This window comes from Ochotona princeps, chromosome 12 (assembly GCF_030435755.1).
Source record: "Ochotona princeps isolate mOchPri1 chromosome 12, mOchPri1.hap1, whole genome shotgun sequence".
Taxonomy (NCBI): Eukaryota; Metazoa; Chordata; class Mammalia; order Lagomorpha; family Ochotonidae; genus Ochotona; species Ochotona princeps.
The window spans coordinates 69,747,187-69,891,365 of NC_080843.1; the positions used below are offsets into that span (position 1 = coordinate 69,747,187).

The 144,179-nt window shown below is 44.8% G+C and overlaps 1 protein-coding gene across 1 annotated transcript; it reads right to left on the reverse strand.

Annotated features, from left to right (window-relative positions):
- Positions 1-16,629: 16,629 nt before the first annotated feature.
- On the reverse strand, positions 16,630-63,625 carry LOC131481521 (uveal autoantigen with coiled-coil domains and ankyrin repeats-like). Its single transcript, XM_058670554.1, is given in 15 exon segments — positions 16,630-16,986; positions 19,497-19,562; positions 21,129-21,281; positions 34,836-35,240; positions 35,243-35,599; positions 35,601-36,475; positions 36,478-37,510; positions 43,170-43,268; positions 44,197-44,229; positions 51,768-51,875; positions 53,863-53,931; positions 56,917-56,954; positions 58,992-59,173; positions 63,350-63,456; positions 63,557-63,625. Coding segments are annotated over 15 exon segments (3,666 nt in total). The 3' UTR covers positions 16,630-16,914.
- Between the last annotated feature and the right edge of the window lie 80,554 nt (positions 63,626-144,179).

A 144,179-nucleotide genomic window follows, 5' to 3' on the forward strand; every position in this document is an offset into this window, starting at 1 on the left:
CTATTGAGCCCCACAGATGGAAGAAACATTTTGAAGCAAACATTTTATTATCATTTAAGCAGCAAGGGAAGCAAGAAGTGCCAAGTATCTTTGTATGGCCTTGAGGTGGCCAAACCGCTCTGTCTTATGGCACCCATGCTATGGTGTCCTGAAGCTCTCATGGGTTTTCCAGGCAGTGAGTTAGTAATGTGATGTTTAACCAATCACAGGGAGCCAGGATCTGCTCAAATGGGAACATGTGAGATGAAATCCAAGCACAAGCCAGGCCAGGTCCTCATTCTGCTGCTGCGGACCAAGGGTTAGCCAATCCTCTAGGAGCAAAGGTAAAGCTTGGTTGGCCCTGTCAAGGTCAGAGAACTGTGCTCCTGAGGTGAACAATATCCAGCAGGCAGCCAGATGGCTGCTGACCCACCTGGCTGCAGTATTATGCTAGGCTCACACTCTCTTCCAGCAACAATATGACAAGTTGCAGCAGGCAGAGGTGGCCCACAGGATGCAAGGAAGTGATCGGACTCAGGCAGTTCTCACGGCATGTGCTTAGCACTAAATATCCTCTTCCTAACATCGACAGCTGAGAGAGATGGTCTATAAGGGCCACAGTCCACGGTTTTGGGATTTTTGACCCTGTATTCAGGTGTGCACTACACAAGTTGGGGATCAGTTGCAGGGGGCCTTGGACACCCACCGAAGAGGACATTTTTGCTGAATTCTACTGCCTGGGGGAATGGACGTTTCCAGGCTTCAGGAGCTCTGTGAGCTTTAGAAGGAAAGGAATTTGTGTCCGGAGCAGTATGTTAGTGGCTAAAGTCCTCACCTTGCATGCACCGGAATCCCATGTGGATGTCAGTCATATCCTGGCTGCTGCACTTCCTTCCAGCTTCCTGCTTGTGGCCTGGAAAAGCAGCCAAGGATGGCCCAAAGCTTTGGGAAACTGCACCCAAATGGGAGACCCAGAAGAAGTTCCTGGCTCTGGATCAAGCTCAGCTCCAGCTGTTGTGGACACTTGGGGAGTGAATCAGTGGATGGAAGATCTTCCTCTCTCTCTCCTCCTCTAAGTAAATCTGGCTTTCCAATACAATATAAATATTAAAAAAAAAAGAATGAAAGGAACTTGTGATAGGCTGTGAATGTCCTCTCGGCTGTCCTACATCTGGAAGTAACACTCGACACTGAGTGTCTGAGGTTCACTAAGAGAAACCTGGGTTCTAAGGCTCTCAGGAAGTCTTCCTAACCACACAGCTCTGATGTAGCTTCAAAGACTCTGAATTCAGCAGTTCCCATCAGAGGAGACCAGAAGATGAACTCCATAGCCATTCCTGCAGGTTGGGGTAAAAGTTGGTGCCTCTGAGGAGTTAGGTGAGGTTTGAGCTCCAGGAACTCTTGTAACTGGCCAACAACAACAACTGGACAATTTCTTCAGTTTTCCTGAAAAGAACACAGAAATGGTCAGCTTCTCAAGCCCATTTAGTCTACAGGGTGATCCCTAGAGCAGAATCCCTGGGACTCTGTAGTCCCTGCTTCCCCCCTGGTCTGATGATGACCTTATTTCTCCACTCAGGCAACTGATTCCAGATGGAAGGGTGTAGGTATCTTGGGTCAAGGGGCTAACTGGAGGGCACATCAGGCTGCTGCTGGGACGACCGCATTAGAAGCAGCTCTGGAGTCTGTCTCACACGTCATCTCAAGGGCTATCTTTATTCAATCAGGACTCACATGGGATTTCCCTGTCATCTACCACAGTAATCACTTAAGACTTCACATGGCCATTCCCTAGGTGTGGTTGTCTGCCTGAACTCCAAAGGGTCACATTAGGAGGTGAAATCCTTAGGGACAAAAGCAACAGGAGGAGCCCACAGGAAAACCAAAAGGGAGTTCCCTGCTTCACCATGCAACAAGATCACATAATTCATGCTTCTGTCCCATGAACAGAGTTCACAATCTTGTCTCTGGTGACATGATGATTAACCTCCCATCACATGAAGACACAGATTTGACTCTTCTCTAACATGAAGGCTTGCCATCAATTCTGTGAGGTGAGGACTTGAAGTCTACCTTTGCTTCCCACGTCACACTGTTACGCCACTTGACGTGGAGTTCACCATTCTATCAGTAGAGAACATGGAGTTCACCCCTACATCCACATGGGGATACTGTGATCAATATTCTATCAGATGAGGACAAGCCACTCATCCTTCCACAGGAGCCATGTATGTGGCATTCACACCTTCATGAGGAGAAGGAATTTGCACTTCTGCTATATGGAGACAAGCTGTTCAGTTTCTTCTCTTGAACCCATGATTCATCCTACATACACATGAGGAAGTATCATCCACCAATTATTGCATGAGGACATGGTGTTCACCTATATTCAAATGACAACAAGAAGCCATTAATTTGACAGCACAGGACAACTTCCATCATGAGAGGACAAAGTGTTCAAGCTTCTTTGGAGGTAACAAAGGGCATTCACCCTGCTGTGAGGACAGAGCTGGTCCATGACCTGGCTGCCACACTTCTGTCCAGCCCCCAGCTATTGGCCTTGGAAAATCAGAGGAAGATGGCCCAAATGTTTGGTGCCCTGCCACTCATGTGAGAGAGACCAGGATGATTCTTCTGGCTCTGGCCTGGCCTAGCCCTAGGCTATGCGATCACCTGAGAAGCGCACTAGCAGATGGAAGGCTTCTCCTTGATTGTCTTGCTCTAGTTTCTCTCTCACACTCACTCTCTCTAGAACAATGACTTTAAATTTGTTAATTATTACATATGGATTTTTTGGAAAAGATTTACTTATTTTTATTGGAAAGGTGGATATACAGAGAGGAGAGACAGAGAGCAAGATCTTCCATCCGATGGTTCACTCCCCAAGCGGCCACAAAAGCTGGAGCTGAGCCAATCCGAAGGCAGGAGCCAGGAGTTTCCTCCGGGTCTCCCATGCAGGTGCAGGGTCCCAAGGCTTTGTGCCATCCTCTACTGCTTTCCCAGGCCAAAGGCAGGGAGCTAGATGGAAATCAGGGCTGCCAGGATTAGAACCAGCACCCATATGGGATCTCAGCGCTTTAAGGTGAGAACTTACCTGCTACGCTATCGTGCCGGGGCCTATATAGACTTATTTTTAAATTTTACCGTCTTATTCTGTGAGGCTAGACCTTAATGACCATCACAAAATGAAGTGGCATTTACATTTCTTTCAGGTGGAGTCACAGCAACACCCCCCCCCCCCCTTGAGCACAGGACATTTACTGTTTCTTTGCATGAAGACATACCCTTCACCCTATCTCCATATGAATAAATTGTCTTCATCCTGCTGCTCCCATCAGGTCAGGATATGACATTATCCCTTCCATCAGCTGAGTACATAGAATTCAGCCTTGCAACTTGCATTCATGATACAATAGTTGAGCACAGTACCTTCATGTTTGTATAACATGAGGTTTTGGAATATATTTTTCTTTCTTTCTTTTTTTAAGAAATACATCTTTCTATTCTTTGAGGCCATCAAATTTGAAATCCTGTAGTGTGAGGCATTGGAGTCACCCTTCCATAACCAAAGACAAGGACAAGATTTTCATCGTTCCTTTATGTGACAAGACAAGCTTCACCCTGTTATCATGTGAGGACTTTCACCTTCACCCAACACACACAAAACAACTTGGCCTTCATCCTAACATCAGATGAGTGAAGCCATTTCAGACAGCCCTCAGGAGGGGACAAGGCATTAACCCTACAGCAACCCGATAATTCAGCATCTGCCTTTCCATCATGGAGAGAAAGAACCTTTACTCTGTCTTCACATTGAGACAACATTCACCTTCCTCACACATTAGGACATGGCCTTCACTATTATGTTAAATGAGGAAAAGGCATAAGTCCTTCTGTCAGGAAATTACTGGGTGATAATTCTTTGATTGGGGGTGGACAGGGAGGTCCCAGACCCTAATGGAGGAAGCATCATTGAATCTTCTGTGTGCTGACACCAGAGAGTGCCCTTCTGTCCAGTGAGGACGTGGGATTCACCCATTCAGTTAGGAAAAGGTGTTGACAATCCCCCAGGAAAATGGAAGCCATTGCTCTCCCAACAGCAGAGTACAGGGCTTTGGCACCTCTCTCGGGTGTGGATAATGTGTTCACTCTTTCCACAGGACTGGAAATTGCATTCACCATTCTGCCAGATGAAGATCCATGTCTCTTCAGCAAGGTCACGGACTTTTGTCTTTATGTGAAGAAAAGATGTGAACATTCTTCCATGAAAGTACCACTTAGCAACGTATCAGCAGAGAACACGTGACTTCTGGTAAGTGAGGACACTAAATGTACTCTTCCCTAAGGACTGGAAAGAATCATGGTTCAATGGGATGAACACATGACATTCATCCTTCCCTCATGTTCACCATGCCATCACAAGCTGCAATGGCAGGCACACTTCCTTCCGGTGAGAACAAAGCACTCACCCTTAGCTCATATATGAACAAGGCATTCCTCTTCCCTCCATGAAGCACAAGGGCATTCACCATTTCTTCACACACAGACATGACCTTCACCCTGTCACCAGATGAGGACACACGTGCCAACCTACTTATGCATGACACGAGGGTGTCTTCTTAAAAAAAGAATTCAAATATTCTCCTAATCTGGCTTTCCCTCCAGAGAAAATATAATTAGATTTTCCATCTAGACTGTAAGTTTACCATCATTACACCAGAGAAACTTAGTTTCAAACATACATTATATGAAAACAATACTGTAATAAAAATACAATATAAATAAATTCATAAGAAAGAACACAATTATAAAACATCCTCAGACAGGACAAACATCACATACTCAAAAGAAGAACATGTGATTTACAGCTGGAAAAAGCATTTATCTTACCGAGCAAACAAGCTACTCTGAGACTGAAGGTACAGGGCTTGCATTTCTCGAAATAATGAAAAGCTTTCATCATTCCATTCATTGAGCAGCAAGAAATCCTGATGCCGGAAAAAAACATCAATGAAAAGAAGCTCATGTTAAATTAAGGTTCAGCACAAAATACCATAATTAATAAGTAAACTTACATTGTGCCAAAAACATACAACCACAATATCAACACATAAAAATAGAAATTTTGAACATCCTTCATGCCCATACAGCACATTAAAGCTACCCTCACAAGAACAGAGGCAGTCACCCTTCCCAAGCAGGGAACAACCCGTCCTCCTTCTCCTCTGCTCAGCACAGGCCACACGCCTTCCTGTCACATGAAGACACGATCTTCACCCTATCACCATGTGAGGACTGGCATGGACCCTGCTGGTGCAACAGCTGAGAAAGACCACCACCCGTTCAAGAGGTGAGGAAGGACAGTCCCCTTCCATCACCTGCACAGGCTTCGAGGAGACTTACCATGTCTTTCCATGAGGACCCTGCATGCAGCCTTCCACCACTGAGAACAGAACTTCTTCAGACTTCCCAGGAAAACATGCAGCACTTCACATTATCAAATTACAATATGGAATTCACAGTTCTCTCAGGTGACAACCTTGCTTTTTGCTCTCTGTAGCTAGTTACTCCTGCAAAAATCTTGAATGCACAGTGAGCATAGAACTTACACAGCCCATTGTGGGCATAAGACCTACACAGGTGATAACAAGCAAATATAGTGCTTGTCTTCCTGGATGATGATTCAGCATCCTTCTCAGAGATGAGTAGCCAGAATCTTTGAATTCTCAGTTATATCGACACAAATGTCTCCCTTGCCTGGACACTAGAACCTTCAGTCTTCTTACCCATAAAAACTGAGTCTTGTTGTTCCCTTGGAATATGACATACAAGTACATTTTCAACATATAAATACAAGTCTTTTGAACATCCTTCATGCCCACACAGAACACATTAAAGCTACCCTCACAAGAACAGAGGCAGTCACCCTTCCCATGCAGGGAACAACCCGTCCTCCCTATCCTCTGCTGAACACAGGGCACACGCCTTCCTGTCACACCGAGACACGATCTTCACCCTGTCACCATGTGAGGACTGGCATGGACCCTGCTGCTGCTGATGCATCAGCTGAGAAAGACCACCACCCATTCGAGAGGTGAGGAAGGACAGTCCCCTTCCGTCACCTGCACAGGCTTCACAGGAGACTTACCGCGCCTTTCCATGAGGACCCTGCACGTAGCCTTCCACCACAGAGACAAGAACTTCTTCAGACCTCCCAGGAAAACATGCAGTACAACACATTATCCAATTACAATATGGTATTCCCAGTTTGCAAGATGACAATGCATTTTGCTTTCTGGAGCTAAGTGCTGCTAGAAAAATCTTCAGTGTGCAGTGAGCATAGTATTCCCACTGGCCTTGTGCGACGAGACTTTCCCATGTGCTACCAAGAGAATGAGGCACATGGCTTTCAGGGTGATGGTGAAACACATTAATCATTGTATCAGGTACACAGGCAGAATCTGAATTCTCACGTGTGTCCATTAAAATGTTGTCGCTCCTCAAGAGAACCTTCAGCCTTCCTTCACATAAAGACCAAGCCTTTGATGCTTCTTAGGATACGGCATACAATTACATTTCCAACACATACATATGGGTCTATTGAACAGGCATCATGCCCACACAGCACATGGACACTACCCTCACAAGAACAGAGGCAGTCACCCTTCCCATGCAGGGAACAACCCGTCCTCCCTCTCCTCTGCCCAGCACAGGGCACATGCCATCCTGTCACATGAAGACAAGATCTTCACCCTGTCACCATGTGAGGACTGGCATGGACCCTGCTGGTGCAACAGCTGAGGAAGACAACCACTTGTTCAAGAGGTGAGGAAGGACAGTCCCCTTCCATCACCTGCACAGGCTTCGAGGAGACTTACCATGTCTTTCCATGAGGACCCTGCATGCAGCCTTCCACCACTGAGAACAGAACTTCTTCAGACTTCCCAGGAAAACACGCAGCACATCACATTATCATATTACAACATGGAATTCACAGCTCTCTCAGGTGACAACCTTGTTTTTTGCCCTCTGTAGTTAATTACTCCTGCAAAAATCTTGAATATACAGTGAGGATAGAACTCACTCTGGCCATAGTGGGAATATGACATCCACAGGCAATAACAAGAGAATGAAGTTCTTGTCTTTCTGGACAATAATTTAGCATCCTTCTCCGAGTTGAGTAGGAAGATTCTGTGAATCCTCAGTTATATCCACACACATGTCTCCCTTGCATAGAGAAAGAACCTTCAGCTTTCCTTCCCAGAAAGATGGAAGCCTGATGTTCTCTCAGGATATGATACACAATTGCCATTTTCACATATAAACATCATTCTTTTGAACATCCTTCATGCCCACACAGCACATGGACGCTACCCTCACAAGAACAGAGGCAGTCACCCTTCCCAAGCAGGGAACAACCCATCCTCCCTCTCCTCTGCTCAGCACAGGGCACATGCCATCCTGTCACACCGAGACACGATCTTCAGCCTATCACCATGTGAGGACTGGCATGGACCCTGCTGGTGCGCCAGCTGAGGAAGACAACCACTCGTTCGAGAGGTGAGGAAGGGCAGTCCCCTTCCATCACCTGCACAGGCTTCACAGGAGACTTACCATGTCTTTCCATGAGGACTCTGCATGCAGCCTTCCACCACTGAGAATAGAACTTCTTCAGACTTCCCAGGAAAACACACAGCACATCACATTATCAAATTACAACATGCAATTCACAGTTCTCTCAGGTGACAACCTTGCTTTTTGCCCTCTGTAGCTAGTTCCTCCTGCAAAAATCTTGAATGTATAGTGAGGATAGAACTCACACTGCCCATTGTGGGCATAAGACCTCCACAGGTGATAACAAGCGAATGAAGTGCTTGTCTTTCTGATTCATGATTCAGCATCCTTCTCAGAGATGAGTAGGCAGAATCTTTGAATTCTAAGTTTTATCCACACAAATGTCTCCCTTGCCTGGACACTAGAACCTTCAGTCTTCCTACCCATAAAGACTGAGTCTTGTTGTTCCCTTGGAATATGACATGCAAGTACATTTTCAACATATAAATACAGGTCTTTTGAACATCCTTCATGCCCACACAGAGCACATTAAAGCTACCCTCACAAGAACAGAGGCAGTCACCCTTCCCATGCAGGGAACAACCCGTCCTCCCTCTCCTCTGCTCAGCACAGGACTTGTGAGGATGGACTTTTCCCTTATTTTACCTGCACATGCTTCGCACTTCCTTGAATCACAGGGTTGCACTCCATACTCCTTTCTCTCATGTCACAGGGAGTGGCAACTTCCCAGAAATTTTGTATCACCCAATACCCAGACTCCAGAATGTGGTCTGGTGCAGACGACATAGACACAGGCATTCAGCATAAGTCCTGCCCTTCCACCAAACCCACACAAAGAGCCATGCCTGGCAGTTTGGCGATGGCGCAGCCTACGTCGTCCCTGCATCTTGTTCAACAGCAGTCTCCCCACACAACATCCAGCTGATGCAACACAGTGGTTCCACATGAGGTCCTGAGGTCCTGCTGCCCCACCTGTGATCCGAGGTGACACAAGCACACACCTATGTACAGGTCAAACTCACCCCAAGGCCATGCTCTTATTGATCCTACAGCATCCCTGGTAGAAGTGACTGTGTGCCACATCAGCACACAAGACTCACCTCACAGCCCAGTCCCCACTCTGCAGGCCAAGACGAGAGCAGCTCTCAGTCATCCTTGCCTGGAATACGATCACCTCTGTTACATGAAACAGATCTACGATGCCAGCACAGGCCAATCCCTCATGGGACACTGCAGTCCTCCAACTGCCAGAAGACACACAAGGAAGGTGTTTGGTGACCTCATCAGGTTCTAGAGCCAGGTCACAATATCATACCATCAGGTTGTGGTTCAGGCTGCTCATCTAGGCGAGTCCAGAGATCTCCCCAAGAACAGATGAGGAGGGCAGGTGTGTGACAGGAATACCTGGAGCCCAAGAGTTCCTGAGCTCACTGTCAGCTATGCCAGGCTCCAGAGACTCTGCAGCCCCTCAACTGTCCCTACCATGAGTTCTCAGCCATCACACTTACCCCTATGTCAAAGGATATTGCATTCTCAATAAAGATGCTTATTTCCAAGAAGCTGGGGAATCTTTCTAGAGTAAAGGAAGAAAGGTAGAAGCACAGCAGATTGAGATCATCATACCAGGCCCCAATATTCTGCGGTTGCCATGTGCAGCATTTTAGGCGGTAAAGATGTCCTCCACAGTGGACAGGAGCCAGGATTCCCCCAGGAAGTCTTGTTGATCTGTCTGCCAGGGCACCCACCCTACAGCTGGAGATAGGACAGAGGGCAAACTCCAATGCTAGGGGCAGGGCTCCCGGTCCTCAGAGGAGGTGGAGACAGTACCAGGACAACAGCTAACATCTTCAAGGCCTTGGGGGCCACAGAAATCTTGGGTCTCTGACCTTTGAACAGAGTAAAGCTCCTTTGTTCCTGTTACTCTCTGCAACCTGAGCAGGTGCTCAGGATGTACTTACATCATTTGAAACCTACAGGATGATGTCAGTGGGTATAGTGTTTAAGACCTGCCGCAGCACAAAGTCACAGCCTCCGTTGGCACAGTGGAGAGAGAGTTCGGGCAGCACGTGGATCACAGCAAGCAGGTCAGATGAAGCCTGACAGGACCCAAGAATCAGAGCCTGGAATGCCAAATGAGCTCACTCTGAAACTCCACAAACACACCCAGAAACAATCCCTAGACAAAACATAGGCACTCACCATCATGTCAGGTTGGCTCCGAGAACGAATCATCACAGTCACACCGCTTCTCATGCATATATGCTGAAATCACACATGCCCACCCAAGCAGAGGACAGCCACGATGTACAAGCAAAGCCACACTGAGCCTCCCCAGGGGTGTCAGCTCTCCCCACAGAACAAATGTACGTCAATGACAATGACGTAAATCCCTAGCCTAGGTCCAAACCCAGCTTTAAGGACAAGGTTAGCCTTGTCACTGATTTGGACAGAGTTGCTGGTTTCTCACACCAACACTTCTGGTCAGATATTTTGTGTGTTTGAAAATCACTGAGCATGGGCCCAACGCAGTGGCCTAGTAGCTAAAGTCCTCGCTTTGCACATGCCAGGATCCCTATGGGTGCTGGTTCTAATCCCAGCAGTCCCGCTTCCCATCCATCTTCCTGCTTGTGGCCTGGGAAAGCAGTCGAAGATGGTCCAAAGCCTTGGGACCCTACACCCACGTGGGAGACCCAGAAGAGCTCCTGACTCCTGGCTTTGGATTAGCTCAGCTCCAGCCATTGCCGTTACTTGGGGAGTGAATTATCGGATGGAAGATCTTCCCCTCTGTCTCTCCTCCTCTATATATCTGACTTTGCAATAAAAAGAATAAATTAATAAGTAAATGAATAAACAAATGACTATACATCATGACTATACATCCATCAGATACTAGATGTTGTGGCCTCTGTGGCACCCTATGAGACAGGAGGGTCTCACTCTGTTGGTGGCACAGAATTTTCTACTCCTGCATCTACGAGGAATCTAAAAACATTCCCACTTTGGTATTTAAAAATTGTTCCAAACCTAAAAAATAATAGGAATGAAGAAATGACTAGGGCCGCTGACCCTGGGCCAACTCTTTCATGGCCACCTGTCATTTCTGAGTGGCCCTTAGGGGAGACCAAATGGGCTCTCTGTAGCTAGGAGCAGCAGGGAATGTCCCTGGGTCTTGATCTTCCTTGAAGGCCTGAGCCATTGCCAGGCTGCTCCCGCTCCGCCCAAAGTACAGAAGACTGTCAGGACTCAGTGCTCTGGAATTTCAACTTTTGGATCTTTCGGCTGCAGAAGTGCATCCAGGGCTCAGGTGGAACAGCTGGCACTCCAGGGCTCCTGAGTGGTGCAGCTGAACCTGAATTGTAACCTGAAAACATAGCATAAAACTAATCCCAATTAGATGGTAAAAGCCTAAATGGAGGCCAGCATAGTGGATCCCAGGCTAATCCACCACCTACAAGCACCAGCATCCCAAGTGGGGTCTGATTCATGACCTGGCTGCACCATTTCCAATCCATGCCTATCTTTGCATGGAGTTGAGGCAGATGAAAGCATACTCCCGAGTACCTGGGAAGAGTGGGGATTTAAGGTACAGTGAGTGTGCTGCAGAAAGTAATTGCTGAGAACTTGTTCATGCACAGTAAAGAAGACTGTATTCAGGGCCACCAAGATAGGTATGGGGAACCCTGAAACACTGCTTTCTTTCCAGTTGGGGAGAGACCTGGCTCAAATCTGCACATGAGCAAGTGAGAATTTATGGCAAAGGAGCAAGGTGAAGGATGGTGGAAAGAACAAGTTTAACAGGAAACATCAGGGGGCCAAGGTGATTCTGGCTAAGCCAACCAACTAGGACATTTGTTGAACTTGGATCATAAAACCAGTCCTTCCTGGGCACTGCTGAGGGCGAGGAGCAGATGGTTGTCAAGGATGGCAAGTTCTTCACTACAACTGGACTTGCAAGTTAGACCAGAGCTGGCCTAAGACTAAGGTTCAGGAGCCTCAACTCTAGTTGATCAGAGAATCTTGGTCAAGAAAATAGGAGGCCCAATGAAAAGGACACAGAGCTTGGGGGGGGAGGGGAGGAAAAATCAGACAAAAACCACCAAAACCTTCAGAAGTACACTGCAGAGAGCTGGGAATCAGGAATAAGGTGAGAGGGGAATTAGGCATTTTGCTCATAGACTCACGTGGATCTTCAATGTGAGAGTGGCTTCTCTGCTCCAGTCATCTCACAGACCAGTCACCTAATGTACAAGCCTCCTTCTTCTCCCAAAGCAATGGAAGAGCCAGAGGGCAGGCACCATGTCCTGAGGTGTGTGTGCGGAAAACAGGCTCTCCAGTCTGAAGGAGCAGCTAGCGGTATGCCAGACCCTGGTGGACAGCTACCAGTGTCCAAAGAGGAGCAATTGCCCTTTCCAGGGGCTTCCGGGCATCTCTCTGGGTTTTCTTCTCACCTTTACCCTCTGAAGAAGGCCTGCCAGAATAAGGCAGCTCCAAGGAGGCAGCAGGGCACCACGGTGCTTAGGGGCATGTTTCCAAGGAGCCACGTCACTGCAGGTGCCTCCTAGTTGTGTATACTCCAGGCCTTCTACTCTTCACTATTAGGAACCCACCAGCTGCCTAAAATTCTTTTTGTAATGAGCTGACTAAAGAATAACCAATACGCATGCTGGGAACCAGAAAGGTAAACTGGCATGCTGGGAACCGGAAAGGTAAACTGAAACTCGAAAGTAGGAGAGGTGGGGTCTAATCACTCTAGGTCCCTGCCCTGTACTTACAGAAGTTCTACTTGCCAGCACGTATACAGGACACAACATGCTGATTTAGAAGGTGAGCAGACACACACACACACACACACACACACACACACACACACTCTGGTGTGGGCCAGAGAAAAGGGGTGTGGAGGGAACTGAGATGACTCCTCAGTACTTCCTTCAGTCTTGGTCTCTCACTAAAAGGGAATGAGCACCCTTGAGCACAACCTTTCATTAGTGTAGTCACCTGTAAGTTTTAGAACACTTCCATAAAATCCCACAAGAAACTTAAAATACAGATCGACATGGCAACTTTTCCTCAAGTCCTGGATGGACAAGGCATCTGGGAAAGGGAGTGTTGCGACTGACAAGCAGGATAGAATTCTTCAGGGTAGGGGACTGTGGCTTATGACCTGTAGTTTTCCTAGCTACCTTATCTATCAGCCCAATTCTAGTGCGGCATTAAAGCATGTGTACACCTCCCTGGGTTTCTTGGTTGTCTTCCTAGAGAACACAGAGTAAAGGCATGACGGCCCATTAGGTGCCAGGAGAGATGGAGTTGGAACTGACTGAGGCCCTCTGCCTCAGGTTAGCAACCATGCAGTGGGGTGCCCAGGGTTGGAAAAGCCCCCTTTGGGTTCTCAGTTGCTGGGTTGTATTCTTGGCTCTGCCGCTGATAAACAGCCATGTATACTCTAACAACACTGGCTATGGTATACCAAAGACTGGTGATCACAAACAGTCTTTAGGACAACCAGATTCCAAATATTCTCGAACACTCCAACAGATACATTTACATTTAGATAAACAGGGGCTCGGGGATTTTTTTTTTTTTGTCATATAAAAATTGATGAGAATAATAAAAACAGGTTTAAAGCAGCTAAAGGATTTAGACCAACTGGAACAATTCTGTTTTTCTAAAAAGCTTTCCAACTCGAGAGAATACACCTTTCGATCAGCCAAGGATGCTAGATGGATTTTACAGGAAGTGAAAAGATGCAGAGAAGGTAGGGACAATTCAAGGACTGGGCTCCTGCGCTCCAAGGGACGCAGCTAGGCTGGTATTGCAAAGGGCATTTTTTTGTTCACACAGAACACAGCAGGACTGGAGAAAGGCAGACCTCACAAGAGGAAAGCCGTTGAAGCATGTTTTCCACCTGTGAATAGCTACCACCACAGACTTGAGCCATCTCATAGTGGCATCAGGAAGTGGCTTTCTCATAGGCTGTAAGAATATGAAGAAGACCTTTGTAAAGGTCATGCCCTCAGGAAATTTCACTTTGTGAGACCCCATCACTAGCTGTGTCCAGATCCTTAGAGTTGCTCTATTGTGTCTACAATTTAAATGTGAAAATGCGCTTCCAGTGCAGCCTTCAGGGCAGTGAAGACAGACCCAGGGAAAAGTAGCCAATTGTGTTCTGTTACTGATGGACCCTTCACTGACAAGAAAGGACACCAAACGGTCACTGGCCTGCTGTGGTTGAGACTGCCTTTCCTCTCACTGAAGGTTGTAACCCGCTACACTGATGGGATTAAAACTTGATAGGCATAATGGTGTCATACATTTAGGGGTCAGGATTTAAGATCTACCTTATTGGCCAAGTGCATGTGCAGGTTTGAGTGAGGTGTTCATTGCGGTGGTACAACTTCTAGCAAGACTATCCAAAAATTGCAGATGTCACAGGAAGCTATGACCAGTGCCATCTAAAGTCAGACATGTATGTGGGCATTGAAATACCTCATTACCAGGCATATGAAAAATAATTCCCAGTTCTTCTACTGTGAAACTAGTGCACTGCAGGACCACCTCAGAGAGGCAGGTAAGAAGCATGTGTGTAAAATCTGTTAGTGGAAAGCCAGTCCTGCAATGCGGGACATATTCCCGCTCAAAACCTGGAAGATTCTGCAAGGAGCAATGAGGTCACATAGTTAGAACAATAGAAAATGTTAAACTCTGCAAAATACAGCAGGGTCAGAAAGGAAAAAAAAGCTTGTGGAAGAGGCAGTCTGTGAGAAAGACTAAGCTAATTTACCTAGAAATTTTAAAAAAAATAGGTATAGGAAGCAATTACCGTATTGATGAGAGTAGCATCCTTGTGGCAGACCTGGCCAGGGGTGTGGGGGACACTGAGGCACGCAGGGCCAGAACTGAAAGAACAGTCATGGACTTGTTGGCAGATGGATCATTCTTTATTCAGGCAGCAGCAGCCTACAAGGTTTGAATCCATTTATACAGGATTACATAATAGAGGTCCTTGAGTTAGCCCACAGAAATGTACCAAGGTACTGGGCCCACTGACCAGCAGCAAATGTGGTCTGTCCCAGGGCCCTGCCTGGCTGCCAGGGAGGCACAGCAGCTTGCAGTCTTAACACTGTCAACATATTTACTTGGATTTTCTTACAGTTCCAGCCCCTTCTGACCCTGACCCTCTGTCTAAAGGAATAACTTTTCTCATAACATATGAACAATGGGGAAAAATGTCAATAGAAGAACAATTTAGCTTTCAACAGAGGACTGTATGCCAACAGGAATTCATGACCTTCACCAGAATCCTCACAAACGCTTAGGCAGCAACTACTCCTCCTGATTCTGCGCCACAGCTCAGATCCCAGGTCTTCTTCAGAACACACAATGGCCGAGCCAGTACCACTCTTCCACTGTTTACCTGGGAAGCTAGCGCCAACTAAAAGTGGAAATCATCATCTGTACTTGGGACTCTATTCTACTCCAAATTCCCCAAAGATAACAAACCAATGGGCTCCTCTGACTTGTAAGCATTGATAAAGATGTTCAAAACAACATCCTACAGAAAACATTTTACTATTGGTTGAAGATAAAAATACACACAAGCTCCCATTCCAGGAAAATAGAAACTGAATGTGAGTGTTCAGGTTAGGCCTTTGCTGTATCAGTTCCACAGGTGTTGACACGCACATGGGCCAGACCGATCGAAGCCAATGCAAACTGCTCACGCCTACATGAAGAAGGAAGAGGATACCTGAGTTTGACTTCTCCTTGCTATCTGGATTGTTCTTTGCCATGAGGATCTATCATGATGCTCCTTTTCCTTATTAAGACAGAATCAGAAACTTGGTTCAGGATACACAGATCACTGTTACGGCACCTACTGCAGTCCTTGGAAAATTCAGCAGAAATGATCCATTATTTCAATTATTTGCTTAAAGTCAAGTTACCAAGTCTCAATGTAAGTAGTACATACAATATGAATACAAATAATAAGACATGTAAATCTTTCTTAATGAGATGCAGGTAATAACAAGTGCTTGTTACATTTTTTCTTATAAACATGTCCAGTTTTATTATTTTCTTACTATACAAGCTTTATTCTTAAATTTTACCATATTATCATACTTTTTTAAAAGACTTATTTTATTATTATTGCAAAGTCAGATATACAGAGAGGAGGAGAGACAGAGAGGAAGATTTTCTGTCCAATAATTCACTCCGCAAGTGACCGCAATGGCTGGTGCTGTGCTGATCCGAAGCCAGGAGCCACAAACCCACACGGGTGCAGGGTCCCAAGGCTTTGGGCCATCCTCAACTGCTTTCTCAGGCTACAAGCAAAAAGTTGGCTGGGAAGCGAGGCTGCTGGGATTAGAACTGGCACCCATATGGGATCCCATTATGTTCAAGGAGAGGACTTTAGCCACTGGGCCCATATTATTATACTTTTTAGGTTAAATCTTAAGGCCCTTTCCCCAAAACAATTCCCTAAGGCTCATTTTGTAGGAAAATTGTACTTCACATTACTGTTGTATTACTTTCCTATAAAAAAGTATCAACATGGAGGATGCAGGTTCAAGCGTCACTACTACAGGAGCAAATGTCAAAATGACTGATTAAAAAAAAAGTGCAAAGCTCTTGCCACTTTGAACAATCTAGTATATCATTTATCATAGTTCTTCAAATACTATGGCAAGAAAAGTCTCCCCAAGTAAAATTTTAAATCATTTTACAGATTTTAAAGCCATTTTATTATAAATTCCTGATACATTACACCCTTGGTTGTTTTTAACCTCAAATGTAATCACTTATGAAAAAAAACGTATTTAAAAACGTATCAAAGTCAAGAGCATAAGAACTCAAAGGCACTCACTAAGCGGCCACAAAGATGGAACCTGTCCAGCCAGGTCACAAGGCTGTCCCTGAAACTCCAGTAGGTCTCACGGCTCCACTGCGGATCTGAAAGGCTTTTTGATCCCCTTAAAAGTGGCACCCACTGAACCAACTCTTCTGAAAGAAATCTTTAAAATGACTTGAGCCAAATCCTTTTTCCCTATGGACCCACTCTGATGGCTCAGGGATAACAAGGAAGCTCACAGACTTAAACAAATGTAATCACGCATTCTTGAGAACCAACCTGATAAGCTACTGGCTTCACTCTACTATTAGTATACACAAATGTAAGATTTTAATGGATGAAAACCTCAGTAACATATGTATTTCATGAAAAGGACCAACAAATGGAACAAATACATTTTATTTTAACTGCTCCAGCCCTGGACATGCCAGGGAAGGCCGCGCAGTTGCACCCAGAACATTCAGTACCAAAGGGAAAGGCAGATGTTGGCTGCTCGTAGCCGGCTGCTAGCACACGAGCCCCTGCCGCATCTGTATGATCTGAAGTAAGGCTGCCTGAACATCCTCATCCATGTGACCCTGGAGAGACACAAGAAAGGGGAGAGAGTGAGAACGTTACAGACAAGGCTTTGTCACACAGCACGACTGAATCTCTGTCACGGTGACTAAGAAAGTCAATTCATAAATCATGCACGCCACGATTGCTCTTAATTTCAGTTAACAGGAAATAGATGGACACTCTGCCCCCTTTCGTTTTAGTAATGGTTCCAGCAGCCTAAGTGATTAGCAAGTAAACAAGGACTTTTTCTGTTGCTGCTCAAGCTTTTGTTTTCATTCAAAAGAGTGACTGAAGAAAAACAAATCCCCATAGCCACATAGTTTACATAAACAGAACCACATGTCATTATCACTTTGCAATGTGCTTTTAAAAAACACTTCCTACAGGTACTTAATTATTAGGCAGTATCATATTCTAGGGATGTTTAAAATGTGTGTCTTCTTGCCCTAATGAAGAACATTTGAGATAGTCCCAACCTGTTGGACAGAATCCCAAGAAAAACCTTGCTGGGTGAAAAGCCAGGCTCAATTTTTAATTGCACAAAATCCTATGGAATTTCCTTCTATAGCAATACATCTTACACTCTACATGCACACAGTTGTCTTCTGACATGAATATTAACCACGTGTGTGTGTATATATATATATATATATACATGTATGTTTTAAATGTATAACACATTTTAATATATACATGTTTTAATCTGACAGGCAGAGAAGACAGAATAGTTGTGAACATCCATCACCTGGTTCATTCCCAAGTGCCTGCCGTGATCAAAGCTGGGTTGGGGTGGAAGCCAGGAGACAGGAACTGAATTCTAGGTCTCCCAGAGGATTGGCAGGAAACAATTATTGGGGCAATCACCTGCTGCCTCCTCAGGTCAACAGTGACAAAAAGCTCGAGTCAGGAATAGAATCCACCCACCATAACACAGAATACAGGCATTTCAAAGTTATGGTAAATATCTGCTCCCGCCACACAGATTTCAAAAAAAAAACCCATAAATTAAAAAAAAAACAGTAAGAGAATGATTAAAGGGAACTTAATATGATAGGCTTCCAAACCCGCTTCATTTATGTTTTGTTTTTACTGGAGTACAAGAATACGGTTCAGCACATTTCCTGTTTATGGAACTTTGGCTTACAAATTTGTTTCTTCAACATTAGCGTGCTTAAATTTCCAACATTCACCACAGCTGGCCTATCTGATTGTCTTAGGTAACTTTATGATGCCAGGAGACAAGATTATTTCCAAGGCCAATTGCTTTTGTTATGATTCATTATGATTCACTTGAAAATCATTTCGAATTTCAGCAGTGCTTACTGTGCAAGTAGAAAGGCTTGTTGGGTGGTTGCCTCTTTCGGTGGCCAACACGACGACCTCCTCATCTGTCCTACTACAGTGATCTGCACTTTCCTTTTTTCCTTCCCAATCATCCTATTCCACGGTTAACCAGTAGGCTTCTCTCAGGACTGCAATAAACTAAACTTCCAGCCTACTTCGTACCTACTGAACCTTATCATCTTCTAATTCATTCATGCTGATTTTATCTCCATTGCTTATAGAAAATGCCAGCCTATTAACTTTCAGATTTCTGTTTATTATGTTATATTGGGTTCTCTGTTAAAAGCTATCTTTGAAAATTTCTTTATATTTCTTTCCTTGCCTTCCATCTCTCTTTTATGTTTTTATTTAAACTGTGTCACCCAACCCAAATGGTTCTTCTTACCGCGCTGTGGTTTACCATCAACACACACGGATTTGCTCATCTTCCTTACAGAAATACTCTGAGAACTTTGGAGACACTTCTCACCTGGTTTTCATAAATCATTAAGTACAACAATGCTTCACATTCAATTTTATCTTAACGTATTTTATGATTTAGTTCCATAGGTTCTGGGTTGTCCGTGCCCTTCCCTAAGGTCCCACATTAAACATCTTCTTAGTGTGATGTTTTTCAAATAGCCTTCTCAGTATACCCTGGAAGAAGGGCATGATCTGTGCTTTACTGACCCAAGGCTGACTTAGACATTAGTATCTCCTAAAAGAAACACTTTTCTTTAAAGAGCACAACTATATGCATATGTCATCTTTATACATCTCTAGTCCTTTCTGCGTTTAGATTAGTCCTAAACTACCGAGAAACTTCTCTCCATGCTCTTCTCTTGGCTGACAGCCTTGTGATGATCACTGCAATGATGTTCCACAAGGTCCGGAGCATGGAGGTGCAGGTGAAGGGGTGACTACCAGGACCATCATGCGGATAGCTCAGGCATTACTGCCAGCAAGGACACCGCAGCATGTGCTGCCACTATGTGTTGACAAACTGTCTGTACTCAGTGAAGTCTGGTAAGACAACTATGAACTTATGCTGGACCACCTGCAGATTTGTACATTTTCCTGGGATATAAGCAACCCATGATGAAAAGAAACACAACTGCTTTTAAATATGGTTTTAAATAACCATATGGGGTAGTTATTTTAAATTATCATCTATGGTACCATTTCTAAAGAAGAAGCAGTTTCTTACCTGCGCAGCACTAAGAAGGTGTGTCCGGCCAATTGCAATGACTTCTTGGTGCTGTCTGTTGGCATCCTAGAAATGCGGACAGAAGAGAGTATCAGCATTCATGCTCCCAAAGACAGCCAATGACAGTGCTGCCCTTAGGCCTGACATTACATGGCAGTATTACTAGGAAAACACATCTACTGCTTTTTCGTAACAATCCACCCAGAACCTGCCAGATGCAGGGGCCCCACATAACAACAGAATGCCCTTTACCAGTGAGTGTGTGGGGACACACTGAGTAAAGGCAATGCCACTCACCCTAGGCGATTGGATACTCTTGCCTTCTCACACGCAAGGCAATGCCTGAGCAGACACACATTTCCTCGGCTGTGGGTCAGGGACACAGCTCCCCCAGCTCCTTAGCCCACAGCTACACCGTGCTTAGCTCAAGCTTCTGAGACTGAGGGAGCTCCTTCCTCACATCACTTTGGGCTTCAAAACCTCAGGGGAGAATCAGAGCAATCAATGGCATCCTCAGTATGGCCTCAGATATAAGCATACCTCAAAGACCCCAGGGACTATGGTATTGGAACATATTTATTCTGGGGCAAAAGCATTTTGAAACGCATGTGCATACACCAGTTCCTATTCACAGGCAGGCCAGAAAGTTTACCCTGGGCTTCCATTTGCTTTTTGCTTTATCCAGGAAGACCCTCCCTTTACTTAGGAAAACACCACTTATTTTACAAATTCACACCAGCACTCCTCTCCCCTTCAAAAACAAATCCTACAATCCCAGTTCTCTTTCCTGAACCTGCTCAGGTAGGACTGTGTCCCTTGAGTCCATGTGTTGGAGTCTTAGTTCCCAGTGTGGAGAGGTTTAATTCTCATGGCTCAGACACGGGGTCCTAGTGGAGGATGGTTTTGGCTCTGCCACGGCTCTGGACTGAGGTCCCAGGGGAGGACCGCTTTGGCTCTGCCCTGGGTCAGGAATGGGGTCCCAGTGGAGCACAGTTGGCTCTGCACCAGCTCAGGCTTGGGGTCCCAGCGGAAGATGGCTTTGGCTCTGTCTCACTTCCTCCTGCCATATGATCATCAGCAGGAAGCCCCTCTTGAGGGATGTGGCCCCTTGATCGTGGCTCTCCAGCCTCCAGAAACATACATCGAATATTTCAGTTCACTCTAAACCTCCTAGATGGTTGTATTGTAACAATACAAATGAACTAAGAAAAAACCTTTATCACTTAGAACCCACTATAATAATTTCATTTTTTTAATATAAAATTTGCTTTTTCCATTCGACAGGCAAAGGGACAGAGAAAGACAGTTAAAAGCTTGCATTGACTAGCTCATTCTGCAGATGCCTGATAGCAGCAAGGTACCAGGGCAGTCCAGGCTGGGAGCATGGTCCCCCACGGAGATGGCAGGAGACCAGCTGTGTGAGTCCTCAGGGTTGCCTGCCAGGTACTCACCAGCAGTCAGAGTCAGGAATGTAGTTTCTGGCATACAGTGTGCACCAAATCAATATGATCAAAAAAGCAGTTTATCAGCAACTTTTAGCAAAAATGACTCCGTGTGTACATCTGGATCCTTCAGGCAGCCTGACACACACTTGCCTCCAGGAGCCACCAGGAGACGCCTCTGGGTACTCACGGCCAACTGCTGCCTCAGCGACTTCACTTGATGCTGCAGACTGTCGATGAGCTGGCTCTGCCTCTTGGTGGGGCTGCCGCTCGCGTAGGTGAGTTGGGAAAGGTCGTTGAGTGCCTGTTTCAGCCTTTCTACATCAGTCAGCAGTTCAGTTATCTTTTTAAAAGAGGAAAAGATAGTGAGATTAATACAAATTGACTTATCCAATCATGATGAACATCTTTGCACAGAAATAATTTCTTTTCTGAAGCAGAAACTTCATCTTTATAATTAAAAAGTGAGGTATAAATACTGCCAAGATGTTCACAGTATACATAATCTAATTCTATTTCTAAACTAAACTCATCTCAGTTACACCTTGCAAAAGAAATATCAAGAATTAATAAATAGAGAATCAAGATGGCGGAATAGCGTAAGGACACATTTAAATGGACTCAGAAACATTTAATCAGGATGAAGCAGAGAGGACACATTCTAGGAAATAGGAAAGAACAGAACAACAGCAGAGGGGTACCTGGAGACTGACAGACACAGGAAAGCAGCGGACACAGCAGTGTGGTGTTGCAGTGACTGATACTCCAGCACGGCAATCTGAACTCCACCAGCAGCCAGAACTCCACCAGCAACCAGGTGGGAAGGGACTTTCACTGGGAGCTTGGGAGGTGAACCCAGACAAAGAACTGTCCGTCCTGCTGGTCCATTTGATTTGACCAGGAGCAGAGACAGAGCAGCAGATCCCAAACGGGCAGTGTTAGAACAGGGATTTCAGCCCAGTCAGCCCCCTAGAGCCAAATTGGGCGCCATTTTGCCTAACAAGGCAAAGGCAAGAGAAAGGACCGAGCATACGCTGAGCTGGGAGTGAATTCGTTTTTGACTGTTAACTGCAGCAACACAGCATTCTACAGGTTCCACCCAAGACAGGTGTGGATAGCCCTCAGACCTGATGGCCAGCAGATCAAGAACTCTAGCAGTGGTATGTCAGGCACCATTTTGTACACTGTGGCAAAAGCTTTAGGACTGCAGGGAATAACAGTGAACTATGTATGTGCTGAGCTCACAAGAACTCATTGAGATCCATGGATAAAGCACTGGTCCCATAGGAAAATAATAGCGACTGTGGCACCGTACACGTCAAAATAGGTCCGTATGGCACCCAGACCTAACATCCCATAGGTTCTGGCAACACCAGTGCCACCACCAACCTAGTTATATAGGACACCTGGTGTCTTCCTAATCCTGGGACCTGCTGCAACTGGAAGTGGGAGAAAGGTTGTATAGACAACAGTGCAGCCTCAGCACGTTATTACAGGAGGTAGAGACTGGTGAGCCAAGAGTTGGGGCTACAAAGTTCTTTGTGGAAATCTAACATAAGAACCCAGGCCTGGAACTTGCTGGAGGGAGTGGCACAATTGGCTGCAAGCAAAAAGTTGTGTACCAACTGCAATAAGTAAAATTGCATTGTAGACCTATGGGTGACACAGCTTAGAAATCTGCCCCAAGGAGAAGACTCTGCTAACCAGAAGTACAACGACCAAGAGCAAAAGAAGAGACAAAGGCACAATGAATATTACTGAAAACTTCCCTGCAAAGCAGCAAAATCCTATGCCAACCTCAGAGTTAACTGAGGAAGACATCGAGAAAATGGGGGCACACAGAATTCAGAAAACTCATTTTAAAGCTTCTGATCAACAATGAGAAGCACATACAAGAGTTCAAAGAATTTAAGGAATATTTTACACAAGCAACAGCAACAATAAAGAAAATCAAGGCTGGTATATCAGAAATTAAGAACACAGTAGAGCAAATTAAAAGTACAGTGGAGAGTCTCCAAAATAGAATGAAGCAAGCAAGCAGAAGAAAGAATCTCAGAATTGGAAGATATCTCCTGTCATCAGGGGAAAGCAAACAAAAAGCTGGAAGCAGACCTGGATCAGGCCAAAAAAGTATTCAAGAATGGAAAGACACTATGAAGAGGCCCATTATAGGAGTTATGGGAGTCCCAGAAGGTGCAGAAAGACAAACTGGTTTTACAAATATATTTAATGAAATAATACAGGAAAATTTCCCTAATCTAGAGAGAGAATTGGGAAACAAGATCCAGGAGGGGCACAGAACTCCCAACAGGCTTGATCAAAAGCGATCTTCACCAAGATACATGATCATCAAGGTCTCTTCAATTGAACATAAGGAAAAGATCCTTAAATGTGCACGTGAAAAAAATCAATTGACATATAAAGCAATGCCAATTAAACTCACAGGAAATCTCTCACAGGAAGCTCTACAGGCAAGAAGAGAATGGAGTGACATATTCCAGATTCTAAAAGAAAAAAATTGTCAGCCTAGGGTAACTTATCCAGCAAAGCTTTCCTTTGTCTTTGAAAATGAAATAAAATTCTTCCACAGTGAAGAAAAGTTACAAGAATTTGCCTTGTTCAAACCTGCCCTACAAATGATACTTAAAATGTTCTCTTGACAGAGAAGAGGAACAGGACCAAGCAAAACCAAAGGCAAAGGGGAAGAACATCCCAGTAAAAAGACAACAGAAGACTAAACCAATGAACAACCCATTCCTAAAATGACAGGACCAAAGTACCACCCATTCATATTAACCCTGAATGTAAATGGTCTAAGCTCAATCAAACGTCACAGATTAGTAGACTGGATTAAAAAACAAAACCCAGCTATTTGTTGTCTAGAAGAGACACATCTCACTAACAAAAATCAGTGGAAACCATATTGCATGGGTTTTGATGTTTTCTGTTAGTTTCATCTCTTCAAAACACTTTCTTCTGATTAAATCATTCAGTGACTCATAGATCATATAGTAGCATCATTTTCTTCAAGAAGGTTCTTTTTTTTTTTTTTTTTTTTTATCTAAAATAAACAATTTTTAATCACATTGACTTCTTCCCGAGTTCCCTATATGTTAACATTTGAAATAGCAGATAATTTCTATAACTTATAATAATGGTGTCTTCTTAATCTACTATATCCTATAATTAAAAATACTTTTATTATATAACAGTTGAAGAGAATAAGCTACACTAATATTGACTACTATAAAATCACCTAAATGGAAAGTGTGTGATAACGGGTTCACAATATTAAACAAGATTACAATAGTATTTCAGTATTTTTAACTATCAAATACAATTTATAGAATATAAGTAAAATATTTTAGCTAAGGTCTGCCTTCCTTAACTTACTGCTCTAAGTATTTGCAAAATCACATGTATTTCAAAACAGACTGATTTGGAGATCAAAGCAGTGCCACATTCCCAATCCTTTCCTCTGTCTTTTAACAACTCCTTTTTGATTTTCCACAGTAACATTTAAATTTTTTTTTTTTAATTATTTATTATTTAACTTCAGTAATTACATTGTATTATGTGACTCAGTTACATAGATACTTGGGTTCTCCCCACCCCTCCCCAAACCCTCCCACCATGGTGGATTCCTCCACCTTATTGCATAACCACAGCTCAAGTTCAGTTGAGATTTCCCCATTGCAAGCGTATACCAAACATAGAGTCCAGCATCTTATTGTCCCGTCAAGTTCAACGGTTTCTTAGGTATACCCTCTCTGGTCTGATGACAGAGCCAGCAGAGTATCATCCCAGTCAATTGAAAGCTCCAACATACCATCAGCAAAAATTTACATCATTATGGAATTAATTGACATAGTAATGAGTAACCAATATGTTAAAAGTAAATGCGGGTTCCCAGCCACCTTCTGTGACCACCTCACCTATACTTCAATTTTAGTTTATACACAACATATAACATTCAAAACATAACATGTTATACATAACATCATATCATCTTAAATTAAGGCAAACATGTGGTATTTAACCTTTTGTGATTGGCTCATTTCCCTTAGCATTATGGTTTCTAGTTTGGCCCATTTGGCCACAAAGAACTGCATTTTGTTTTTTTTAATAGCTGAGTAGTATTCCATGGAGTAGATGAACCATAGCTTTCTTATCCAATCCTCTGTTGATGGGCATTTTGGTTGTTTCCATGTTTTTGCAATTACTGATTGTGCTGCTATGAACATAGGAGTACATGTTGGTTTCTCATAGAACAAGTGTTCTGGATATATTCCTAGGAGTGCTATTGCTGGATCATACGGTATGTTGAATTTGAGTTGTTTGAATATTCTCCATACTGATTTCCATAGAGGCTGTACCAGCCTGCAGCCCCACCAGCAGTGGAGTAGGGTTCCCTTTTCCCCGCAACCTCGCCAACAAGTATCGTTGGTGCTTTTATTCATGTGGGCCAGTCTTACTGGCGTTAGGTGGTACCTCATTGATGTTTTAATTTGGATTTCCCTTATTGCCAGGGAACTTGAGCATTTTTTCATATGTTTATTTGCCATTTGGGTTTGTTCCTTTGTGAAGTGTCTGCCCATTTCCCGTGCCCATTTCTTGAGTGGCTTGTTTGTTTTGACATTTTGGTTGTTTTGTAGCTCTTTGTATATTCTGGATATTAGCCCTCTATCACCTATGTCGTGTGCGAAGATCTTCTCCCATTCTGTGGGTTGCCTTTTTACTTTGTTGATTGTTTCTCTAGCTGTACAGAAGCTTCTTAGTTTGATGAGGTCCCAATTGTTTATTTTGGTCTTGATTTCTACTGCATCTGGAGTCTTTTTTAGGAAGTGAGGGCCTACCCCTAAGTGTTCCAGTGTGTTTCCAACATTTTCTTCCAAAAGTTTGAAGGTTTCTGGATGTAGGTTTAGATCTGTTATCCATTTAGATCTGATCTTAGTGTATGGTGAGAGATGTGGATCTATTTTTTTGTTTCTGCAGGCTATCAACCAGTTGTCCCAGCAGCATTTATTGAACAGACCTTCCCATTTGCCTGGGTTGTCGTTTGTCTTTTTGTCAAAGATTATTTGGCTGTATCTGTGTGGGTTTCCTTCTGGCGTTTCTATTCTGCTCCATTGATCTTCCTCTCTATCTTTGTGCCAGTACCACGCTGTTTTGATAACCACTGCCCTATAGTATGTCCAGAGGTCCGGAACTGTGATTCCCCCTGCTAACTTCCTGTTCTTCAGGATAGTTCTAGCTATCCGTGGTTTTTTGTGCTTCCAGATGAACCTTTGGATCATTGTTTCCAGATCTGTGAAGAATGTTTTGGGCAATTTGATTGGGATTGCGTTGAATGTATATATTGCTTTTGGCAGTATAGACATTTTAATGATATTGATTTTACCTATCCAGGAGCATGGGATATTACTCCATCTTTTGAGGTCTTGTTCAATTTCTTTTTTAAGCAGATTGTAGTTTTCTTCAAATAAGTCTTCTACATTTTTGGTTAGATTTATTCCCAGATATTTCATACTTTTCTCTGTTATTTTGAATGGTATCTTGCTGGTTAAGTCTTTTTCCATCTTGGGGCTGTTCGCATACACTATGGCTGTTGATTTTTGTTCATTAATTTTGTACCCTGCCACTCTACCAAACTCTCGTACAAGTTCTAGCAGTCTCTGTATTGAGTCTCTTGGCTCTTCTACATAAAGAATCATATCATCTGCGTATAGTGAGAGCTTGACTTCTTCGTTTCCCATTTGGATTCCTCTGATTTCTTTTTCTTGTCTTATGGCCTCAGCGAGTACCTCTAGGACTATGTTGAATAGTAGTGGAGAAAGTGGACATCCCTGTCTTGTTCCAGATCTCAGTGGGAAGGGTTCCAGCTTTTCTCCATTCAGTATGATGCTGGCGTTGGGTTTTTCATATATTGCTTTAATTATGTTGTGGATTTTTCCATCTATGCCTACCTTGGTTAGGGTTTTTAGTAGGAAGTGATGTTGGATTTTGTCGAAAGCTTTTTCCGCATCTATTGATACTATCATGTGATTCTTGTTTTTCAGTTTTTGGATGTGGTGTATCACATTTATAGATTTTCGAATGTTGAACCATCCCTGCATTCCAGGGATGAATCCTACTTGATCTGGATGAATGATCTGTCTGATGTGTTTTTGAATTCTGTTGGCTAGGATTTTGTTGAGAATCTTAGCATCAATGTTCATCAAAGAGATAGGTCTGTAGTTTTCCTTCTCTGTTAGTTCTCTGTCTGGTTTTGGGATTAAGGTAATGTTGGCTTCATAGAATGAGTTTGGAAGGGTTGCCTCTTTTTCTATTGTTTTGAAGAGTTTGTAGAGGATTGGGGTCAGCTCTGTTCGGAATGTTTTGTAGAATTCTGGAGTGAAGCCGTCTGGGCCTGGGCTTTTCCTTGTTGGGAGGTCTTTAATCACTGATTCAATCTCTACTTCAGTTATGGGTTTGTTCAGGTCGTTTGTTGCCTCTGGGCTAAGTTTTGGCAAGTGGTAGAAGTCTAAGAACTTTTCCATTTCTTGGTGATCTTCTGATTTGTTGGAGTACAGTGCTTTGTAGTAATTTCTGATTATGGCCTTAATGGATGCGGTGTCTGTTGTTATGTTGCCTTTTTCATCTTTGATGCTGTTAATTCTTGCCTTCTCTTGTTTTTTCTTTGTCAGTCGGGCCAGTGGAGTGTCTATCTTGTTTATCTTCTCAAAAAACCAGCTTTTTGATTCATTGATTTTGTGTATGGTTTTTTTTATTTCTATCTGATTGATTTCCTCCCTTGTTTTGATGATTTCTTGTTTCCTATTGTGTGTGGGGCTCTTCTGCTGTTGTTTTTCCAGTTCCTGGAGGTGTGTGTTTAGTTCCTGTATTTGGCGCCTCTCTTGGGCCTTGACATGAGCTCCAATTGCGATGAGTTTACCCCGTAGCACTGCTTTGGCAGTGTCCCACAAATTTTGGAATGTTGTGTCAGAGTTTTCATTGGTTTCCATAAATTTTTTGATCTCATCTTTAATTTCTTCTCTGATCCATTGTTCGTTTAGTAGCATATTGTTCAGCCTCCAAGAATTTCTGTATTTCCTGGGGCATTTTGAATTGCTGATTTCCAGCTTCATTCCGTGGTGGTCTGAGAGGGTACATGGTATGATTCCTATCTTTTTGAAGTTATTTAGGTTTGCTTTGTGTCCTATCATGTGGTCGATCCTGGAGAAGGTGCCATGTACTGCTGAAAAAAATGTATAATCTGTGGCCTTAGGGTAAAAAATTCTATAAATGTCAACCAAGTCCAGTTGTTCTATTGTTTGTATGAGTTCTGTTGTTTCTTTGTTGAGTTTTTGTTTTGTTGATCTGTCTATAGTTGTTAGTGGGGTGTTAAGATCACCCACTATTATTGTGTGCATATCTATGTCTCCCCTTAAGTCCGTGAGTAATTGCTTCACGTAGCTAGGTGCGTTTGAATTTGGTGCATATATGTTCACAATGGTAATTACTTCCTGATGGATCAGTCCCTTCACCAATATATAATGTCCTTCCCTGTCCTTTTTGATGTGTGTCAGATTGAAGTCCACATCATCTGAAATTAAGACAGCTACCCCAGCCTTTTTTTCTCGTCCATTGGCATGAAATATCTGTTTCCAACCTTTCACTTTCAGCTTCTTTGAATCTCTTCTGGTTAGATGTGTCTCTTGTAGGCAACAGATAGTTGGGTGCTGTTTGATAATCCATTCTGTTAATCTATGCCTTTTGATTGGTGAGTTCAGGCCATTTGTGTTGAGAGTTAAAATTGAGAGGTTGTGATTTTGCCCTGCCATACTTGTTTTTGTGGGTGTTGATATCTGTGTTATTGCCCTTCCTTGTGTGGACTTTAGTGGGGAGACCTTCCTGTTTGCCATCTTTGCTTATGATTCACCTCCTTTTTTTCTGGAATTAGTGCATTTCTAAGGAGATTTTGTAGAGCTGGTTTTGTGCTGGCATATTCTTCTAATTTCTCTTTGCTGTGGAAGTATTTGATTTCGTTCTCAAATACGAATGAGATCTTTGCTGGGTACAATATTCTTGGTTGACAGTTGTTCTGATTCAGGATTTGGAAGATCTTTGTCCATTCTCTTCTTGCTTGTAAGGTCTCTTCAGAAAAGTCAGCCGTGATCCTGATTGGTTTTCCCCGGTATGTGATCTTTTCTCTGCTTCGTACTTGTCTCAGGATTCTTTCTTTGTCTTCGTTGGAGTGGAACTTGAGCACCATATGTCTGGGTGAAGATCGCTTTGGGTCATATCTGCTGGGAGTCCTCTGACCGTCCTGGATTTGAGCTGGATTCATGTTCCAAGTGTTTTGAAAGTTTTCCTGTATAATTTCGTCGAGCACCATTTGCATTCCTGATTCTTTTTCCGCTCCTTCAGGAAGGCCAATAATCCTAATATTTGATTTTCTGAGGTTGTCTTTCATTTCTTGTATGGTCTTATTGGCTTTGTTCAGACTTGTCTCCAGCTGTTTCATGAACTGGGTGTGTTCGTTTTGTGTGTCTTCCGTTTCAGAGATCCTCTCTTCTGCTGTATTTGTTCTGTTGGTTAGGCTCTCAATTTTGTGCTCTAAGTCAAGGATTTTACTTTTCATTTGTTGTATTTCTGAGGCTATGTGGTTCTTGAATTCCTTGAAGTCCTCCCAATTCTTCTCATTGTCTCTGACATATTTTAACATTATTTTTTTGAATTCCTTGTCTGGTAGATCTTCTATGTCTTCATCTCGCATCTCCGAAATAGACATTGGCTTTCGATCCTTTATTGGTAGGGTGTTGGCACTCTCATCTGGATCATTACCTTTTCTGGTATTTCTTCCCATTGTGTTAGTGTTTCTTTTTTGAGAGACCTAGGCACCAGTGTGCTGAGGGGTCTCCAAGCACTATCCTGTAGAGATCGGAGTCTGCAGGCGTGGAGTAGCAGGGTGTGGGAATTTTCAAGGCACTTTTGGTGCGTCTCCAGAACACTGGACCTCAGGGCGCCTCTTCCAGGGCCCAGCGGATTCAAAGCACACTCTCAGCTCGTCCCCTACAGGTATGCTACCACAGGGCGTGGGGGAGTGAAGGCACTCTCTGTGCGCGCACCCTGTTTACTGGATCACAGGGCTCGGAGCAAGGGACTATAGGGCGTGTTCCAGGTGCTCTCTGGAAACGCCTCCTGCGCAGGTCCGCCCACCCCAGCACTTGCAGGGGACCGACCGCCCCTGCGCTAGCAGGGAACTGCCCAGCCCAGAGGCGTGCTTGGGTTCCTGTGGGATAGCACCGCCCAGCTGAGTGCCACACCGCAAAGGCACAGGGGAGTATCCAGTGTGCCTTTTGCCTTTCTCCCAGACACAGTTTTGGCAGTCTCAAGGCACTCGCCCTGTGTCTCTAGAGGCTGGAGCCTGGGGGGGGGGAGGGGCGGGGAGGCCAATTGTGTTCAGGCTCTGTCCGTGCCCCTGGGGGGCCAACTCCCGAAGCCTCCAACCCACCACTGTCCCCACCCAACTCACTCAAACCTCAGGTTCTTGCAGTCTGCCTCTTCCTCTGGTGGGAATCCTGGCCGCCAGTGCGTCTCCCGACTGCTGCGTCCGTTGCTGGTCTCCGCGCGGGTCGCGATGGAGCCTGGAGGCTGCGGCTGGTGCAGGTCCCGGGGGTTGGCGACCAGGGTGGGCAGATGCCGGCGGGTCCCGGTGATTCAGGGTCCTGGTGTCCGCAGCGGGGCAGGTCCTGGCGAGTCCTGGTGACCAGGGTGAGCAGATGCCAGCGGGTCCCAATCACCTCCGGTCCTCACGGCCACAGCGTCTTCAGGTCGGTCTTTGGGTGGGTTCGGCGGCTTTCAGCGTCTGCCCTCAGAGGTGACTCAGCAGGTCAGGAGCGGAAAGTCGTCTTCCCTGTCCTTTGCTTTGTTTTTCCCTGGTTGCTCTTCTGAGTTGTGTGGATTTTTTGGCTCCACACTGTCCAGGGAACTTCACGTTCTTCTCCCTGTAGTTCTATGCTGCTCCACTTACGCTTTTGTCGCGTTCTAGCCCTCTCTGTCTGTGAGCTCTCTCACAGTCTTCCTCCTATGTCGGCCATCTTGCGAGTCTCCAAGAAGGTTCTTGATTTTCATTTCTTTAGCTATATGTTAATCATTTAGTAGTATGCTATTTAACTTCTTGGTGCTGTTAATTTCATTTTTCTTCCTGATGTTGATTTTGTTTTTTGGCTTTTCATTTAAGGGGATATATAATAGCTGTGCAATGGAGACTGTCATATCTAGTAACATGTTATTTAACATCATGGCATTGTAAATGTCTATTTTTCTTTCTATTGTTGATTTTATATTAGGGATGTATAGCAGCTATGAAATGGAGACTAATTTATCCAGAAGTGAGGATACAATGTAGTATGCATCTTTACTTCCAGACAAAGATGGACTTATAATGAAACTGTTTACTATATCTTGACAATAAGATGCTGGACTCTACCATTGTCCATGCCCACAATGATGGACATATGACTGCGTATGAAGAACTACACATTAGTAATGATATAGAGGAACTAGGTGAGGGGGAGGGAATTGGGGCTGGGATAAGGGAAATACCAGGAACCTATGGAACTGTATCATAATTAATTAATAAATTAATTTAAAAATTTTTAAAATACACAAATCCTAAAGTATCAGTGTGAAATTAGTTTTCTTTAAAAAAAAAAAAAGACTTTAACATTCACTTATTTAGAGACGGACTTGCATACAGGCCTCATCTAACTAGTTCATTCCAGAAATGCCCAGAACTCAATCCATGGGCCTGGGCCGAAATCATCAAGTCAACACTTGCTGCCTACTGAGGATGTACATTAGTCAAAAGCTGGAACTGGGAACACTGCCAGGAACGAAGCCCAGGTACCACCATGCAGAATGTAAGCAGCTGAAGCACTACCCCAATTCACTCTTCTCACGAAATGCAACCATATATCACTTAACAAAGGAAGGCACTCCCAGAAATGTGTCATTAGCCCATTGTGTCACCTGTGAACATCAGAGAGTGAGTCACAGTAACATGGATGAGACCACCACATGCAAGTTCAATGGTTTCAACATCATGATGTGGTACGCAACTGCAAAGGAACACCTAGGAAGAAGTAAATGCAGTCTTCCAGAGAACTATTCCTAACTACTGGTGCAATCCACAATTAGAGTGGGTGAGGGTTGTTGGGGCTTAGCCACAGCACCAGCTGGCAGAAGCTGGCACTGGGGACTAGTTCTGTCAAGTTAAACCACCGAACCACCTGGAGAGCGCATAATCCGGAAGTGGGAATGTCCTGGGAGGAAAATAGTGGGCTCCTCCCTCTTGGGTTACCATCCCCCACAGAAGGGCAAGAAAACTAGGACAGGGGCTGGGGTGGCTTGAGAGACACCCAACAACATCCGTGAAGGCTGGATAGTGGAGCTGGTTAGATGGAACAAGGTTTTAATACCCATTGACATGTATGAGAGCAGAAAGGGATGTGGAACAGACTGGACTAGTCTGCTACACATACTGGCAAACCAGGGCAGGGGGGCGGGCCTGGTGGGGGTTATTGTGGGTTGCTCCAACTAAGTTGCAGCTCCCACTGGTTTATGTGAGGGCCCAGTGTGTGCTGGGCAGAACCAAGCTGGACTGCGGCACCCATTGATTCTAGTGGAAGACAGCGATGGAAACAGAACCAACCCAGCAATTGCAACCACCAGTTGATCGGGTCAATGGACTGTGCCAGGCCCTGTACTTGCTAGTACATACAAGAATCTGGTCTGGGAACACCTCAGACAAAGCTTCTTTGGAGATCCCCCCAATCGAGCTTCCGGACTCAGAACCCTAACCATCAAAACACAGAGGACAAAACAAGTCAATCAACCACCTCAGCTATATGTTGGCAGTGAAAAACTGGGCAAATGGAGACTCTATGATGGACTATGTCAATCAGTGGATTCTTCAATGACCTCATCGTGCTTGAAGTGGTGAGACTGGCAGCAATTCAGAACTGTTGAACTATCAAAACCACTTGATCAAGACCCTCGGAGCATACCCCACATCCAGGACCTGGGTGGGTGGGAGACTGGTGGAGCTTCTCCCTTAAAATCCCCTTTTACCTCAGATATATTAAGCAAAAAATACGGAACTAATTGTCTTGCCCATCTTCCTGTAGCGCTTGAACCTTTTTACCCTAATTATGTCAAGATTGTCAAAAAAGGGCCTGGCGGCGTGGCCTAGCGGCTAACATCCTTGCCTTGAACACTCCGGGATCCCATATGGGCACTGGTGCTAATCCCGGCAGCTCCACTTCCCATCCAGCTTCCTGCTTGTGGCCTGGGAAAGCAGTTGAGGACGGCCCAAGGCATTGGGACACTGCACCCGTGTGGGAGACCTGGAAGAGGTTCCTGGTTCCTGGCTTCGGATCGGTGCATCACCGGCTATTGCAGTCACTTGGGGAGTGAATCATCGGATGGAAGATCTTCCTCTCTGTATATCTGACTTTCCAATAAAATAAATAAATCTTAAAAAAAGAAGATTGCCCAAAAAAAGGAAAGAAACACCTAGGAAGAAGTAAATGCAGTCTTTCAGAGAATTATCAGGCCATAAGATGTGGGATCCCCTGCATCCCCTACATGCCCTGTTGCATTCATGAGAAACACTACTTTGTGTGGTAAAGAGAAACTGATCGGGAGGCTGAGATTAGTAGAAGCAGCACTGGCTTTGATGTCAGAGAGAGCTGGCTTGTGCGAGCCTGGCTAATTCCCTTTGACTTTTCTGAATCACAACATTTTCATTAGTGAAGGCTGAACACTTTTTCAGAATTCAGAAAAATCAAACTCAGTGATAAATACACACCTAGTACCTAGCATGGGCTCAATGAATGGGCAGCTGCAAGGCCAATAATCAACTACTGTAAAGTAGATATTGCTATACTCACAACTACCTTCCCAACAAGTTTTTCAACACTGGAACCCTTGATATGCCAGAGTTGGGGACTTTCACTGAGTAGGGCTGCGGCTGTTCTCACTCACCCAGCTACCTGGCAGGAAGCATTAATAACTGCTTCTCAAACTGACACACAACAACAGTCACACCACATCTACATTTGACCAGTTTGCTGCAAATACCAGTTTCAAGCCTCCTGAGTACTTTTTCTGCAAATTGCCCCATGAGTATGAAAGACAGGAAGGAAGAAGTTATACACCTTGCTCTAAAAGGATGGCTGAAGATTAACCACAATGTGAACACTGTGATAAACATTTCCAATGGACGGTAAAGAAGGGAGGGAGGAAAGCAGGAGGAAATGAAGAGCAAAGGAGGGAGGGAGGGAAACCAGGAACTTTGCAAGAACCGTGCACTCAGGTTAGATTGCTCAAAGAAGGCAGCAGGTGAGAGAATAAAGTGTGTGAGGATTCAACCTAGTGAAAAGACAGGACAGGATAGCCATGGTCCAGGAGACTGGTCTGCAGAATGATGGACCTTGGCTCAGTCTATGGAGACAAGTGAGCCAAGACCAAGTCTAGGATGCACGCTCCCTGGGGTGAGGGTTCCTTGCAACAAAGAAACAGCTTTTAGCTCCTCTCCTCCAACCCCATTCCTTACATGCCATAAATCACTGGATCCCCAATGAAGCAACTAAACCCTTGTCTCCCCATCTGCCTGCAGTTCTTAGCGGCTCCAACTGCAGCAGCAGAAACAAAACTGCTTTTAACATTGTGAATTCCCTTAAAAAAAATTCAGAATTCTTTGCATAACAGTGGTCAACTGGACAGGTGGCCTGTTTTGGTAGTACAGTGAGCCTATCTATGGGATGTGATGAGGGAGTCCCATTCCCCTACCCTGGCAGGCCCGGACTGGCATCTCTGCTAAGCGGCCATGGACTTGTTTTATGCTTACCTTGTCATCTTTGGCTTCAAGCTGTTTAGCAGATTCTTGTATTCTTCTCTGTAGCTCGGTGACCATTGTTAGGGACCTATGGCATCGCTCCTTCTGATCCTGGAGTTCCTGCTCAATGTTGAAATGCACAGATTCCTTCTGCTCTTTTGGGGAAAGCTCCTTCTTCTTCCCACGCAACCTCTCCTCATAGACTTCCTCCAAGTCTCTTTTCATTGTGTTATACTTGGACAAATCAACTACCTCTCTGGCTTCCAGCTGTCTGATCACCTGTCGAGCCCTCTGAACCTCAGTCTGGAGTTTGGAGACTTCTTCAGTTCTGCTTTGGCTCTCCTCTTCCTTTTCTCTCAGACGAGCCCGAATGAGTCCAACCTCCTCCTCCAACGTTCCCTTCACCTGCAAGTGCTCTCTGCCAGGGCCACAGAAGAGTTCTTTTGGTTCTCCAGTAGTTGGTGCAGTGTGGCCACTGTCTGCTGCTCTTCCTCGAGGCATTTCTTCTTCTTCTTCAGTTCCTGCTGTAGATGTTCTATTGTGCCGTTCAGGCTGCTCTTCAGAGCCTCCACCTGTTCCACAGGGATGTGCTGTTTCTGCAGAAGACTGTGCACTGCAAGCATCTCAGAGGTCTGTTTGGCACTGGTTTCTACCAGCTGCTCATTCTCCTTCTTGACCTCTGCGTATTTCTGTGACAGGTCATTGACCTGCTTGCTGAGCTCGTCAGCGTTTTGGCTGAAAGCTCTTTCCTTTTCTTGAGAATTCACAATCAAAATAACGCTTATTCTGTAAATCTTTCCGAAGAGCCAAGACATCCTTCTTCAACTTGTCATTCTCCTCTTTGGTTTTCCTAGTCTCTTCCTCTTCGATTCTAGACTTCCGTGTCTGCTCTGATAACTGTTCTTTCAGCTCTTTCTCAGTGGCTTTGAATTTGCGCTCACACTCTTCAAAGCTGATGATGGGAGCATATTTGAGCTGAATGCACTCCTGTATCGTGTCCAGCTCCTTTTTCTGGGCTTGAATTTCAGCATGCAGCATGGCGATCTCCTCCTGACCTTTTCCATAATCAGCCATCATTTCTGCCCTGTCAGCCTGTGCCTTCTGCACGCTCTCACGCAGAGCACTCACCTGCGCCTCGTGCTCTTCTAGGCGGATGTACTCAGCCTTAATGTGGTTCTCGGTGTTCTCCAGGTTTCTCTTTAACACTTCATTCTTGTCTCTCATTTTGAAAAATTCTTGATTTGACTGTTCCAATTTTTTCTTCACATCCAATAATTCTCTCTTAGTTTTATCTAAAGTGTTATTCAATGCCATTTTCATCTCTTCATGGGTCTTAGCTGGCACATACTGGGTACTCAGAGTCTTTTTCAAGTGAGTGTTTTCAGACAGAAGCGCACGTATTTTCTCTTGACCTTCATCACATTTTTTATGAAGTTCAGACAGCTCTTTTTGAAGTTCAGCAATACTGGGTTTCAGAGCCATTAGCTCCTTCTCTTATTGCTCGGGAGGCACGTACACGGTTTCCAAATGGCTAACATTCTCACGTAAACTGTCATTTTCCAGCAGCAATTTCTCTGCTACCAACTTCTTCTCTGTGTATTTTTGTGTTATGTCTAAAAGCTTTCTATTCAAATCCTCGATAGCCACATCAGTTCTTGGTTTACTGTTAAAGGGACAGAGTGAGTTTTGATTTCCATAGTGAGATTGTGTACTTGCTGGTTGAGGAGTTTATTATCCACACAGACTTTTTCCAATTCCTTTTGTCAAGTCTCGTTTTTCACGGTGAATTCGGTGAGCTTCTTGCCAAGCTCTCCTGACTTCTGCTCAAGGCTGCGCTTGAGCTGCTCGTGCTCCTCTGGTCTGATCCGCAGAGCAAGTTTGGCCTTCGCATCCTCGAGTTCCCTCTTTAACTGCCTGATTTCACTGACTGACTTTTCATAGTCTGTTTGTGTCTCCACTAGCTTTTTGGCTTTCTCTTTCACTTCACTGGATAATAGGCTTTTCATGCTTTCAAATTTTTCTTTTGGAATAGAAAGGGCCAACTCTGCTGATAATTCTTTCAATTGCCGCTCCATCTCCAACACCTTCCTCCCTTTCTTCTCTCGGTCCATTTCACACAGACGCACGTTCTTTTGCAATCGTTTGTTTTCTTCTATCAGCTTGCTCTCACCCCTCCTCCGCTCTTCCACCAGCATCTCGTTTTGTCGGATCTGATTTCTTAACGTGCCTACTTCTGCTGCAGCACCTTCGTATTCGGCCTTCATGTCTTTCAGCTGCTCCTTCAGTTCCTCGTTGAGCCTGAGGCTCCCAGGAGCTGCCTCATTTGTTAAGTGCTCTTTCAGGGCCAGAAAATGGGTCTGCATTTGTTTAACTTTACCTTCTGACTCATACATCCTCTTCTGCACGTCCTTTAATGCATCTTCCAGCTGCTTGATCTGCCCATCTGAGTCCTCCTTGACCCACTCACATTCCAGTGCCGGAGCTTTGCATTCAGCCACCTTGTGAGCCAGCTCATTTCGCAGCTTGAGTCGGTCTTGTTTTGCTGAATCACAAAAAGTTCGCATTGCTTCTAATTCTTTCTTTAAAATTTCATTCTTCGAGTACGAGCTTTGGTTGGGGGAAGATAGCTCCAGAGGTCTTAACATGGATCTTCTTTGCACGTGGGCTGCCATGCCTGAGGGAGGACACTGGAAAGGGAAAAAAGATACCAGTTACAAAAATCTGAAGGAGATGCCCTCCACACTTACCAAACCTTCAGAACAACTTTTAACATCACCAGTAGTCAGAGCATTTTCAGGCTGCCAAGATGGGGGAAAAATATTGATTTTTGTGGCAACAAAAAACAGTTCTTGCCATAATTTTCTTAACAAGCTGAGAACACTTTCTGTCAGATCAAAGAAAAAAAAAAAACTGTGGCCTCGGGACTCTATTTTCTTTCCTATCCAGTTCAATACATCTACCTACACCAGATGGGCAAAGACCGAAACAAAATATAAGTATGCACTCGTCCTATTGCTTATGGCAGGCACATAATGTGCTAGGAACACCCGCAGAAACCCTGAAGTAAACACAAGGACTTCAACTTTAAATATTTAAATCACATCACACAGTATTTATCTTCCAATAAGAGATATGACTTTTTTAAATTGCAAAGTCAGATATACAGAGAGGAGGAGAGAGAGGAAGATCAATAGCTGGTGCTGCGCCGATCCAAAGCCAGGAGCCAGGAACTTGGAACTTCTTCCAGGTCTCCCACATGGGTGCAGGGTCCCAAGGCTTTGGGCCATCCTCGACTGCTTTCCTAGTCCACAAGCAGGGAGCTGGATGGGAAGTGGAGCTTCTGGGATTAGCACTAGTGACCATATGGGATTCTGGCACGTTCAAGGCAAGGACTTCAGCCACTAGGCTACCAAGCCTGGCCCGAGATATGACTTTTGAGTGCCCTCACCATTAAATCTGATTGTCCAATTATAATAATACCAAGGCAATGGCAAAATTGGCTAAGCCCATTTGGGTGCCAGTTCATGTCACAGCTACTCCACTTCCCACCCAGCTCCCTGCTTTTGGTAAAGGAACGCAGTGGAAGATGGCCCAAAGCCTCAGGACCCTGTGCCAACATGGGAGGCCCAGAACAGGCTCCTGGATCGGCTAAGCTCCAGCCATTGCAGCCATGAGGGGAGTGAATTAGTAGGTGTAAGATCTTTCTGTTTCTCTTCTCCATAAATCTGCCTTTCCAATGAAAATAAATAAATCTTTCAAAAAAAATCAAACAAATCAAGCTGGTAAGAACTTATAAAGAGAACACTGGACAACTCAAAAAAGAGAGAAACAAGTTTCCTTGTCTGAAACAAGATACACTAGTACGTCACATATCACCTGAGTATTACATGTGACTGACATATTGTTCCCTCTACTAAACAGTGACCAAGAAAAGTACAGCACCATTAAACTTCTTGGTATAACAGTTCAAGTACTAGATTATACAATTAGCAAAGATTCAATTTAACTATATTTACTTTCCGCATATACCCTGTACAGATACTGATTTTTTTTAAGGTTTTATTTATTTGAAAGTAAGAATTACACAGACAGAAAAGAGACAGAGAGATCTTCCATCTACCCAAACGGCCATAAAGGGGCAGAGCTGGGCCAGATACAAGCAAGGAGCCAGGAGCTTCTGCCAAGTCTCCACTGTGTGTGCAAGAGCCCGGGGAGTTGGGCTACCCTTAGCGCACTGCTTTCCAAGGCACATTAGCAGGGAACCGGATTGGAAGTGAAGCAGCTGGACTTCAGCCAGCAAGCAAATAAGATGTTAGCACAACAATATCCCCATTATGCCACAATGTCAGCCCCAACAGCTTCTGGTTTTTGACAAAAGATCATGTACTATAAATACATTTTATTAATAGGTTTCAATGTTACTTTAATCTTAGCTGCCTTACTTAAGATATATATATTTTAAAAATGACAAGAAATCATTTCCCAGGTATGGTTTCCTGTTAAATTGTCTTTCACTTTAGCAGTTAATTTTAGAGTAAGACTATCATAATTTACCAAAAAGTTACTCACACAGCTTCACAACCTGTACTTGCGGTTATTCTTTTTTTTATTATTTTTTTAAGGTATCTTTATTTTTTATTTGAAAGACAGATTTACAGAGAAGAGACAGACAAGTCTTCCATCTACTGGTTTACTCCCCAAATGGTCACAATGGCCACAGCTGAGCCAATCCAGAAACAGGAGCCAAGAGCCTCTTCCAAGCCTCCCACCTGCGTTCAGAGGCCCAAGGACTTGGGCCACCCTCCACTGCTTTCCCAGGTCGTAAGCAAAGAACTGGATCAGAAACAGAGTAGACCAACTGGCACTTATGGAATGCTAGTACCACAGTACCTTACTTGGTTTAATATCTAATATTTATCTAAGCTGGTCTAATATCTATCTAATCTTTTAAAATATTTGTCAGCTGATTTAGCTTCTTAGAATTCTCCATCTTGGGACCAGTGTTGTGGTGAGCGGGCAAAGCTGTTGCCTACAACACTGGCATCCCCTTTTGGAGCTAATTCACATCCCAGATGCTTCATTTCAACCCAGCTCCCTGTTAATGGTCTGGGAAAAGCAGCAGAAGCACCCCATGTCATGGGCTCCTGTCATCAAAGTGACCGATCTGAATGAAGCTCTTGGCTCTTGGATTTGGCCTAGCCATTGCAGCCACCTAGGGAGTGGTCAGTAGACGAAAGAGCTTTCTTTCTGTCCTCCCCGCCTGTTGCTGTAAATCTTTCCATATAAACAAATTAACCATTAAAAATAAAGAATCTGGGCCCAGCCATGGCCTAGCACCTAAAGTCCTAGCCTTGAACGCCCCGGGATCCCATATGGGCGCCAGTTCCAATCCCGGCAGCTCCACTTCCCATCCAGCTCCCTGCTTGTGGCCTGGGAAAGCAGTTGAGGACAGCCCAATGCGTTGGGACACTGCACCCGCGTGGGAGACCCGGAAGAGGTTCCTGGTTCCCGGCATCGGATCGGTGTGCACCGGCCCGTTGCGGCTCACTTGGGGAGTGAATCATCGGACGGAAGATCTTCCTCTCTGTCTCTCCTCTCTGTATATCTGGCTTTATAATAAAAAAAATAAATAAATAGTAAAAATAAAAAATAAAGAATCTGCCATCTTAAAGAGATCTTAGACATCATACTGGCTAAGTCTCTCACCCTGCCTACAAATGAAGGTATGGTATAAAAAAAAAATTTATCAGTTATGTAGTCCAGAGAAGGTGTCAAAAATAAAAACTCTGAATCTACTGGAAAGAAAGGCGAAGGAGTAGATAAAAAAAAAGTAAGAAAATGGGACCATACTATCCCTTGAAAGCTTTCTTCATTTTGATATGAATTTCTAAAACACAGAATATGTACTTAATTGCAAGGAAAATAGATTGCAAAGTTAAAACATTTTGATTATCTATAACTGGCTGCCCATTTATATGGACAAATATGAAGAGTTAAAAGATCATTGCTGCAGAACAGAGGTTTACTAGCAAAGACAACACTGCAATTCTACTCACTGACTTAACACACTGTCATCATATTCTACAGGGAACCAGAAACACCACCTTTTCCTTTTATAATTAAACACAAGAAGGTAAGACCTACTTCGATCATGAAAATCTGACTTATACACTTAATTTTAGAGACAATGCTTTTCCCTGTTTATATGAAAACCCCCCCACGCAGGTGCAGGGTCCCAAGGCTTTGGGCTGTCCTTGACTACTTTCCCAGGCCACAAGCAGGGAGCTGGATTGTATGTACAAAACAAAAGATAAAAGTTATAGAAGCAACACAACAGAAACAGAGAAAGTACTTGAGGAATCCCACTGATAATTTTTAAAGTTAAAAAAAAAAAGTCATATATAAGTAACATACCACAATAGAATAAACACAATATTATGTCAAGCCCATAGCCAGTTTCTAGAAGCCTTTTCACTAAAGACCAGGAATCAGATAAGGAAGTTCACTGTCACCACTTATTTTCAATACAGCCCTGGAAGTTTTGGTCATGGCCAATAGTCAAGAAAAAGAAATCAAATGAACACAAATGGGAAAGGAAGAAGTCATTTATCCCTATTTGCAGATGGCATGACCCTTAATAGAAGGCAAACCATGAGACTAAACCAAAAGACTACTAGAACTGAAAAAGGAATTCTGCAAAATCGTGGAATACAAAACCAGTGTAAGTTCCTATAAACCAGTAATAGCCTGGCTGTGAAGGAACTCAGAAAAGCAATCACATACACAATAGCTACCAAAAATAAATAAATAAATAAAGGAAGGAAGGAAGGAAGCAAGCCAGCAAGCCCGTCTGTCCTTGGGATTAACTCAGCAAGAGATGAGAAAGATCCCTACAATGAAAATTACAGACCACTGATAAATGAAATAGAAGACTAACAGGTCCTGCACAGTAGCCTAGTAGACGAAGCTGTCATCTTGGTGCACCAGGCTCCCATATGGATGCTGGTTTGTGGCCTGGGAAAGCTGTCAAGGCCAGCACATTGTCAAGGTCCCTGCACCTGTATGGAACACCCAGAAGAAGCTCCTGGCTCCTGGTCTCAGGTTGGCTCAGTTCTGCCCATTGTGGTCACTTGGGGTGTGAACCAGCAGATGGAAGATCTTTCTATCTCTCCTTCTCTCTGCAAATCTGACTTTGTAATAAAAATGGATGGACAGACAGAAGGAAGGAAGGAACAGAAGCCTATCAAAAAATGTAACAATCTGCCACGTGCACGGACTGGAAGAATTAGTAGTACCAAAATGTTCATATCACCCAAAGCAATTTACTCAAGTCCCATTGTTAAGAGATGGGGCCTGTTGTCAAATCACCACTATATCAACATTCATGCAAAGAGGGGCAGGTAATGAGCCCCAACAGTTTGTACCCCCCCTTCCACTTCTTGAGGACACAGCAAAAAGGCCCAAACACCAGCACTTTCAATGGCCAAAACCCTGAGAAACAAATTGCTGGTTGTTTATAATTATCCTGTCTCTGGCACTTAGTTAAGGCAGTACAAACACCCGAAGGCTCTTACTGTTTGACATACTTCTGAGACACTCTCTCCCACCAGGCTAAAAAGACCATGCTGAATCAAGAACATGCCTCGGTATCCTCAGTGGTGACACAGTGTACGGACAGTCCTGCAGCTAACAGTAAAGGAGGGACAGGGGACAAGCAGCAGGTGAGGAGGACTTCGTGGGCTGGTGATGCCTGGTTTCTAGATCTGCAAGCGCCCAGCTCTAGAAACTCACCTTCTTTGACTATGGTTCCCTCCTAAAGGATGTTACTGCTCAACAAAGAGTTAAAAATTTTAAAAATCCTCTGTAATGGCCCCAACCCAAAGTGAGTATATGCTCTTGACATACACTGCTGTCATCAGTGTCCTGACTATCCATATATACACAGTCCTTTCTGCAACGAATGTCAATGGACCATTGCTCATTTATGATACTTTATCATCCTTCCTACCAACAACAGTGCCAATCTATACGTAAAAACATAAACTGTGAAAAAGTAAGTTTGGACAACCAAGAACTCAGGGGAAGAAACCCAGGAAGAAAACTAAATGTCCATTACATATGGCCAACTGAAAGGATCTCACTTGACTTCCGCAACTCAGTGGAGAAAGGGGCCAATCCCCAGTCATCCCATCCCCTCCACCCCAACCACCTCCAATTCTGCCTGAGGAGAACAAGCTCAGGACCTTCCAGAAGTTGCCCCAGTCACACTACAAAGAACAGGTCAAGTCTGAAGCCAAACCCTTTAGCACTACTCAGGATGAATGAAAGGAAATAATTTTTCTATACCTCAAAATATTTAAATCTATTTTTCAGAGTCTCAATAGTTCTTAAGCTTTCCTCATGTTGCTTTTCTTTGGCTGCCGAGAGGGATCTCAGCTTTTCTCTCTGAAATAGAAAGGAGCAAATACAGAGTAAAATCACGTAGTGCTTGCAACTGGGTTAAAGTATGTGTTACAAAATGTAAACTGGAAGCACTGTGGAGGTGAGAATTACTGACTTCCAACCTCGCAGAGTTTAACTGTGAGTGCAGTTGGTAATGAAACGGGCAATACAGACAAGTAACACTTGGCAAATTCAAGCCTCTACCGACTGTGTTAAGTCAGTATACTCAGACATTTTCTTTACAGTCAGTTTTCCATTTTTCAGTGACATGTTTCACAGAAATGGACATTCAGAGGCAATAAATACAAAACCACTGTACTCATATCTCCTCTACTGTCACATGTAAGCTTCGCTTTTTCCCTTCAAGCAATGACCACAGAGAGAATCCTGGCCTCCATCTCATTCAAGACACCTCAGTGACAACAGGGATGTGTGTGATGGTTTTATTTCAGGCCCTTGTCTTACAGAATTAAGCCTTCTCAGGGCTGATACAAATAAGGTACACAACATTGATAAAGAAAGTGATCACACACAGACAAGGAGCACGGACTGCCCTGCACAGAGAAATGCCTGTCATGAGTGGGCAGTGACCACAAAATTGGAAACCAGGCAAAATCGGGGAGAAAAGACAGAGAGGGGTCAACAGTCCCTTCACACTGTGGTCTGTGGGAGGAGAAAGAGAGAGTGCCTCCGCGGATGTGACGCCACCTACATAAGCTCCACCTGGCGCTCAGTATTCATCCTGCCATCTAGCCTCTTCCCAGGTCCCAGACAAAGCAGTGGGAGCTCTGATCATGAAACAGGAAGTGGATCACCACAAGGGGTCACATCATTTCCAGCTCACTACATCTATCTATGTGTATGCCTCACCCACATCATTACTCTCGATTTACAAAACACGCTTATCCCTTTAAAGTAAAATTCATTTTACCTCACTTTCCAGATCATCAGCAACCATCACTTCCTAAATTTAAAAAGAAGAAAGGTATTTTAATCCCTGAAACCTTACTTGAAAAGACATGAGCTTGTCAAACACCTGCTCATAAGAGCAGCTCAGGAGTGTGTTAAAGTACCTATGCTCCACCAGCTTGCTGCGCTAACTGCTCCTCGCTCTTCCTGCTGCCCAGCTCAGAAGCACTTCTGACCTCCGTTCCTAGCTGCTCCTCCTAGCCCGCCACCTGTCCATTCCTCACTCAGAACCCTGCTGCTTCTCTCCCAGAATGCCAGGAAACAGTTCTGTCCTTTCTTAGTATAATACAGGCAAGTGATTACTAATTGCATTCTTCTGTTTTAACTTCTTTTTGGTAAAACATATATACAAATGCATATACAATGTCCTAGTTATCTTAGCATTTTACTAAAAGATTTATCTTAACCGGAAGGTAGATTTACAGAGAGGAGAGACAGACAAAGAACTTCCATCCACTGGTTCACTCCTCAAGTGGCAGCAACAGGTAAAGCTGAGCCCATCTGAAGCCAGAAAGGAGGAGCTTCTTTCAGGTCTCCCACGTGAGAGGCTTTGGGCCATCTTTCCCAAGGCTTTGGGCCATCTTTCTCTGCCCTACCAAGTCACAAGAAGGGAGCTGGATAGGAAGTGGAATAGCCAGGAGACAAACCAGTGCCCATATGGAATCCCAGCGCTTGCAAGGGGAGTATTAGCCAATTGCGCCAGGCCCTTATATCAGTATTTTAAATAAATGACTGCTCATCTGTGTCACTATTCCTGCACATATAAAAGAAAAACAACATTTTTATGTTACACTAAAATGCTATTGTTTTTCAAAGCCCTAGAGAACCCCTAATGGCACTGGCATTACAGCCTTTGAACAAAGGTTGCATCAGGCACCTGGAGGCAACCCTTCTTCCCTCAGCCAGCACAGTCCCAGGGCTCGACCACAACCAAGCCAGCCTCTTGTGCCAGAACCACAGGACTAACGCACTTCCAGCCTCCTGATCTCAGTGAATGTGTACGAGCTAACAGGCATCTGCTTAAGCTGCCAAGTTTAAGGGCAACTCATTACAAAGCAACAGAGGACTTAGAATTCACCTGGCACATCTAAAATTATCTATTTCCTCATCTGACAGGGTACTTGGCTGGCTATCAAATTCCAGTGACTATTTTTTTCTTCCAAATTCTGAAGGTGTTGCTGCACCATCTTCTTATTCAAAGGTTTCAGACAGAGATTCAAAGTATTCTGATTTCTGAATGTCAAACACAGCACTTGAGAGACTGTGTGTGTGTGTGTGTGTGTGTTCGGGGTGCTTTGTAAGGTCTTCTTTGGCCTCAGTACCTTGAAGTTTCACAATGATGCCTCAGAACAGCCCTCACTTCACCCACTGTTGGTCTCAGAAACTGAAAACATCTTTCAGTTCAGGGAAATGTTGAGTTACCCCAAGGATGACTTTCTTCCCTCTGGTCTCTCAGCAACAATGACTTAGACACTGGACTTCCTGCTGTCCAGTATCCCTACTGTTTTCTATTTTCCAAGCCATTATCTTTCCCAACACCAAGAAGACACTTTATCAGCTTTAGTTTTGCTATAAAGGATGTTTCTTTTCTAAAACACCCTGTTCTTAATTCATAGATAATGATATCCTCTTGTCTCATTAAAAAACATCAGGTCGGCCCGGCACTGTGGCCTAGCGGCTAAAGTCCTCGCCTTGAATGCCCGGGATTCCATATGGGCACTGGTTCTAATCCCAGAAGCTCCACTTCCCATCCAGCTCCCTGCTTGTGGCCTGGGAAAGCAGTCGAGGATGGCCCAAAGCTTTGGGACCCTGCACCTGCATGGGAGACCTCGAAGAGGTTCCAGGTTCCTGGATTAGGATCAACACAGCACCGGCCGTTGCGGCTCACTTGGGGAGTGAATCATCGGACAGAAGATCTTCCTCTCTGTCTCTCCTCCTCTCTGTATATTTGACTTTGCAATAAAAATAAATAAATCTTAAAAAAAAATCAGGCAAGTCTAGGTTGATTTTTGCTTTTTTGTTTTTTGAGATGTGGAAACAAACTGACAGAAATCTTCTATCCCCTGGTTAACACCCTTAGTGCCCAAAATAATTGGCTGGAACCAAAATCAGGAACCAGGAACTCATCCAGGTCTCTCACACAGGTCAGAACCTAAGTACTACAGCCATCACTGCTGCCTCCCTGGCTCACCATTGATAGGATGCCAGAATCAGGTGCTCAAGTTGGGTACTGAACCCAGGTACACTGGTGTGTGATGTGGCCTCATAAACAGGACCCTGATCAACACGTCATCCTTAGGAAACACGCCCCCCCCCACCACCAAGTCCTTTTAATGCATGATCCATTTCTTCCGAGTTTCTCCCGTGTGCGGAGCCTCCATCTTGCCCAGCAGAGTTACTCAGTTACCTGGCATCCTAGTGTCTGCCTCCATTTAAGAACTTAACTGCAAGATAATACCTTGATTCATTAAAGAATTTCCCTCACAGGATCTGAGAATCCTTTGAGAAGCCCTCCAAACTCGTGCCTGGCTGGAGAGGAGCTCCCCAAGGTGTTCAGTAACCAGGCAAGGGGAGACTGGGAGGGTCTAACACTCACAGCACCAGTGGTTTATTTAGTCCTATATGTCCTGAATGTTCTACTCATTTCACTACACTCAGGGACCTCACTCAAAAAGAGACAGCTTAGGGCCCGGCGACGTGGCCTAGCAGCTAAAGTCCTCATCTTGAACGCCCTGGGATCCCACATGGGCACCGGTTCTAATCCTGGCAGCCCCACTTCCCATCCACCTCCCTGCTTGCGGCCTGGGAAAGCAGTCGAGGACAGCCCGATGCTTTGGGACTCTGCACCCATGTGGGAGACCTGGAAGAGGTTCCTGGTTCTTGGCTTCAGATTGGCGCAGCACTGGTCATTGCGGCTCACTTGGGGAGTGAATCATCGGACGGAAGATCTTCCTCTCTGTCTCTCCTCCTCTCTGTATATCTGACTTTGTAGTAAAAATAAAATAAATAAATCTTAAAAAGAGAGCGAGAGAGAGAGAAACAGCTCTTCAGCTATCAAACTTCTTCATTTTCCTTAAAGGAGGAAAGTAGAATGGAGCAATTGAGGCTAAAAGGCAGAATACAGAATGTATAAGAATTATTTCTTAAACAGATTTTTAAACACTCCCAAATTCAGAAGCCTTTTCAGAGGATCTGCTTTATATGTCACTTGACTTTCTCCACTGCTAGCCCCACACTGAGATTTCAAGTTCTATTAAGCCACTTACTTTTATTTTAGCCAGGAATTACCCCATCCAAAGCGGTACCTAATTTTTTTTTTTAAGTTTCTTTTTTTTTTTTTTAATTGTTAATTATTTTGCATTATGTGACAGTTTCATAGGCTCTGGGAATTCCCCCCTCCCTCCCCCTCCCCTCCCCCGGTGGATTCCTCCACCTTGATGCAGTATTACAGTTCAAATTCAATCAAGATTCTTTCATTGCAAACATATACCAAGCATAGAGTCCAGTTACTTATTGTCCAGATGGGTTGAACAGTTTCTTGGGGAGACCTTTTCTGGTCTGAAGTTTGAGCTGGCAGAATATCATCACAGTTAATTAAGAGTCCCAATATAACATCAACAGCAATTTGCAATGTTATGGAATTGACATGGTTTTGAGTAACCAGTGTATTAAAAAGAAAAAAAAAAAAAAGGAAAACAAGTCCTAGCCACAACCTATGATTAGCTCATTGACATTTCAATTTTAGTTCATATACAGGACCGGCTGCTCTATACCTTAAAATGGCCATAAGGCACCATTCAGCTGTTTCGTGTCCATTTCATCTTAGTATTTAGCCAGTTGTTGTGTTGAAGTAAAATTTTGCTGATCTTGGCAGATTTTAGGATAATCCAGACTGGCTTGTAACTCTAACAAGATATATGTCAACATTTTAGGTGCAGAACATTTTTTTTTTGGGGGGGGGTGTGCAGGAAAATCCTCAACACCATGGTGAGGAGTAACTAATCTTTGTGACCCACCCAGCGAGGCATGAGCCAATCCATGCCAGCTCTTTCCTGTCAAATTTCAAGCTCTACTTTCTGCTGTTTATTTATTTTAGGTTTTTTTTTTTTTTTTTTTTAGTTTGTAGGATTGTTTGCTGTGAGGGGTTTTCGAAGCGATCCTGATGGTCATTGCGAGGGAGGGGGGGTCCAGAGGTGGAGCCAGGCTCGGACCAGAGAAAGCTCTCCTCCCTGGTCCCGAAGGACGTTTATTGTTCTTCTGTTTCTGCAGACCACTCAGGGCTTCTGGTTGTCTTTCCAATGACGTTGGTTTCTGCACGGTAGTGTTTGGACTTCTTCCATCCCCTGTGGAAGCTCCGGTTGGGGGTGGGTGACCTCAGAGTACTCGGCCTCCGAGGACATCCAATCCCCTGTGGCCTCCTTGGCAACTGGGATATAGTCCTTGTTGCTCGTATTAATAGTTTGTGGTGAAGGTCTGGGAGTCTTCCTGGTTGGGATCCAAGCTTCCTCCTTACCACCTGCTCCACTCTGGAGTACTCCCCTGCTCCACGCACATGACCTCCTGTTAAGAGGTTGTCAGGATCGCACCCGATTCCCCCCTCATGCATTGGTATAGTAGTTTTATTGTTGTTTAGTGCCGCTTTGAGTCTGTTATCTATGAATTACCAGATTTGATCTTGATAGGCTATATTGTACTTTTTTCTCACTCTTTTTATGGTCCTGAAAGACTTCCCTGCACTCCCTCCCCATTACAGGTTAACATAGCGTATTGAGGGTATAGTAGGTTTTACAATTTTTCGATGTAGATCTTAAGTATTCTGACATTAATTGTTGGTTTATAGATTATATCGCGTTATCTTATTGCATTGGATACAGGTTATAAGAGATTGCACTAATATTACAATATACAGGTACTATTTTCCAAGTTGTCCTCTTTTCTTAATCTGAGATGAAAAGAATTATTTCTTAAACAGATTTTTAAACACTCCCAAATTCAGAAGCCTTTTCAGAGGATCTGCTTTATATGTCACTTGACTTTCTCCACTGCTAGCCCCACACTGATATTTTAAGTTCTATTAAGCCACTTACTTTTATTTTAACCAGGAATTACCCCATCCAAAGTAGTACCTAATTTTTTAGCGAACAGGTTTTTTTCTTTTTATTCACACATCTTGCATCCATGTCTATGCTTTCCCATGGCCAAGAATTAGCCCATACCTTTGCCCTGTGCTGTTTCATGTCTTGCCAGAAGTGTATTCTTAAGTAGTTCTTTTTCCAAGGGACTAGAGGGGAAACCTCTTAGAGGGTGGAAGTCTTAAAATGTCTTTATTCTGTCCTCATTCTTCAAAATCTAGGTTGAAGGCTCATTTGCATTCTGACGATACTGGTGGCTCTCTCCTTAAGCCTGATAAAATCTGCTGTCTGTCAGCATGTTCTTTCTACGAAGCCCCTGCTTTCAACACTGACGAGGCAGGGCTCCACAATGTGCTATCTTGTCCTGCCTGTATCCGCTAGGTATATGCAAATCTGTACAGTTGTTTGAACACAAAACCTTCCTCGTTCTTAAAAATTATCAATAAGTATTTTCTTCCTATATGATTTGCAAATGTTCTATGCCCTTTTCTTCCTTTGCCACAATTGGATGAATTTGTCATATTATCCAAATGCTTGGATCCCTGCCACCCTCACGGATGAGCTGGATGGAGTTCCAGGTTCCTGCCTCTGGCCTAGTCCAGAACTGGCTGGTGGAGCCATTTGGGTAACTGACCAGTGGATGAAACATCTTTCTGTTTCTCCTCTTCTCTAGATATCACCTTGCCCTTCAAAAAAAGTAAACAAATCTTTTTCAAAGATTCACAAATTTGCTTTTGAATAGATTCAGCTTCAAGAAAATCTAAAACAAGCAGAGTGAAGCAATAAAGAAAAATAGAATCATAAGGTCACAGTTGCACTATTGCACGCTTTGTATTCTTTTTTTTTTAAAGATTTATTCAGTTTATTACAGCCAGATATACACAGAGGAGGAGAGACAGAGAGGAAGATCTTCCATCCGATGATTCACTCCCCAAGTGAGCCGCAACGGGCCGATGTGCGCCGATCCGAAGCCGGGAACCTGGAACCTCTTCCAGGTCTAACACGCGGGTGCAGGGTCCCAATGCATTGGGCCGTCCTCGACTGCTTTCCCAGGCCACAAACAGGGAGCTGGATGTGAAGTTGAGCTGCCAGGATTAGAACCGGCGCCCAAATGAGATCCCGGGGCTTTCAAGGCGAGCACTTTAGCCACTAGGCCACGCTGCTGGGCCCTACTTTGTACTCTTGAAAAGGAAGTATTACCCAAAACATTTACGTATGACAAATCATGGGCATGATGAAATGTACATTTAAAAAGTGAAATAAGGGTCTGGCACGGTAGCCTAGTGACTAAAGTCCTCGCCTTGCATGCACTGGGATCTCATTACGGGCACCGATTCTAACCCTGACAGCCCAGGTTCCCATACAGCAACCTGTGCGTGACCTGGGAAAGCGATCGAGGACCCTGAAGCCTTGGGACCCTGAACCCGCTTGGAGACCTGGAAGAGGCTTCAGGCTCCTGGCTTCAGATCAGCACAGCTCTAGCCATTGCAGCCATTTGGGGAGTGAATCAATGGACAGAAGATCTTCCTCTCTGTCTTTCTTCCTCTATGTATATCTAACTTTCCAACAAAAACAAAATCAATCTTAAAAAAAAAAGTTATACAATTGGGCCCAGCATAGTAGCCTAGTGGCTAAAATCCTACTGTTTTGCATGCACCAGGATCCAATATGGGCGCCAATTCATATCCCAGCTATTCCACACTTCCCTTCAAGCTCCCTGCTTGTGGTCTGGGAAAGCAGTTGAGGATGGCCCAAAGTCTTTGGACCCTGCACCCAAGTGGAAGACCTAAAGGAGGTTCCTGGCTCCTGGCTTCGGACTGGCTCAGCTCCAGCTGTTGCAGCCACTTGGGAAGTGAACCAACAGATGGAAGATCTTTCTGTCTCTCCTCCTCTCTGTAAATCTGACTTCCAATTAAAAAAATAAATAAATAAAAAGTGAAATCATTACACTGTCACGCATTGCCTCCTTTCCTTCTGAAAGCGATAACTGATGCATTTTTTCTAGCTTTTCAGTTCTTTCAACACAGAATATCTTACAGATCACACCACTACTGTAGATTCTGTCCCCAACCCTGCTTTCTCAAATGTCCCCTGACACCTTCTAGCTCCTGTCCATCCTAGCTCCAGGAAGAAGAAGCCTTTAGGAGGATAGCCCTCACGGAGCTCCTCCCGGCATGTCCATTCCTCTGCCCTGATCTGCTAGTTTGTTCCAGGACTTTATATTTAACATGCAGGTTCCTGGAACAGCCTTGGTCACTAGGAAGACATGACTCCCCCCTGAGGTCTGTGATCTGATGCTACCTCCTTCAGCACCCAGCTCCTGGGATTCTGAGCAACTTCTCAGGGATGAGGCTCACCTGTGCTGAAAGTCCTTGGATCTTTTGTTGTACAAATTATTTACCTCATTCACTTGTAACTGCAAACCATTGACTTTGTCTACAAGTATTCTTTGCTCTTGCTGAATTTTTCTCAACCTTTCTTTCAAATCTTCATTTTCAATCTCCAAGTCCTTAAGTAATAAAGATAACATATTGTAGGGTAATCTTTACACTTAGGAAAGAAATTCTTAAAATCAGCAAACTATTATTTGTAGACACATAAAACAAATGTAAGTATAAAAATACAATAATTTCACTGACACTCGAATGACTTAACATTCACAAGTCAGTAACATGAAAATAACTATTTCATGATATCTGGTAAGTATACACCTGGGACCAACTGTCATGTTTCCAAATAAATTAAAAAAAAAATCAGTACCTGAAAACAAAGCTTGCCATTCTAGCTCTCCCAAAGGTTATGAACCCATGCTGATGTTTTGTTCATCAGAAATGGCTGCTGTTTTCAGGTTACAGTTAGGGACAGGCAGTGGGCCTAGCAATGAAGACATTCATGTCCCACATGAATCCATAGGTCCTGCATTCAGGGTGCCTGCACTGAATGTCCAGCTTTGAACCTAAGTCAGCTCCCTGCTAATACAAACCCTGGGAGGAAGGGATGGCAGACCAAGCACCACCCATGTGGGAGACCCAAACTGGGTCCCCAATTCTGGCTTTAGTCTTCAACATGGAGGTATATGAAAAGTAACCAATTGGGGCCCGGCGACGTGGCCCAGCGGCTGAAGTCCTCACCTTGAACGCACCGGGATCCCATATAGGCGCCGGTTCTAATCCCGGAAGCTCAACTTCACATCCAGCTCACTGCTTGTGGCCTGGGAAAGCAGTCGAGGACGTCCCATAGCTTTGGGACCCTGCACCTGCGTGGGAGACCTGGAAGAGGTTCCTGGTTCCTGGCTTCGGATCGGCACAGCACCAGCCGGTGCGCTCGCTTGGGGAGTGAATCATCGGATGGAAGATCTTCCTCTCTGTCTCTCCTCTCTGTATATCTGACTTTGTAATAAAAATTTAAAAAAAAAGTAACCAATTGAATGGAAACCCTGCTTCTGTCTTTCAAATAAACTTTTTTTAAAAAAGCTAAAGTTCAGGCCCGGCACTGTGGCCTAGCAGCTAAAGTCCTCGCCTTGATCGCCCCGGGATTCCATATGGGTGCCAGTTCTAATCCCGGCAGCTCCACTTCCCATCCAGCTCCCTGCTTGTGGCCTGGGAAAGCAGTTGAGGATGGTCCAATGCATTGGGACACTGCACCCGCGTGGGAGATGCGGAGGAGGTTCCGGGTTCCTGGCTTCGAATCGGCACGCATCTGCCCGTTGCGGCTCACTTGGGGAGTGAATCATCAGACGGAAGATCTTCCTCTCTGTCTCTCCTCCTCTGTGTATATCTGGCTGTAATAAAATGAATAATTCTTTAAAAAAAAAAAGCTAAAGTTCATCTTGTCAACACTACAGAATAACTGAAAAAGCACAAGTAAAATTCTTTCATTATACAGAAATATCCATTCCATTTGTAATTTCATTGTGTTGCAATCACAAACTAAAATAAGTATGGATTCTCTTCTTACATAATCGGCATAATTATTTTCAAAATGTTCATCAAAATAAGAAATAAAAAAGTGTGTCTAATTTAGCCAAATTATTTTCCCTAATCAAATTTAGGAAGATTTTAAGGAAAAGTTCAGATGTTATTTTATCCATATTAATGACCATCACTTTGACCTTCATTACCTAATTTTCATTTAATTTTCCAATATGAATACAAACATGGTTTGCATCACAAAACAGATACATTTAATCAACAAAGGCTTAAACAAAATTATTTGCTTTCTCTTGTACATAGTTAACAAGACTTTCTAGAATACTCTCTAATGCCATATAACTTAACTACATAGGGCTGGCCCAAACATTGGTAACAAAATTCAATTCCTTCAGAAGGGACTAAGCTAAAAAAACACTAGGAGTGACAAATCGTAAGACACCTTACTTTCCCCAACAGATGTCACCCTTTCTCCATTTCTTGTTCCCTGACTTCTCCCCATCCCACCAATACCACCAGAATTCATGCCTAGGGGGAAGAACTCTCAAGTTCCTTTTTCCATTTTACCTAAATGTTTCAATGCTGCCTCTGATTTGATGTTGCATTTACTTCACCTTGCAAAAGTGTCAAATTGCGCTTTGGGAAATGTAAGTTGGCAGGTAAGTCTGTTTTCTCAACAACAATACACTCAGCAGTTTAGCGTATCCAATATTAAAAACAGCTGTGTACAACACAAGGTGGCAGTATTTCCACTTACAAACTCAAAACGGAACCTAGGTCCAAGACGATTTTGTATGCAGTTGGTACTACTTCTTGATTTTATTGAAACCTTCTTCTTATTTTTTTCTGACTTTATCACGTTATATTAAGGCATTTTGATGAGAAAGGAACTACAATCAGGACGGGCCAATTTTAAAAATGTATTCTCTATAGTTGTGCCCAACAACATCTGTAGTCACTCTGCTTTTCCAGTGGGCTCTGATGTCTTCTAGCCTAACTCATGCACTCAAGCTTTCCCTTCAGAGTGCTTACCAACTGCCTCATGTTCTAGCCAACCCAGCCCAGACCACATCAACCCATCCTTTCCCATCTGCCCCCTGATGTGCAAGCCACAAATAAACTCTCCTGCAGATCTGGTTCCATGGAACCATGCACAGCTGGCTGGTGGCCCAGCCCCTGTCCCTGCTATGGTTATTGGTTTTTGGGTATATGGTTGGTTATATGGTTATTGGTACACATCATAGTGCCTGTTACCTCCAGGCACTGGTGAACAGATATCCATAGCCCTTGCTTCTTCTCTGTCCCCAGGCACACACTTCTGCCACACTGTCCTCCTTGATGACTCACAGAGATGCTAAACACACGTCCACCTTCCCTCAGTGTATGAGTCTGCTCCCACAGAGCACCCCCGTCTTTAGCCCTCCTCATACTTAATTCTATTTTGTCTTCAGATTTACAGACCTCTCTCTCATCTACTGGGAGCTCTGCAAGGGCAGGGATATTTCCCACTACAACATCTGGCACTCAGAAGGAGCAGTTAGAATGCTGTAGATGTTCAATATTTACTGAATGACCAACCAAACTGGTCTTTTAAACTTGCCAAGTTCAGTAAAAATTATGCTTCAACACAATAAACTGCTAAATACAAAAATGAAAACAGACACGAGACAGCTGAATAGTATCCTATAACCATTTTAAGGTGGCTAGAAGCCAGTTGTATATAAACTAAAGTTGAAATGTTAATGAAGTAGTCACAGGATGTGGTTAAGAACCTGCATTTTCTAACATATCAGTCTCTCAATACCATGTCAATTAAACCCATAGTGTTGGAAACTGTTGTTGATGTTATGCTGTGGCTTTTAATTGGTCGGAATGATATTCTGCCAGCTCTGCCTTCAGACCAGAGATAGTCTCGCCAAGAAACTGTTGAATTGATCTGGACAATAAGATGCTAGACTCTATGCATGGTACTTGGTTGCAATGAAAGAAACAAGACTGGATTCGAACTGTAATATTGCAATAAGGTAGAGTAATCCACCATGGGGGGAGGGCACGGGGAGGGATTGGGCGAACCTCAGAGCCTATGAAATGATGTCATAAAATGAAATGCAATTAAAAAAATTACACAGTAGGCTTCTTGAAAACAGAGATTACACATCTTTTAGCACCATGAAGAAAAAATCCAATTTATAGCAGATAGTCACTATGTTTATTCAACAAATATTGGAAACACAGGCGCTCACAGAAAAACGTTAACTCCTTGTGCTATTGGATAAATGCTAAAGCGCTGAGCAGAGTATCGTTCCCATGTTAACACTCAGGTTCTATGCAATTCACGGGAAATGGCTGGCATACACAGCACAGCACACATCTGCCTTCACTCCACTCCATTCTATGTGAAAAATGACCAGGTGGGACAACTGTCCCAGATGGAACACAAAAAATATCAACAGACATGACCCATGCGTGAATGCATTCACTGTTATCAACTGAAAAGGAAAACAAGTTTTGACGAAATTTTTGAATCAGGTGACAGGTGATCAGATGTAGTATGATGATCAGAAGGTACCTGCTTACTCTCCTTTGGGGTTTGCAAGTGCCCAGGTTCCTCTCACTAGAGAGAAGCTGACAGCCTGGAAGGAAACAGCCAGCAGTGGAGGAATGCTACCTGCACTGGCGTTGGAGCCGGAGTGCTGAAAGCCAACCCTCATACTTTAACTGAGAGTAAACAGTGAAAAGCACAAGACAGTTATTCAAACTGACACACAAAACCAGAGTTATCCAGTGATTTGTTAATAAAGTTAGTACAGGCTGTGAATTATTCTATGTATTAAATTCTTAAGGTCTCCAAATAAAAACAGGGGGAAAAAGACTGAAATTAAAAAAAAAAAGGTGATGTATAATCAGGTTTGACTTGTATTTCCTTAATTTCTTACTGCATTGGAAACATTCTCCCACAAAAGTAAACATTCCAGTTAATTAATAAGAGACTGTAAGGGGAAGTGTCTATGATCATCCACGTTACAACTCATCATTTCAGTATCTCAATGAGGTGTGCTATCTCCTACTTGAAAGGGCTGGATACTCAGGCCTCCAGTTAGGAGACTGCATTATAGTTAAGATCATTGTCTCAATTGATAGGATCTCATGATCGTAATATCCAGGGTTCCATAGGGTGTAACTGGAGCATTGGCACTCAATACAGTTATAAATAACCATTAGCTGGCCGCCCCTAGGGACGATTATTAAACCTCACATATAGGGCCCGGCGGCGTGGCCTAGCAGCTAAGGTCCCCGCCTTGACGCCCCGGGATCCCATATGGTCACTGGTTCTAATCCCGGCAGCTCCACTTCCCATCCAGCTCCCTGCTTGTGGCCTGGGAAAGCAGTCAAGGATGGCCCAAAAAGCCTTGGGACTCTGCACCCACGTGGGAGACGCGGAAGAGGTTCCTGGTTCCTGGCTTCAGATCGGTGCGCACTGGCCCGTTGCGGCTCACTTGGGGAGTGAATCATCGGACGGAAGATCTTCCTCTCTGTCTCTCCTCCTCTCTGTATATTTGGCTTTGTAATAAAATAAATAAATCTTTAAACCTCACATATAATTTTTTAATTAAGATCTACCTGTTGTACAGGTGGTCCCTTCTTCCAATGTTCTCTCCCTGAAGATTTAAAAGAAAAAAAAAAAAAAAACAGAAAAAATGATGAGAAAGTAGTTAACTCCGAGTTGCCCATCCCCTAAAGTACGCAACTGAGTTGACATGAAATACATCTCAAGGAGCTTATTCTTAACCTAACAGGCTGGACAATGCCGCCATATTAGAGTAGCTAGGTTTCACGTCTGGTTCCGGCCCCGCAATCTAACTAAAAAACTAACTTAACCCTCAAGAGTCAGGAGTGATGTCTCAAATAACTGGGGATTTTCTAACATGGCATTCTTGGATTGTAACTCTCAATGGAACAATCATTGTGGGCATTCAGGAACTGAATCAGTGAATGGCAATTTGTTCTCTCTCTCTCTCCTGTCTCTTGTGTGCCTCTTTTCCTGCCTCTTCAAAACAAAAATTAAGATAAATTCAAGGATCCCATATGGGCACCGGTTCTAATCCCAGCAGCTCCACTTGCCATCCAGCTCCCTGCTTGTGGCCTGGGAAAGCAGTCGAGGATGGCCCAAAGCTTTGGGATCCTGTGCCCGTGTGGGAGACCTGAAGGAAGTTCCAGGTTCCCGGCTTTGGATCGTTGCAGCACCGGCTGTTGCAGTCACTTGAGGAGTGAATCATCTGACGGGAAGATCTTCCTCTCTGTCTCTCCTCTTCTCTGTGTATCTGACTTTGTAATAAAAATAAATAAATCTTTATAAATAAATAAATATTATATATGGAAAAATGAATAGATAATCTTCACAATGTTCATAGGAGCTCTTAGTGGCAGGAATAATGATTTAAATTTACTCACTCTACTTAATTTTCCAACTTGCTTTAAAAAAAGTTATTTAATTTTTATTGAAAAGTCAGATATAGAGAGAGGAGGAAAAACAGAGAAGGAGATCTTCTGTCCTTTAATTCACTCCCCAAGTGGCCATAATGGCTGGAGCTGAGCTGATCCGAAGCCAGGAGCCTGGGACTTCTTCCGGGTCTCTCACGCGGGTGCAGGGTCCCAAGGCTTTTTGGGCCGTCCTCGACTGCTTTCCCAGGCCACAAGCAGGGAGCTGGATGGGAAGTGGAGCTGCTGGGATCAGAACCGGTGCCCATATGGGATCCCGGGGCACATGCAAGGTTATGATTTTAAATACTAGGCTACCACACCAGGCCCTATAACTTGTTTTTAAGAAACAGAATAACACTTGCTATGAGTGTTTGATAAATGTAAGTGGGAAGTATTTATTTCAAATGCATAGAAAGAAAGAGGAACAAATGGCGGAGGAGAGGGACAGAGAGGGACAGAAAGAGACAGAGATCCCATCTCCTGGTTCATTCCCCAAAAGCCCACAATGGCTGCAGCTGGACCAGGAGGAAACCAGAAGCCTGGAACTGAATTTTGGTCTCCCACAAGGCTGGCAGGAACCAGCCACCATCTGCTGCACCCCTGATGTATCACCAGGAATTTGGGTCTCAAGTGGAGGCTGTGCCGGATCCATGGCATTCTGACATGGAACACAAGTGAACCAAGCAAGAACTCAGTGACATGCTACACCACAACGCCTACCTCAATAAGGCTTTTTAAAGTTTGATAAGTTCCAATCCAATGTTACGAGTTTCCCTACTCCTTATCAAACAAAAGTTTTACCAAAAAAAAAAAAAAAACCAAAAAACCTTCCATTGATTCTTCTTCCTCAGTTTTTAAATCACTCTGCAGTGTCAGGGCTCACTAGATAAACTAGATGAAATACAAGGGCTCTTCAAAAAGTTCCCAGATGTGCATATTGTGGAAAAGTTATGAACGTATTTCAAAAATCATGTACACTAAAATTATCTTTTAATTCTCCTTCTCCATGAACTTTCGGATGGACCCTACCACACAGCACACTGTTGGGAATCCTGCAGACTACAGCAGAGCCAAGTCCACAGCACTAAGGCAGATCAGCTAATCCTGCTTGTCAGGAAGGAATGCCTTGCTCCTCAGACTCCAGTTCTGCTATCTAAGTCTTCAGAAACCTGTCTTTATTACCCTGGACTGTTGTCACACAACACTGCTGGTACCTTTGTGGGTATTTTCTGATGCCGTCTTCAATAAGGTCAGAATGTCCAGATTGTCACCAATTCTTGCATAGTATGCACTGTCATGGCCCAGGGCATCCAGCAAGCTGATGTCAGCTCCATTCTTAATCAAGACGTCCACTGCATCTTTGCAACCATACTCACAGCCTAGCATGAGAGCAGTTCTTAAAAGTGAAAACAAAAGAACACAAAGTCATGAAAAAAAAGAAAGAAAACAATTCAGAATTTTTTTTTTCCAAAGGCTTCATTCTTAAATAGCAAATACCACTCTAGGAAGTTATATTTGTTGAAGATTTTACTTCATATTTTTATCTTGTATTCTAACTTCATCACATGTATAAAAACATAAGTGAAACAAATGATAAAGACAAAGAACCCTACCCATGTAAGTTCTGTATCGCATCAAAATGTCCTAGTTTCACAATTATAATCCATGATCTCTATTTTAGTCAACAGTTGATGGAACAAACAGCTACGTGGATACAAGTGAGATGCATTTAGGTTTCTCAAAGTCTAAGATCCATGTGAATATTTGACCCTGATTTTATTACCAATAAAAAAGTTACTCTATCCTTAAAACTATGATCTTTGCTTTTTCTACAACAGAAAATCTTCTCATATTGTTCTTGTCCCTTGGGTACAAGCTTAAAACTAATCTGTTTAACTGTGATAATAATTTCTTACTTTTGATAAAGTGTCTTTCACTTTAAAAAAAAAAAAAGAACCCTAAAGAAACAGTGTCAAAAGTTAAGATATCTAGTCTACCCAACACATCCTGCCCTATCTGACAGCTTTTGGGGGTGGATTTCGAAGCAACAGGAACGAAGTTGCCTTGAACAGAGGGGCTAGTGTTACGGTGCAGAGCGACAATCCACCAGCTGCAATGCCAGCCCCACAAGAGTACAAACTCCACTTCCAGCCACCCACGTCCAAGTGCGTTCCCTACTAACATGCTTAGGAAAGCAGCTGTGGATGGCCACTGCTATGCATGTGAGAAACCCAGAAGGAGTCCCCAGGCTCCTGACTCAGGCAGACCCCAGCTCAGACTGCCATAATCATTTGGAGAGTAAGCCAACGCATCGATGGTCTCTGTGTCTCTTCCTCTCTCTGGAATTCTGCCTTTCAGATCTCTAGGGGGAAAAAAGGAATTATCTATGTGACTCAATCAAATCATCCTTCTCTGGGATTTTGAAAGTAAGGTTTCTTAGTCATACTTGGATCAAACCATATTATCTCCGAACAAGAAAATAATACAAAAACACATTTTGTAATGACATTAGCAGTAGACACAGGCCATGTTGTAAAAGGAGAATATGGCAACTCTTTTGGTGCTGTAGCAGAAGAACATGACCAACTGGACGACAACCCCAAACGATGACAGCAAAAAATCTTGGTGAGGGCCCGGCAGCGTGGCCTAGCGGCTAAAGTCTTCGCCTTCAATGCATTGGGATCCCATATGGGTGCTGGTTCTAGTCCTGGTAGCGCCACTTCCCATCCAGCTCCCTGCTTGCGGCCTGGGAAAGCAGTCGAGGATGGCCCAAAAAGCCTTGGGACCCTGCACCCATGTGGGAGACCTGGAAGAAGTTCTTGGCTCCTGACTTCGGATCGGCATAGCACCGGCCCGTTGCGGCTCACTTGGGGAGTGAATCATCGGACGGAAGATCTTCCTCTCTGTCTCTCCTCCTCTCTCTATATTTGACTTTCCAATAAAAATAAATAAATTTTTAAAAAAATGCAAAAAAAAATCTTGGTGAATGGAGCCAATGAACACTGGGAGGGTGACATATATCCTCGATCGGTGGTGTCGGCAGCATTTCAAAATTATCCAAACCACTTGGACAGAGCCCTCAGAATATGTACACACTGAGACTCTGGGTTGACATGAGGTGGCAGCTCCTCATCCCTGGGTACTAGGACGTGTGGAAAGGCATGAGTGGTTTCCCCCTGTGTTTCCCCACTTGCCCCAGGAACAAGAAGAAATAGCAAATTTTTTTAAGATTTATTTATTTTTTTTATTACAAAGTCAGATATACACAGAGGAGAGACAGAGAGGAAGATCCTCCGTCCGATGATTCACTCCTCTAGTGAGTGCAATGCCCAGTGCTGCGTTGATCCGAAGCCGGGAACCAGGAACTTCTTCCGGGTCTCCCACATGGGTGTAGGGTCCCAAGGCTTTGGGCCATCCTCGACTGCTTTCCCAGGCCACAAGCAGGGAGCTGGATGACAAGTGGAGCTTCTGGGATTAGAACCGGCACCCATATGGGATGCCGGTGTGTTCAAGGCGAGGACTTTAGCTGGTAGGCCATGGCACCGGGCCCGAAATAGCAAATTTGGAAGCAATGAGTATACCCATTTTCCCTAAAACTCAATCTTTCCCACCCTGATCCACCATGTAATCATTATAAAAAATAAAAGTTATAAAAAAATAAAGATTAAAAAATCACATCAATATTTGAGATGTTCAAGAATTCCCTTTTTTGAGATGACCAGGCAATAAAAATACTGAGAACTATATAATCTGACATCTAAAGTCTACTTATCCACTTCCAACAAACTACAAACAAGACACATTCTCAGGAAAGAAAGCATCAGTTTTACTGTTATCTTCTACATAATCGCAGAAATTTCAATTTTAACCTCCACAATACTTCATCTAAATGTGGGGGAATAACTTAAGATATTTGATGTCAGAAATGTGATCATAAACATCAGAACTATACTGGAGTAAACAGCATGATAAACTAGCTCTGAAGAAAAACAAGAGGAAAGCAGATGGAAATCACCAGAGCCTATCGACTGAAATAACATTGAATTCAGGAGTGAGAATACATTGAGGGAATGCAGGACATAGAATGGGCTTTGTTTCAGAGGAGGCAGCACTGAGTCCAGGCAGTATAAGGAAATGAAACACTTGAAGAATATGTCACACAGGGCCCAGTGCAATGGCTCAGGGGCTAAATCCTTGCCTTGCATTCACCAGAATCCCATATGGGCGCTGGTTCTAATCCTGGCAGCTCCACTTCCCATCCAGTTCCCTGTCTGTGGCCTGGGAGAGCAGTCGAGGATGGCCCAAAGCCTTGGGAACCTGTATCAGTATGGGAGGCCTGGCCCCTGGCTTTGGATCGGCTCAGCTCCAGCTGCCGTGGGGAGTGAACCAGCAGACAGCAGATCTTTCTCTTTGTCTCTTCTCTCTGTAAATCTGCCTTTCCAGTAAAAAAAAAAAAAAAAAAAAAAAAAAAAAAATCAAAAACCAAAGAGAGTCAATCACATAGACAAGTGAGGTTCCAAAACACCCAGAAATCACTTTCATCTCAAAAGATCCACAAATGAAGTAGCAGAAAACAAATGTAATTTAAAATAGTGTCTTATTGTTTATCTATCTATCTATCTATCTATCTATCTATCTATCCATCTATCTATCTATCTATAAGGCAGATGGCAGAGGGAGAAGGAGAAACAGGAACAGGTATCTTTCATTTTTTGGTCCACTCCCCAAACGGCCACTAGTGCAAGGCTGCGCCAGGCTGAAGCCAGGAGTCAGGAGCCAGGAGCTTCATCCAGGAGTTCCACATGGGAGGCAGATGTCCCGGTACTTAGGCCATCTTCTGCTGCTTTCCCAGCTGCGTTAGCAGGAACCAAGATTAGAAGAACTAAGAACAGTCGGGACTGGAACTGGCATCCACATGGCATGCTAGCACTGCAGGCAGCAGCTTCACTCACTGCGCCACCATTTCAGCTCCTGGATATGATTTTTAAATCTTATTTATATTCATTTCATTAACTATTTTCTTTAAAGCTTAAAATAGGAGCCAGTTTTGTGCCCACAGGGTTAAGACACAACACGCAATGCCAGTATCCCACATGGGCACTGGTTCAAGCCACTGTTACTCTCCTTGTGATCCAGCTCCCTACTAACGTGTCTGGGAAGAGAGCAGAGGATGGCCTGTGCACCCATGCTGGAGACCCGGATGGAGCTCCTGCCTTCAGCCTAGAACAGCTCTGGCATCGCAGCCATTTGGCGAGTGAAGCAGTGGACAGAAAAATCCCTCTGTCTCTTCATCGCTCAGTAGCTTTGCCTTTCAAGTAAACAAATAAATCTCATTTAAAAATAACTGTGATGCAATTCCTCTTAAATTTGGATGACAAAATGGTCAAACAAACTAATTACCAGCTTTCATTCAGCATTTGCTCTCATCATCCCCTATTTTCCTCTCCCTGCTTTCTAACAGATGGAAAAAAAATGAGAAATGGATCCTAATTGGTAAGGGGAGTAAATTCAGGAAGGGAGAACCAAGACTGGGGAGCAAGGGCACAGCAGCAGACAGGAAGGAAGCAGTCACCTGTTCTGTTTGTCTCTGGAGTTAACATTTGCTCCTCTATCGATTAGCAGTTGACATATAGCTGGTCCACACATTTGAGTAGCCAGGACAAGCGGGGTCCGCCCATCCTAAGGAACAAGAGAAATAAAACATCATCAAGGCAACAAATGCAACAAAACAGTTTTACAATGCATGCAAAGAAATCAGGATAAATTTAATTTGACTCACTATGTCTTTGGCATTCACAGAGGCCCCGTGGTCACCAAGCAGCTGTATGCTGGAAGGACAGTCGGCCATAGCTTTGAGAAACAACAAAAATGACTAATGATTGATGTGTTGGTACAACACAGGGTGCTTTACTAGGTCAACAAAAGGTATGAACTATTCCATTTCTAACACACCGAGCCACCTCCTTCACAACCAGTTCAGCATTTGTTCATAACATCAACTTTCCATCTTAAAATATATTCAATCAGTTTATGAATTTTTTTAATTATTTATTATTTAACTTCATTAATTACATTGTATTATGTGACACAGTTACATAGATACTTGGGTTCTCCCCACACCTCCCCAAACCCTCCCACCATGGTGGATTCCTCCACCTTGTTGCATAACCACAGCTCAAGTTCAGTTGAGATTCCCCCATTGCAAGCGTATACCAAACATAGAGTCCAGCATCTTATTGTCCAGTCAAGTTCAACGGCTTCTTAGGTATACCCTCTCTGGTCTGAAGACAGAGCTAGCAGAGTATCATCCCAGTCATTTGAAAGCTCCAACATACCATCAGCAAAAATTTACATCATTATGGAATTAATTGACATACTAATGAGTAACCAATATGTTAAAAGTAAATGCGAGTTCCCAGCCACCTTCTGTGACCACCTCACCTATACTTCAATTTAGTTTATACACAACATATAACATTCAAAACATAACATGTTATACATAACATCATATCACCTTAAATTAAGGCAAACATGTGGTATTTAACCTTTTGTGATTGGCTCATTTCCCTTAGCATTATGGTTTCCAGTTTGGCCCATTTGGCCACAAAGAACTGCATTTTGTTTTTTTTTAATAGCTGAGTAGTATTCCATGGAGTAGATGAACCATAGCTTTCTTATCCAATCCTCTGTTGATGGGCATTTTGGTTGCTTCCATGTTTTTGCAATTACTGATTGTGCTGCTATGAGCATAGGAGTGCATGTTGGTTTCTCATAAAACAAGTGTTCTGGATATATTCCTAGGAGTGCTATTGCTGGATCATACGGTATGTTGAATTTGAGTTGTTTGAATATTCTCCATATTGATTTCCATAGAGGCTGTACCAGCCTGCAGCCCCACCAGCAGTGGAGTAGGGATCCCTTTTCCCCGCAACCTCGCCAACAAGTGTTGTTGGTGCTTTTATTCATGTGGGCCAGTCTTACTGGCGTTAGGTGGTACCTCACTGATGTTTTAATTTGGATTTCCCTTATTGCCAGGGAACTTGAGCATTTTTTCATATGTTTATTTGCCATTTGGGTTTGTTCCTTTGTGAAGTGTTTGCCCATTTCCCGTGCCCATGAATTTTTATAATTTATTGGGACAAAGAAAATGGTGCAGAAGACAAGAAGACACTGCCATTGTAAGAGAGAACATGAATAATATAAATAAAAATTTCTTATTACAACAAATTTCTAACTACGACTACTACTGTCTTGATCTTTGCAGTTAAAATCTTTGCAGATTTTAGAAGAATCATTCACATGATTATTCACAGTATAATCATGTGAATGATTCACAGTGAAATTTTTTACAGGTTTATTTTTCTTATTTTTATTGGAAAGTCAGATATACAAAGAGGGGAGACAGAAAAGGAGATCTTCCATCGCTGATCATACTCCCCAAGTGGCCGCAATGGACAGTGCTAAGTCAATCCGAAGCCAGGGGCTTCTTACAAGTCTCCCACAAGGATGCAGGGTCCCAAGTCCTTAGACCATCCTTGACTGTTTTCCCAGGCTACAAGCAAGCAGCTGGATGAGAAGTGCAGCCACCGGGTTTAGAACCAGCTCCCATATGGGATCTGGGCATGTTCAAGGTGTGGACTTTAGCCTTGGCTAGGCTGAAACATCCAACAATAAGACGTGGAATGCACTGAAGGCCAGCAATGAGGGCTGGGCCATGGACCTACCAGTATGCACAAGATCTGACATAGGGAGAGATTCTGATGGAGGAGCTTGGGAAACTCCTCTGTCAGGACATAGTCCCTACAGGTGAGTGCAAGAATGACGATAGGGAGCAACCCAAACCAGGCCAGAGAAAAGATACCCGCTGGCATACATACGGCATAGGTAGGAGGTCAGACCAGGCTGAACCCGTTCATATCACCCTCTGGCGAATCCAGAGCACCAGAATAGAGTGTGGGTCAGGCCAGGTTAAGAGGTCAGACCAGGCTGAACTCGCTCATATCACCCTCTGGCGAATCCCGAGCACCAGAATAGAGTGTGGGTCAGGCCAGGTTAGGTCGCGAACCAAAGCAGTGTACATTAAGGAATGCCAAGGTGAGGTGAGCTGTACCAGATGTGAACGCAGCACCCAAACAGCACACGTGAGAACCAGGGAGGGAGGGGGTGGAGCCAGCAGAAGGAATGTGGGCTCCCTTGCTGGACAATCACTCCTACCAGAAAGCGTGAGTTGGGATGGGGGCAGACCAGATCAAGCAGGGCTACAACAGCTGTGGGCCTCATGTGAACCAAATCAGGGAAGGGCCAGGTTGGGCTGACTGTTCTGACCGGTGCAATCCACAATTAGAGTGGGTGAAGGTTGGCTGGACTTGGCCGCAGCATCAGCTGACAGAGGCTGGCACTGGGGCCTTAATCTCTCAAGTTAAACTCCAGAACCACTTGGAGAGGGCATAATCCAGAAGTGGGAGTGGCCTAGTAAGGAGATAGTGGGTACCTCCCTCTTGGGTTACCACTTCCACTGGAGAGCACGAAAACCAGGCAGGGACGGGGTGGCTAGACAGAAAGGTACCTGCCAGCATGTGTGTGGGCAGATAGTAGGGTTGGTTGGGTTGAACTAGGATTCAATGCCCATTGATATGTAGGAGAGCTAAATGGGATGTGAGACAGACTGAACAAGTCTGTGGTACAGAGTGGCAAACATGGGAACCAGAATAGGGTCAGGCCTGGTAGGGGTTATGGGGAGTTGCCCCAAATAGGCTGCAGCTCCCACTGGTTTGCCTGAGGGCCCGTATGAAGTGGGCAGGATCAGGCTGGAACTACAACACCCATCAGTTCACGTGGAGGACAGGTCTGGAAACAGAATTGATGCAGCAATTGCAATGATCACCATGTGCATAAGCTGATTGGGGTGATAGACTGTGCCGGACCCTGTACTGGCAAATTCACACATAAGAGTCTGGAATCACCTCAGATGAAGTTTCTTTGGAGATCCCTCCAACTGAACTGCTGATCTCAGAATCCCAATCATGAAGAGACTATGTCAGCCAGTGGACTCTGAATAGATGTCATCGCGATTGGAACAGCGAGATTGGCAGCAACCCAGAACTGCTGAACTACAGAAACTGCTTGAGCAGGACCCTCGGAGTGTGCCTCCCATTGGGGACCTGGGATGGGTGGCAGGCTAGGTGTGGCTTTTCCCTTTGTTTCTTCCCTGACCCCAGATACAGGGGAAAAAAGTGATGATATTAGTGTGGAAATAATGGTATTAACCACTTTCCTGTAGCCCCTGACCCTTTGCACCCTAATCAACTAAGTAAGATTATTTAAAAACAATAAATAAATAAATAAACAAAATTAAAATGAACATACTATTGCTGAAAGAAAGAAACAAACAAAAGACCTGGCTCCCATATGGGATCCTGGCGCGTTCAAGGCGAGGACTTTAGCCACTAGGGTACCACAGTGGGCCCATTACTGTGAATTTTTAAAATATGACTCATATGATTCATAATCCCCACAAGAGCTGAAATTGCAGTTTCTGACTTTAATGATACTAATGGAGTCATTCTGCAAAACTTTGTGATCAAATCACATCAGGCAGGCATGCTATTGCCAGGGCTAGCCATACTCAGGCAGCAGTGAGGAAGCTGGAGGAACCAGGGTTGAGCCAGGCAGGTGAAGGGCTCACAGACAGCCACCCCATCTGAAGGAAGGAGTTGGGGTCTGGCCCAAGTTGACAGCACAGTGCGTGTCTCAGCAATGACTTACAGCAGATACTATTCAAGTACAGCCAAGTTGTCCAAGTTATCACAATCAAAGATAAAGATCCCAGGAAGAGTAAAGCAGACATTGTGGTTTAGTGTAAAGACGGCACCAAATTGCAGCAGGGCAGTAACTAACACCATCATTGGGTGGAGTGACAAAAAGAAGCACTGTGACTGGAGCAGCCGAGTTCACTGATGACAAAACTGGCACAACAGTGGGGAAAGTGGACGCTTAGGCCATGCCTATCCTAAAGTTATGCTTGGACAACATGATCTCCAAAAAAAAAAAAAAAAAGAAAAAGAAAAAGAAAGAAAGCCAAATTCAAATAGAAGAAGTAAAGAAAGTAAGATGAATGCAGGCAGCCTCAGCCAGGTTACAGTCCCCCGGGCACATCAAAACTGAAGGACAAACAAACAAATGGAAACCCAGTTCTTGGAACCCCCCACCATCCCAGGATTCCAGATGCCCGAGAAGATCTGAGTGATTGAAATCATACTTATTAGGTAAATATCCTTTAAAAAGTTCAGTGTGGCATTAGATTACTTTTAGAAGTTGAACATAAAAACACTACCAATATACTTTTTAAAACTAAAAAAATAGTTCACAGGAAATATAAATACCACTTTTCTATTTTGCCTAAGTGTGGCACAGATTGAACACCTCTAATTTGAAACCCAAAATGCTATAAAATCTGAAACATTATTAATACCAACATGTCACAAGCAAGACTTTTAATAATTTGGGACTGTTTCATGAGCATTACACATACATTATACCTAAAGATATAATATTATTCATATTTTATGCAGTATAAAATTACCTTCAGGCTAGGTAAAGTCCATATAAAACATAAACTAAATGCATACCACACCCAGGTTCAAAAAAACGCATACTACTTTCTTCGGTTAACACCAGGGTTCATATCTATATTGGAAAAACTGTGTGACCAGTTTGTGGAGAAGCAGGTCAATTTGCCAGCTGCAATGCCAGCACCCCGTAATGGAGGGACCGTTCTTTCAGGCTAGAACCCCGATGACGCACATGGGAAAAAACTAGAAGACAGCCCAAGTACTTAGGCCCTGCCACTCACAGGGGATCCCCAGATAGAGTTCTGGGCTCCTGGCTTCTGACTAGCCCACCCAGACGACTGTAGCCACTGGGGGAACAAGCCAGAAGATGGCAAATTTTTTTCTCTGTCTCTTCCTCCCTCCTTGTCAATCTCCTGGTCTCCTCGTCACTCTCTCCTTGTCATTATGCAGTAAATATTTTTATGTAACTCCAAATTTAACAATAAAAGATGAATTAAACCTGAATACATTAATTCAGAAACTCTAAACTTAACCACTACCCAGGTCCAATTACAAGCAGGAATGAAAAAAACCACGAAGCATGACAAATGCCAGAATTGTCACATACTGAACACACACAATCAGCTCTGCAGGGCGTGGTGCAGACTTCTGGCTGCTCACCAAACTGGCTGGCGCAGGGAAACAACTCCAAGAGCCCTGTGTAGCTCGGCCTGGCTGGGCAACCTAGAGTCCTCAGCGGAATTCAGCCGACGGATATGTGCCACTTCCAGGCTTCCAAAGCAGGCTTGTACCCTCCGCTGCCAGCTTTCCCCTTCCTGCAAGCTGCAACACAGAGGCACCTACTATCAGCCTGCTCTCGGTGCTGAAGGCAAGGACCTAGGACACAGCAGCACTGCCAAACAGCGGAGAGCTGAGTCCCTGAAAGTCCCTGTGGAGCACTGGCACTTCTGACCATCAGGGCTGTGAAATCAAAGCACACACTCAGGACTGTTGTCATGGTCAGTGCTACCACAGGGTCTGTCTGGCACGGAGCTGGTCTCAGTTCTGACTCAGACAGAACCTGCAGTCGGCAGTGTCGCCACCACAACCAGGACCTAATGTCCACAGCAGCGTTTCAATGCTTGGGAAGCAGATGGTGAGTCCAATTAGTTGAGACTAGAAAAACGCAGAGTATCCTGCTACTCCAGATGGTTGGAAGAGATATCAGCTCTGCTAAGCTGACAGATACACCATGAGAGTCTGAAGTCTTTCTGGCCAAGCAATAGAAAAGAGCCCACATGTGAGCACGTATCAGTAGCTGTTAACTGTTCTTAGCATTCAGTAAAGGAGAGGATGGATAAGCTCAGGTTGGGGTTAGCTAACCCTGAACAGAGATGGAGGGATGGAGGGAAAAGCCAGGAATCTGGGTCCTTATAGGTATGATGAGGCCAACTGCTGCCTGCAACATGTGGGAGAGAAACTTTTTGCTCACAGTTTGTCTCACAAACCTTCCCCCAAAAGGGGCCTGGCACGGTGGCCTACTGGCTAAAGTCCTCGCCTTGCATGCACCTTGCATATGCATCCCATATGAGCGCAGGCTCTAATCCCAGCAGCCACACTTCCCTTCCAGTTCCCTACTTGTGCCCTGGGAAAGCAGTCAAGGACAGCCCAATGTCTTGGGACTCTGCACCCATGTGGGAGACCTGGCAGAAGAAGCTCCAGAATCCTGGCTTTGGATCAGCTCAGCTCCAGCCACTGCAGCCACTTGGGGAATGAATCAACAGATGGAAAATCTTCCACTGTCTCTACCTCTCTGTATATCTGACTTTCCAACAAACAAATAAATAAACAAATCTTTGGGGAAGGGCCCAGCGGCGTGGCCTAGCGGCTAAAGTCCTCGCCTTGAAAGCCCCGGGATCCCATATGGGCGCCAGGTCTAGTCCCGGCAGCTCCACTTCCCATCCAGCTCCCTGCTTGTGGCCTGGGAAAGCAGTCGAGGACAGCCCAAAGCTTTGGGACACTGCACCCGCGTGGGGGACCCGGAAGAAGTTCCTGGTCCCGGCATCAGATTGGCGCGTACCAGCCCGTTGCAGCTCACTTGGGGAGTGAAACATCTGATGGAAGATCTTCCTCTCTGTCTCTCCTCCTCTCTGTATATCTGGCTTTCCAATAATAATAAAATCTTTAAAAAAAAATCTTTGGGGAAAAAATTTCCACAAGGAACAAGATCCAGTCAAACCTTCCCACTAGGAAAAAGAGAAGAACCAGTCCTGGAATAGAGATTAGTCAAGGACATTGAATTCCTAGTGAAGCCTGGTATCTCAGAAGTCTTAGAAGTACTGGCCATGAAAATAAGGGAGAAATAAAGAAAGGTGAAGAACCACACATCTACAAAACAACTTTAAAATGGTTTCTGGCATATTGAAGACTGCCAATAAACACACCAGAAATCCAGCAAGGCCGTGAGCGGCCAGAACTCTGCAAACTCACAGATGCTCAGTTCCGTGAAACGCAGGACTGTTCTGGTCCTTAAGTTGCCTCCATGGATGCCCAACTCAGTTATAGCCATGTGAAGCGACAGCGATGTCACAGATGGCAGAGACAGGATCTCCATTCAAAACAAGAGCAGGAAGGTGCTGGTATCCAGAACGTGCCAACCCCAGGACCCGAGCGTGAAGTCTAGCCCTGTGCAAGGCAGAGCAGGTGCTGACAGGGTACACTCACTTGTGGGGCTGTGTGTTTCCACCTCACCTATCCTGGGCTTGTTCCATCACCACACACTGTGAGCAGCAGACATCATCAGAATTTACAGATTGCTGTGCCATGGAGAGCTACATCAGCCAAAAACAGAGAACTGCACCCGCCCAGAAATATTAGTAATTTGATCCAGATGCAGGAATGGGATTGATCTGTGCATCTTTTCTTTTGGGAATGGGGAGGAGGGCTATATGTGTAGGAAGCAGGGGCTGCTACAGAAATAACTGCAAGGCCAGAGGGGTTGGAGAGATTGCAGTGAAAAAAAACAAATTTTCAGCAAACTGTTCCTTCTACTGAGTAGTAACTGGGCCATGCCTCCTCACCTAGTTTCTGAGCCTCGTTACAGATAGGCACCATCAGTCAGCCTGGTTCTGAGCAATGGGCTATGAGTACAGACTTGTAAGCATCTCCATGCATGGGTCTTAGAGCCTGGACACCTGCTCTCCAGCTGCCAGTTGGAGCACAGCACACAACTCTGCTTCTACCAAGTCATGCACAGAGACCCCAGAGGACAGAGGAGCAGTGGGGGCAAAGGATGGAGGTCATATGGGACTCACGACACCATCCTATGTAACAGGAAAAGAGAAGAAAATTTGCTGATACATTAAGCTATTATAAGAGCATAAAATATACCAAAAAAAAAAAAAGCTCCAAGAAGATTAAGGTATAAAAATGTGGGGAAAAAATGCGAAGCAAGGCAAGGAGGAGACATGTTCAATGCACAGCATGCTAACCCACACATGAACACTTTCCTTCCTAGGCTTTCTGGTCAACTGTGGGAGTTTATATTTGAGGAGTCAGGTAAGAGATCATGCTATGGGACCTTCCAGAAGCACTTAAATGTTTTTTTTTTTTTTTTATTTGAAGTATCTTCTTAAGTAAGAGACACCTAAACAATAATGAAGACAAAATTCAAATAAATATCTAATAAAATCTGTGAAACCATTGGTATATTTTCTTAAACAGAGTACATTAGAGTGGATATAATATTCAACACTAACAACCCTATACAAAAAACAACACTACCATTTTCAAGAAGTTAATAAATGATAGCCAATATTGATGGTTTAATTTGTGCTTACTCCAGTAGTGTTATTAGTTTCATTTTCTAAAGGAGAGAATAAGAATCAGAGCGATTAGGAATATGATTAGAAATATTATGACATGTCTTCCTCTTTCTCATATCTCCTATAATTCCTGACCATACACAGGTAGACATAAACACACACACACAAACATACACACATACAGAGGCACAGGAGTACCTGATGCTCTGTGTTAACAAAACTACGGTTTATTCGCCCGTGTGCTTTCAAGATTCAACAAAATGGCCTGTAAATACTGGCTGACTGAAGGAGACACAGTCTAATAAACTTCAAATCAGAACATGCGAGTAGTTTTTAACATTAGTTCCTCATGAATTACGTGAACGCAAACATATTTAGAACTTAGGTATTAAGTCAATGCCTAGATATTTTGACAAGCAGGTGGCAAACAAAAGCTTCTCTGCCAGCGTTGTGGTACAGTGGGTAAAAGCTGTGTCTGCAATTCCAGCATCCCATGTGGGTACTGGTTTGTGTCTGGGCTGCTCCACTTACAACCCAACTTCCTGATAATGGCCTGGGAAGACCAGGAAGAGAGCCCAGATGCCTGGGGTCCTGCAACCACATGGCAGACCCAGAAGCTGCAGACTCCTGGCATTGGCCTGGCTCAGCCCCAGCCATTGCAGCTATCTAGGGAGTGAACCAGAGAATGCAGTGTCTCCCTCTGTCTCTTTCTCTCTTAACTCTTTCAAATAAAAATATAAATCTTTAAAAGAGTCCGGTGATCCAGGATCCAGCGATCTGTTTCCAGTGCCAACCAGACACCCAGCAGTGGCCTCCACACAGATGCTGTGACCGCCAGGTGAGAGCCTGGGCCCGCATGGGGAGCTAGGAAAGCGAGTGTGGTCTGGGAGTGGACAGACAAGCTGAGTGACTGGGACCAGCTGCAGGAGGAGAGAGTCCGGGACTCAGGGCTCCATCTTGTGTGGAGAGGCTAGGAACGCAGAGTTGACAGAGCGGCACACAGGCCCCTTTCTGGCACTTCACATGGAACTGATCCAAGGGGAGAGGAGAGCACCAGCTTTGCTCTCTGCAGGGTCGGTGTGGTCCCTGGAACTGAAAGCCAGCAGCCGCAGTTCTCCGCCTGGTGCCATCTCGGGTAGCAGGGCAGCAAGTGTGGACCCCGAGTGGAGATCCAGAGTGGGCGTGTTGCTGGCTAATTGTGCTGAGCTGAGCCCACAGCACCGGCCTTGCAGCCTGTGGGGTCTGTGTGGTCCCTGGAGCTGACGGTCCACAGCCCACTGATCTTTGCTGGTGCCCCTACGGGCACCATCTTGGACACTGAGGCAAATGCTCCCAACACTGATAAGCTGCAAGAGGAGAAGTGGCAAAAAAAAAATAAATAAATAAATAAATAAATAAAATAAAATAAAATAAAATAGAGACGTGGCAAACCGCGCATGCGCTAACTCAGCAACTCTCAGGTAACAGAGTCACGGGACCAGACACTGTTACACTGAAGGGAGGTCAGCTGAGTCGCCCAAGAACTGTCCTGGGGTCAAAAATACCTCCATCTTAGAGCACTGCACAGGCTCCACAGGAAAAAACAGCCTCTAAAAGGCACACCACCAACTCCACCCAAAATAACCCCAGGAGGTACTTAGACTTATCGGCCAGCAGGGGGCAACAAGCTCAGTGCTGCCTACAAAATCAGAGCCGAGGACAAAGCAATTATTCAGGAGAGCTGTGTTCCCCAAATCCAGGGCACTGATTGAGCATAAAGAAATCTTTAAAAGACGGGCCCAGTGGCGTGGCGGCTAAAGTCCTCGCCTTGAAAGCCCCGGGATCCCATATGGGCGCCGGTTCTAATCCCAGCAGCTCCACTTCCCATCCAGCTCCCTGCTTGTGGCCTGGGAAAGCAGTCGAGGACGGCCCAATGCATTGGAACACTGTACCCGTGTGGGAGACCCGGAAGAGGTTCCAGGTTCCTGGATTCGGATCGGCGCGCATCGGCCCATTGCGGCTCACTTGGGGAGTGAATCATCAGACGGAGGATCTTCCTCTCTGTCTCTCCTCCTCTGTGTATATCTGACTGTAATAAAATGAATAAATCTTTTTAAAAAAATCTTTAAAAGAAACAATAGAGGCCCAACAAGGTAGCCCAGCAGCTAAATCCTTGCCTTGCGTGCACCTGGATCCCGTATGAGTGCCAATTTTTGTCCTTGCTACTCCACTTCCCGCTGAGCTCCCTGCTTGTGGCCTGGGAAAGCAGTAGAGAAGGACCCAAAGGCTTGGGACTCTGCACCTGCATGGCAGACCTGGAAGAAGCTTCCAGCTCCTGACTCCTGATCAGCTCAGTTTTGGTCATTGTGGCCACTTGGGGGTGAACCAGCACACAGAAGATCTTTCTCTCTGTAAAATCTGACTTTCCAATAAAAATAAATATTTTAAAAAAACAATAGTAATAATAATCTTACCTGCATCATGAAGTGCATTCTTCCCTGCAGGTCAACATGTTCAGTGGGACAATTGCACTGTGGAAAAACGCAAAATTGCTCATCCAGAGAAGTTTAAATTTAAACCTCAATAGGCACACTCAAATGACAAGCTATTCATCTTAAAAAACAACTGATTGTTTTTAGACAATCCAGGAACAATTTTGACAAGAAACACAAAACACATTGTATAACTATAAATGTAACAGTGTTTTTACCAAACAGGAAACATATGGTACATTATAATAGCATGAACTACATAAAATGTTATTGTTTCAAGTCTTTTTTTTTTTTTCAGAAAAATTCAAAACAAAATACTGAATTGGAAAAACACATGCTTCTGCTGTGAAACTTAATGACAAATATATAACTGGACTGTGAAAGCTTATTTCAGCCAAAGAGTTCATACAACTGAGTAGTGGCTGTGGCTGGGGGAACCCGTGTCGGGCCAGGCTTCTTGCTGGCAATCCTGGCTCCCTGTCCACCGCTGCTGGGTGGGTGGAAGGCTCGTGGGCTGCCAGACCGCCAATTAGTGCCGGGATTTGTCAGCTGGCCACCCAATAGCGAGCTCTGGAATATTGGGACTATGGAATTACTGCCTAGGGACATCCATGGATAAGGCCACTATACGTGTAAGTGAGGAATGAATGCTGAGGGACACTCAACGACAGGGCCACTGTACTGGCAGATAAGAGAAAGGACTGAGACCTGGTTCTTTGGAAGGGAGAGACCTGAAGATCTTTATGGGTCAGACTGATGCACCAGCCCACATGGGAGTCCTGGGTTGGGCTTGTTAGCATGGAACATGGCTGCCCACCACTTGCCAGTGCACATGAAGGCTATGACTGGGGGCCTGTCTAGCAGGGCTAGATCCCAGTACCTGACAGTGAAGTGTCAGATCAGGGGATGGGTCACATTAGACTAGGCCATGACACCAACTAGCACGCAAGAGAACCAGGCCCAAGGGTGGATTCTGTGGGGGATATGTGGGCCTAACCCTATGCAACTACAAGTTCTGAGTTAGAGATGTTAGGATGGTGATGGGCTGAGTTAGGTGTGACCATGGAACTCACAGATGCTCACCAATGCCGGGGCTGGGAACAAGCAGGGCAGGTCCTAGCAGCAGCACCCACATGAGCACCCTGTGGGGTGAGCCAGGCTGCACCAGCTCATACAAAGGCTGGGACAAATGGGGCAGGCCATGCCATGTAAGGGCCAAGCACCTGCTGGTACGCGTGAGATCTGGGTCTGGGAGTGGCGTGAATAGGGGAACCTGGGAACCTCCCCTAATGAGTCATAGCTCCTGCTGATGAGCACACGGTCCAGGCCTGGATGCTGGGCAGGGTAGCTCCATCTGTCAGCAAGTGTGTGTTAGTTTGGGAAGGTGGTGGCCAGGCAGGCCAAGCAAACCATAGTCTACTGGCAACTGCAGAAAACAGGATGGAGTGCAGGTCATACTGGGCTAGGTTGTCATAGCTACTGGTCTGCATGAGCCAGGAATGAGAGCAGACTGAGCAGGGCCAGGTTGTAGCACCTGCCAGTGACAGTTACGCCTGGGGGTTGGCTGGGCCAGGCCAGGCCAGGCTACAGCATCTGCAGGCAAAGGCCAAGACAGGGGAGAAACTATGCTAAGCTAGGTCAGAGCACCACTGACACATGCAAGATCTGTGGCTGGGATCAGGCCTGGTTGGGGAACTAAGGGAATGCCATGGCTGGGTTATGGGTCCCACTGGGGAGTGCAGGGGATGGAGTGGGGTTTGCGGTCTGTTCTGGACATGGCTGCAGTGTCCCTCAGCATGGGTATGGACTGGGTCTGGGACATGCAAGACTAGGCTAGACTCCAGCATCCACTGGTGCTTGTGAGAACCAGGGTGGGTGTAGAATGGGCTGGGTTAGGTCTCCGTCCCTGCTGAGCCATTTGTGAGCTGTGTCTGGGTGTGCATCAGGCTTGGCTGGGCTTTAGCACCCAACAGTCAAGAACTGGACTGGATGATGGCTGGTCAGGAAAGACCACTATTCTGGCTAGGACAGGAGGTAGATTAAGTAGGGGTAGCCCATGAACCTACGGGTGGGCATGAGATCTACCATTGGGAGAAGTGCTGGTGGAGAAGTTTGGTGAGTTCTTCTGTTAGTACACAGTCCCTGCAGGTAAGTGCAAGAACCAGGAAGGGGAGCAACCTAGGCCAGGTCAGGTAACAGAACCCTCGGGCTTGCCTTTGGCTCAGGTCTAGGGCAAGCCAGGCTGGGCCAGTTCATATCATCTGCTGGCAAATTTGACAGCCAGAATGGTATGGGTCATCATGCCTGGTCAGGTCACAACACCAACAAGTTCACATTAAGGCTAGGGCTGGGGGCTGGCTGGGCTAGCTAGGCTGTAGTTCCCACCAGCGTGAGCTGGAACTGGGAGTGGGTTGGGCCAGGTCAGGCTATAGCACCCACTGGCAAATACCAAGGTGAGGCAGGCCATGCCAGACTGGGTCACAGCACCCCATCAGCACACACGAGACCCGGGGGAGAACAGGCAAACCCATTAGGGGGCTGTAGGGAGCTCCCCTGCTGGGCCACTATTCCCACTGATGAGAGTGAGAGCTGGGATTGGGGGCACACCAGGCAGGGCTACAACACCTGTTGGCTTGCAGGTAAGCTGGATCAGAGACAAGCCAGGCTGGGTGGACTGTACCTGCTGGTACATGCATAAGCCAGAGTGGGTGAGGGTTGGCTGGGCTTTGCCGCAGCATCAGCTAGCAGATGCTGGCTGATGTGTAAAACTCTATCAAGCTAAAGTGCAGAACCACTAGGGTACAACTCCCACTAGTTTGCCTAGGTGTTAAGTGTGCGATGGGCAGGATTGGGCTGGACTGCAACACCCATTAGTTTTCACAGAAGATAGGGCTGGAGACAACTGACCCAGCAATTACAACTGACATTGTGCACATAGGCTGATTTGGGCGACAGACTGTACCAGACCCTGTATTGGCATGCATGCACACACAAGAATCAGGTCTGGGATGACTTCAGATGAAGTTTCTTTGGCAATCCCTCCAACTGAACTGCTGGTTTCCGAATTCCAATCATGGAGGAAATTGCAGGTTCCATGGTCTGACTGTGGCATGCATGTGTCAGAACTGGGCCTCCTCAATGACTTAGATGGAGCAGTGGGCAGCATACCCAGGTGTACATGGATATGGCAGACCATAGGAACCTGCAAGGACATCTTGTACCACAACAGTACGGAGGACAGAACAAATCAATCATATGCCCCAGCCACATATTGGCAGTGAAAATCTGAGCAAACAGAGATTCTAAGGTGGACTATGTCAGCCAGTGGATTCTGGAGAGATTTCATCGTGATTGGAGTGGTAGGAGTGGCCCCAATTCAGAACTGCTGAACTATCAAAACCACTTGAACAGGACCCTCGGAGCATGCCCAACATAAGGGACCCTAGGATGGTTGGGAGGGTAGATATGGCTTTTTCCCCTATTTCTCCCCTCCCCCCAGATACAGGAAGGAAAAAAGAGAATGTGAAAATAAGGTCTAACTGAGCTACCTCTAGCCTTGACCCTTCATACCCTAATCAAATATGTAAAAATGATCAAAAATAAAATTTACACAATTAAAAGACAAAACAAAAATTCAATACACTGCTGTACTGTTAGAATTTTAAAATAAAAATGCATATTTGTAGTGAGAAATTCATCATGAAATAAAATTTAAAAAGTTAGCCAAGCATTTTCTTTGATATCAAATCACAAAAAGATACATCAATGATTTAGTCAACAGAGAAACAGCATCAACCACTTCTACTACCTGGAGGAGCTTCTGCAGGCATAACACATGGCCAGACTTAGCAGCCAGGTGAAGAGCATTTCTCCCTAGAAAATAAGTAAAGGAAGATATCTGTGAAGCTTTATTAGCATTACATGATGGCTTCACCTGCTTTGACAGTTTCGTGTCAGATATTGTGCACGCCAATGCAATGAATATGACTAGAACCTTCATCATGCAAATCCACAGAGAGCAGGGACCTGTCTGGTCCACCACTGTGTCCGTGGAGTAAGGGGCACGCAGGTAAACACTGGAACAGGCAGCAGGGGATGGGAGGAACAGGAGCATGAGGAAAGAAAAGGGAAGAAATACCTCCATGACACAGAGCATCGTCAAAAAGGAAAAAAGAAGAAGAAAAAAGGCAGCATGGACACCAGAGATTTAAAAACAAAAATGAAAGTGTAAAGTCACAGCAAGGACATTCTCCAAGAATTATGCTTCAGTTAAAGCTTCAAGTTCACAATAAAATTCTGTCTTGGCAAGTGAAATAATTTGTTCAAAACAATGTGTTCTAAAATATGTGACTTAAAGGAAATACCGCACTGGGTAAAAAGCAGAGGTTAGCAAGTAGTCTGAAATGTTTACTCTGAGCACTGGCAAAGTAATCTCCTATGAAATAATTCTATATCCAGACACATCTGAATACATTGTTAGTTTTGGACACCTATCACTCTCTGAATGGTGAGAGTTCCACCAGATTCTGTTGCCTTCCAGTTTGCCATGATCTTCATTTTCCTTTAACCTCACAAATTTCTTAAAACATAACTTGGTTTCATGAATACATCTTTCTGCCAGAGGGGACGTAATGTACATTCTGTTCCTCCTAGATAGAGTAGTAAAGTGGCTTTCACGTGTCAGTTTTACATGAGCTCACACAAATGGGTAAGTTTTCCTAAGCCTGGTCACCTCTACGCTAACTCTACCCAGCTGGAGATAGAACACATTCAAACTACAACTAAACATCCTCCAGTGATGAGAAAATCAGACATGATCATTTCAGGTTTCCAAGTCCTACTGACCAAGGATAAATATCTAAGAAACATGTCACACTTTGCAGGTGACCAAAAGCAGTGCTATTCACGGTGAAGTAACAGATGGTACAGAGTGGGCACTGCGGGGGGGTGGCAGTGGCAGCTCCTCTGGCGGTGAGCAAAATGGTACAGAGCTCGGTTACACAAAACTGTCAGGTCAGGGCTAGGAAAAGGCCCAAGTCAGACACTCGAAATGGGCAGCAGAACAGCGGGGAGATCTGACATCTTGGTACCCATGAGTGCGAAGCACAGCAGAAGATCATGCCCAGTAAGATCTGGGCCACAAATGCCTCTAAACTACACACACTATAAATCTAGTCACTTAAAACACACTTTCAGAAAATATCTTCTAGTATAAAATCTTTTAATGAAGCAAATGGTTGTTCTGGGTTGCATTAAACCCTGTTAGAAACTGAGAAAAAGTTCCTGCCCTCAAGAAAAAACAACTTGGGCCCAGCGGCGTGGCCTAGCAGCTAAGGTCCTCTCCTTGAATGAGCTGGGATCCCATATGGGCGCCGGTTCTAATCCCGGCAGCTCCACCTCCCATCCAGCTCCCTGCTTGTGGCCTGGGAGGGCAGTCGAGGATGGCCCAAAGCTTTGGGACCCTGCACCCGTGTGGGAGATCTGGAGGAAGTTCCTGGCTCCTGGCTCTGGATCAGCACAGCACCAGCCGTTGTGGTCACTTGGGGAGTGAATCATTGGACGAAAGATCTTCCTCTCTGTCTCTCCTCCTCTCTGTATATCTGACTTTGTAATAAAAACAAATAAATCTTTAAAAAGAAAAAGAACAACTCAAGTGACAAATGTAATACAACAAACCAAATTAAAATGTAGCTGAGTTGCAGCATAAGCAAAGGACGGTGAGCAGTAATCAGGGTGCTTGGGACACAGCCTAGGAGAAGAGCCACTAACCTTCACCTGCCTTTAAAGGGGTGGGCAGCAGTCACTGCAATGGTCACCTGGTAGAGAGGCCCAGCGCAGACAAGAAAACAAGAAAGGACAAGAAAACAACAAGAGAAATCTCCTTGACCCAAAATCATCACAGTAAATAAATGGTCTTCAGTGTTCTGATGAGATATGGCTAGCCCAACAGGGCTGGTGTTGTGGTATTGTGGGTTAGGTAGCCTCCTCTGATGCCAAAGTACTTGTTCTGGTCCCAGCCACTCTGATTCCAACCAAATTTCCTGCTGATGTGCCTAGAAACACAGTATTTGGGCATCTACCACCAATGTGGGAGACGAGAACACAGATCATGGCTCCTGGTTTCGGCCATTACAATCATTTGAAGAATGAATCAAGGGAGGAAAAAGAGCTTTCTTGTTGTCTCTCTCTCACATGCTCCAGTCACCCCATCACAATGCCTTTCAAATAAATAAAACTGTTGGGGCTAGAGCAGCTACACTGCAGCAAGGTCACTGCCCCCACCCTGTGGCACTGACATCCATATGGGCACCAGTTTGTGATCCAGCTGCTCCACTTCTGATCCAAGTCTCTGCTTGTGGCCTGCTAAAGTGGATGATGCCCCAAGTCCTTGGGACCTGCAACCTTGTGGGAGACCCTAAAGAGGTGTCTGGCTCTCAGCTTCTGATCAGCTAAGCTCTGGCCATGGCAGCCATTTGGGAAGTGCATGGCAGATGGAAGACCTTTTTAATCTCTCCTTTCTCTGCAACATCTGCCTTGCAGATAAAAATCAACAAAACCTTTAAAAAGCTATTTTTTTTTAAAGATTTAGTTATCTTTATTACAAAGTCAGATATACAGAGGAGGAGGAGAGACAGAGAGGAAGATCTTCCGTCCGATGATTCACTCCCCAAGTGACCACAACGGCCGGTGCTGATCCAGAGCCGAGAACCAGGAACTTCCTCTTCCAGGTCTCCCACGCGGGTGCAGTGTCCCAAAGCATTGGGCCGTCCTCAACTGCTTTCCCAGGCCACAAGCAGGGAGCTGGATGGGAAGTGGAGCTGCCGGGGTTAGAACCGGTGCCGATATGGGATCCTGGCGCATTCAAGGCGAGGACTTTAACTGCTAGACCACGCCGCTGGGCCCTAAAAGGCTATTTTTTAAAGTGACCAAACAGAATAGGTTCTTTGTTGGAACAAAAAGGTCAAGAACACAGAGCTCAACTTACCTACCCATTGCAGCACCTTGAGCAGGTTTCTTAACAGTTCAGCTCCTCACATTCTCATGATGCCGATGTGAAGGAGTTAATACATGCAAAACCAAGCAGAGCGGGTACCTAAGTGTCACACAAACACCGTCTGCTCTTGTGGTTGCTGCTTGAGGCAATTAATTCTCTATAACAAGACACCTACAACTGAATGACTGCAAAGTGAGGGGGTGTGAATTCAAACTAAATAACCCTAACAGGTCTTCAGAAAATGAGACTTCAGGATGTTGGTATCCTCCTTGGTGGCTGGCTGTGGAGACCACACCTACCTGCAGTGTCACTGGTCGTGATATCAAGTCCATGTATCAGGATGGCATTCAGGCACTCGAGATTCCCCTTTGAGGCCACAACATGGAAGCTGAGAGGAAAAAAAGTAGTTGGTATGTCACAGAAACTACCAATGGCAATTTGAATGTGACATTAATCCCACTGCTTCTTCAACACACGCACATAATTTAAATATTATATTATAATAGGTTGAGAATTGTTAATTCAAAATTAAAAACTCAAAAAGGGGCTGGTGCAATGGCTCAATGGCTAAATCCTCACCTTCTAAGCACCAGGATCCCATCGGGGTGCTGGTTCATGTCCCAGCTGTTCCACTTCCCATCCAACTCCCTGCCTGTGGCCTGGGAAGGCAGGAGACAATGGCCCAAACCTTAGGACCCTAAACCCGTGTGGGAGACCTGGAAGAAGCTCCAGGCTCCAGGCTCCAGGTTCGGATTGGCTCAGCTCCAGCCATGGCAGCCACTTGGGGAGCAAATCAGCAGATGAAAGATTTTTCTCTGGCTATCCTCTCCATAAATCTAATCTGCCTTCCCAATAAAAATAAATAAATCTTTGTTAAACCAACAAGTGCTGACCAGTTAGCAAAACATCCCATTATTCTTTTGGCATCTAGTGCTTCAGAAATCAACAAACATTTACAGAAATATTTTGTGTCCAGTTACACCTGGCCTTGACTACTCTGCCACATCTGAACCGTGAGGACAAGCACAGGGGGAGTTGCTAGCAAAGGATGATGGCTCAGGGTAACGCAGAGCTGAGGTCCTGAGCCAGGACGGTGACAGCTCTGCAGAAGACCAAGGACAGCAGGTGCTCCACGAGGCTCCTGGTATGGACACTGCACACAGTGCTCTCCGGGAGCAGCATCCCTGGCACCGCTGTGAGACAATACTCCCCTCAACCGCTAGGGCACCCAGTCCCTCCATTCCTGCCTCTTTCATTCTGTACAGAGCTGAACATTCCATAATATATAAGTAAATTCAGCGTTCCCCTATACTTAATCAATCCCTTCTGTCTCAAATGGCAACTGAATAAGTACAGGAATTTGGGGTCATTTTTCTTTCTAGTATTTCCACACAACCAATAACAACGTTAGACAGATGGAAACTCTCAAATATTTGAATGCCTACATGCTTAGAAACAAAATCTGATGACACCCTGCAATCCGTTTCCATATATTACTACACTCAGTCAAGTGATGTTATTAGCTTTACGATCAATAGCCACATATACTGGGGACCAACATCTAAGCAAAGCAAGACTGTGTAATTTGAGTTAGAGAGAAGAAATGTTTCTGGTAAAAACAATGCACTGTTCTTAACAGTCAGCTAAATACCAATTTAGAGAAATGTAAGTTGCTGTAAAGCTACAAGGTAACTTTTTTTTTTTTATCCATTTTATTGTATTGTTGTTGACAATCTTTACATAGTTAACTATAGTTGAAGGAAAAACAAGAAAAAGAAAAAAAAAAGGTTCAGGGGGATAGGGAGGTGGGCAATGCTATTATGTCCATATTGTTTCCATCATGTATCTGAGGTAAAGGGGGATATTGAGGGAGAAGCCCCACCTGGTTTCCCGCCCCCCCCCCACAAGTCCCGGATGTGGGGCATGCTCTGAGATATGTGCTCAAGTGGAGTTAATAGTTCTCCAGTTATGAGTCACTGCCAGTTTCGATCGATGAGGTGGTCCACTGATTGATATGGTCCATCATGAAGTCTCCATTTGTCCCATATTTCGCTGCCAACATGTAGCTGAGATGAATGATTGTCCTATTCTGTCTTCTGTCTTTTCTTGGTTAGAATTCTGAGTCCAGCAGTTCAAGTGAGGAGATCTCCAAAGATACTTTGAGGTATTCCCAGATTAGTTTCTTGTATGTTCTAGCAAGCACAGGGCCCGGCACAGTCCATCACCCTGATCAGCTGGTGGTTGCAATTGCTGGGTTGGTTCTGTTTTCAGTCCCGAGTTGCACTGGAACCAATGGGTGTTGCAGTCCAGTCTGGTTCGGCCCTTACATCAACCAGTGGGAGCTGCAGCCTGGTTGGGGCGACCCACAATAACCCCCACCAGGCCCGCCCCCTACCCTGGTTTGCCAGTATGTGTAGCAGAAGACCAATCTGTCCCCCATCCCATTTGGTTCTGGTACTTGTCAATGGGTATTAAAGCTTAGTTTTATCTAACCAACTCAACCATCCAGCCCTCACAGATATTGTTGAGTACCTCTCTATCTAGCTATCCCAGCCCCCGTCCTAGTTTTCATGCCCTCCCACGGGAATAGTGACCCAAGAAGGGGGAACCCACTTTTTCCCTCCCAGGTCTCTCTGTCCCGGTTTATGCACTCTTTAGGTGGTCCTGTGATTTGACTCGACAGAATTAGTCCCCAGTGCCAGCTTCTGCCAGCTGATGCTGTGGCCCTGATCTAGTCCACATGCAGCGCACAGGTGTTGTAGCCTTGCTTAGTCGTGTCTGTCTCTATCCCAGCCCACGCTCTCCAGTGGGAGTGGCTGTCCAGCGAGGGGACCAGCCCCTTAACCCCCCGCCAGCTCTGCCCCTCCCTTCCTGGATCTCACGTGTGCTGGATGGGTGCTGCATTCATATCCAGTACAGGCAACCACGCCCTGGCGTTCCATAATGTGTACTGGTTTTGTCGCAACCAAACCCGACTCATCCCACACTCTGTTCTGGTGATCGGATTTGCCAGAGGATGACATGAACTGATTCAGCCTGGTCTGCTCCTGACCCATGCCGAATGCATGCCAGTGGGAAACTTTCCATGGCCTATTCTGGGCTGTTTCCTATCATGCTTCTCGCGCTTACCTGCAGGGACTGTGTCCTGCCAGAGGAGTTGCCCAGGCTCCTCCATCAGAACCCCTCCCAATGCCAGATTTTGCGCTTGCCAGGGGGTTCTTGAGCCAACCCTACTCAGTTCACCTCCTGTCCTAGCAGGAACAGTGGCTTTTCCTGGCTGGCTTTCACCCCATTCTGACTCTTGTTGTTGGATGTTTCAGCCCAGCCATGGCTCGTCCATACCCACATACAGCTCACACATGGCTCAGAAGGGGATTGAGACCCAGCCTAGTCAGTCCCACATCTACCCTGTTTCTCCATAACACCAGATGGTGCTGGGATCTGAACCGGCCTGGTGCATCCAATCCCAGCCCACACTAGTGCCTCGGGTGACTGCAACTGTTTCCTAGATAGAACGCAGCCCCCATTCCAGCACATACACCCCTTGGTGGGAACCTCATCCCAGCTGTGGCATCCCAGATTGGGACCGTTCCTAGCCGTAAATCACGCACCTGCACGTGGTTGCTCCGAGGACGATTAGGTGCCAGCCTGCTAGACAAGCCGGAGCTTATCTTTTACTTGATAGGTGTTCAAAGCTCAGCATTATTAAGGGATTGGAAGTTCTTCAAAGGAAGAGTTACTGGCATTGGGAATCTTTAGGATTGACTCAGATCCCAGAAACAGTGGGGTCACTCTAGAGCTATCTCAGCAGCGATTCAGACGTCCAATACCCCAGAGCTCCCCGGCCCGGGGGCCAGCAGGCACAGCCTGACGCCAAATGGCGCACTGGCAGCCCGGGCCCAGCCCGCCATGAGCCATGGGCACATGGCGGACTGGGTTCGGGATCTGAGCTAGACGTCCTCTCCCGCAGCCCTCGGCTCGCCTCTGGCAGCCGGAGGTGTAATCCTGCATGCCCAAGGTTGCACCCCTCCCCAATCCCGTTCACCACCCAATGAGGGTGGTGGGTGTGCCCCTGACATGCCCAGTCACGGAGGCCTCCCCCCTCGGCGTACTCATCCCAGAAGGAAGCAGGCCCCGCACCCAGGCATGTCCGGGCCCAGCCCGCCATGAGCCATGGGCACATGGCGGACTGGGTTTGGGATCCGAGCTAGACGTCCTCTCCCGCAGCCCTCGGCTTGCCTCTGGCAGCCGGAGGTGTGATCCTGCAGGCCCAAGGTTGCGCCCCTCCCCAATCCCGTTCACCACCCAATGAGGGTGGTGGGTGTGCCCCTGACATGCCCAGTCACGGAGGCCTCCCCCCTCGGCGTACTCACCCCAGAAGGAAGCAGGCCCCGCACCCAGGCATGTCCGGGCCCAGCCCGCCATGAGCCATGGGCACATGGCGGACTGGGTTCGGGATCCGAGCTAGACGTCCTCTCCCGCAGCCCTCGGCTCGCCTCTGGCAGCCGGAGGTGTCCAAGGTAACATTTTGTCTCTGTAACAATGAAGAATGGAATTATATTCCGTAATCCACACCAGAAGTTTTTAAAGAATGTCAATCCCGTTCAAAACAATGGAATTTAGTCTTGGAATTTAGTCTTGAAGACCCCATTTTTAATTGTTTGCCTGTTTTAATATCTCTTTCTAGAGATGTAATTTTATTTGAAAGGCAGAGTTAGAGAGAGAGAGAGAGAGGGAGAGAGATCTTCCTCCACCTGCTGGCTCACTCCCCAGATGGCCGTAAATGTCAGAGCTGAGCAACGTAAAGCCAGTAGCCAATAGCTTCTTCTGGGTCTCCCATGCGGGTGCAGAGGCCCAAGGACTTGGAACATCCTCCGCTACTTTCCCAGGCCATAAGCAGAGAGCTGGACAGTAGAGCAGCCAGGAAACAAACCGGCACACATATGGGATGCTGGAACTGCAGACAGAAGCTTAGCCAACTAAGCCATAGCAAGCTCCCTGTTTGTTTTCATGTCTCAGCTCCCAAACTTGAAGACTTTTGAAGTGGACTGAACTGACACAGTACTGGTGACAAGTGAAGAAAGTACAAAAAAATATAAAATACCTTATTAATGTTGATGGGCTATCAACAAAAGGAATCATTAACAGGTACGCAAAGAGTTATACATGTATCTGAAAAACTGCTCTACAGAAGTATACTTAGTAAAATGTTAAGCTGGTGATTGTCAAGCAAATTATAAAAATGTCATTGAAAGAAATTAAATAGGGCCCGGCGGTGTGGCCTAGCAGCTAAAGTCCTCGCCTTGAACACCCCGGGATCCCATATGGGTGCCGGTTCTAATCCCGGCAGCTCTACTTCCCATCCAGCTCCCTGCTTGTGGCCTGGGAAAGCAGTCGAGGATGGCCCAAGGCTTTGGGACCCTGCACCTGCGTGGGAGACCCGGAGGAGGTTCCAGGTTCCCGGCATCGGATCGGCGCGCATCGGCCCATTGTGGTCACTTGGGGAGTGAATCATTGGACGGAAGATCTTCCTCTCTGTCTCTCCTCCTCTCTGTACATCTGACTTTGTAATAAAATAAATAAATATTTTAAAAAAAATAAATTAAATAAATGTATGGAAAGAGACAGGCAAATGTAAGGAGAGAAACAAGCAGACGAGAGAAAAATATACTTATAAAAATGAATATATGAAATGATACAAAAAAACACTGAGGCTGTTAAAATGGATTATTTTAAAAATGTGACCCAATAACTGCTGGCTACAAAAATACACTTTGAATATGATGACAATAGAGATAAAAATGAATTTTGAATAAAATTTTTAAGAAAGGGGCCCAGCACAGTAGCCCAGTGTCTAAAGTCCTTGCCATCTATGCACGAGGATTCCCATATGGACTCCAGTTCATATCTCAGCTGCTCCACTTCCCTTCTAGCTCCCTGCTTGTGGCCTGGGAAAGCAGTAGAGATGGCCCAAAGCCTTGGGACCCCATACCCACGTGGGAGACCTGGAAGAGGCTAAGGGTTTCAGATCAGTTCAGCTCCGACCATTGAAGCCACTTGGAGAGTGAACCAGCAGATGGAAGATCTTTTTTTATTTCCAATAAAAATAAGTAAATCTCCAAAAAAAAAAACTATTTTAAGAAAGAAAACAAGGACCCGGAGCAATAGCATAGCAGCTAAAGTTCTCGCCTTGAAAGCCCCAGGATCCCATATGGTTGCCGGTTCTAGTCCTGGCGGTCCCACTTCCCACCCTGATTGTGGCCTGGGAAAGCAGTTGAGGACGGCCCAAAGCCTTGGGACCCTGCACCTGCATGGGAGACCTGGAAGAGGCTCTGGGCTCCTGGCTTTGGATTGGTGCAGCTCCAGCTGTTGCAGCCGCTTGGGGAGTGAACCATCAGACGGAAGATCTTCCTGCCTGTCTCTCCTCCTCTCTGTATATTCACTTTTCCAATAAAAATAAATAAATCTTAAAAAAAAAGAAAACTAATGAATCATTGGCTAAAAATATCTTAGTAAATATTCAAAGTATTCAAAAACACTGCAAATATGAATACGCAGAAATGAATGAGGTTTTAATGAAGAGTTTCATCCCAAAAAAGATCCTCTCCGTCTTTTAACATCTTACCATGTAGGGGAAAAAAACAAAGGAAAAAAGCCACTAAAAGGTATTAAATGAGATCACTATACTGTGAGTCCTACAAATACTTCAACATGAGCAAAGAGGCCGACCTCAAAATACATAACACTGCTGTCAAATTGCTACTTGATCAAACTGAAAACATAAACTGCAAACTTTTCCAATTTCACTGATCTTAAAAACGTTTTGATTTATAGTCATGCCTTGTTATCTTTAAATATCTGAGCATTCCAAGGTAGTGACCCACAACATCAGACATTAACTATTGACTTCCTAATATTCATCTCTATATTTATTATCTGGCTTCAGTTATAATTTTCTGCAGAAACCCAGACAAATTTAAGAATGGGGATTTCAGGAAATGAGATTTTCACTTACAACTTTGGGCGATTGTACCTACCAGAGTTCAGGTGGTCTTACAATAATCTTAATTTACCCTTAACCCAGCTGCTCCCCACCTGAACAGACAGGAAAGTAATGAAGCCCTGGGGTGGGTGGAGGCAAGGTGGGCACATTGTGCCTCTTTAGATGTGCCTCTAGTGCTGCCACCTCCTCTCTACGGTGTCGACAGGGAAGAGGGAAAGCTGTAACTTACGGATCTGTGACGTTTCTTGAAATCAAACCACGGATTACACAAAGACAGTAAACTTTCTCCCACTCTTTTATGGTGCCACTTCAAAGATCAAGAATGGTAACATAAAAAGTTGACAGACAACAACGGGCTTGGTATCTCAGTAACTGCAGGCTGCATGACCATACAGCCTGCACAGCCAGACCACCTGGCAGACCTAGGAACCCAGCAGGCCTGGGTGGAGACTGTAGGTGACACAGTGGGTGAACACAGCTCCCAAGCCTTTTTTTTTTTTAAGGCTTATTTTATTTTTTATTGGAGAGTCAGACAGAGAGAGAGGAGGAAAGACAGAGATGAAGATCTTCCACCCAGTCTCCCACCCAGGTGTAGGGTCCTGAGGCTTTGGGCCGTCCTCTACTGCTTTCCAAGGCCACAATCAGGGCCAACTCCCAAGTCTTAGGTGTGCACATATGGCTTCCATCACCTGCAGCACTCACACAGATTGGCCCTCCACGTCCAGTTTGGCAGGATTGACTCCCTTTCTTGCAAGGATCGCAGATACTTTCTCTATATCCCCTCTCTCTGCTGCCTTCATCAATCGGTTGTCATATTGATTCCAGTCAGCTGTATGCTGCAGAAAGGAAGCGATAAGTCAACATGGCCCATGCTTGCTGTTGTGGTCCCTGAAGCCCCTTTACTGATCTGGCTCTGACAGATGTCAATTATCCTCCGTGCAGTGGCATGTGTCGGTCTGACGACATCCCCAATTCTCCACTCCCCCACCACATACCTACAGAAGCACTATCTAAAAGGAGCTTCTAGAAGAAAATGCACAGAATTATACGTGGGCACACTCATACTTAATGGAAGTCATTATGTGAAAACAAAAAAAAAGCCATTATGGAGCCCAGCGCAGTGGCCTTGCGGCTAAAGTCCTCTCCTTGAACGCGCCAGGATCCCATGTTGGCGCCACTTCTAATCCCAGTGGCCCTACTTCCCATCCAGCTCCCTGCCTGTGGCCTGGGAATGCAGTAGAGAATGGCCCAAAGCCTTGGGACCCTGCACCGCGTGGGAGACCCAGAAGAAGCTCTTGGCTTTGGACTTCAGCCGTTGTGGCCACTTGGGGAGTGAACCATCGGAAGGAAGATCTTCCTCTCTGTTTTTCCTCCTCTCTGTATATTTGCCTTTCCAATAAAAACAAATACATCTTTAAAAAAAAATGAAGATATTCAGGATATTCTGAAACCAAAAAGCTGAACCTTTACCGAATATACAGAAATTTCAGAAAACAGAACTAAAACATATGCTGAACATTTAGGCTTATATACCAATTTAGAACCAAAAACAAAGTGCACAAATGTTTTATTTTACTGACAAAGCAAAGCCTAACAAACTTTAGAACTGTAGCAATCTCCCAGGAAAAATAAGCAAGGTGTATTTCTTCTCAAATGTGTTATCAACGTGATTATCTCTGCCCTCCAATCACTGCTGATCTTTTGATTCAATAAGTCCTGAACTCAAACACTAAAATGAAAACTGAATAAAAAAAAAATCAAAAATCACAGTTTCCACTTGCTCCTCACACACACTATTTTAATGGAACCTGACTCAAACACCTATACACACTTGACAACTTTCATCTCTAAATGAGTTGGTATCCAGAGATTAGCATGAAAAGTTCAAACTGCCAACCATGACTCTACTTTATGACTCAAAGTCTGAAGTACACTTTCCTTAGCTTTAAAACACAAGATCTGCTGACTGTAATCTGAGTAATAGAACATACAAGCTTAAGAGGCACTATGTTTCCAAATGCCAAAGAAATTAAGCCATATTTGGCACACAAATATCTGCTCTGAACTGCTTAGTTTATCCTTGCAAATAAACCAATTTTAACTATATTTCCAAGTAAAGTGGCACATGGAGAAAGAAGCTACTTACATCATTTTTTTAGAAACCATAAAATCAAAAGCTGAGCTTCTTAAATGTGATACAAATCAATTCAGAAATATTTCTGGTTCTTGATTCTACTCCACCAATCTGATTTTACACCCAGAGAAACAAACAAGAATGTTTGTATTCAATTACTGACTCCAACCTGCTAATCAAATAAATCAGGAACAAAATAATAGAAACAAAAAGTAGTAACAGGTAGTGACCAATTACTTAAATGCACTAATTTAAAACCAAGCAGTGCAGAAATCCTCCTGGGGAATCCTGCACATCCCAGCAGATCACTGGACACCTACCCTGTTCTCAGGAGCACAAGAAAGCCAACAGTTCATCATAGACAGGATTTTGCTTTTGTTGCTGACAACAAACTACCCTGCAGAGCAAACAAATCTTTTCAGCTCACAAAGCAAGCCCTCACACTCCTAACCAGGGACCCAGTCCCTTGCACGCCAGGCACAGTGTTGGCTTCATCTTCGTGATCCTTCTTCGCCTTCATAATGCTGGACAATTCTCTTATTTCCTGTGTAGCCCTTAATGAATAGCAGCTCCAAGTCAGAGATTCTTCCTCTTTCTCTTTCCTTCGAAGCAGCCTCTCCCTTTCAGGCTCCCGTTGGAAACCCTGAGCTCCGCATTCGGCTGTGGAGCACAGCAACAATTGGGGAGGCTGCCAGTGCATGATAAAGCCCTCTACAGCCTGGCAGTTCAGTAAACAGCGAGTATCCGGTCTCCCATTGGTGGGTTCTGTTTTAGATTCCATAGAACCTGACAGCTGAGTGACAGAAAGGAGCAGCTAAGAATATATTACAAATGCATGCTTTTCCTCTGAGTAAAACATTTTTATGTGACTTGGAAACAGGAGCCGAACAAATCGTAAAACATGCTTATTATATCAGAACGGTTTGCATGATCTGACGACCAAGTCGTTCAGAGATAAGTCTGGCTTTTCTACAATTTTCAAAACACGTTTCAGTCTCAGGATCATCTCTCATGAAGTCAGAATAGCCTGGAAAAACAGAATGTAAAAATCTATTCTGAGAAAATGTGTCACACTTTATTTAAGGGAACACACAGAGACACAGTCGTACTTTCAGATCGTGTCCGTTTCAATGTTGTGCGTCTCTCGGTCTCCTTTTGCACACAGCCGGGTTTCAGCTGCCAGCTGCTGCCAGTCTGTCTCTTGGCAGATTAAACAAGAAAAGCTCCAAACGCTGCCAAGACATCAGACACAGGGTGAGGAATGAGTCCGAGCACATTTTAAACTGACCTTAGTTTTCTTCATTGCAAAGTTTAGCACACGGCTTATTATGTCAAGTAACCATTTTATCCAACGATCTGAACTCAGTGGACCAGAAAATAATGAAACCAATTAAATAATAAGCTAGACTAGAGATAAAATTGTGTTTGAGGTCATAACAGACACCTTCTCCACATTCTTTATGACACCCTGACTTGTACTAACACCCATATGTTGTTGGGATATCCACAAACTTGCCGTGTTTTCTCACCATGCTCTAGTTACCAAAACAGCATGAGGATAGTTTACACCTCCTCTAAAAGCACGCATTCAGGAAAACTGCTGCATGGAAAAGCAAAACCTCCCAGGCAAGTGTTCCCAGACACAAGGTCATTTGATACACTGAGATCATGCTGCCAGCCCAAAGAACATCGACATTTGCAATTATCTGACCTCAAACCATCAGGCCTTTATTCTAGTTAAAAAATACGTACACAATGAGCTATATTTCACCATTTTTTTACACTATGATTTTTTTTCCTCCCAAACCGTAGGAGATACCACAATGGATTCATTTATCTAGACCCAGGGAATCCACACAGGATTTCCACTTACAGAGGAAACCAGGGGCAGAACTCGGGCTCTGTCCTTTGGTTAACAAAGCAAGGACATTCTTTATGGAAACAGGAAATTAAAGGCAAGGCATTAGAAATCAATAGGAAGAGGAAAGCTTGCAATTGTCAGAAATGCCATATAAGGATGTCCACGCTCCGAGGCTGGGGTCTGTGTGTCCTGGTGCACAGGGACATCCTGAGCTCTCTGTAAGATGTGTGTGATCAGAAGCTGGGGTCTGCATGTCCTGGAGCACCGGGATGTCCTGAGCTCTCTGTAAGGAGATAGGTATGCTCAGGAGCTGGAGTCTGCGTGTCCTGGAGCACCGGGATGTCCTGAGCTCTCTAAGGAGATGTGTGTGCTCAGGAGCTGGGGTCTGCGTGTCCTGGAGCGTGAGGACATCCTGAGCTCTCTGTAAGGAGATGTGTGTGCTCAGGAGCTGGGGTCTGCGTGTCCCGGAGAATGGGGACATCCTGAGCTCTCTCTAAGGAGATGTGTGTGCTCAGGAGCTGGGGTCTGTGTGTCCTGGAGCACCAGGACGTCCTGAGCTCTCTAAGGAGATGTGTGTGCTCAGGAGCTGGGGTCTGCGTGTCCTGGAGCGTGGGGACATCCTGAGCTCTCTCTAAGGAGATGTGTGTGCTCAGGAGCTGGGGTCTGCATGTCCCGGTGCACAGGGACATCCTGAGCTCTCTGTAAGGAGATGTGTGTGCTCAGGAGCTGGGGTCTGTGTGTCCTGGAGTGTGGGGACATCCTGAGCTCTCTAAGCAGATGTGTGTGCTCAGGAGCTGGGGTCTGCGTGTCCCGGAGAATGGGGACATCCTGAGCTCTCTTCTAGAGCTTCATCTGTGGCTGCCACTCTGCTAGTCACACACTCACCTTCAACAACAGCTACTTCCCTGCAAGCCTAGGCCAATTCCCAGCTCTGCTGTCTCCAGCTTCTGTTGGACTCTTCCTGCCCTTGCTTCAGGTTTTTCTCAAAAGGCATCTCCTCGGAGAACAATCCTCAGAACGGTTTGTAATCAGCTGGTCCCAATCCACTCCACAGTCCATACCCTCATGTACCTGACCTTTCTTCGGTGGACTGAGGCGCTGCCATTGCCCCACCTCTCCTCTGTTTATCACCCTAACTGCCTGTCTCCAATCCCTCCTGTGTGACCAACTCTCCAGGGTCTCTTCTACATTATTTGAAACTATATAACTGATTTTATTTTTTTTAACATTTATTTACTTGTCAGGGAGGAACAATATAGAAAAAGAGGAGGAAAGGAAATCTTTTCGTGACTTTTATCCATTTGGTTTCATTTATTCAAATGGTTGTATGGCTAGGACTGGGATAGGACAAAGACAGAAGTCTGGAATTCCAACCGGGTTTCTCCCACACGAGTAACAGGGGCAATAGGACAACCACAACCATTATACCATTATATGTATTTGAGGCTTTTTCTCTGCTATTCAAATAAATAAATAATTTTTTAAAGCCATGCTAATACGAGCCCGGTGCAGTAGCCTAGCAGCTAAAGTCCCCAATTTGCACACACCAGGATCCCATATGGGCACCGGTTCTAATCCTGGCAGCCGCTTCCCATCCAGCTCCCTGCTTGTAGCCTGGGAAAGCAGTCAACAATGGCCCAAAGCCTTGGGACCCTGCACCCGCATAGAAGACCCAAAAGAGGCTCAAGGCTCCTGGCTCCTGCCGTTGCAGCCACTTGGGGAGTGGATCAATGAAAGGAAGATCTTTCTGTTTCTCCTGCTCTCTGTATACTTGCTTTTCCAATAAAAATAAATCTTCCCAAAAAATGGTTTTATGAATACCATCAAAGAAATACAGGGCAAAAGTAATTTTTTTAAAAAGTAGGCCTACATAGTGGGAGGTTTTCAGTCATTCTGCGGTCTGCCCCAGAAGTTCTCAAGAAAGCCTGAACTATGTAAACACGTATGCTCTCTGTTTCCCTGCTGCCTGGCTCTGCATAGACTGTTTCTCCACACATACCCTTCCACTGCCAGACGCCAGACTAACAGGGCTATCTTAGACCGAGAGCCCCCAAGAGAGAGCAGAAGCAAGCCTCATTCTCATGTATTTTACTGACAGGAGCAAAACCTGACCAATTCATTAGCTATACCTGCGAGTAATCAACTACTAATAAGGCTGAGCTTGTCTTCATAAAGCACAACAGCTAATGAAAACATGACACAATCAGAATATCAGATTGTGCAGTCCATTCTCAATGAGCCTCACCACAAGTACCTTAAGATGGCCTAATATATAACACCTATGCACACTTTTCATTACTTTGAAATACTTGAAAGTAATGCTTTGGGGAACAAAATATTCATATTCAGCAGAAGAAATCATGGCTTCTTAAATGCAGCAAGGAAAAGATAAAAGTGGACCTATAGATTAAAACTGACTTCAGAAGATTTCAGTTAAGCACAAGGCATGGAACTGAAGTACCCTCAATAAATAAATCATCCTTTTAAAGAAATGAGTGGGAGGAAGGACTCTGACTACTAGCCAAATATTTAAATCAGTGAGCAAACCACATTCAACAGCCCATTTGAAGGATCACACACTTCCATGAAGTGGGATTAATCACTGGAATGCAAGAGTAGTTCAAGATACAAAAATAAATTAGTGCAATATACCACATGGACATAATGAAGGACAGAAATGATCATCATCTCAGTTGAGGTAGAAAAAGCATGACAACACACAAGAGCCTTTCATAATTAAAACAAAAAAATCTTAGAATGGAAGGAAATTCTTCCATCTACTGGTTCACTTCCCAAATGGACACAATGGCCAGTGTTGGGCCTGGCCAAAGCCAGGAGCCACAAGCCAAGGACTTCTCCCAGGTCTCCCTCCCACAAGCAGAATAGTGGCCCAAAGAGTTAGGCCACCTTCCACTGTTGTCTCAGACACATTCACAGGGAGCTGGGTCACAAGCGAAGCGGTCACAAGTGAAGCAGTCAGGCCTTCAAACAGCTCCCTATGAGATGCCAGCACCACTGGCTGAAGCTTAACCTTCTATGCCACAATGCCAGTCCCTGCTCTCACCACCACTAATCTACATAATGCCGGAAGGCTTAATCAGGTCAATTAGCTAAGAAAAACAAGTAAAGCACATCTAAATTAGAAAGAAACAAACGACATCTTCTCTGCTCACGTGTGACATTCTCATGTACGTGAACAACTTAAAACTCCATACACATTAAAAGTTATTAGAATTAATAAAGCAATTCAGCAAAATCGTTCAATACCAAATCAACAAAGAAAAATCATTTGCATTTTATATACTACCAAGCATCAGCCTGAAACAAAATTAAGAGAACAGTAACATTTACAATGACATAAAAAATAATTAAATACTTAGGAATAGACAATAATATTAAAGGTTTATATGCTAATAAGGACAAAACTGTGCTCAAAGAAATCAAAATACCCACACAAAAGAATGGAAAGCTCTCTTGCGTTCATGGATTTAGAAAACTTAATATTATCTTCCAAACCAACCTACAGATCAACAAGACTATTATCAAAATCCTACTGGTATATATATATCCCAATCATGATACAGATCTCAAATAACTTTAAATACATGACCAATTCTAGGGAAGAATAAAACTTCCTGATTTCAAAATATATTACAATGCGACAGTGATCAAACTGAATGCTTCAGTGGGCATTCGGCATAGCAGTGAAAACAAAAACTTGAGCTGCCTGCATCCCATATGGGAATGCCTGGGTTCTGGGTGCCACTTCCATTTTGTTTCTTGTGAGTCTGCACCCTGGGAGGGGTGGGGGAGACCACCTGGTCCCTGACCCCCATGTAGGAGAGCTAATAGTTTGGGGCTCCTAACTTAGGACCTGGCCTAGCCCCACTTGTGAACATTTGGAGAGCAAACTAGTACATACAAGATTTTTCTTTGTCAGGTTCTACCTGTCTCTCATGAGCACGCTTGCTCTTTCTCTGCCTTTCAAATAAACAGAAACTTTAAAAATATTTACTAGTGGTATAGACATACATACCAGTGGAACAGAATAAGCCCAGAGACGGTCAGGTGAGCAACAAGTGGGCCAGGACCATACATGAACATTTTAAATTGTAAAAGTATTGCACATCTGATGTCAAAATCCACAATACATTTAACGTAAAGTTAAAGTGAAAATATAAATTACCAACAGTTTCACCCTGAAAAAATGACCATTATTTAAAATTCTGCAAATAACCCTTAGTCTTTTAAAGGGTTTAATCAAGATTACAAATATATATATGATATATATATATATATATATATATATATATATATCATATATATATATAGGATGTGTCTTAATTTCTTCAGTGTCTTGGGTAGAAAGTCTCCTGAGAATACTAATAAATTTTATCTGTTTGAATGAAAGGATTTCATCCATTGATTAACTGCCCAAATTTCCACAATGACCAGGGCTGAACAGGGGACAACACCAGAAGCCAGGAACTCAATAGGCTTGCCATGAGCCGTCAGCTGACACCTCTTAAGTTGGACATCCACAGGAAGCTGCCTCGTGGAGAACAGTCAAACCCAGTTTTTTCTCAAATACAGTACGCAGGCATCCCAAAAGGCATCTTAGCCACTAGCCCAAATGCCCATCTGACCTGGGAAGAAAGTTATAGAAGAAAATAAATAAACTGACTTTTCAACAAAGGCAAATCTATGTGAAATAGAGTGGGCTCAACACATTACAGCTAAAATGATTTAATGGACAGTTTTCATCTCACAGCAATTTTTGATACATTATCCAAAAGAGAAACAGAGTATTACAACAAAACTTTCATAGAAATCTGCTTAAAACCAAGAGGAATTATGCTGAACAAAATGATCTAATTCACAAATCATTGTTACTATGGCCCCATGGGCCTTTTAGGAATATAACTGCACAAGAACCACTCCCTGGATTTCCCATGAGAACACAACCCAAATGCTTTTCCTACATTCACACTCAGCACAGAGCACTTCTGTGTCCACATGGGTAGGGGTTTCCCCACATCAACAGATCTTCCAGTGAACAATATAACTCCGACACTACTTATCTGGAAGTAGTGTGAAACTCCATAGACGAAAGACCCAACGCCACAAGACTGTCTACCCCAACTTCCGATGCTGATGCAGTTTGAATAATTCTGCCCCCCGTCCCCAGAGCCATAGCCAGATGAACTTCTTTATAAATGGACCAGTCTCAAGCATTCTGGTACAGCCCCAGACAACACACCAAGACAGATGGCAAATGCATGGCCCAAGCAAGAAACCCCAGTACCCTCATCTATTTTGATTCATTTCTCACAGGACTAAAAGGAAACACTTTCCTTAATGGCTTACCCCCTTTACTGTAGAGGTCACTACAGAAGCTACAGATGAATGCCACATGAAGAGATGCATAGGAAAAGTATGTAGGCGAGGACCCAGAGCCTCCTTGTCCTGTCACCAGCCTCCAGCACTCAGGAAGCTCACTGAGCCCAGCTCATGTAGACATCAGAATGCAAGCGTGATCAAGCCCATCACTGCCACAGGTCATCACCTCAACTAGAGCCCTTCCATCTTCCAAGGAGGTGAAAGCATACCTACAAAATGATTATACAATCCTTGTCTGAACTTCTTGCCTGGAGCTCTATTAATGAACATTTCCATTTCTATCACATCTGAAAAAAAAAATTCTGTAATGTAAAAATGCAAATCTCTCTTAAAAATTTAACTATAGGGGCCTAGCATGCTAATCCTCCACCTGCAGGTGCTGGCATCTCACATGGACACTGGCTCATGTACCGGCTGCTCCACTTCTGATCCAGCTTCCTGCTTATGACCTGAGAAAGCAGCGGAGGATGGCTCCTGCCTCCTAGCTTCAGATCAGTTCAGCTGTGGCCATTTGGAGAGTGAGCCAGCAGATGGAAATTTCTCTCTTTCTCTCTCTGTCTCCTTCTCTCTCTCCCCCTCACTCAGTCCTCTCTGTAACTCTACCTTTCAAATAAATATTTTTAAAATTTTTAAATACAATAAGTGACATGGCCAGAATAACCATCAAGGATGAAAACTTTCCCAACATATATGTAAATTTGTGTAGAGAACCTACCATCCATCAGGGATGGCAATGGGGACGCTGCGGTCAATGAAGAGCCACTCTCCCTCCTAACGAGACTTCACATACTAACAACTGAGGACTGAAAGACACTGTGAGAAGAAGACTAGGAAGACAGCATGAGGCCAGGTATGAGTCACAAGGAAGGAGAGGGTTTGACAGCTGATGTTTCCGATGAGCGGACCACTGGTGACAGAGCTGGGCCAGTGTGAAAGAAGGCCAGCGACTGATATATGGTGAGCAGAGTATCCCAGAGGGAGGCCAGGATGGAGGGGAGAGCAGGCACCAAACAAAAGCATAGAATTACACCTGTATATATGACTGTATCAGACGCTGTAGCCTCACCAGATCGCTAAGAATGACTCAACCCTACATTTTTAAATATCCATGATTTTTAAATTAACTGTATGAATAACATTGACATCTTTTCTCTTTAATTTCTGTTTAGAAGGGCCCGGCGGCATGGCCTAGTGGCTAAAGTCCTCGCCTTGAACGCCCCAGGATCCTTATATCCTTATATTCCTGCCACTTTAAAAAAAAAAAAAAAAAGATTTATTTTTATTACAAAGTCAGATATACAGAGAGGAGGAGAGACAGAGAGGAAGATCTTCCGTCCGATGATTCATTCCCCAAGTGAGCCGCAACGGGCCTGTGCGTGCCAATCCGATGCCGGGAACCAGGAAACTCTTCCGGGTCTCCCATGTAGGTGCAGGGTCCCAATGCATTGGGCCGTCCTCCACTGCTTTCCCAGGCCACAAGCAGGGAGCTGGATGGGAAGTGGAGCTGCCGGGATTAGAACCTACACCCATATGGGATCCCGGGGCGTTCAAGGCGAGGACTTTAGCCGCTAGGCCACGCTGCCGGGCTCTCCTGCCACCTTTTTACTGTTTACTTGCCAAACTCTATTTTAGTGGAGCACTAAGTCTTTGACTACAATGTAATGTTTAACTGTTATCTCAAAAACTAATACATATGTGCATATTTTTAAAGATTTATTTTTATTGGAAAGTCATATGTACAGAGAAGGAGTGAGGGACAGAAAGGAAGATCTTCCATCCACTATTTCAACCCCCCAAGTCGCAACAGCCAGAGCTGAGTCAATTCGAAGCCTGGAGCCAGGAGCTTCCTCCAGGTCTCCCATGCAGGTGTGGCTTTGGGCCATTCTTGTCTGCTTTCCCAGGCCACAAACAGGGAGCTGGATGGGAAGCGGGGCTGCCAGGATTAGTATCAGTGCCCATATGGGATTCTGGCGTGGTCAAGGTGAGGACTTCAGCCTCTAGGCTACTGAGCCGGGCCCTGTATTTTTTTCAAGTAAAAAGATGCAGGAGTCTTCAGCTTTACCCAAAAAAAATTTTTTTTAAAGATTTATTTATTTTATTACAAAGTCAGATATACAGAGAGGAGGAGAGAGACAAAGATCTTCCGTCCGATGTCTCACTCCCCATGTGAGCCGCAACGGGCCGGTGTGCGCCGATCCGAAGCTGGGAACCTGGAACCTCTTCCAGGTCTCCCATGCGGGTGCAGGGTCCCAAAGCATTGGGCCATCCTCGACTGCTTTCCCAGGCCACAAGCAGGGAGCTGGATGGGAAGTGGAGCTGCCGGGACCAGAATTGGCGCCCAAATGGGATCCTGGCGCGTTCAAGGTAAGGACTTTAGCCGCTAGGCCACGCCGCCGGGCCCCCCAAAAAATTTTTTTAAAGAATTTTTTGGAGATTAAGGAAAATACCTTTTAATGGAGAACTTCTGGTCACTTTTAGAATAAAGTTTAAAAGAAAAATTCTACTCTGACTTACTATTTTTGTCACTCCCAAGACTCTACATTGAGTAAAATCCAGCTGAATTTTAATTTACCTTGGTATTTTGACAAGAGACACCAGTTACCTAACGTAGCACATACCCTAATGGACCTCACCTGCTTCAGACCTATAAACCTAAACAAATTTTTCAAGAAACTATACTAAAACATCAACACACACACGAGAAATAAGTAGATATTCTAAATAAAGCTAAACAAGATGCGTATTTGGGTAAACTTCCCCCAACTTCCTCCTCATATTGCTACTGCCGCCCCCCCAACTATCAAACACAATTTCTACCACAATTCATAAGTGAACACAGAGCAGGAAGCAGGAACACTGAAGATGGGGGAGCACAGCTCAGAACAGCTCTGGGTTCACAGGATTGAGGCCAGTTAGAAATATTTGCCTGCCCCATTTAGTCCAAAGGTCATCTATTCCTCTCTCTTACGCAACAGCAAATCATGTAACCGAGAAGGAAAGGCAGAATGTTAAAAATAAGCCAGGAAACTAAAGCCATACAATCAGCTTCTTTCTCCATGACCCAATTCCATGATAGTTCTGTACCCTTACTTAATTCTGCCCTACCCAATCCTCTCCTCTGTTCACAATTCACAGTGAAGAACACAAGGGACAGAGGAAAGGGAAAATTATATCCCATCAACCATTCTTTTCACCAAGACAAATAACAAGCTTAATTTTCCTTTTTTGTATTTCTCAACATAAAAATATCAAGTACAAAAAAGATGACGGGAAAGATGATCTAACTTAATTGTTTTTGTTTATTTGAGAGGTACAGAGAGTCAGAGTGACAAAACCAGCAGGAGAGTTCCCAACTGCTAACTCACTTTCCAAGCACCTGCAACAGCCAAGGCTGGGCTGGGCCACAGATAGAGCTGGGAATTCCACCCCATCTCCTTGTGGCTAACAGGGATCCAAGCACTGAGGGAATTCCACCCAGTCTCCTCCTGGCTAACAGGGACCCAAGCACCAGCACCATCAGCTGCTTCCCAGGGTCTGCAGGAGTGCAATGCTGGAAGGAGGAGCACAAGAGGTACTTAACCCCACAGACTCCTACGTGAGATGGGGGCGTTTTAACCTATAAGTCAGATACCTTCCCTGGAGACACAACTTAAATGATAAATCTAATTTCTTCATGTTCTAAGGTGATTACGCAATCTGAAAAAATACTGTAACAAACTGAAATCAGAAGCACTGCTTTGCCAAGATGTTCTAGACATTCTATTTCACTCTGTCATATGAATGTCTACTCCAACCATTGTTAAAATTGTCTAGGTACTCAAAAGGGGAAGACAAATATAAGCAGGTTATTGCTTTTGCATTTTTAATAAGTAGCTTTTTAATTTTTAATAAGTATCACTTTTTAATAAGTATTTTTAAAAGATTTATTTAATTTTTTATTGGAAAGTCAGATATACAGAGAGGAAAACAGACAGGAAAGATCTCCCATCTGCTGATTCACTCCCCAAGCGGTCGCATCAGCCAGAGCTGAGCCAATTAAAGCCAGGAGCTTCCTCCGGGTCTCCCACAAGCAGGGAACTGGATGGGAAGTGTGGTCTCCGGGACACAAAACAGCACCCACATGGGATCCTGGGGCGTGCAAGGCGAGGACTTTAGCTGCTAGGCTACTGTGCTGGGCCTATAAGTATCATTTTTAAAAACAATATAAAAGTTTATTTAAAGGGTAAAGAAATGCAGATCTACTTGGCCATGCTCATGGACAGAACGGGCCAGGAGGGCATTTGTTTTAAAATTTTACTTATCTCATCCTTCTTCAAAAGAAGCATTAAGTGCTAAGGTAAATATATGAATAGATCTTAAATAAGACAAATTGTTATACAAGAAAAGAGCTCTCAAAATGTTTACATTTGTGTTTCATACCCCTTTAAAAATGTATAGCTACTGACTATTTGGCAGAGCATGAAGTGAAATGGGGGTAGAAAGGAGCTTTTTTTTCCTGCAATTAATTTTAAATGTATTTAGTTGAATGCCAGAGAGCTTCCAATTGCTGGTTTACTTCTACAAAAGCTAGGGCTGAGCCAAAACCTAGGCACCAACAGCTCAGTCTAGAGTAGATCTCCCATGAAGGTGGCAGGGAACCAGGCAGGAGCTCTCCTACTGCATCCCAGCGTGTGCACAGGCTGAGACCTAGAATCAGGAGCAGAGCTGATTCAAGTTTTTAAAATACTTGAAGGAAAAAGGTTTTGTAATTTGATTGAATGTTTTTATTATAGTTTAATAAATGTTTGCTTTATTTAAAAAAATTTAAAAAAATAAAAAAAATAAAATATTAGAAGGTAACTAGCAAATTTTTAAAAGAAAAAGGTAAAAATCAAGGAAGGTCAATTATGATTCTCCGCCCTTCTATATACCAATGAACAGAGTAATCACCGCTGGATATTGACAAATACTTTTGCCAACATCTGACAAACTTTTCAAAACAGCTTTAAGAAGTTCAAAATATGACCCCATGCAGCAGCTCAACTGGCTAACCCTCCCTCGTGAAACACCAGTTTGTGTCCCAGCTGCTCCACTTGCCATCCAGCTCCCTGCTTGTGGCCTGGAAAAGCTGTCAAGGATGGCCCAATGCCTTGGGACCCTGCACCTACATGGGAGATTCAGAAGAAACTCCTGGCTCCAGGCTTCGGATCAGCTCAGCGCCGGCCATTGCAGCCACTTGGGGAGTGAATCAGTGGACAGAAGATTTGTCTGCATCTCCTTCTGTCTGCAGATCTGCCTTCCTGATAACAACAAATAAATCTTAAAAAAAAAAAGACACATACACAAGCATATGTCAAAAAGCTCATGGAATTTGTATACTATGTTAAGACAATTCACAGATTTCAACATTTTGTTTGCACCGAAATCAGCTTATCTTTTTAATTTCTCTTTCTATATACTTCTTTGAAGTCCCCTAATGCATCTGTTAAGAAGCTCTAGTAAAATTTAATGACAATATAAAACAACAAGATATTTTTGTTCCTTTGGCTTTGTATTTTTTCTTGGCTTTGCAAAGCAACATTAAACAAAAACATGTTCGCTAGAACTCAAAAGACCCTTCAAGATTTAAACTGAAAATAAATGGACTTACACTACTAGCCAATATTCTTAAAACTTAACATGGGCTCTATAAACAGTTGCATATAAAAACAAGGTTACAGTAAGCATGTTTACATAAACAAATCAGAAGTTAATTGTTTTTCCTGTTAAATTAAATATTTCTACACAAATGTGTAACTCTTCCCACACAGCTCTTTCACTCAAAATCCTTGCAATCTGTCTTAAATTTATGAATCTTATGTAAAAAATACACAGCCAAATACCTACAATGTCACTATACACATAAATAGTAGATTGATGGACTTGTAACTGTTGTTGAAGGCCTACATTATTATAATAATACAGGGAAAATTGGGGAGCAAGGAGGAAATACCTGAACTGTAACATCTCTTCAAATTTCTTTCTCATTAAATTCTTCACTGACTCATAGATCATACAGTAGCATCATTTTCTTCAAGAAGGCTCTTGGTTTTCATTTCTTCAGCGACACATTAGTCATTCAGTAGCATGTTATTTAACTTTATGGCATTTTAAATTTTTTTATCCCTATTATTGATTTTGTTTTGTGGCTTTTCATTTAAGAGGATATATAGTAACCGTATAATGGAGACTATCATATCCAGATGTGAGGATACAATGCAGTATGCATCTCTACTTCCAGATCAAGGACGGACTTCCAAAGAAACTGTTTACTATATCTTGACAATACAATGCTGAATTCTCTGCCATTGTCCATGCCCGCAATGATGGACTGTGTATGAAGAACTATACTACAGTAATAATACAAAGGAACTCAGTGTGGGGGAAGAGTAGTTCGGGAGGGGGTAAGGGAAATCCCAGGGCCTATGGAACTGTATCATAAAATAATAATTAAAAAAAGCAAAATTTTAAAAAAATTTAAAAGAGGGGGTGCAACCTAGGCATTCCATGGTGGGCAACTCAACTGGCACTTTAGCTACCACAACAAACACCCTCTCCTCAAATGACATCTTCCACATATCTCACCAAAAACCTCCATCTGAAGATCAAACTGAAATCTGACAGGAGTCATCACTAGCAGACAGCAGAAGCAGTGGTAAGTGAATTGTTTCAAGCTTAAGAAATGATACAAGATGGAAACAAGAGTCTACTACACCCAGTACCAGAAGTACACAGTACCAGAAGTGGTAAACATACAGTTCAAAATAAAATTTCTTTGTTTCTCATTTTCTTTAAAAGAAAATTGGCCCCTTGACTTATTGTGGACTTACATGTAAGAATACAGTAATTAAGTTCAAACAACAACAACAACAAAAAAAAATGTAGCCACTGAAAAAAGAGATCATTGGAAGATAGGGTCCAGCCAGGAAGCATCAGTGTCAAATACATCAGTACAACCACCTGGGACAACCTGATGGAGACCCCCAACAACTACAGTAACACGAAAGACCCCCGACAGATCACCAAATACCATGCAGCAAAGTCCAGCCCAGCTGCAGACCTGAGTCATCAGAAAGCAAAACTGGCAGAGGCCACTAAATTTAAACCCTGAACTGTCTCAGGCCAGAGTCTAAACTCCTTCCATTAATAAGAGCTGCAATTTATTCTTTAGGTTTTAGACACATACAACTTGTAGTCGAACTCAATTAATTAGAAATATTAAATTATCTATATTACATAACACACAATACAACCTAACAGAATTAAATCAGATATGTGTAACCTATGATACATATATAATATATAATACAAATGCCATGTGGAATATGTAAGTATATAAATTATATGTGTTAATATTAAACATTAGAAACCAATTAGAGGGCATAATGCAGTGGCCTAGCGGCTAAAGTCCTCGCCTTGAACGCACCGGGATCCCATATGGGCGCCGGTTCTAATCCCGGCAGCTCCACTTCCCATCCAGCTCCCTGCTTGTGGCCTGGGAAGGCAGTCAAGGATGGCCCAATGCATTGGGATCCTGCACCCGTGTGGGAGACCCGGAAGAGGCTCCTGGTTCCCGGCTTCGGATCGGCAAGCACTGGCCGTTGCGGCTCACTTGGGGAGTGAATCATCTGATGGAAGATCTTCCTATCTGTCTCTCTCCTCCTCTCTGTATATCTGACTTTGTAATAAAATAAATAATAATAATAAAAAGAAACCAATTAGAAATATATGGGAGGGTGGTTCAAACAGGTCATCAAAAAATGAAGTCAGAGGCAGGAGGAGCTCAAGTTGGGCCTTGCACACAGGTGACGGGACTTTCACCTGTCACCTTGGCTTATCCGTAGTGCTCAGCTGTTGCTGGGAATGATGAACACCTAAAGGAGTACCCTACCATACAGGCAGCACCTGGAACTGCTAAGAGTCAAAACTGAGGATTTTAGAAGAAGCAATTCTGCCTCAGGACTGTAACCCTGCCTGAGCTCCTTGCCCAATCTGCAAATCTCACACTTGCCATCTTGCCTGCTCCCCAATTCCATAAGTCAGTTCCTCAAAATAAACTTTTTTATTTGCACACATAACATCCTGTGAGTTCTATTTCTCTTCAGAACTCTGATACAGCATATGAAGATAATGTGCCCATAAAAATAAAAATTATACCCTGACTTTTGGCATCTTCTTCAAAACTATCATTATTATTTGGACTCACTCCCTGCTCCGTCACAGTCGGTAATATACATCCTCGTGTACACTTGGAACTTAGACATGTCTCGGATGGGAGGAATGACCATCTCTAAGTTAACAACTTGGGGGCTGTGAGATGTGAGATATCTAACCAGTATAATGTGAACAGATGTGACGTACACCACGATGAAGCAAAGCTAAAACACCACTCCGAGTGTGGGCCAGCCTTCTGGCTCCTGAGTACTCTCCTAACAGACTGGCACATCCCACAGAAGGGCTGTCCATCTCACCCATGCTTCCCAAATGGAGATGAGTTTTTAAAAGCCTGAGGCAAAACTGGAGCTGATTCACAATTTACACAATAGTAGGGGCCATCAGTTTTATCTGTTTTGAGAAGTCAGTGAAATTTGGAGGTAATTATGACAAGAAACTGAATGCTAGACAAACTGTACCAGAGCAGGCTGCTATTGGTCTCACCACCACCACCAATCACAAAACTGCACAGTAGGCTTCTAAGCCAGTGGCAGACAGCAAGAAAACGGATACTGGAAATGGTAAACCACATGATGCAGTGACAAATAAAACTCAAGTGAAGAAAACACCAGTTGGTCCAGCAGTTGGGACACCCGCAGGTGTCAGCTCTTGATGGCAGCTTCCTGCAGACGTGCAACTGTGATGGCTCACAGAACAGGGTCCTGCCTTCAATATCAGGATACCTGAACTGAGTTCCTATTTCCTGAAAGCCACTTTAGCCCAGTTCCAATCACTGGCATTTGGGAAACAAACCTGCAAATGCAGACTTGTGTATGTGTTTGTGTGTGTGTGTTCCAATTTTTTTTCTCATATAGACAAAATTAAGTATCTTACTGAGGACGCTGGTTCAAGCCACTACTGAGGATGTTGTTCAGTGCTCTGTCATTAAAAGGATATTATAAAATACAGTTGGAAAGTTAAGCTGAGAATAGGTATACTTAGAAAGGAATGAAAGAAAGTAAAAACTACTAGAGAGCCATGCATGGAATTCCTGCAAGGCGAAGGAAAAACCTACAGCAGTGCCCCACCTCCCACGTATAGAGAAGCGTTTCAAAAGCCAGTTCAGACAGCGACGCGGGGCAAAGACCAAGTCAGAAGTGGACTGTCATGCTGCTGTTTGGATTAACATTTACTTATTTAATTTGAAAGAGAGAGTTAGACACAGAGGAAGAGGCAGGGAAGGAAAGCCCTCTTTCATCTACGGGTTCATTTCCCAAATGCTTGCAATGGCCAGAGCAGGGCCAATCCAAAGCCACGAGTCCAGAGCTTCTTCCAGGTCTCCCACACAAGTGCAGGGGCCCAAGCACGAGGGCCATCCTCCACTGCTTTCACAGGCCATTAGCAAGGAGCTGAATCAGAAGTGGAACAGCCAGGACTGGAACCAGGCACACAGAATGCCAGGGTTGCAGGCAGACTTAGGCTATAATGCCACCACTCCGGTCACTGTCATGCTGGTGAAGACCTAGAAAGTAACACAAACCCAGGAAACCCTTTCAGTTGCAAAGGGTTTAGAAATGATACCCCTGCCACCGTCCCTCATCCATGCACACTGGAAAGCACCAGAATGTAGCCCCACAGAAGCTCAGTAAGCACAATATAATTGTGTGAAAATCTAGAGGAAAAGACATAAGGACTTGAGGAGAGAGCCAATAGCACATGGCTTAACTAAAACAAACTGTACTGCAAACCAAAAGCATTCCAACTTGAGCTGCCGCCTTCCACAGGCAGGAAGTGGGCAGAGGGTTGCTTACCCCGGTTCCATCCCCAACAGGAAGAACACATCCGCCAGGACTCTGTTCAAATGTGGACGAGGATGATACACTGAAGGAAATGCATCACCGCACACACAGCCAAGAGCCAAGAAAAACAAACAGGGAGCTAATCAAGGAACATCCCCTGATGCCAAGAAAAAAGGGCCAGCTCTCTTTACATCAACCCAACAAATGTATTTGAAACTGCCAGGGCCAGTGGCTACCACTTGTTTGCCCTCTTTTAACGAATCATCATTGTGGTTATCCTACCCCTGTCCCACCAGTCCCCACTGGAGAGAGGCAGGGCAGGGATAACTGCCAATTCACTTCTATCCCAGCAAAAACAAAAGGAATCCATAAACAGCAAGCTGCAGACATTCCAGTGAGGTCTAGACGTACGGACTATTGTAACTGAAGAACCTCAGAGGCCTGTTCCTTGAGGAAGGGGGGTAGCTGCTGCATGCACAGGGGAGGCAAAGGTCATGAATGTGACCAAGGGGACAGGCTGGGAGTCTATTCACACCAAGGATTCTCCACCCTGTCCCTGGAAGAGGCTTATTTGTCAGCTCCCATGGATTTAAAACTGCCTAAGAACCTTCTGGAAAGAACATCTGTCCCTCGGCCTCAGTGACAACACTATGCTTTTTTTTAAGGATCTATTTATTTTTATTGGAAAGTCAGATACACAGAGAGGAGGCGAGAGAGAGGAAGATTTTCCATCCGTCGATTCACTCCCCAAGTAACGGCAATGGCTGGAGCTGAGCTGATCCTAAGTCAGGAGCCAGGAGCTTCTTTTGGGTCTCCCACATGGGTGCAGGGTCCCAAGGCTTTGGGCCATCCTCGACTGCTTTCCCAGGCCACAAACAGGAAGCTGGATGGGAAGCCAGGCTGCCAGGATTAGAACTGGTGCACACATGGGATCCCAGCACATTCAAGGCTAGGACTTCAACGGCTAGGCCACTGCATTATGCCCTTGAGCAGCAGTTTTAAGAGGTTAACAAAAGCCTCAACCAGCTCTGAGCTCTGCTCACAATTATGCAAATGACAGATCCAGGCCAAGGCCATTTATTCAGCGTGAGAATGAAAGCAGCCCAAAGCCTAATGTGTATTCTAACATTAGTGTGGGGAGTTAGGGCCTGCGCAGTGGCTGATCAGACTAATCCCCCACCTGCAGTGCCGGGATCAGACCTCGGTACCGGTTCTAGTCCTGGCTGCTCCACTTCCCACTGAGCTTCCTGCTTAGGGATTGGGAAAGCAGTGGAGCAAGGCTCAAAGCCTTGGACTCCTGCACCCACGTGGGAGACTCGGCTAAAACTTCTGGCTTCTGCTTTTGGATCAGCACTGCTCTGGTTGTTGCAAGCCATTTGCAGAGCGAACCAGATTAAAGAACAATTTCTCTCTAACTCTACCATTCAATAACTGTTTTTTAAAAACTCAGAAGTAAGACTAACACTAAATTTTTTTGTATACCACAATGTCAAAAAAAAAAGGGGACAGATTATTCAGTGTTTACTCCATACAGGTGGCTACTTGCTTTTGTATCATAATGTTATGGGGTGCAGCCAGTGATAGCCAGCACCCATTGACAGTGGGCAAATGAAATGTGGCTGTGTCTCCCACCCTCTGTCCTGCAGGTGGGTCCTGACAGCAATGGAATGTTGATTCCATCCTCAGGCACTCCCCCACCACACTTAGGTATTCGCTAGTGCCCACCTGTGACTCACCTATCATCTGAGAGGGGACAGTATTGTATTGTAACCACTCCCCTCACAAGCCCCTTTAAAGGGTCCTGTGAAGCAGGGCTTGCTCTCTTTCTGGCCAGGTGCTTCCATTACTCTGGCACCTCAACTCTTGACTGACCCAGGACAGGTAATCCCCGGAGCATGGTCCATGTGTACTGCTTAGGTGGGACAATGGATACAGGGATATTATTTCTGGTTTGTGTGCTATCAGGAGTTCCAGGAGAGGTGAAGCCTAGCAGTAGTGGAATGTGGGCAGAGAAGCCAGGGAAAGGTGAATGTCTGCAGCTTTGTTAAGTGTGCTCAAACTTATTCATTGCATGTCTCTTAGGATAAGTTATATTGTTGGGGAAGCTGGGACATAGGTCTTCAGCTTAATGGATGGACTTCAGGGAAATGACCATTTGTTCCTCTTTGGATTATGTTTGGCTGGATTGCCATATGAACCTGTGATTTGTTATTTCTAGTATGTTCTATTATCACCAAGCTTGGTTAATAAAGACTCCTTAATAAACTTTAAACATATCGGGTGTGACCTCGCTCACACCCTGTAACGATTCACCAACTGCAAAAGATGGAGGCAAGGAAAAGGTAGCACCTTGAACTCACATTAAGTCTCAATCCTATTAAATAAATACATTATTCATAATAAAAATTAAACTTGTATTGATGTACCAACTAAGACAATACATCTATTATCTCTCCTTAATAATTTGAGTATTATAGCTCAGAACCCAAAAGTCAGATAATAGCTAAATTTCCATTTTATCCATTTACCAGGCAAAGAATACATTAAAATGATGGATTATGCAGTTTAGACAATTTTTAAAGATTAATTTATCTTTTATTAGAAAGGCAGATTTGCCGGGAAAAGGAGAGACAGATTTTCCACCTGTTCATTTACTCACCAAAAGGCCACAACAGCTGAAATTGAGCCCATCCAAAGCCGGGAGTTCTTTCAGGTCTCCCACATGAACGCGGGCTCCCAAGGCTTTGTGCCGGAGTCCAGCTCCAGCTGAGTTCAGAACTGGAGAAGCGTGTGTGGATTAGGCGTAGAGAAAAGAAACGGACCAACGCAAGAAAGCTGTCCCTGTTAGGAGCTATTTGAATATCCCACCCTGGACGCTGAGCCATTTCCTCTTCCTCACAGCTCAAGAAATTCCGTGCCAGTCCAGCCATCCACCTGAGAATCCCACCCCCAATCTCCCAGCCCCATTCCCCAACTCCGCCCACTCACCAATCATTCTTACGCAATCACCCGTGACAGCTTCAAGCACCAATCCCCTGGGGCCTACCCTCAATCCCTCCCAATCCCCGCCCCCACACCTTGCAGGCTCACCTGAGTGACCAAAAGGCCCCTGGTGTGGCTCTCTCTCTTCTCCCGGCTTTCCCCCTTTCCTTCCCTTCCCACCCCGCTGATCTCCCACCACCCCGTCTGGTTCCTTCCCCACTGCAATAAACCACCCAAGATACCTCATTGGCTGGTGTTTTCGGCCCATGGTAAAGAACCAGGCTGCGAGAAGTAGCTGTACATATTATTATTGTAAGAACTAGAACTTTAACTTTTTAAAAATAACCAACAGTCCCCTTTATACAGAAACCCTCACAAGCTCTGGCTCAGACTTTTGACTTCACGGTCAAGTGGGTGTATCCAAGAATAATTCTGCCCTTTGTTTCACCTAAAAACTCAATAGAAGTTCCTACTACAATTCTTATTCTACAACTCAATCTTGAATCAGTTAAGGGAAGAAATGTATCACAAAGAAAAGGAGAACCTAAAGGTCAAGGAAAGAATCAAAGCCTAAACACAGGCCCCTTGATTAGCATAAGGTCAATGGGGACAGCTTGAAAAATAAAAGGCCATTTTGCAACACCAGTATTACTGACATTAAACTCCAAGCTCACATTGATAGTAAAAAGCTAACTCCACAGCAGCCAACAATGCCTAAATGGATTAGAATTCTTCTGCAGGGTGGTCTGGTGTCCATGCAAAGGAAGGTGGAGCTGCTTTCAGGTTGCTGTAGAGACATCCCCTGGGTCCTGCCATGCAGTAGGAAATTCCTTGCGGCCCTACCTGCAATATTCTTCACATCTTCCTGTCCCCCACATCCACTGCGCGGACCCCAGCAGCTTTGGGCTATTCTCCACTACTTTCCTACAAGCAAGGAGATGAATTGGAAGTGGAGCAGCCAGGAAGGACACAAACCAAAACCCACATGGGATGCTGGCACTTGCAGGTGGAGGATTAGCCAGTTCAGCCATAGCACCAGCCCCCAGTTTAGACACTTTAAACATTAACAAAAACCATTCAACAGCGTTCTAATTCTTAATAAGATAGAGGCATTAATTTTATTATTATTTAATAATATGCTTATACTACAAAAAATTAATAGCCAATAAAAAATGAGGAAAAGAAGGCAAGGAAAAGACAACCTAACAGAGCAACCATCAAAATGTATTCGAGGGCTTGGTGCAGTGGCTTAGTGGCTAAAGTCCTCGCCTTGCTTCCACCACGATCCAACATGGGCACAGGTTCGTGTCCCAATTGTTCCACTTCCCTCCTAGCTCCCTGCCTGTGGCCTGGGAAAGCAGTCAAGGACAGCCCAAAGCCTTGGGATCCTGCACCTGCATTAGCGACCTGGAAGAAGCTCCTGGCTCCTGATTGGCTCAGCTCTGGCTGTTGAGGCCACTTGGGGAGTGAACCAGCAGATGGAAGATCTTTCTGTCCCTCTTTCTTTCTCTCTGTAAATCTAACTTTCCATCAGCAATTGTATGTGATGTCTACACAGGGCACTGGAGGCTGGATCTGTTCCAGACCCGGCAAGTCTCCCAGGCTTCAGCCCAAAACAGGAGGGGCCACAGCAGCCAGTTACGTCACCGGCCTGGCGGGATTCCAGCCAACCAATGGCACACCTGAATGGACATTCCTTATATAATTGAGGCACAGACAGCCCCTCTGCCAAACCAAGTGTCTAGAGGAATGTAAAATTCCTGGACCTGTATCTCAGCTGCCCTTTTCGCCTCCATCTTCCTTCCGCTCTGCACAAAGGGGGCCCAGGAGCGGATTTTCCAATAAAGCTTCTGTTACAACTATGGATAACCGGCTGATATTATTCCACCAGCGGGCAGGTAGTCGGTGGTCATTATCTAACAGTATGGTTTACTGCATGCCTTTCTTACCCTTCAATACCTAGATATACTTTAAATGTTTAATTCAAAACAATAATATATTATACAGATATTTCAGCTAATGGGATATTGCTAACCTGAGTTCTTCAGAACTCAGCTTATGGATAAATATTTCTGACTTGGAGAATTACAAAGGTCATCAAAATATTAATCTTTTTGGCTTCCTCTAGTGGCAAATAAGTAAGTGGGGTGTTTTTTCTATAATTTAGTTTTCAAGCCACATTTGGGAAAATGAGAAAGAATTTTTGAGTGAATGCCTACTAGTCAACAAGCATTTGCCATGACACAATCCTAAACTATGTTTCAAAGACTATGTATCTGCTAACATTGGTTAAATTTCTTAATCTCTCCAAGTGTCAGCTTCTCAGCTATAAAATGAAACTAATAACTACCTCAATAACTGTAAAATATTTGCTTTAGATACGGTTCCAATTATTAACAGAAGGAATAGATAGCAAAACAATTGTAGGTAAGTACGACTGCCACCACAATCAAGCCACTTGCCTGTGGTTTACAGCACAAAGAAGGACTCTGAGGCAGGCTCTGTGGCACAGTGGGGTGCCACCCCATGGGATGCCCAGAGCACCTGGGCCCAAGTTCTTCTCTGCTTCCAGCTGGCTTGCCTATTCACACATCTGAGAGGCAAGCAGTGATGGTACAAGTACTGAGTTCCTGACAGCCACATGGGAGAGCATGATGAAGTTCATGACCCCTGGCTTCAGCCTGCACTAGTCCCAGCTCTGCAAGACATTTGGGAAGCGAACAGAAGATGAAGATTTCCCCCCGTCTCTGCTTCTCCCTCTCTGTCACTGTTTCTTCCCAGTAAATAAATAAATACATACATACATACATACATAAACCTTTTTTAAAAAGCATGACTTACATGGACACTGAATGCCAATAGATTGGAAGGCTAATGTAGTGTACTGACACTCCCTTGATAACCTATCACTTCTCTCAAGAACAAAGTCTTCATGGTCCCTGAGGCTCCTCACTGTCTGGCCCCACCGTGAAGCTGATACTCTTCTTCCGGTCACCTGATTATTACGGTGAAGCATTTCACGGATTCCCTCTTGCACTTGTGGGAACAGTGTCTACATAAGCTATCTCACTGAAGTGACGGAGTGGTGTACGGGAACAGTGTCCCGTCTACATATGCTATTTCACTGAAGGAATGGAATGTATTCTAGAACCACTACCTACCCGCACACAGGCGGCACAGAGGCACCTACCAAGTGGCTGATTAATGAAATCAACAAGCACCAAAATCAGAGTAGTTCGACATCTGACAGCTTCAGATAACATGTGGTCACGTAAATGTAAAATAATACTCCCAGTATTTCACTTTTCGACTCTTCTCAGACCAGTCAGTATTCATGGTACCCTGCCAGTGAGTTTTGGAGCAGGGGGAAGGCCACACCAGGCCAAGTCACAACACCCATAAAAATGCAACAGATGGGCCCAGTGCCATGGCCTAGTGGCTAAAGTCCTCGCCTTGAACGTTCCAGGATCCCATTTAGGTGCCGGTTCTAATCCCTGCTTCCCATCCAGCTCTCTGCTTGTGGCCTGGGAAAGCAGTCAAGGAAGGCCCAAAACCTTGGGACCCTGCACCCACATGGGAGACCCGGAAGAGTTTCTGGCTCCTGGCTTCAGATTGGCACAGCACCAGCTGTAGCAGTCATTAGGGGAGTGAATCATCGGGTGGAAGATATTTCTCTGTCTCTCCTCTCTTTCATATATGTATATATATGACTTTGCAATTAAAAATAAATAAATCTAAAAAAAAAAAAAGAATGCAAGAGAATGAGGTCAGTGGAAGATTCTTCAGGGGAATTGTGGGCTTGCCTCTGTGGAACTGCAACACATGCCAGTTTATGCAGAGTGGGGGTGGTGATGGACCAATCCAGGCTGAATCACAGAACTCGCCTGACAGGAACCCACCTGACACTCCCCCAGCTGGGGATGGGCAGGGCCAGGCCACAGCACCTGTCAGCACATGCAATGGCTGTGACAAAAAGCAGACCATACTAAGTAGGGTCGCCGCCCCCACTGTCTACGTGAGACCCAGGGCTGGGAGCAGATTTGGCAGGGGAACTTGGGAAACACTCCTACTAGGCCACAGCTTCCTCTGGGGATCAAGGGAACCGAGGCTGGGGTCCAGCCAAGCCAAGCCAGGCCAGTCCAGAGATAGGCAAGGCTGGTTCAGGTCTCAGCACCTGCTGGCATGCACATGAGCAAGGCGAGGGTGTGAGGCTGTCCCTGGTGAGAGCTGAGACTGTGGGCAGGCCAGGCCAGGCTGGGTCAAAGCACCCACCAGCACACACTAAGACCAGGAGCCGGGAATGGGTCTGATAGGGGAACTCTGGGGACTCCCCCTGCCAGGCTGCAGCTCCCACTGGTAAATCCAAGAACCAGAATCCATGGGCAGCCAAGGCTGGGCATGGTTGCAGCACCCATCTGCACAGGCTGGGCTAGGTCACAGCACCCACCAGTTCACCAGACAGCCAGGTCTGGGGGTGGGCCAGGCTGGGCTAGGCCACAGCACCCACCAGTTCACCTGAGAGCCAGGTCTGGGGGTGGGCCAGGTTGGGCTAGGCCACAGCACCCACCAGTTCACCTGAGAGCCAGGTCTGGGGTTAAGCCACAGCACCCTTAGTCCGAATTTCTCTGATCAAGAAGCCTTACCCATCCTGGTTCTGAGTAAAAAGGCAACGGTCAGTAATGGAAATAAGCCTGGTCATTTCAACTGTCGCAGTGAACACTCAGTGCCCGTGGCAGGAATGGATGCAGCTGGCAGCTTCAGGCAACCCTCATCTATCCAGCCTAAAGGGGGATCCTTCACTTTTACAGTGTGCTTGAGCCCTCCAAAAGGGCCCGGCACCCCACATCTCTGCCAGGTGAAGGGGCTGTGACCAAACTCAATATACTTTTCCTACACTGTCATTAACCGGAAAAACAGGACACTGGGTGACAAGTAAAGCCCCTGTGCATGAACAGGAGGAGCAGGACAGCTCCAGGAATGCTGGGACTGGCCATCCAGACACAAGGCAGGAGACACAGAAATTCATTTCTGAGTCTGCCTTCACAGAAGCAAGCAGCCCATCGGAAAGCTTTGTGGTCGCTGATCTTTCACTGACGACAGGAGACTGGGTCTCCTCTCACAAAATGCCTAGTCCAAACTTTGACAAGATGGAAAACATCTGAGGCTACCCAGAGAAAGCCATAAGCAGCACTGATAGTGCCAAACAGAAACTGACAGGACTGGAACAGTCCTCCCAGCCCTACCTACACTTGTCATTAATGTTGGGAAGGAAAGACCAACTTTTAAAAACACTCAGCTCAGCTCTGGCCACTGAAACCTTAGGGAGTGAACCAGCAGACAGAAGATCTTTCTTTCTGTAAAATCTGCCTTTCCAAGGCCTGGCGTGATGGCGTAGTGGTTGAAGTCCTCGCCTTGCACGCCTGGCATCCCATATGGGCACCGGTTCTAATCCCGGCATCCCCGCATCCCATCCAGCTCCCTGTTTGTGGCCTGGGAAGGCAGTTGAGGACGGCCCAAAGCCTTGGGACCCTGTACCCACACAGGAGACCTGGAAGAAGCTCCTAGCTCCTGGCTCCTGGCTTCAGATTGGCTCAGCTCCAGCCGTTGCGGCTCACTTGGGGAGTGAACCATCAGACGGAAGATCTTCCTCTCTGTCTCTCCTCCTCTCTGTATATCTGACTTCGCAATAAAAAAATAAATAAATTTTTTTTTAAGAAATCTGCCTTTTTAATAAAAATAAATCATTAAAAAAAAAAACAGAGCAGGACAGAGAGGCTATCATCCACAGGTGCACAATGAGGACACTCACCAAGGTTCTGAAACTGTGAGGAGGAAATGAGGACATTCCAGAAAGCTTCCAAAGACCTGTCCTTTAAAAAGTTGGGGTTACGTTTAAAACTGGGTTGTGACTGTTCAGCCATGAATTTACATTTGCAACAGAAATGATGTCCCAGGAATCCCTTTGCAAGCACTATTTACCTACATTACACCAGGGACACTGAAACACAGCATTCATTGCTTGAGGTTCCCTTATCCAAACGCTTTCAGACCTCAGACTTAACCAGCAGAGCATTCTGTTCTGAAAATCAGAAACCCAAAATGTTCTGAATCTGGAAGCTCTTGGCTCAAACTTTTTGGATTAGGAGCACTCAACTTAAAAAAAAAAATGCATCCATTTATTTTTTTTTTATTATTGGAAAGTCAGATTTACAGAGAAAAGGAGTGACAGAAAGATCTTCTGGCAGCTGGTTCACTCCAAATGGCCACAACAGCCAGAGCTGAGTGATCCAAAGCCAGGAGCCAGGAGCTTCTTCGGAGTCTCCCATGTGGGTGCAGGATCCTTATGCTTTGGGCCATCATCTACTGCTTTCCCAGGCCACAGACAGGGAGCTGGATGGGAAGTGAAAGAGCCGGGACAGAACCAGCATCAATATGGGATCCCGGAGTATGCAAGGCAAGGACTAGGGGACAGAACCAGCCGGGACAGAACCAGCGTCAATATGGGATCCCGGAGTATGCAAGGCAAGGACTAGGGGACAGAACCAGCCGGGACAGAACCAGCATCAGTATGGGATCCCGGAGTATGCAAGGCAAGGACTAGGCTACCATGCCAGGCTCAGGAGCACTCAATTTTTAATATATATCCATGATTAGGTGTGTGAATTTGAATAAATCAGTTTCCTGCAGAAATGCCCGGAGAACAGGGTATCACCGTCACAATGTTGGGAAATTCCTTCCATTCCTGTGGTGCGCTCTAGGGAACAGCTTCAACTCTAAGCACTCAAAGAGCAGCTGAGAGTCTCACCCCATTAAAACCAACAATGCAAAAACTACAGGTTAACTGCGCTGCATTCAAAGAGACATTTCTTTTACCTTAGGTGTACTCACAGATTACCACACCCAACAGTGTTTACAGTGAGTCTGAAGTGCACTTCCTTCCTCTTTCCTATCTCACCCTTTCCCAGAATATCAAAATTGTTCCACAGCAAGAATGCAATTAAATCTAAGCACTCCTTAGAGTGTATTAAAAGGCTCTGGTCAGTCAGGACAAGATTCCCCGCAACAACAGCTCAGGAACAATAGTAACAGCAGACCAAGTCCTTCCACAGCCTTAGTTTAAAGGCCACGGACAAGCAACTCCTCACCCAGCTTTGCAACTGCAGCTTCCATACCGCCACATCGAATCTCTTTTCACCCTTGTGATTGGCAGCTGCACCATCCAGCCCTCCCACGAAAACAAAAGGTTTTACTTGAGAATCTACAAGTTTGTGAAACCAACTTATTGCTGATATAGCTGACAGAGTTCGCAATTAGGATTACAAAAGCTACACACAAGTTTTTCACATCTAACACTTGCAGAAAAAGAATCTCTTGGGCTTAAGATTTCATGTTCTAGGAAGTAAATTTCCAAATGAAATAAAGCTCTAGGATTTACGTAAGTGCCACTTTAAAAGTTCTATTACATGTGACAATTTTATTTATGAAATTGAACATCTTTAACATGGAGATGTAAAACTTTAACAGTGCTAAGCTACTGGTACAACTCTGACCACTTCTGCACAGCCTCTGCTGGTATTTTCCCGCATGAATGCTTCAACTACAACCAGGTTTTCCTTACTTACTTTATACTTTTTTCACATAAAAGATTTACATTTCAAGACTACAGAGGGTACAGAGGTACAGAGTAAAGCCATCGCCTGTGAGGATGGCATCTTACATGGGTGCCGGTTCAAGTTCCAACTCCTCCAGTTTTAATCCACTTCCCTGCTAACACGTCCGGAAACACAGTGAAAGATGGTTCAAGCGCCTGGGACCTGCACCCTAATGAGAAACCCAGTAGAAGCTCCTGGCTTCAGCCTGGCACAGGCGCGTCCATGGCAGCCATTTGTGGAACCAATGGATGGAAGTTTCTCACTCTTCCTGTCTCCCTCTCTCTATTTAACATTGACTTTCAAATAAACACATAAATCAAGAAAAAAAAGGGGGGGGGAGGGTTTCCATTTTTCCCATTAAAAAATTACATGGTTGGACCCAGCGTAATGGTTCAATAGCCAAATCCTCACTTTGCAGGCACCAGGATCCCATATGGGTACCAATTCGTGCCCCGGCTGTTCCACTTCCCATCCAGATCCCTGCTTATGGATTGGGAAAATAGTAGAGGATGGCTCAAGTCTTTGGGACCCTGCATCAGTGTGCATGACCAGGAAGAAGCTCCTGGCTTCAGATTGGCTCAGCTGCAGCCCCTGTGGCAATTGCAGCCATCTGGGCAGTGAATCAGCAGATGGAAGATCTTGCTGTTTCTCCTTCTCTCCATTAAGTCTGATCTGCCTTTCCAATCAAAATTGCATCTTACTTTTCTATTGAGTTGCTGACATACAGAAGAATCATGTTCTCTCTTTAGAACATAATTACCGGGCTCGGCAGCGTGGCCTAGTGGCTAAGGTCCTCGCCTTGATCCCATATGGCCGCTGGTTCTAATCCCGGCAGCTCCACTTCCTCTCTATCTCTCCTCCTCTCAGTATATCTGACTTTGTAATAAAAATAAAATAAATCTTTAAAAAAAAAAAAAAAAAGAACATAATTACCACCCATCAAGGACTGTACAGTGCAAACATAGGAGATTTAATGGGACTTACACAAGACAGAAGGCCGCAGCTCCAACTGCTGTCTGTTAACTGTGTGACCTTGGTGGTTCACAACTTCTCTGGGTCTCGGGGCCACTGTTCTGTAACTCAGTCCCTCCTCTCTAGCCCTTGTAGCAGCCAATGAATTCAGGCCCTCACTAGCTCTATGCTACATACAGCAACTCCATAACTCTCCTACCTACCTATGGACTTGACAGACCTCTAATCTGTCCTGAACAATACCACAGCAATCCACCTGCACCTCCCTTCGTCAATGGACATGCTCACCTCTGCACCGCTAGGCCAGAGTTCAGCACTCTTTTTTCTTTAAATGTTTATTGGTTTTTGGGCCTGGCAGCATGGCCTAGCGGCTATAGTCCTCGCCTTGAACACCCCGGGATCACATATGGGCACCGGTTCTAATCCCGGCTGCTCCACTTCCCATCCAGCTCCCTGCTTGTGGCTGGGAGGGCAGTCGAGGACGGCCCAATGCATTGGGACCCTGCACCCATGTGGGAGACCTGGAAGAGGTTCCTGGTTCCCGACTTCGGATCGGCACAGCACCGGCCTGTTGCGGCTCACTTGGGGAGTGAATCATCGGACGGAAGATCTTCCTCTCTGTCTCTCCTCCTCTCTGTATATCTTACTTTGTAATAAAATAAATAAATCTTTTAAAAAATGTTTATTGGTTTTTATTGGAAAAATATACTGAAAGAAGAGACAGGGAGGAAATCTTCTGTCTATTGATTCAGTCCCTAAGTGACTGCAATGGCCAGAGCTTCACCCAATCCGAAGCCAGGAGCCCGGAGCCTCCTTCTGGGTCTCCCATGCTGGTACAGGGTCCCAAGGTTTTGGGCCATCCTTGACTGCTTTCCCAGGCCACAGGCAGGGAGCTGGATGGGAAGCAGGGCTCCCAGGATTAGAACCGGTGCCCATATGGGATCCCAGTGTGCTCAAGGCAAGAACTTTAGCTGCTAGGTTACTGCACCAGGCCCAGAGTCCAGCACTCTCAAAGTTGACCTATTTTAAGCAATTCCAAAATTTAGCCTCAACTTCCTCACCTTCCTATTTCCAATCCAAACCCCCTGCTGTTGCTGAGAACACACAAAGCTGAGTTAACACCCAATATCCCATCCCCCAACTCCCTATTTCTCTGTTCTATGCCTTCTTTCTTGCTGTTCCCTTCCCTGGATCTGTCCCATCCTCTTAACCTAAATAACAGATTAAGAAAGTCTCCTGCCAACTGATGTTGCCAGGAACCAGGAGAAGGAAAAACGTGAAGCAACTGCTTAATGGGTACAGGGAATCCTTTTTGGGTGAGGAAAATGATTTGAAACTAGATAAGATGCTGATTAGAGAACGATTATAAATGTACTAATAGCCACTGAAAGGTTCACTTGAAAAGAATTAGTTTCTTTCAAAAGAAATTTTTCCTTTTTCTTTAAAAAAAGTCACTGACTTCCCCATCCTCTGCCCAACAGCACCAACACCTGATGCGTTCCTTCATCACAGCACTGGCTATGGCCTAAGCAGGCCTTTAGGAAATACCTGGGACAACAAAGGTTTCTGTGAGATATCTAGGAGATGGGACCCGAGTCTAAACAACAAGTCCACCAGCATCGCGTAGGTCTTGCACACACATAGCCAGAAGGTGACTTTACACCTACCTGAGTACACCTGCACTCTGAATGTGACATGCACCCAAGGTGAGATGTGGCAACATACACATGCTGTGGCACTGGTACTCGCATCTGAGATCGTATGGGTTTCCAAGTTTTAAATTAAGCATTCTGAACCTGAAATTCGTATTGTCTATATTTTCAGCTGCCCCCACACAATTATGAGCCTCTTATCATCTTTATTTCCTCACTGCCCCAGTGGTCAGCTCAGGGCAACCAAAGCCCTCAAAAAAATTTTTTTTCACAACTGAAAAATACAGATTTCACCTTCCCTCTTCTAGGCAAGAGGCCAGACAGACCTTAACTATATAATCAAAATCTACATGCACTTGTATGAGCTGGAAAGAAAAAAAAAAAAAAGCTGCAAGAAGGCAGTCCACCATGTTATAAAGGACAAGACTGTGCCCTCTGGTAAGAGATTCAGTTGCTAACAACAGGAACCAACATCCACTGAGCTAACTGTGTAACAAGCAAGCTCGCAGCATATGTCACATTTTCATAAGATAAATACAGCTAAAAAAAAGAAAAGAAAAAGAAAAAACTTCTCATTTTCCAAAGAAAGAAACAAGGAAGTTGCCAAAGGTCCAAGCCTGGTCCAGGAGCAGCAAAACTTGATCCCCAGTCTCCCCACTGCAGAGCTGGCCCTGGGGCAGCGGCACATTCCCTGCCCCTACACTCACCCAGGAATGCAGTCAGAGCCACACATGGGCATTCCTTGGCCTACACCTGGTCTTCTCTGAGGCTTGGAAAGCACTTTGTTGTGCTCAAATACGTGTATATTCACTGCAACAAATGCATTTATATGTCATGCTATTTTAAAATATAAAATTACATTTCTTCGAAAATGTATCAAGACATGAGTCATGGAAAAAACACACCCTGTATCAAAAAGACCTGTAGGTAAGCTTATTCCTCTTGTTTGCAGCTGGAACACCTGCTCTCTTAGAGCCACACCCATAAGCCTGCCTGAGGAGACCCATTCTCAGAGCACCACAACATCTGCAGAGGGTGGCTCTGCCAACAAGCAAGCCATGAATGACAACACCAAACGCAGCAACAGTCGCAGGCTCTTCCCTGGTTTAGAAAGCATGACTTCTGTGCACTCTCTCAAGCTCTCAGAAAATCTCACATGCTGGAAAGACGACCTTTCACCAAGAGACAGGGGGAAAACATCTGTATATGTACAAGGGAACCCTCTACTAGAAGAGCTCCTGTCCAACTGTGACAACTTACCAATAAGGGCAATATCAAAACCACGGCATTCACACCCACCCCACAACACAGACCCTTTCACACATACACACACATTTGCACAACCCTCCAGGGAGCAAACTAACCCACTGCTAGTTCCACTGGATTCTTACTTCACCCTTACAGACCCTAAACAATTGATGCTAAATCCAAGGATGGCAAGATGGTATAGTGGGGGTAATCACAAATATAAAAGTAGACACTGAAGAAAAATTTGACATGATTAATATCAAACAACATAGAATATCGATCATACTGCTTACCCACACCCTGTAATGATTATGAAACGGCCAAGAACCTCAACACGCTAACTACCAGAAACTTGAACACACACAATTTAAAAATAACTACTCTGAGAAATTAAAGAGAAAGTGACAAGAAAACAACCACTGGGAGAGACACACAGTTTTTAAAAGTATAACCAGTTATACTACTAAACAATAAAAAAAAAAGAACAAAAGTATAACCAGTAAAGTAGTAAAAATAAAGTTGTGAGAACATGAATAAAGCATCAGAAGATAATTAAGGAATGAGAATTAGTAACTCAAAAAAAAAAAAAACAGCCAAACACATGAGGAAATACGAGTAAAAATACACAATAAAGCAGTGATCTTTTCCTATCAGGTTGATAATTATGTTTTCAATAGCAGCATCCATTAATGAAATGGTAATAGTAAATGCAATCACTAAAGAAAATACAAAATTGAGCCCAGTGCGACAGCCCAGCGGCTAAAGTCCTCGCCTTGAACACCCCGGGATCCCATATGGGCGCCGGTTCTAGTCCCAGCAGCTCCGCTTCCCATCCAGCTCCCCGCTTGTGGCCTGGGAAAGCAGTCGAGGACGGCCCAATGCATTGGGACCCTGCACCCGTGTGGGAGACCCGGAAGAGTGCCTGACGCCTGGCTTCGGATTGGCTCAGCTCCAGCCGTTGCACTCACTTGGGGAGTGAACCATCAGATGGAAGATCTTCCTCTCTGTCTCTCCTCTCTATATATCCGTCTTTCCAATAAAAATAAATAAATCTTTAAGAAAAATAAAATAAATAAAAAGAAATGTACAGTTTTAGTTCCAGCCTCCCACGACAATTGCCCCTAGCCTGCAGCCCTCTGGCTCCTGGCATAACTGCCTGAAATCCCTGGCAGTCCAGCGTAGACTCCAACTCTGCCAGCCACCTGAGAAGCACAGCTCACGTCTACACCTCAGCTCCACATCTCCGCAGCTCCACACCACTACATTCAGCTCTGCTTTTGCCTGCAAAGCCAAAAAAGCCACTCAAATTCTCTTTCTGGCCCAGCACCAAGCTTCATCTTTTAACCTTTCCCATAAAGTCACCCTAACCATTTGTGTTCCCACAGCAACTGACAGAGACCTCTACCATTCTTCCACTGAAATACTGTCATTTTCTTATGTCTGGGTCCTCGAATATTCTGGAAGCCTATGACTGTACCTCACTTATTACAGAAACCTTAGGGCATCCACTAAATTAAATCATGTAAGAAAAGCATCACAAAACATCCAGCAACAATGATCAACGCATCACGAATCCTGTTTCAGCTACACAAATCACAGCTCTCAACCCCCACAATTCCACATGCCTGACACCATTTCAATTAATTCCATACTTTATTCCATTTCAAAAGTATTTCTAAATGTCTAAATCACTAGTTAGGGTAGAATACATGCTATCCTCAATCCATTATCCTAAAATTCATCTTTTCACATTGATAAAATACAACAGAAACTTCCTCTTACCAACAGTTACCCTCAGCTACAGTACAGACAGGATAAATTCAATCAATGGTTAGTCTTTCCCCTTTCCTAGCTCTCCAAAGAATGCATCTATTATCTCTCCAGCATCCTCCAAAACTGGAAGTGATTTTTATTTTCTCTAGCTTTCACTATGAACTCCTTGTTAATGACCAAATGGCCCCATCCTCACTTCAGCGACAGTCTTTGGGGGCTCCCTGCAGAGTACAGATCTTTGATGGCCTCCTTGTATCCTGGCGTTACAAGGGATTCCAGGCACATAACGCCCATTTTCTGCTCTCAGCTTTGAAATTACTCATGAATGCAAAGACGACCTAATTATTAATCCATACTCCAGCCTATCTTGTGCTTACCATGAATGGTCTCCAAATTAAATATGGTAAGTGTTCAGTAAGGTCCAGTTCCCGAACTGATTTCTGAACTAAACTGCCAATTTGAAGCGCAAGAAATAAACATACACAATCATTTCTGTAGCCTTATTAAAAGAAGTAATTAAAATTCTTTTTTTTTAAAGATTTATTCATTTTATTACAAAGTCAGATATACAGAGAGGAGGAGAGACAGAGAGGAAGATCTTCCGTCCGATGATTCACTCCCCAAGTGAGCCGCAACGGGCCGATATGCGCAGATCCGAAGCCAGGAATCTGGAACCTCTTCCGGGTCTCCCACGCGGGTGCAGGGTCCCAATGCATTGGGCCGTCCTTGACTGCTTTCCCAGGCCACAAGCAGGGAGCTGGATGAGAAGTGGAGCTGCCGGGATTAGAACCGGCGCCCATATGGGATCCCGGGGCTTTCAAAGCGAGGACTTTAGCCGCTAGGCCACGCCGCCGGGCCTGAAGTAATTAAAATTCTTAACTACTCATCACTTAAAGCTTTCAACTCATAATGAACCAAAACACCTACTAGAGCAACTTTGCTCTGCTATTTTCATAGAACTCAGCAACCCAAAGAAGCATGATGGTCTGGTCTGGTCTGGGCAGACCTTAAGTAAAAGCAGCAAGGAAAAAAAAAAAAAAAAAAAGCCTTCTTCACTGTGATTCTCCTTCAGGAACCTCAGAAAACACAATTCAGGAACAACCACAGGAAACGGTCTGAGTAAAGCTTTAATCAAGGCAAGCATTTTAATTAAAGGTTGGGACCTTCATGAAAATGAATAAACAGTGCTCAATTAGGCATCATGAGTTTAAAGGGAACTCTAACATCTGCGATACTGGTTAGCCACATTACCCGAAAGTCAATGTTACAATAATAATAAGCTAAACATCTTTTTTATACACAAATCTCTGCCTCATTCTCACAACCACAAGGACAACAAAATCATGTTTCAACTTTTACACTTGCTGCACATCTCAAACCAACGATCTCAGCGGGACTCAAAAGAAGCTGGGGAACACGCTTTTCTATCCCTGTATTTGTAACTCCATCAACAAAGACATCAGTGTTTCGTCAGGGTGCCGAGGCATTAGTGAAATACTTAAGAACATACTTAACTGATAAAAAAAAACCCAACACTGCCCCATCCTAACAGCAGTCTAAAGAAAAGGCAGCAGAAATAACCACTGCAAAACCTGCCAGGTCAGAGATGACCTCGACAGTCAAGCACCTGGGCACAGGGAAAAGTGAACTTGGAGCACCTGCCAAGAGGTCAGCTAACAGAATTTGCTTGTAGCCTTTTTACTAGTTCTGGAATGGTAGTCCCTTAATTTAAATCGTGTGAAAATGGAGCAAGCCACTTCTAATTGTGCATACAGTTGACAATACAATAAATCTTAAAAAAAAAAAAAAAAAGAATGGTGGGTTAAACACATTTGAAGATTAGTTCTTTAGAATTAGTCATATCTTGCAGGCACCTGTACCTTTTAATCATGAAGTAAAACTTTCTGTTGCATTTGTTTTTGCTTATTAAGTTGAACTTCCAATTTCTGAAGGGGTCATTAGATGACTAACCACTATATCCGACCTAGCAGATTATGTGTACAGGATCCGATATGAATGCCGGTTCTAATCCTGGCAGCTCCACTTCCCGTCCAGCTCCTTGCTTATGGCCTGGGAATGAAGTCGAGGACAGCCCAAAGACTTGGGACCCTGCACCCACATGGGAGACCCGGAAGAAGCTCTTGGCTCCTGGCTTCGGATTGGCATAGCACAGGCCACTGCACTCACTTGGGGAGTGAATCATCAGACGGAAGATTTTTCTGTCTCTCCCCCTCTCTGTATATCTGACTTTGCAATAAAAATAACTAAATCTTTATAATAAAAAATAAATAAGTTTTTAAAAGATACAATACATCATAAGTTATGTCATAAAGGTTAACAAAACACAAACCTTAGCTGACTGACAACGCATTTCAGGTAATGGATTCAAATATCCAAAGAAAACTATGAAATAAACATTTTAAATCAAAGTTGTAAGAACAAATTGGGATCATTACCACAATAATTAAATGGATACTTCAGTTCGGGCAGCCAAGCAGGAAATAGAGATAGAAAACAGAAGTTGGATAATCTAACCTTGCACCAAAATAAATCCCACTTGCATCAAGGACTTAAATGTACTACAAACCAAACAAAAAACCAGAGGGCACTGCAAGGACTATTACCGTTGTTCTTAATGTTTAATATAAGACCAAGATACAATAGCAGCTAACAAAAGATTATAAATTGAAGAACAAGAAGCTACTTTTTGCATAGCAAATACTATTCTAAGAAAGTCATAAATAACCAACTAAAAAATATTAGCAACTAATACTAAAATGGCTAATTTGCCTTACATAAAGTTACAAACCGAAAAACTCAACAGCTCAATAGAAAAATGAAAAGTTGTCTACAAAAGAGGCAAAAGGCTCATAAAAATAGAAGATGCTCAACTTTACAGCAAGGAAACTACAAATCCAAAGCATCCCGAGATACCACAGCTTACTTATCAGGCTTGCAAAGATGAAATCTGAAGCTGTCTGGCATTTAGCCAAGTGGCTAAGATCCCGATTGAGGTGATGTTCTACCCACTCAGTCCTAGCTCTGTCTCCTAACTCCACTTCCCACAACGCCGACGCCAGGAGGCCATGGCCATGACCAGTCTTCTGACAGCCCTGGTCCAGCTGCCCACAACACAGACAACAGGAGGCAGTGGTGATGGCTCAAACATGTCCTGATAGGTCTGGTCCAGTTGACCACAACAGACACCAGGAGGCAGCGGCGGCGGGAAGTCTCCTGACAGTTCTGGTCCAGCTGCCCACAATGCAGATGCCAGCAGGACATGACGATGGCCAGTCTCCTGACAGCCCTGGTCCAGCTGCCCACAACGCAGACACCAGGAGGCCGTGGTAATGGCCAGTCTCCCGACAGGCCTGGATTGAACTCCTTGTTCCCATCCTCAACCTGACCAAGCTGGCAAGTAGGGAGAATGAACCAGCAGATACAAGCACTCTTTTATCTCTCTCTTACTCTATCTCTTAAATAAAGAAAAAAAAATTAAACAATGAAGCATGCTTTTAAAAAAAACATGGAAAAAAATTAACTCATACACTGGTCCAATGACACAGGACAGGCAATCTGACAATAGCGTCCAAAATTACAAATGCATGTATCCTCTAACCCAGCAAATCCACTTTTAAAGGATCAATCTTGCAGGTTCATTTGGAAGTACACACACACACACACACACACACAACCCAAATAAATACAAGATTGCTCATCAAAGTGTTGTGTATTACCACAAAAGATGTGAATAATGTAAAAGCACTGAAAGGGTCCAGCTATCTACAACCTTAAAAGAAAAAGTAGGGAACAGTAAAGACAGTGTGATACTATTTGATTGGAGAATGAATATTTACATCCACATTTGCTACACAGCAAATTTGAAGGCGCAAGTAAACAAATGATCAACCCCAGAAGTTTCTGAGCAGAGGGTCCATGTGGCTGAGGGACAGCAGTGAGACATTCTGTCATTAACAGTTATAAATATTTATATTCCCTCCAAACATCAAGCCATAAGCTATACAGTGCAATTCAAAGCCAAAAAATAAATACATAAAAGTTTGTTTATTAGGATCAAAAGAAAAGAATCTTAACACTACACATGTGACCAAAACAGTACACTGTAGAAAAGCAGGATCTATTTCTTTTTCACGTCATTCTATCAATGCTTAGCTTCATTTCACCTTATTAATCACAATATTTTCATTAAAACCCTTAATGAAGAGCCCAATATAATGATCTAGTGGCTAAATCCTCCCCTTATAACCACGAGGATCCCAAATGGGCATGGGTTCATGTCCCAGCCGCTTTACTTCCCATCCAGCTCCCTGCTTGTGGCCTGGGAAAGCAGTCGAGGACAGCCCAAAGCCTTGAGACCCTGCACCCGCGTGGGAGACCTGGTAAAAGTTCTTGGCTCCTAGCTTTGGTTCAACTCATCTCTGACCTTTGTGACCACTTGGGGGGTGAATCAGCTGTTGGAAGATCTTTCTCTCTGTCTCTCCTTCTCTCTGTAAATCTGTCTTACTCCAATACTTAAGTTAAAACTAAGAGCTGGTAATGTCTTGGAAGTAAACAGGCTCTGGTTATAATTCTGTGTATCCTTCTCTACTTTATGCTAGTATTTTATAACAGCAAGCTCAGCACAGTGATTGCCACAGAGTTAAGCTCAGAGAAGAACTAGATGTTCCAAATGTATAAAATGCAAAGTGGCATACTGACAACACTAGTAACAATTATAGACGGGAAACAGGACACTAATTAAGATATCTGAATGAAGAACAAAGTTCATGTACATGCATATCAAGAAAAAAACTAATGTCCAAACTTCTCTGCACCAAAATAAACTTAAAATTTCATTTTTTCAGTAACTTTTGAAATGTCTGCAAACATCCACCCAAGGGAGACATAAATCCTTAGGGAAAACCAACTGAACCGGGGAAAACACAGTTAACAAATCTAGACAATCCTATCTATTACAAACCTGAAATCACAACCCGCGTTACTAAAAAGTTGAAACAACTCAACCAGAGGGAACCGCTTTTCTATGAACTTACACTTGTATTTTCCTACACGAAATCAAACGGGTCATCTGAAATTCTTGAAATGAGAAGTGAAAATCTAATTCCTCATAATTTTTTTCTGTGTACAATACCCCTAAGGAAGATTCAAGGCTTAACATCTGCGGTGTTGCGACTAGGCACAGTCTGACGGGAACAGATCCAGGGGCGTGTTCCTGCACACTGCACGCAGGTAGGATGGCAGGTGCACATCCCCCCCACCCCAGAATTGACATTCCCCTATCCCAGATGTGACGCCCCCCACCTCAGGTGTGACGTCCCTCCTCCCAGGTGTGCGCCGCCCACCCCAGGTGTGACGTTCCCCATTCCAGGTGCGCGCCCCCCACCCCAGGTGTGACGCCCCCACCCCAGCTATGACGAGGCCCCCGCGGCGAAGCCCCTAAGCCGCGGCCGACACCCGCGCCGGCCAGTCCAGCTGAGGCAGGGCCGGAGTCCGTGGCCAGCGCCGCGACACGGGAGCTCTGCCTGGGGGGAGGCTTCGCTGGGCCGCGGGGCGGGACGCGCTGAGGGCCGGCGGATGATCAAAGGTAACGCAAGCAGCGAGGAACTCACCGCGCCGGCGGCGACAGCGCCGGGCGACACGGGACCAGGTGCATCCTGCCTCCTCAGGCGGGACTTGAGGCTCTTCATGGCGGCGGCCACCCCTCGGCGGGCTCCGCGTCCGCGCCTACTTCAGAGCCGCGGGCCGCAGGACCCAAGCAGTCTAAGGCCTCCCTCCTGCAGCCAATCGGCCGCCGCTGCGGCAGGGGGCGGTGCCAGGTTAGGCCAATAGAAATCCGCCGGAGAGGCGGGACTTCCCTTTCGAACTTCACCACAGTCTTCGTCTCTAGGCGGCGGGCGTGAAGCGCGTGAACCAATCGCGAGTCCGGGTGGAGCTCGGTGTAGATGGATCCTGGACTAGATGAGAGCAGGAATACACGGAGCGTGGTCTAGACTGGGACTATTATGCACCGAGTGCCGGTGTAGATGAGCACGGATTTATACCTGTTCAGATGCAGATATAGGTGTAGGGGAATCAGTCCCTGTTCAGCCTGGGTCTGCGCTCCTTGCCGAACGAGCCCGTCCCGAGATGTCCGAAGTGGGGCGCCCACTCACAAGCTACCAGCCTCCCCCAGGGTTCTGCTGCCCAGACGCCGACCCCGGCCTCTGCCAGCCCAGTCGCACCCCGCCCGGAAGCCTCCAGCACCAGTGGGGACTGTGTGGGCAGGCTGCAGGGTCAGCAGGTGCCCCTTGCTTGTTCAACCAAGAACCCACCGCTTTGGAAGGACAGAGGGGATGTCAGGAGGAAGAGCAATTAAAAGGGATCAAGTTTTTGTAAATATGTATATGGATGTACTTAACATACCATGGCCTTTTCTTCAAAGAAACCTTTCTACGGGTGAAAGTATTCAATGATGTGAATTCTCAGACATCTGGATTAATGAAAAGTATTTAAGGAAAGACTCCGCAGAGCAGAAAGTCATCTGCTGTTTGTGAGACATCTTCAGAACTCCCTTAGAATCTGTTTTACGCCCAGTGAAGTGCTGATTCTAACCTGTGCTTCTCTGAAAAGATAGGATCTGGCCCTCTGTGCAAAAATGCATGGGATTCTTGAGCATTTCCTTGGAATTAGCAAAGGTCTGCTTGGAAGACTTATCAGAAATCTTCAGAGCTGCCGTGGAAAGTAAAGAACTACCAAAAAGATGACTGCAGGTTTTCTTGATAAGATCTATGGCAAGAAATTCCTTTCGACATTTTTTCCCCAATACCCAGTCTGAAAGTTTTTGTGCGTGGATGTTAGATGTGCCACTGTCATTCCACAGCCAGTTTTCACCGTCACAGGAACCACCTCAGCAGACACCTGCACCTATCACTCATCTCTACCACCAATGAATGACAAACTGTCATCACAAAGGCTTACGAAAAGCACCTTTCCTTTGTTCAAGAACCTTCAAAAACCTGTTGGGGTGGGGATGGGGGAGCAGGATGGAGAGGAATCTAACTCCTTAGCAATTTAAAGCTCTACAACATTGACAATCTTTCTGGCATGCCAGGCAGATACTGATCAGCCTCTTCCTCCAACGATGGGTTATGCCTGCTGACGCTGCCTACAAAATCCTACACCCCCAATAGTGATGGTTAAGGGGGTTTGGGGCCATTGAGAACCTCTGCAGCTTGATGCAATGAGATCTGAGTGCTGCGGACTTAACCAGTGTGTTCACTTGGTGAAAAGCCAGTGAGCCTCTACCCTTTGCAATATACACTTTTTATATATTCAGGCAGGTTCTAAGGTAAAAGGTAGACTTCTTCCATCATCACCTAGCTGGGAATGATCTCATCATCTTCTGACTCAAATGATTATGCTTATCTAGTAACCATGAGCCTAAGAAACTCTACTTGGGTTCACTGCTGGGCTTCCCGAAATCTGGAAGTAACTGACGTATGTTTGAACTTCATAGAAAGCATATTCTAGAATGCTGATACATTCTATCGGTTCTTAGAGTAAATTTTGGTGTGTATTCTGTGTCTCGTACCTTCCCACCCCTGTTGTGAAGGCAGGTGAAATGACCTTGGGGGCTATGTTGCTGCTCCCATAACATTTGCCTCCCTCAATACCTGTGTTCTGAACTTAAGATAAGCACCCATTTACTGTCCGCTCCTCGAACTCTCTGATTCTTAAATGTTATGTGCCTCGCAAGAACCCTGTCTCCCTCAGTAATTAGCTGTTAATTTCAGCCTTGTGGACTGAAGATTACCAAAGCCCTGGTGAACACAGCCTTTTTTGGTTGTCACTGGATAAAGCAAAGGAAACAGAGCCACAAGTATAACTTGCATCACATTCCAAAAATGTTGGGCAAGTTATTTTTATGAACTGTCTGCATGATGTCCCCACGGTGTCTGTGTCCAGTGGCCTTTACGGATTTTTCCAGGCTAGAAACTTGATAGCTGATGTCTGTGTATTCCCAGTGGAGAGCAGCTAAGTAAATAGCACTGGCTGGAGTAGGTAATAAAGCTCTTTATATTAATCTGGGAGACACCACATGAAGCATATCACTACAAAAGGCGTGTCCCCAGACAGATTTGTTAACTATTGTTATATTTATTTATTTATTTATTACCTTTCCTTCAAAGCAAAGTCCAGTTGCTAACTTAAATAGACTTGTGTCTGTTCACATACTGGATTTATTTAAAACATTTTTCTGATTTTTTTTTTTATAATACAAACAACTAGGAAGGATATTTTGTTTGAAAAAATTATTTTGACAGGTTATGCATCTATATTGAAAATATGTTTAAAAGTTAAATAATACAAAAAGAGGAAGTTTCCTTATCATCCTATCCCTTGGACTCCTACCACAAAACAAATTGTGTTCTAGATTAGCAAACAAAGCTGACATACCCGGGTATTTCAAAAGGTTCATGGGAAATTGAATGTATTTCATGCAAACAGTTTTTTAAATTGTACATATGCGGCTCAATTGGACAGCAACTCACTAAACTGCATAGTAGGCTTGCAGATGTGAGGAATATAGAAGAAAGGAGAAGATCAGAGAATATCTCTGCATGAAGTGAGGCCACCACACCTTGAACATTCTTTGCGGGAATGTGCACTGGGACAAGTACCACCAGGTCAGTATAGAGTACCCAGGGAACCCACCAGAACAGGGAAAAGGACCACAATAGGGAGATGCTCATGGCAACACCAGTGATGATAATAATGAGATAACTTCTCAGAAGACAGAGAATGGACTAAAACCTACACAGAAAATATTGCCTTTTCAAACAAGATCTGGCGCAGGGGTTTGCCTTGTGTTTAAGATGCCTATAGAGTTCTATCCCTGGCTCTCCAATTTCCTGCTATTGTTTATCTTCAGAGGCGACAGCGTTGGCTAAAATGATTAGGTCCCTGCCATCCATGTGGATTGAGTTCCTGGCTCCTGGGTTCAGCCTGGCCCTGGCCCAGCTGTCTCAGGCATGTGTTGGCTCTCTCTCTCATTCTCTCTCTCTCTCTCTCCTCTTTGCTCTCTCTTCTCTCTTTCTGTTTGTTAGTGTGTATGTATGTCTGCCTCTCAAATTTTTAACACCTTGAAAATGAATACAGAAAACAGCTGGAGATGTCCTTGCGGGCAGGCTTTTGTTACAGATTGCATGTCCAGTGATTTCTTAGGAGCCTGGCCAACAAAGCCAGTCAGTAATTCCATGGAAGGCCCAGAACACAGTCACAGCCTCCCAGTGTAAATGCCTAGACAGCGAGCTGCCAGAACCACCCACATGTGGCCACGAGGTCATGAGGAACCCCACCCCACCCAGATCTCATGGCAACCCCAGGAATGGGAGACCTGAGGCAGCTCTCACACCCTGTCTTCTCGCCACAGTCAAAATTAAAACACACTGAGTAAGAGGCCTTTAACAAAATAAACAAGTCCTCTTTGGCACTAATTTTAAAACCATCTGCTTTTCTAAAGGCTCTTCAGTGCTCCGTCATGGATAACTTGAGCGGGATGAAGCAAAGTATGAGGAGATGATTTCTGTTCTGAGCAATATAGAGGATCCTCTGGGTTTCCTTAATGATCCAGCATTGAAACTCCAGGGATGCCAGTTTCCTCTTACCCTCTCCTGCTGAAGGTTATTTTGGATTTAGAACTAACAAACTCTGGTTAAGCCATTTTTTGGCAGAGGGCTGCTTCCTGCCTGCCTATCTTCCTCGCCACATGCAGCCTCTCATTCACCCTTGACACCTGAAAGTGCCATCAGTTTCGTTCCTGAAGAGAGGTTCACGGTCAGGAGCAGAGCTGGGCTTGTCCAACCGTAATTAACCTTGTACCTAGAAGCGATCAGAATATTCAGCATTATTGCCTGGGGTTCAGATTTAATGTCAAGCAAAGCCAGCTTGTTCCATGGTGAAAATGAATATCTGCTATGAAGTCTTGATTGCAGAAAGCTCTAGAAATGCCATGGGCTGCACTTTAAAGAGAAGATTGAAGGCCCTGGGTGTGCATGGTTCAAAGGCAGAAGCTCTTGATTACCTGTTTCAAAACAGCCTGCTCAGCCCAGAGCCCAGATAAACACCAGGAATTGGTTCAGGGATCTATCACTGACACTGCAATAAATGTCTGTGGACTTTGGAGTTCTCTTATCTTAGCCAGGATATCAGGATAAGTGTATTTATTTTTATTTGAAAAGCAAAGTTTTACAGAGAGGAGAAAAAGATATCTTCCATCCACTGGTTTATTCCCCAGATGGCCCCCACACTGGAGCTGGACCCGTCAGATACCAGAAGCCAGGAACTTCTTCCTGGTCTCCGGGTGTGTAGGGGCCCAAGGCTTTGGGCCATCTTCTGCTGCTTTCCCAGGCCCTAAGCAGAGGCTGGATTGGAAGTGGAGTAGCTGTGCAAAAACTGGCACCCAGAAGGGATGCCAGTGCCTCAGACCAAGGATTAGCATGCTGTGCTACTGTACCACTCCAAGGAAGTAGCTCTTCAATAGTAATTACTTGCATGATTGAGTGATATTTTTTTCAATTAAAAAAAAATCAATGAGCAGAAGACTAAGATTCTTGCTTCCTGGAAGAGAATGGTGTGCGTATAAGTTTCTCTCTTCTGGCAAAACTATTTGTACCGATGTCTACACGTTCATTATAAAAACTACTTTTGTGTGCAGTTGTTCAGCAATACTTAGCTACAGAGTTCACTTAGCAAAACTTTTAAAACATTTTTCAACAGAAATGTTCTACCCTGATACACTTCATAAAGCATATTTTCTTCAAGGAGATTCTACTCATGGAGCCTTGTCCACCTGTATTTAATATTTGTGGAACAAATATTAAAAACTACTCAGTGATGTAGATATGCCTATTTCCTATTCCTAGTTATGACTGCTGTTGCCACAAGCAAAATCTGTAAAATGACCAGTACGTTAAAACACCAACATATTCTCGACTTCAGGAGGGTTCTGTTTTGATTGTGTCTTGTCAAGCACATGCATGTGTGATGCTCCATAAACTTCAAAACTACCTTGGGCCTGGACAGCAATTAAGGGCAGTCCTTTGGAACCTCAAAGGGTAGAACGTGCAAACTTACAGCAGATCAAGGTGAAGCACTTTGAGAATAAACTGAAAGGTGTGTCTCTTCCATATGGAGATGTGGTGCTCTGGGAGACTAACAAACTCTTACACCCCATCAACTCATTGGCTCATGACTGTGAAGTGACACTCATCTATTGTGAATAAGGCCAAACCCTTTCCACTCAGCAGATTAGGTTCTCATTAAGCAAATCAACCCTAACTGAAATGACTTTGGCAACTCCCAATATGAATCACAGCCTGTCCCCTGACAATAAGATAGGCTTTCGTATACAACCTGCATCCTCACAGCAGGAAAACACCCAGCGAGGCCTGTGTCCCTCCACATCAACACCTATTAAGCCCCTGTTTTATCCATGCCAGAATGTTGACACTTTGAATGCTTTTAACTCACACTACTATGCACAAAAAAGTTGAAGTGACTTGAAACAAATTTTACAACCACCCTTGACAACAAGAGCTATATGTGAGGGAGGTGGGTGTTATGATTACAAAGATTAAACCATCATCAGTATCAGCGTCTGGGTTGTGGTCCTGCCTCTGTTTCCAGTCCAGCTTCTTGTTAATGTGTACCCTAGGAGTCAGCAGGTGATGGCATCAATGCTTGAGTTCCCACTACCCACATGGGAGACACAGCCAAAGTTCTCATCTCCTGGCTTTAGAAAAAGTAGGTGTGAGGGAGAATTTTTGTTCACTATTGAAATTACTATGGCTGTTAACTTTGAAGTTTGCTTTTTCAGTTTCCTCTAACTGGACAAAACAAACATGAAAACAGCCAGTGGCAATTTCAGTGCTGGAAATGGGAAAGCCCAGCAGATTCTCGCCAGGAGTGAACTTTTCCTGCTACATTTTTCTATAATAAGTGCCTCTTGTGGCTGTGTCTTTGCTTGTAGGACAGTGAGCAGCATAACAGAGTCTCTCTTGACTATAAGAGATCTCCTTGTTGGACGTCCAGGATGTCCATTCATCCCTACAGCATCTGTGACATCCACAGCCAATGGCAGATGATTAGGGAGACATTGCTGGGAATACATCAGGGACCAGGATAGACAAAGGGGCCGTTCCCCTGGAGCGGAATTCTAGCCAAAGTGCTGGAGAGAGGAGCCCATGTAAACAAGCGAATAAATGACTATGGTAAATTCAAGTTATTGGAGATGAGCAACAATTTTTATTAAAAAAAAACTTAGTGTGGTAGAGAACAGAGCAGGAGATGTCTACTGAAGATTGAGTGCTCAGGAAGGTATTTCTGGACAAAAGACTTAGAAACGAGGTTTGAGTGACAAATGGGCTGCTGCCCAGCATGGATATGGACACAGAACTCTCCAGGCAAAGAAAAGATACATACAAGGGTACCAGGGTGAGAAGGGGGTGGGGGACTTCAGATCCACCATGGTAGAAGGAAGTGAGCAAGAAGAGAGTGCAGGGTCTCCCCAGGTTGGAATTTGGATTTTGTTTCTCTAATAGGAAATGAATGAAGCAGGGGATGAGCCAATTTATGTAGGTGCTGGGAAGGTTTTTCTGATAGTGGGGAAAGGACTGATCTTCAACGAACAAGAGAAGAAGCATAGGGGTATAAAGGAGACTGAAGAACAGTCTAGAAACAGAGCCAAGTTCTGACACAGGAATGAGACGCTAGGCAGTCAGGCAAAAGGGCTCCTTAACTGCCCAGAGAGGGTAGCCTCAGTGGGAAAATACAAGGACGAAACAGAAAGGGAGGGTTGGAGACAGTCTGGAGAACCATGGGCAAATAAAATGGAGCACAGGGGACCCGTTATGAGAGGGAGAGTCAAGGGCCAGGATTTGGGCACTGCAGCATGCAGAGATGAAGCAGATGGGAAGCCCCAGCAGAGCAGGCTGGGACAGAATGGTTGGAGAGAAGACAGAGGATGTGACAAACACAGCAGGCAAGGGGGTGGAGTTTCAAAGTCCATCCCTGACAAACACCACGGAAAGGACAGAGAGCGCAAAGACAAAGGAGTAACCACTAGGGCTGGTATCATGGATGCTGCTCACAACACTGGCAAAGCCTTAAAAGCAACGCAACAGAACAGAGGGAGGAAGGAAGGAAGGCCCTGTGATCTCCTGGTATAAAGGGAAGCAGAGGATCAGAGGGCAGGGTTGGAGAGGAGTGACAGGTCAGCAAAAGCTTTTTTATGTTAAGGGGGAATCTTCTAGAAGTTCTGGGCTGACTGGGAGGAGAATGAATTAGTAGGGCAGAGAAGAGAGGAACATTTCAGAAGCAAGATCCTGAAGAAGATGGAGAGGGCCGTGACCCCTGAGGAACGGCTCAGACATGTCGCCTGTAGTCACAACACAGAGGCAGAACACACAGGTGCAAATGTCAGTGAGTTGGTCTGTTTAATGGAGGGACAAGCGGAAGGTCACAACCAAACCATAGGGTGATTGAGCAAGCATCAACTTGCAGAAATTGGAAGAGAAACAGATGTAGTCTTCCTGACTTAATAAACAGCTGATGCTGTTTTCAAAGTATGAACATAACTTCTCAGCTGATATTTTTCTCATGAAATACATCTCCTCGTGCCCAGTGCAATGGCTCAATCCCCTGTGGGTACCATTTCGTGTCCCAGATGCTCCACTTCCCATCCAGATCCCTGCTTGTGGAAGGATGCCCCAAAGCTTTGGGATCCTGTACCCACATGGGAAACCTGGAAGAAGCTTCTGGCTACCGGCTTCAGGTCAGCTGAGCTCCCACTGTTGCAACCACTTGGATCGTGAACCAGTGGACAGATCTTTCTGTATCTCCTTCTCCCTGTAGATCTGCATTTCCAATTAGATTTTTTAAAAAAATCTTTAAAAAAAAAAAGTGAATCAGCTCAAATGGGAAACCCTTCCTCCTGCAACATGTAAGTCACCAAGTAGCAAACAGTTCATCATGCTCCCAAGTTGAACAGTGATCAGAACCCCCACATCTCACACTTTTGGGTTCATGTGCCACACACATCAACATCACTAAACGTCAGAGAAATAGAGCCGTGTTTGAGGCTCTATGCTATGGGCATTGGTTCACACTCCTAGCATCTGAGTGAGCAGCACCTGTAATTATCTGGTTATATACATGGTAAAACTGATTTCAATATTAGACACTGGGAGGTTGTCCATGAGGTGGCAAGGATAGAGAGTTAGCAATTATTAATCAGGTCATGTTTTTATGCATGGAGTTAACTGGGTGTAAAACCCATACCTGGTATTTATGTTCGTAATAGTTGCATGTATAGAAAAAAAAAAATAACACAAAGCCAAAATTTAACTAAAATGACTCTTATCCAAAATGTCTCACAAATGAAAGTTGAAACACTTTAGACAGAAAAAAATTTCATCAAAAACCAGAACATTAGAAAGACCCATTAACCCAGTGAAGTCCATCAAAGAAGATGACAATGGAGCCGTATGAAGGGTTAATGGCTAATTATTTGCAGCAGGTGGGGAGGGGCCTGATTATGCTTATTATCATTTTCTGTGAGGTCGCACTCCAGAGAGTCAGCTCTAACACAGCCTAGCACAGCTCTAGCACAGCCTTGGGAAAAGTAGCCTGGATCTTTCTGGCCTCCAACCTTTTATTTCCTTGGGTCCTTCTAGCAAGGGTAAGTTGTAGATCCCAGAACTTCATTCTGGGGTTGCAGTTCCACTACAATGGAACAAGTATGTGCAACACAAAAGGATCTACAGACATGAACCACAGTGACTCTAATAAGCATGTTAGATCCTCTTATTTCACTCTGTGTGTTTTGTTTGGCTTTCATCTTTTACCTAAAATATGGAAAAGATTACATGAAGAAAGTACAACCAGATTTCACTGTTGGTATGTGGGGAGCAAGCATGTGGCACATTGAATTAAGTTGCTGATTGTCACATCAACATCATTTATCAGAGTGCCTGGGTTTGAGTCCAGCCTCTGTTTCCAATCCTGCTTTCTGCTAATGGGCCTGGAGGGGCAGCAAATGATGACCTAATTATTTGGACTCCTGCTGCCCTGTGGAAGACTCAAATGGAGTTCTGGACTCCTGGCTTCCGCCTGGCCCAGCCTTTGCAATCTTAGGCATTGAGAGCTGGGATGTTGAACCAAGAGCTGGAAAATTTCTCTTTCTCTGTTTGCCTTCCCCTGTATCTCCCTCTGTTTTCCCTCTGCCTTTCAAATAATATTTTAAACAAAACCTTGAAAAAAAAATTGATGTAGAGGGGCTGGTGTTTGGTGCAGCAGCTAAGCTGCCATTTGTAAGGGCACCTGGCTCAAGTCTCAACTTCTCCTCTTTCAATCCAGCTACCTGCTAATGCATAGCTTGGTAGGTAGTAGGCGACAGCTTAAACACTCAAATTCCTTCTATTCACATGAAGACCTAGACCGAGTCCAAGTCTCCTGGCTTGGGTCTGACCCAGTTCTGGTTGTTATAACATGTATTAGGAAAGTGAAGTAGTAGATAGGCAATCTCTTCTCTTTCTCTCCTTGTTATGTGGTGCAGCCAGTGATAGCCAGCACCCATTGACAGTGGGCAAATGAAATTTGGCTGTGTCCTGAAGGTGGGTCCTAACAGCAATGGAATGTTAATTCCATCCTCAACCACTTCCGCCATGTCCTAATTTAGCCAGGATATTGGATGCAGACAAGTCCAATTAGTCTAGGCATTTTTAGCTACAAGCCCAGTTCCTATTCCTGCCCATCCCAACCAGCACTAATCAACTCCTTAGCCCACAACACTTTGGTATTCGCTCTTGCCCACCTGTGACTCACCTAGCAACTGAGAGGGGACGGTATTGCATTGTCGTGTAACCACTCCCCTCACAAGCCCCTTTAAAAGGCCCATGAAGCAGGGGCTCTCACTCTCTTTCTGGCCGGGTGCTTCCATTACTCTGGCACCTCAACTCTTGGCTGACCCAGGACAGGTAATCCCCGGAGCATGGTCCCTGTTTACTGACTAGATGGGCAATGGTTATAATAATGTTGTGTCTGATCTCAACTGAACTTGAGCTGTGGTTATGCAACAAGGTGGAGAAATCCACCATGGTGGGAGGGTTTGGGGAGGGGTGGGGAGAACCCAAGTACCTATGAAACTGTGTCACATAATACAATGTAATTAATGAATCAAAAATAATAAATAATTAAAAAAATAATGTTGTGTCTGGTTTGTGTGATGTCAGGAGTTCCGAGAGGGGTGAGGCCTAGCAGTGATGGAATGTGGGCAGAGAAGCCAGGGAAAGGTGAATGTCTGCAGCTTTGTAAGTGTGCCCAGGTTATTTGTTGCATGTCTCTTAGGATGACTTATATTGTTGGGGAAGCTTGGACATAGGTCTTCAGCTTAGTGGATGGACTTAAGGATAATGACCATTTGTTCCTTTTGGGATTATGTTTGGGTGGATTGCTGTATGGACTTGTGATTTGCTATTGTTCTCTATTGTCTCCAAGCTTGATTAATAAAGACTCCTTAATAAATCTTACACATGTCTGGTGTGATCTTACTTGCAACATCCTCTCTTCAGTTAAAATGAAAAAGAAATAATAGTGCATGAAGTCAAGGTTGAGACCATCCAGGTCTTCTGAGGTCTTGGCCACACCTTCAGATGGGCAGCACCAGCATTGCCCACCCATTTTCTAATTAATTAAGAGACCACCAATGGGGAACATCTTACCTGCAGGTTCCCTGCCCAACAAGGAGGAGTCGGGGAAGGCATAAAATCCCAAGACCCTTCCTCAAACCTTTGGTGTCTCTGTCTCCCTCCTCTTTCGAGAGGCACCCCACCTCCCAGCTCTTCGGAGGTGCTTTCCCCTTCTTCCTTCCCTGCTAACCTGGTCCCTTCACAAATAAACTTATCTGTTTGCAACAGATTCCTGGCTTTTTATTTCTATATTAAGCTGAGGAAAGAACCCACCAGGCATTTCTGGTAACAAAGGTGGCTTCCTAGACTGCCATATGTTTGTGTTACTGCGAACAGAAGTGACACAGCTTCCCCAGGGAGGTGCCTAAAATGGGGGTGTGGATTATATTACATCGTGTGGCTGAGTTTTATGCATGAAAAAAATCCATGCAGGGATATTTAGCTTGATGGCATTTTAAACAAAGGATTCATTGATCCACTAGTCTCTATATTAAGAACAATTATACTCCTGCGAGACTCGCAAGATGGCTGACATAGGAGGAAGGCTGTGAGGGAGCTCACAGACAGAGAGGGCTAGAACGCGACAAAAGCATAAGTGGAGCAGCATAGAGCTACAGGAAGAAGAACGTGAAGTTCCCTGGACAGTGTGGAGCCAAAAAAATCCACACAACTCGGAAGAGCAACCAGGGAAAAACAAAACAAAACAAAACAAAACAAAACAAAACAAAACAAAACAAAACAAAGGGCAGGGGAGATGGCTTTCCGCTCCTGACCTGCTGAGTCACCTTTGAGTGCAGCCGCTGAGAACCGCAGTCGACCTGCAGTCCTCAGGACCCGCACCCGCTGTAGCCGTCAGGACCTGCAGTCATCAGGACCCGCACCTGCTGAGGCCGTCAGGACCTGCAGTCATCAGGACCCGCAGCCATCAGGACCCACTGGCACCCGCCCACCCTAGTCGCCAAGACACGCCAGGACGCGCACCCAACGCAGTCGCCAGGAGACGCACCCGCGGCAAGGGTCCCCACCAGAGGAAGAGGCAGACTGCAAGAACCTGAGATTTGAGTGAGTTGGGTGGGGACAGTGGTGGGTCGGAGGCTCCGGGAGTTGGCCCCCCAGGGGCATGCATAGAGCCTGAACACCTTTGGTGCTCATCTCCCCGCCCCTCCCCCCGCCGAGATTCCAACATCTGGGGACACAGGGTGAGTGCGTTGAAACTGCCAAAACTGTGTCTGGGAGGTGACGCACAGAGGTCCTGTGCGCTGAGGAGAAAGGCAAATGGCACACTGAATACGCCCCTGTGCCTTTGCGGTCTGGCACTCAGCTGGGCGGTGCTGTCCACAGGAACCTGAGCACGCCTCTGGGCTGGGCCGTCCGGTGCTAGCCCTGCGGCAGGCGGTCCCCTGCAAGTGCTGGGGTGGGCGGGCCTGAGCAGGAGGCGCTTCCAGAGAGCACCTGGAACACCCCACGCCCTATAGTTCCGTGCTTGGGAGATGCACCAGGAGGGCACTGCGGACCTGCATGCAGGAGGCGTTCCCAGAGAGCACCTGGAACACCCCACACCCTGCAGTCCCTGGCACTGGGGACACACCGAGAAAGCACCTAGAATCCTCCGAGCCCTGTGATCCTGTGCACAGGGGGCGCACACAGAGAGTGCCTTCACTCCCCCACGCCCTGTGGTAGCATACCTGTAGGGGATGAGCTGAGAGTGCGCTTTGAATCCGCTGGGCCCTGGAAGTGGCGCCCTGAGGTCCAGTGTTCTGGAGACGCACCAAAAGTGCCTTGAAAATTCCCACACCCTGCTACTCCACACCTGTAGACTCCGATCTCTACGGGATAGTGCTTGGAGACCCCTCAGCACACTGGTGCCTGGTTCTCTTAAAAAGAAACACTAACACAATGGGAAGAAATACCAGAAAAGGTAATGATCCAGAAGAGAGAGCCAACACCCCACCAATAAAGGATCAAAAGCCAATGTCTATTTCGGAGATGCGAGATGAAGACATGGAAGATCTACCAGACAAGAAATTCAAAAAAATAATGTTAAAATTTGTCAGAGACAATGAGAAGAATTGGGAGGACTTCAAGGAATTCAAGAACCACATAGTCGCAGAAATACAACAAATGAAAAGTAAAATCCTTGACTTAGAGCACAAAATTGAGAGCCTAACCAACAGAATAAATACAGCAGAAGAGAGGATCTCTGAAACGGAAGACACACAAAACAAACATACCCAGCTCATTAAACAGCTGGAGACAAGTCTGAACAAAGCCAATAAGACCATACAAGAAATGAAAGACAACCTCAGAAAATTGAATATTAGGATTATTGGCCTTCCTGAAGGAGCGGAAAGAGAGTCAGGAATGCAAATGGTGCTCGACGAAATTATACAGGAAAACTTCCAAAACACTTGGAACATGAACCCAGCCCAAATCCAGGACGGTCAGAGGACTCCCAGCAGATATGACCCAAAGCGATCTTTACCCAGACATATGGTGCTCAAGTTCCACTCCAACGAAGACAAAGAAAGAATCCTAAGACAAGTACGAAACAGAGAAAAGATCACATACCGGGGAAATCCAATCAGAATCACTGCTGACTTCTCTGAATAGACCTTACAAGCAAGAAGAGAATGGACAAAGATCTTCCAAATCCTGAATCAGAACAACTGTCAACCAAGAATATTGTACCCAGCAAAGATCTCATTCGTATTTGAGAACGAAATCAAATACTTTCACAGCAAGGAGAAATTAGAAGAATATGCCAGCACAAAACCAGCTCTACAAAATCTCCTTAGAAATGCACTAAATCCAGAAAAAAAGGAGGTGAATCATAAGCAAAGATGGCAAACAGGAAGGTCTCTCCACTAAAGTCCACACAAGGAAGGGCAATTACACAGATATCAACACCCACAAAAACAAGTATGGCAGGGCAAAATCACAACCTCTCAATTTTAACTCTTAACACAAATGGCCTGAACTCACCAATCAAAAGGCACAGGTTAACAGAATGGATTATCAAACAGGACCCAACTATCTGTTGCCTACAAGACACATCTAACCAGAAAAGATTCTAAGAGACTGAAAGTGAAAGGTTGGAAACAGATATTTCATGCCAATGGACGAGAAAAAAAGGCTGGGGTAGCTGTCTTAATTTCAGATGATGTGGA